This window comes from Durio zibethinus, chromosome 12 (genome assembly GCF_047325235.1).
Source record: "Durio zibethinus cultivar Kanyao isolate XHJ-2024 chromosome 12, ASM4732523v1, whole genome shotgun sequence".
Classification (NCBI taxonomy): domain Eukaryota; kingdom Viridiplantae; phylum Streptophyta; class Magnoliopsida; order Malvales; family Malvaceae; genus Durio; species Durio zibethinus.
In genome coordinates, this window is record NC_143173.1 from 15,130,511 (window position 1) to 15,238,527 (window position 108,017).

Below are 108,017 nucleotides of genomic sequence, written 5' to 3' on the forward strand. Positions count from 1 at the left end.
AACACATAACAAGTAAGGATGATTTGGTATTGTTATTTATTTATTTATTGGAAATTAGAACCATAAATTGTGTTTGATAAATTGTTTTTGTTTATAAAAAAAAAATGAAATGAAAGTTTTGAAAAGTTTTGAAAATTGTTGAAAAGCAAAAATTATGTTTCGAATGTTTTGTAAATGTTTTTGATATTGTTAATCATCACATGGGCACTATTTATCTGCTCGGCTATAGTGAGATTAATTTTTAATGTTTGAAAATTAAAAATTTTTATAATAAAAGGATATTAACAAATTTTTGCAAAAAAAAAAAAAAAACATGTTATCAAATTGAACAAATTGAATATAAAATAAATATAAAACAAAATTTTTTTTTTTAAAATCTAAAAGATAAAATTATCAACAATACTAAATGACTTCTAAATAATTCATACTCCAATTAGAATGGTTCATTCTCTCAAATTTTAAAAAAATCTTCTTAAATATAAAATGAAGATTTTCTTACTAAGCATTATTAAAAAAAAAATTCTCATGTAACACATTAAAAAATTCCATCTCCATATTAAATTGAAAATATTTTTAAAATAATGTTTTAATAATATCTTTAAAGCTATATTTAGAAATGAGAAATGTACAACATTTAAATTTTTGTTTTTTCTTAAGTTAGTAAGAGTTGTATTTCTATGACTTGTTATTGTCTTTGTCTTTACATACCCTTTCATTTGGAGGTTACTAAAACATGCAACTTAAATTCATTATTTGTCATAAACATATAAGAGTCATAGGTCAAGGAAATAATAAATTCAACATATCGTTAACTTAATTCAGTTAATTCATACAATTTTCTTTAAAAAAAAATATTCTGTAGGTTTAAAATTTAAATTTAAGTACTTACAATCTCTTCTTTTTATCTTCAAACTACAATATGTTTGTATAATATAACTGTGAATGTTACAATGATGAATAGGGTTGGCAATCTAACTCTAATATGTCAGATTTTAACTTGATCTTATAAGAATTTTTTTTTAAATTAGGTTTCAGGTCTAGTTGAATTGAGTTTTTTCTTTTTAAAAAAAGTTAATGTTGGGTTTTAGGCAAACCCGTCATATTCTAACTCGAAATATATAAAAAATATTTTTTATTATTTATTTAATTTTATAATTTTATATTATATATATTTAATTTTATATTTATATTTAAAAAATAATATTTTACATTCAAATATATTTTTTTATATTTAAAAAATAATATTTTATTAATTTTAAATCAAATTAAGTTGAATCAGTCGTAATTTTATATATATATATGATTCAAGTTGAGTTTGATATAAAATATAATATTTTTATATCGAATCGGATTAAATTAAAATATTTATTATATAAAATCAAATTAAATTCGATGCGAATAAAAATTCATTTGACCTAATTATTTAACGATGAATAAATAAATAAAAAGAGAGAAATGTGTAATTAGTTTTGAAATAGAAAACTTGATGGATTTCTTTTCATATTCATAATCAATGACATCATTTGATGATGGTTTTTATGTTTTTCTTTTTTTTTTAATTTTATAGCCATATCCCCTCTATTTATACTTCCTTCCCCTGCTTTCAACTGAGGCAGCTCTGTTTTTCACCGCAAACAAAACTCAAACTACTTTTTTTTTTCTTCTTCTTCTTCTTCTTCTTCTTCGTTTTCAACAATGGAAAACAATGTCAAAGCTGTAATATCTCCAATCTCAGTTTCAACCCCATTTTCTTACTCTCCATCTTCTTCCTCTTCTTCAGGTTTTCCTTCCCCTAACTCTCAGTCTTCTCCTAATAATTCTCATCAACTCCCACCACCTCCACCACCACCAACTGCTTCTTCTCCTCCTCTGGTTGTTGTCAGCCCTTGTGCTGCCTGCAAAATCCTCCGCCGCCGCTGCGTCGAAAAGTGTATCTTAGCCCCTTATTTCCCTCCATCCGAACCTTACAAATTCACCATTGCTCATAGAGTCTTTGGAGCTAGCAACATCATCAAGTCCTTGCAGGTATTCTTTTAATTAACTTTCTGTTTTAATTTCTTTTCTCAATCCGCCATTGTTGAACAAGTTTTTAGTATATTTTTCTTTCTTCCTGCTTTATTCTCAGAAATTGAATAAGGGTCACACTGTTCCTTGTCAAAGGGTCTAAGCCAAGCCAGCCATGATCACAGTTTAAATCCAATCAAGAATTAGACTTTAATTGCCAAAAAAATGTGGAATTTAACTGTTTATAAAAGTCAGTCAAGGTTACAAAAATGTTTCAATGCATTAAAAATCAACCAATTGATTCATACAATCATTCTTAAAAATTGATATTTAACATATACGAAATTCAAATTTCACCATCCGTAATCTCTTTTTCTATCTCAAAACTGCGACTTCTTTTGTTAACAAAAAAAAAAAAAAATCAAGTTGACTAGCTAAGGGCATGCATCATATTGTCTAGCAAAGGCATCATTTAGTACTTGGTTCAAAAATCAAGCCCTTTTTTTTCATTAAAATTTTTAAAAGGTGAAATTTTAGTCCATTTTGCTAACAAAATTGAACATATTTTCAGGAACTACCAGAGTCCCAAAGAGCAGATGCAGTGAGTAGCATGGTTTATGAGGCCAGTGCTCGGATTCGGGACCCGGTATACGGCTGTGCCGGAGCAATCTGCCAGCTTCAAAAACAAGTCAGTGACCTCCAAGCACAACTGGCCAAGGCACAAGCTGAGATTGTGACCATGCAGTGCCAACAAGCCAATTTATTAGCCTTAATCTGCATGGAAATGAAACAATCCAAAGAACCCATGTCTCAGCAGCAACTTCACAGCATTGACACCAGCTGTTTTCTAGATGACAGCAATCTTGCTCAAGCCTGGGAGCCACTTTGGACATGAAGAAGAATAGTCAGAGAGATCATAAATATTAAGGAGAAAACAAAAATTAAATTAAAAAATATATCTTTATAGTTAGAAAATTTTCAATAAAGTGATTAGTTATGGTAGATATATGTTCCCAATGCTTTTTAATCAATCTTGTTGACCAAAGGGAACCTTAGGCAATTGATTTCAGATTTAGGGGTGTTTGTGCTGAAAACTGACTCCGAGAAAGGCCCAAGATTGGTTTGGTGTTTGCGGTCTGCTCAAGTCAGTGTTTGAGGAATAATAGGTTTTTTTTAATAATTTATAATTTGTTACAATGGAAAAAAGAAGAAGAAAAGGAATAGGAAAAGAGGGGAAAAGGAATAGGCAATTAGGCATGACTGTCTTTATCCCCAAGTCTGCTAATTTTTGAATTTTTAGCTTACCTAATTTTATCATCTAAAATATTTCTCTGATCAGTTACTTGTCAAACTGGCTAGCTCTTTGGCCAATTTCTTGACTAAATTTGGCTTTGCAATCCGTCAAGCTGATATGATTGGGAGATTGTAGAACTAGAAATTGTATGTATTGTTTTGCTTTTTCTTTCCACCAATTTTCTATTGAATCATTTTTTTCAAATTAATATTCAAACATTTAATTCAATAATTAATATATGATCCTTTATTCTTTGAGCAAAATTCGAATCTCTCATTCTCAAATAAAAAAAAAAAAATTGTTATCTTCAATTTGCTTAGCTGGAAAGAGCCAAAGGAAAGAAGAATTGTTCATACAAAGCAAGTGATATTAATGCGTATTTTTTGAAATGCTTGTTTAATTTTATTTTTTATGTAAAAAATGTCGTAATTTGAGATAAAAAATTTATTTAAATTAATTTTTTATATAAAAAAATCATAATTTGAAGATAAAAAATAATTTAGAAATATACTAAATTTTATTTTTTAAAAAATAATTATATGAATGTGAGTTAAATCATGAATTCGTATTTAATTTAATTTGAATATTAAAAATTAACGAGAATTAAAAAAAAAAATCTGAAGTTTGAATTGTAATACTATTTTAGTTAAAAAATCTGAAATGCTATTATTCAAATTTTATAAAACAATCACACGTATATATAACGTACTTAGGCTGCAATTAGGCAGTCTTCCATAGCAACTTTGCTTTGTCTTTTTTTATTTTTGCGGTCAATGTAGAATTGCTAGTCACGTACGCTTGAGTGCCCTATGGACGGGACTGACGGGATTTCTTTTCTATGTCTTAAAATCAATTCCATTTCTCTTTTTTTTTTATTGATAATTATACGACCACTCAAAATTAATAATTAATTAATTAAATATTCAATTTAATAATAAATATATGTACTTTTCTAAAATCTAAAAAAAATATTAAAAAATTTCAACTATCGATAAATTAGCTCTAGCCTTCAAATCAGGATGTAAATATTGAAAAATCACCAATTTTATTGATAAAATTAAGATAAATGATTAATAAAATTCCAAATCAAAATTATTTTTATCAAATTGATACTTTTCATGGCTCTAGTTAAATTGTTTTTTTTTTTCTTTTTTTACAAAAGAAATTACAATATAAAAATAGAGGAATCAACAACAGATATTGATTTTTTTTTTTTTTTAACAAAGAAAGCTATTGTCTAATGATAAGAGAAAAATATTATAGATATTGAGATTTGAACCTTAAAATTGGTTGAATGTCATTTTTTAAGAATAATTATATGAATTAATTAAGTTTTAGATTCTCAAATATTAAAATTTGAACTCTAAATTTACTGGATGTCACCTTTTAAAAAGATTACTGTTAGAAATAATAATTGAAATCTTATAACAGATTTATTTGAAATTGATTTGATATTATTTAATAGATAAAAAAACTTGTTGAAAAAGAATTCTAAGAAGAAAAATATTCCTAATAAGCAAGTTTATATACTTAAAAAAAAGCGAAGTCTTTATAAAGTTAGATATGAGAAAAAGATGTAAGAGAATTATAGAGTTTTATAAGATAGACACCTTATAAGGCTACTGGAGATTTATATCTTAAATGTATGTATATTTAAATATTTGTGAGTGGACTAGAGAAGATTGAGATGATTCACATAGGTATAGTGCATAGGTGCACATGGGTATGTGTATATTTGGGTTGAAAATACTCCATAAAACTAAAAGAGATTAAGAGGATCTATAGGTATTAATTGTGAATACTTTATTTAATTATATATTTATAATTCTCTACAATTAATGAATTTTTTTCTCATCTGTAGATGTAAGTTAATTAAACTAAACTATGTTAAATTGTTATATTTTATGTGATTAATTGATTGTTTAATTATGCAATTATTGATGTGAATAGATTAGGTCCTTTTGGCCTAACAATTACATAGAATGAAGTACTGAACGGATTCTGTTAACTTGATACCATGTAATAGGAAACGTCAAAGTCTAAGAAGTCATATACGGACCCATAACGAAAAAAATGGGGATGTAGACAGTCTTGAGAGGGCATTTGATTGATTCTCAAATGGTTCCAACTCTTCTAATATTGATCTCTAGATGACTTTTCTTTAATGAAAAAAAAAATCGTAACAAAACCGGAGTTTCGATTTGAAACTCATTAACTATATAGTTTCTTAGCCATAGGAATTATCCGCTAGTGATCATCTTGACCTTATTAAATATCGTCATGCTTACAATAAAAGATTGATTCAATAGTTAAAATTTATTCGATTTCGATAATATAATTAGTAATCACGTTTTAATATTAAAATCGACAAAATTATGTTTACAAAGCAAAATTATAATGACATCAAGACATCAATGAAACAAATAAATCAATCAATAAATAATATATAATTAAATTCAACTTGTATATGCTAAATTTGAACCGTAAATTTTAAAATTTTGAAACCTTCTTCTTATCGTCGAGACAATAACTTATTTATTTAAAAAGTTAAGTAATTTATCATTCCCAAATTTTATTTATTAAAATTTTGTTCTAATTATTTGCAACAAAAAAAAAAAGGCTTATTAGCCTCTTTTATCCTAAAATTAGCATAATTGAACTCATTGAGAATAATCCTTGGAAATTGGAACTCTCCATTTGTTGGTAAGCTTTGTCTTCTTTTTCATTAATTTGCACAAATTGTTGTTTTCCTTTATTTGTGTAAATCTTTAATTTCCAATTGCAAGTGTGTGGAGCTTAATTAACTGCATTTTATTCAAAGTGACAAGACAAAATTAGTTAATAATGCTAATCAATATGTCAAAATCATTTCTTTGGTCCAATGAGAATGGAGCAAAGCTAGGGATTCTATTACTATTTGTCTAAAACGTTTTGATGAAACGAAAGACTAGGAACCTCTTTCGACGTATGATGAGAAAGATTTTCACCGTATCGTAAGTGTTAAAAAGACTTATTTAATGAAATAATACCCACGGCGATGACCATCACGACACAATAAGAGTCCCTCTTATAATGCTCGCATTCAAAGGAAGTCTAAATTTCTAACAATTAGCCACAATTTTTCACTATGAATTCAAATTTTCTAGCATGTCAAACCCTTCATATTTTGAAGCCTCTCCTCTTTTCTTCACATTCCCAACCAATATTTCAACATGAAATTGATTATGTTAGGTGTGCTAACAGCCCCAAAGTTAAAACCAATATAAACAAAAATTAGGGTTCATAACTAGGAGTTTAACATTCACACTATAAATAGAAACATTTAGGTTAATTAAAACTTATTATTTAAGAGGATGGGCCACAAATCACACTAAAAATATGGATTTTAATGAGTTTTGGTTCACCAATATTTATTCAAGCACCAAATTCCTACTATAAAACTATACTTATCTTGAAGAAGATTGAACAAGATATTTATGAAGGAAATTACTTTCATATAAGCACTAATTTGCTTTAGCTCGAGGGACCATGTAGCTCAGCTGTGACTTGTGAACTATATCAAGAGAAATTAAGACACTGCATAATGCAGTGGGACAAAGCAAATTAAATGCTTGAATTGGAGTAATGATATTTTTTGTTTGATTTTCGATTATTTCATTATTCACAAATGACATGAAACAACAATGAATAATAATTTTATGATTATTTATTTATTTATATATAATCGAGCAATCAGATTGTTGAACACTTAGCATTTTCCTTTCAAGAAATACTACAACATGGAAGCAACTGAGGCTTTTGCAACAATTAAGATGTAGCTTAGTAATTGTTATCCTCTAGTGAATATCGATAAGGTCTGAGGTTTAATCCCTTTTCTAACCATATTCAACAGTTAAAAAAGAAAAAGATCAATTTCAAATTTTAATTTAGTTAATTCAATAATTATTTTTAAAAAGTAGTATTTATCATAGTTAAAATTCAAATCTTAACACTTATCTTATTCCTAAACTGTGACCTCATTTTTGAAAAAAGAGAAAAAAATCAAGCTTTTCTAGAATTTAGAAATATTAACCCATTTAGTAGAAATTTGGAATTAACAAGTCAATATTTAGAAATAGCAATTTGCTTGTTAGATGGAGAACCTTAAGACATTAAGTTGATTTTGTCCACTTTAATTGTGGAAAAGCTCTAGAAATTTTTCCATGCCTCCGTTAACTTGACCCTGTTTTAACATGGAAAACTATTATTAGGAGACTGGTTTTAATCAAGGAAAATTGCCTATCTAGATAACCAATTTGTTTGAAAAGAAATTTTGTTCATATCTTAGAAATTTTCTTTGTCTAGTTTATTTGTTAGAGTCTAGTTGCAGCCCCCTTTGGCTTTGACAATGATTTGTTGTGAATAATAAGTTTAAGAATTGGAAAAAGCTAAAACTCAAATACATCCAAACTCTTTTTTTTCTAAAAAAAAGAATTGTAATCCAAAAATAAAGAAAAAAGTTGTAAATATTTAATATTTGAACTCCAAACACGTTAAATATTTGATTGTATGAATTAATTAAACTAAATTTCGAATTCAAATACAATTAAACTTTGTTTATATTTGTTTGGGGCTTCATAAGTTTGGGATTTTAGTTAGATATACATAGAATTAAGTGAAAAAAAATTGTACAATAGATTTCTTTGTCATTTGTTGGATTTTCAGAATTTGACCCTACTTTGGTAGATTCTCTTTAAAGATGTCTTATTCTTAGAAACTATAGTTTGATTTTTGCCATCTCGACAAGGATAGGTAAAGCAATGTAATTGGAAGATTTGTATAAACTAGAACTATGGTTATGAACTCCTTGAAAAGTTGAATTTGATCATATATTCGCTGTTAAGGACTCTAGAAACTAGATCGATTGGGCTCGGATTTATCTGCTGAGAAAACGGTCGCCTGGGGTTATTGATAGATGGCTATGACTTGAACCTTTAAAAAATGGGAGCATATTAAAGGTTTTTTCGGTGATTTTTTCTCCGACGCTTAAGTTAGATTGATCATTGTTCTTAATCCGAAGGATTTAGTACAATTTTCTTTAAGTCAAAGTTATGAACATATCATCATACGTTTGACTCAAACTCAAAAAATCCGAAATCTTAAAGTCATAATAATCTCACTCATAGATTAAAAAAAAACCCCACAAAACCAATCTTCAAGGCGTGAACTATTCGTTGTGAAATTATAATCTATGCGTCGAGTCTATTAAAGATGTCTTTGAGAATGAAAGTCAAAAGACAATATCATGTTTCTAACCTGCTTGACGGGAATTATTTTTAAAGCAGAGAGAAGAGAAGCTCATGACCTGCTTGACGGATTTTAATAATTTGTTCGTAAATTATGCATTCTAATTCAAAACCTGAAATGGACACATTATTTTAATTTTTTTTTAAAATTTAATTCGTTATTAAATGAAGAAAAATAAAGGTTTTTTTCCTATAGATATCGAGTTTATATCTTGTAATTTTTTTTTATATATATGCTCTTTTATGAAAAATGCATTTACAAGTAATAAATTATATTCACAAACAAATAATTTTATGTTATAAGAAAAATAAATAATTTTATATTCATATATACGTATAACATCAATTGCTTTTCCTTTTACATATGTGAATATCGTAAAATTGAAAAGAGAGATTTAAATTTTTTATTTCGACGTCATTGTTAAACAAGAATAATAATCATCAAATCAAATTGAAAGTCAGAACATAAAAAGGAGAAAAACCCAAAAGCTTGAGTCAAGAATAACAATATCTCAAAGTACAGTTATTCATGAATCGGGTTTAGTCAAATTATTAGTTGTTAAAACTTTTTATTTAAGATTCGGTTTAGTCCGTCAAGTTTGAACTAGAGTGGGCAAAATCACCCGAACCCGTCGGGTTTCGACCCGACCCGACCTCTTAGGGTCGATTTTTTTTTTTTGAAAATCGGGTATCGGGTCGGGTAGGGTTGGGTAAAGTGAAAAAATTTCGGGTTCGGGTCGGGTTCGGGTTTTGAGCAAACCCGACCCGATATATATAAAAAATTATTTTTTTAATTTTATATTTAATTATATATATTTTTATATATATTTAATTTTATATTTATATTTAAAATAATATTTTATTAATTTCGGATCGGGTCGGGTCGGATTTGATTTTATACAATGTCGGGTCGGGTTCGGGTATTGAAAATGAAAAAATTATCGGGTCGGGTATGGGTATTGCATATTTAAAATCAGGTCGGGTTCGGGGCGAGCAAAAACCCGCCCTGCCCCGACCCGTTACCATCACTAGTTCGAACAACTTAATTTATTATTAAAAATATTAAAAAATATTTTATATTAATATTTATATTTTCAAAATTAAATTTAAATAAAAATAATTTTTATTTATTAAATAGTGATTCGAATTAGATTAAATTTAAATTTTTAAACTCGTGTCTAGGAACCAAATTAATAATCCAATCCATGAACAAATTTATCTCACAAACAAGATTTTATTGACCGTCATGTTAATTATAATCGAAACTTAATTTCGTTTTAATCTTTTATTAATTCGATTGTTTTATAATTTATGCTCTGAAAAAAGATGATTGTGATATTATACTTGCTGGCCACGTTCTTGGTTCCAATATTCAACAATTTTCTTCTCGTAACAGCCCATTTTCTTCTTTAAATTCTATTTTACAGCCAAGCTTTTCTTTGAAACTTTGGGACTTGGAAGGGGCAAGGGAATTTTGAAAGAATATTGAGTCAACAAAGAGAGATGGAGTCGATCTGCCAAGCTCTTTTTAATGTGTTTCATGCACAATAATTTAATTATTTCATTTTCTAATTTCTTAATTAAATAACCTTAATGTGTAGATATATAATTTTTTTCATGAAAAAACAAAAATGATATGTGAACCAAACGTAAAGCAGTTGGTTTTAAAAAAAAAAAGTTAAAATTTTAAAATTAATATTCAATATACTGCAAATATAAATTTTTAATTCTAGAAATGGTGTTAAGAATTATGCAAATGTATTGTTTCTATTTTTAATTAATTTTTTTTTATTTTTTAAATATGTTTTAGGAGATATGTATCACTTTTTTAATCTTACTTGTGAAGACTAAAAATTCTAATAATTTCTTAAATTATAAATATATTGTTTGTTTGAAAATTAATATTTAGGCAAAAATATATACTTTAATTTTGGTTTAAATTTTATTTTTTTGCTTGTTGCCTTTGGACCTTTAATTTGATTTCACCAATTTGAACAATTGAGCTTGAAGGCATCTTCCACACACCTTGGTCCGACATTTTTCCTTGACTCAATTTTTATTATATTTTTATAAGAGAAATACGTGTTTACCTACGTATTCAAAAGTTATTGAATATTAAATTATGAATTTTGTTCAAAGTAATAAACAATATTAATCGTTAATCATGTGATTTATTAATAAAATGTTAAATTCTTAATTTTAATAATAAAAATTTAATTTTTAACAATCTCGAATTTTAAATATATATATATATATATTATATAGACAAAAAATTTGTAGGCCTAAAATGTGTTCGATTGACAAATTGGATAAAGAGTAAATTTTATTAATTTCAAGGTACAAATTTTGATGTATTCTCGAATTTTATTTGGTCTCATTTTTTTGGATAAAATAATTTTTACAATTACGTTGATAATAATTTTTTATTTATAATTTGTTACTTTCATAATCAATAACTTCTTTTATATATATCCCCAAATGTATTTATGATTTTTTGCAGGAGGAAAAATCAACAATTTTGGAATAAAAAGTAAAATGAGTAAAGAAATTAGTATTATTATCATATTCGGAAGATTTTTAAAGAAAAAGGTGAAAATAATTCAAAATTTAATTTTTATTGAAAATTTTCCATTAATCCATATTATAAAGGTTAAGTCATCGGATCGATACGAGTAATTGTATAATTAAAATCAATCGAAAAAAATAAAATTTAAAAATATATGAATTATATTTTAAAAAAATTTTATCAAATTAAATCTAATCGAATCCAATTTTCAAGTCAAAGGTAGCCCAATATTACTCTTTGATAAAAATAAAGAAAAATAATCATATAAAAATTCTAAGGGCCCTAGAAACTATTATGAGATTAATCAACCCAGTCCAAAGCATCCAATTGGACATGAACCGGGCCATGTCTCTTGATCTAAACCCCGGTCTATCAATGAATTGGGTTAAGCCTAATTGAAGCGGATCAAACCGGTCTATCAATAAAATATTGAATTTCCAAATTTTATCCATATCAAGATTTTCAATTCCCGTTTAAGACAACAAGAAGCAGCTCTCATCACCAGAAGTCGAAAAAAAAAACTAGAAAATTTTGCGTTTGGGAAGGGAGAAAGTGCGAGAAAATGAGCGGACCAGGAAAGAAAGTAGCGGATGTGGCGTTCAAAGCATCGAAGAACATTGATTGGGAAGGGATGGCTAAGCTTTTGGTCTCCGATGAGGCTCGCAAAGAATTCGCCACTCTTCGTCGCACTTTCGATGAAGTTAACTCCACTTTGCAAACCAAATTCAGCCAGGTTAGGGTTTCATCTCTCTTCTCTCATCTCTAGATTTTTTTAAAAAATTTTTGGGTTAATTTGTTGATCTGATATTTATGGTTTTATATTTTTTAATGGTGATTTTAATATTTTTGATTGAATGAAATACTCAGTACCGTTGAATATGTTGCTCAAGATTTAATATTGTAAAATTTTGAGCTTTTTTAAGGAAAATTTACTGTTTATTATTGTTCAAAAATGGGATGAGAATTGTGACGCCCCAATTCCTTCTTGAAAGAATGTGAAAATATGATATGATATATTTGTAGAGATTAAACCCAAACGTGTAAGATGTCTTTTATGAGATAAAATCATGAGACTTTCATGTCAAAACGGACAATACTTCGCAAGTTGGGTATGGATCTCCACAAGAATATTGTTCAGAAATGAAAAGGAAAATACGAGACAAAAGTGGAAATCTAGTTATTGTAATTTCACATTTTCTTTTGCTCATGACACTATTAAATTTAGTTGGGTTGATAAAATGAATTCATAAAAATTAATTTATCCCAAAAAATTGATAAAGGAATAAAATAATTTAAGGGTATATTGTTTTATTATGTGTTACTGAAAAAGAGTTTAAGTTCAGTTCTTTTTTTTCTGTATGCGAAAAATAGAATTCTGCAATTTTAAGTACCGGTTTCTTGATCATTCTTGATGGTTGTTAAAGCTTTTTGTTTTATTTTGCCCTTTAATTCTGCTCCATTTTTGTATCCATGGTTTTCGGGCATTTGCAGTAGAAGTGTTAGAAGTGTGTCCCTTAGCCTTTACATTTGATTTTTCGGAAGTATCAAGGTTCACTTATATTGAAGGGACTAATTCTTGGATTAACACTATGGCCAGATGAACCCACCAAAAAAAGTACTGGATTTGGCTGCTTTGTCAGCTTGGTTTTTTTGAACTAAAAATGAAGGTTTCATTTCCTTGAAATTTTCAACTGTGTAAACCTTATTTGACATTTCACTTTTGGGATTACCTTTAAGTGTGACGTTAAAGGCAAAAACTGAGGGAAAATGAAGCAAATTGCAAGTCATGTTTTCTATCAAGAAAGATTCATTTTGAAGACTTTTGTTTGTCGTTAGGGGTGATTGTTGATTGGTTCTTGCATTAACTTTCTTATAACTGTGAGCCAAGCCCTATCTTGTTAATAATCTGATTTGCCTTTAAGCAGGAACCTGAACCTATTGACTGGGAATACTATAGAAAAGGAATTGGCTCTCGGGTGGTGGATATGTACAAAGAGGCTTATGACAGTAAGTTCATTTGATGGTTGTTGTGGTTGGTTTACTTTATATACTAGTTTTCAGTTGCCCTGTTATGCTTAGATCAGTTGTAGGTTCCTAAAAGCGTAATGGTCTACATGCCTCTTGTTTTATGTCCCTCGCACTGTTGCAGCTTCCTCGACTGGTGCTTTGCACTCGCATTTAAGCTCAGCTTCTAGATATGAGGCAACAATTTCTTATCACCTTGACTAGCTACCATTCTCCTTTTTCTTTCCTCATTGGCTGGGGGAAAATTTGTAAAGGACGGATGTTAATTCTGTCAACCATTCTTCAACTGCAGGTGTCTTTGATCTTTCTAAGACCAGTTCCAAAACCTAAGGTGGAAATTCTTTGCCAATAAGGACTTTATATTAATCGGTTGTTATATAATTTACTAAGACAGTTCTTAGTATTGTATATTAATGCAATTCTCTCGTAAAAAGCTATGAACAGTTTTAGGTACATGCCTTAGATGCTTCATTTTCATAATACTGTATGGTGATCAGATCCTGCAGAACACTTAAGACTCCCTTTACTCCTATACTTTTGATGTTTGATGTACAATGAAGTTCAATTTGGGCCTCTATTTTTTTATGATCAACAAAATGTCACTCAACCATTGAACTGGATGGCTTTCAAATTTTTTACAGAAGGTGTTCCTAGAGCACCTGCTAGCAATTAACCATGTTAAATAAGGCTGCTGCCATTTCACAGTTTTCTTGGCATATTGGTTGATTGCCATGTAGAACTCCTTCATTCTAGTAACTCGTTTAAATGGATTCTTACATTGGCTACAATTTTTAGCAACTGTGTGAATGTTTTCGGGTTTGGGTGGAGCTGTGGGGAGTTCGCGATTTCATCTGTTTTCTTTTTCTCTACATATCGAGCTTTTCCCCTATCTTTACACATTTTATATGCTTCCTTTGCAGGCGTGGAGATCCCTAAGTTTGTTGACACAGTCACTCCACAATACAAGCCAAAATTTGATGCATTGGTGAGCGAATGAACAGGCTACTTGACTCTATTTTACCTCTATCTCAGTTTTTTTTTTTTTTCTTTTGGTTTTTTTTCCTTATCTGATATGCTATTTACTTGTGGCTTAGTTGGTTGAATTGAAAGAAGCAGAGGAGAAATCCCTGAAAGAGTCTGAACGCTTGGAGAAAGAAATTGCTGAAGTTCAGGAACTGAAGGTAATTGGAAAACAATCCCCGAATGAGTCTTTCTTTGTTCTAATCGATATTGATGATTTTGTTATTCTTTTTTCTTTATTTGAACAGAGAAAGATCAGCACCATGACAGCCGATGAGTACTTCGAGAAGCATCCTGAGCTGAAGAAGAAATTTGAAGATGAGATTCGGAATGACAACTGGGGCTATTGACCTCTTTTTGCTGATTTAAGTGCTGCCAAGCCTTCACATTCATAACCAGAATTTTGTGAGTGATCTTGTTTTTTCTGTTGTTCTTTTGTGTAATTTGGTTGCTTTGTGTTGGAAAGATTGGGCTCCAATAATAATTCGGTTTTCTGTGGAGAAAGACAGATTTTATTCATTCACTTGAGAATCAAATTGGATAGTGTAAGACATGCTTCATTTAAGTGGCATACATATCCATGTTTTAAGGGAAAAATTTTTTCATTTGCCTAGCCTGTTTCCTCAGGATGTCAATTTCTGATGTACAATATCTGCAAAACATTAATTGATAACACAACATGAAAACGATAGACGTAAAAGTTATAGCATTTGAAATTTTAATAAAAATTTCATATGAATTGGAAAACCAACATATATATATCTTATGTTTGACGTGTCACATTAATTTAAAACAGTGATTTTTTGTGTTTTATATGCATTTCACACGACACAAACATAATGAATTGTCGGGTTTATATGAAATTTTATCAGCATAATAAGAGTTCACCCAATTTTCTATTGCCTAATTAACAAATCAATTGGAAAAAAGATCTATGAAACTACCTCTTTAGTGTATACAACTGAAACGAATAACACTTACTGCACAAAGAATGGACAGAAAATATGAAAAATGGATTCAAGAGACAAAATTTAACCCAAGAGCTGATCAACAGATCTGATCCACCACTCCCCTGGCATACTATATATGGTTCAAAAGGTCATAAAATATGTAAACTGCCAGAAAAATTACAATTTTTTAGCAAAAATTTGAAGAACTTGCTGATGCTTTTTTTTTTTTTGGGGGGGGGGGGGAGGGGGGGAGCACAAAATTTCCAGCATCTTTCAGTTGCTTTCACCACTAACAAAAAAACCCAGAGGCCATTATAGATTAAATTGTTACTTTGGAAGGATTTGAATCTACCCAGAATTAGCCAATTTCTTTTGGGAGAGTTGATTCGTAGCCGCGTCTTCATTTTTGTCCATTGCCTTCCTTGCCAACTCGTAGCCGGCAAAGTTCATGGCTCCTAAGGGAGCAATCCAGAAAAACCTGGGTACTGCTCCTTTAAACAGACCAAGAGGTCCCTCATGGCGGGCTATAGATAAGGCTACCATTGACATTGATACCGGTCGGCCCCCTGGAGCAGTCATCATTCTGGTTTTCATGACATCAAAAGGTGTAGTGACAACAGCAGCTAACCCTCCAGATAAAGCTCCAACTGCGATCGTTTCCCAAGGTTCCAGTTCCCGTCGTAGAAGTTGCTGGGCAAGCTAAACACAAAAAATAATGATAAAAATTGTTATTACAGTTGGAAAACAACATGGTTTTTCTCATTAGAACAAGTATTTCAGTGTATACGAAACAATCTAATGCATTTAAGGATGCAAAAACTATCAACATTACTGTAAATACGTGTATTATAAGGCATATATTGGCTTTTATACAGAATTTTATAATTACAAGGAACTTGCTTTATTAAGGCAAGTGCCTTCTTAGCACCAGCTGCCTAGGTGATACAAACAAGTTCCGGTGCCTTGATCTTTGACTACACCGGCAAATTACTTACAGAAATAAAAATTCTTGATACCTTCTTAGATTCAGCATAAAGGCCCATCCCAGCAACATAGAATGGCACCTCACGACAGAGAGTGGCCCCGGTACCACGGAAAAAACCCTTCAGACCATCCTGGTGCCAAGTACCAACAAGAGCTTCTCCAACGTTGTCAAAAAGGCCAGCCTGTAAACGCTGCTTCAGTACCTCACAAGGAATCCGCACTGCTGTTCCCAAAAATGTGCTGCAGAATGATGCCATGGATTGAACCTAAATAGCAAAGAAATGCAAATTTAACTCGGTGTTGCAAATCAAAATCGACAGAAAATTTAATTAGAATCATTCCTTTCTGGAATTGGAAAATCAAGTGCGCAAACCAGTTACTTCTTTAAGCATACAAAGAGAGACAAACCCACAAAAGCACATGTGGATGCATTCACATACAAAGAAAGAGTGCTAGACTTCATGAGCACATAAAGACACTATCGACAAACAAGAGGATCCGGTACAAATCTGAGAAACCAGTAATCACAAACTCTCAGTTAGAGTCTTCCTCTTCAAAGTTATACTGAAGAACCAAATTGTAATAGAACAATTCGTTCAAGTTTGGTTATTGTTTATGTCCATGCATAGAGAGTACTTCAAATGTGCACTATGCATGAATGTAGAAACATCGGTAGAATATTTTGAGTAAGGTAACTGTTCAACATCATTTATACATAAAAAAGAAGAAACTTCAAGTTCAACATGTAATTTCTCCTTGTTTCCATGACTAGTCTAGCAACATTCATGAAATCAGGGAAATCAAATAAACTTGGCAAGATAAAAAATAGCAACATGAATGGCACTTGTAAGAAACGTTATGAGAGATGAAGGATATCCTTTGAAAAGGAAAATTAAGGAAAGCTAAAGCTGTGTTACAAAGAAACAAGAGAAATCAATCACAAATTCACAACCAAAATAGTGCAAAATCAAGTACCTGGATGTCAGGGAGGTTTGGAGCAACATTGCTCAATACAAGCTTACATGCTTCAAATATTCCCGTTCGCAGGCCATGGCTGCAATGTTGAAAGAAAACCAATTAGACGAATAAATGACAGAAAGCAAAATCAGAATTCAGAAAGAAAAAAGAATGGTAAACTATGAAAAACATATAATACCTTGAAAACTGTCCAAGAATTGCAGGGATTGAACCCCTATATAACCCCCGTACTCCAATTTGTGGAAGCTTTGAAATAACTTCAGGGAAAGTCAGGGTTGATGCCTGCACCCGAGTCTGATAAAACACAAAAAGGGAAAAAAAAAAAAGGAATGATGAAAAAAATGCCCTATTGGCATATCACAAGATGTATTCAATAAAAAGAGGAAATAAGGAATATTGTTGGTTATGAAAGTCACAAAGAAACTGCTTTTAACCATATGTGCCATAAGGAATACTGTTGGTTATGAAAGTCTCACACACATGAGCTCTCCACACTCACAGACAAGTAAAAACTAACATGGCAGAGTGCAGGTCTGTCCTCATAAAAGGTATGATGATTATGGATTTTACTAGATGTTCAAAAACAGGCAGATTTTATTATGGAAAAACAGCATTAAGCTGAAGAATGTGCCTTTATAGTATCAACTGGGAACATTAAAGATGTGGAGAGTGCACATGAAAGACCCCCTGCCAATGCAGATTTAAGAACACTTCCAGCAGGAATTTCCACGGGTGGTGCAACAACAACGACAGTTGCAGCTTCGAACCAGATATTCCTGTATGTAAAACAAAACTGTCAACAGTTGGTCACCATTGTGGAAAATGAGTGCATGTGCCAACTAAAACATATATGTTCACAAAATGAAAAAGGGAGGTGAGGGTAAGCGCAGTTAGTATTCAGCAGCTGTAATAACCTTTATGGCCTGGCACCAAAATTTTATACTAAACATATGCATTGATCAATTAGAAACAATAGCATTTTTTACAAGGTATTCAAATCAAGAAGCACAGAGCAGTACTGTAGTAAATAAACGACATCACAAACGGAACCTACATACTGTAATTCAGTAACCAACATCAGCTAGAGTTTCTAAATAAGACTCGTCAAATGGAAAAATTAATCTTACCGAGGATCATCTTGAAGTAGTCGGTCAGAAGGCAACAGAAGCATAAAATTGCGGAAGTGCCCATATGAAATAGATTCTTCAGTGTCTGCATTTAAAAATCGCATCATAGCAACAGCATTGTCTTCATTTGCTGGAAGTCCAGCATTTTTTAGTGATGCAAGTATTTCACTTTTTTGGAGGGTCCCAGACTTGCTTAGACAAAGAGAAGTATAAGCTCGAAGAATGGTTGGCTCCTTCTGTTCCATCAGGGACAAAAATTGCTTCCAACCGAAAGATTTTGAAAATAGATTTTTTCTAGTGCGGCGCAAAAATTCCTGAGCATATCTCCGTGGCAATTTTCTTTTTCTCATAGCAACTTCAAGATCTTCTAAAGTTACTTGACCATCACCATCTCCATCCAGTTCTTCAAAGAACCTCCGCCCTGACAGAATAATGCATGAGTAACAAGTCAGAGCATACCTCGCATGAGTAGTACACTGCACTATAGTTAATCATATTAGACCATGATATATTAACCAAACTGAAATTAATGCAATGAAAACTCAAAGGATATGAACTCATTTAGCATGAAATTTGATAAGGCTGAGTAGAAGAAAAATTATCAGTGACAAGTCCCAAACACAAAAAACAGCTTATTTATGCTGTGCTCAAAAGTTACAATCTGAATCTCCAAGTTCAATTAGGATTAAGGGAAAGGAGATATCCCAATATAAAGCTACCCAGTTCCTGCACCTTAAGCATGAAGATAAACACACTACAGAGTTTAAGAAAACTATAGTTTGAATTATCTACTAATACTCTACACCATAATACATTTTTTTACTGATGCTGCTATTCACAGAACCAAACAAAAAAATGACGCAACACTAATTGTTTGCAGAGATGAATGAGAACCATACCTTCAGATTCTGTGTATCTGAAGAAATCCTGGACAGAGAATAATTTTTTCTTGTCAGGATAGTCTTGTGAAGAGCGGCCCAAAGGTGGTAGAAGCTCAATCAATTCCGTCAGTGAGACAGTGGATAAGGTAGATCTCAAACGCTCCACATTTGACAGAGGAATGCTAAGTAACCCACTGGCCAGTTTCTGTGGGGAATTACCACCTGTTTCTTCCTTGCCGCTGGTACTAACACCATCATCACCCTCTTTATTCACTGAAGAACCAACTCCAACTATACCTGATGGAACACCTCCCACTCTAGCAAACTTCAAATTTCCCAAAAACCCATTAACATAAACCTTTTTACCTTCCCAAATACTTGTCACTGCTTTAAAATGATCAAACTGAGAGGGAGAAGATGGAGTTGGTGGACAATCACAATGCTTTTCATTACTTTCCTGAAGAAGTTGATCAAACTTCTGAAGATTTTGAGTCAACTGATCAAATATAAACCCTATAAAGCACTCAAATGATACATGTTTCCCATCATTATGTTCCATACCCTCATTCTTTGCAATAAACTGAGCCCTCGACTCTCTGCACTTAAACTCAAATGGAGCCTTTGATTTCATGTCATTAGTACACAACAGACACCCTGTATCTTTGTCATCTATTTTCCGAATTCGTTTCCTCCCTGGCTTAAATGAGCTCGGCATAGCCTGGACAAAACCATTAACTAACACTGACCAAGACACTGCAAACTGCAAGCAATTCATACAAGACCCTTCATCTCTATCCACATCCTTTTCTTTCAATCCTTTGCTAACCACCTCAACCTTCTCATTGTTCTGTCCATTTGCCGGCGAAAACATTCCCATAAGTTCCTTGATGGGAACCTTAATAGACAGCCCTTTCTTTCTCTCTTCACTACCAACATAACACAGCCCATTATTAACACCAGTTCCAAAACTACCACTACCCTTCTTCAGACTGTAGATTTGAACCTTACCATTCCTATCACTACCATTCAATTGGGCAATCAATTCAACATTATTTCCTTTATCATTTGACACTCCCCAACAACTTTCAAGACCTTTTGCAGCCTTCTTAATACCCAATTCGAGAGGGAAACATGCTTCTTTTATAAACTGAATCGAATTCGAAATCGATTCAATTGGATCATTTTTCAACATCATTACTTCTACCACCTCAAAAGCTCCTCACTCTTTAATACAAATCCCCCCAAAATCTCTCCTTCTCTACCAAGATTCAACAAGAACCATATTCAACACACAACTAAAACAGCTAATATCAAATCTTCAGGCAATCCAAAGTTGAAAGGAGCTTTTTTACTAATTAAATCGAATCAAAAATCGATTCCATTCCCCTAAACAACCCAAAAATTTTATCTTTCCTATAATAGAAACTCAAAATTTGCACTTTTCTTAAGATTCAACAAATTCTTCACCCACCAACTAAAAAGAACCACCAAGCTAGAACCACAATTCAAACATAAAATAAAAATTACAAATAAAAATAAAAACCCAGAGGGAAAATTAAATCTTTAGCCAATAAAACTACAGGAAATGAACTAAAAGGAGATTTTACTTGGGGAGAGGATTTGCTGAAGAAACTGATGCTGCTTTTCCAAAAGTCTTATCTGTACGGACATAACAGCCAAATGGGTATTAGTTTTTTGTCTATTTTATGGAAGAAGATTCGATTTTTACCCCGAAGAAAGGGAGAACATTGTAGCTTTAAAATGGGTAGCTCTTTTTTAAGTGACAAAAACAAGAAGTGAATTAAAGGGGTGATTTTGAAAAGGAGAGTGGATATTGAGGGACTAAACTGGAATTTAACAAAAAAGAAACGCTAAATATAGCTTCTTCTTTTTTTTTACAGTTTTTATTTTAAGAGAGCGAGATATATGGTGTGGCAAAAGGAAGGAGAAGAAGTGGAGGATTAGGAAGAATAGGCCTCTGTCCTTTTTTTTTATTTTTTATTTTTATCAATTTATGGAAAAATAATCAAATAAAATAACATTATTTTTTGGATGAACAACAGCGAGTGGGTAAAAAGCTGACGTAAGGCTTTGTGTGACCTTAGGGCTTAAAGATTATATGATAAATAAACACTAAATATAATTTAAAAATAATATAATTTAAAATTTTAATAATTATTATATATGATTTTAATAAAATAAAAAAAATATATTTTATATTTTAATATCGATACGAATTATAATATATAATTTTTTTTTAAATAACATTTTCCTTTAGTAGATTCTTTTTAGTTTAAATACTTGTTGTTTTGCTATAAATAAAATATTTCTTACAAAAAAATAGTTGTAAATTAATATTTAGTTTTTGGAGATCACTTTCTTCCATCTTTGTAAGCTGTGACAAAGATTTACTAGAAAAAAAAAGGTTCTATTTTGGGTTTAAAAAAGAATGAAGTAAAATAAAAAATAAAAAACCACATATTATTATTAATTATCAAAATTATTGAATTTTTTTAATTTTTAATTTTATTTGGATTTAATTTTTTTTCTCTAAAAGATCTTAAAATATAAAATTTTTTACCTTTTTATTATTATAATGCATTAATTTTTTTTATAAAAAAGTTATATTTTAAAAATAATGAAGAAAATACAAATGCTAAGAGTTAAAATTGAAATTATAAAATATTATTTTAAAAATATTATATAAATTAATTAAATTAAATTTAGTTTTAAGTTTTGTTAATATATTTTATAGATAAATAAATTAAGAAATTTTTTATTTAAATTAAGAAAAAAAATCCGCAAAATATCTTTTAATTTAATTTTTTAAATATATATATGTGAATAGAAAACAAACGGAATTAGTGGATCCATAAAAATTGTTTTTAGCGGCTAAAATTAGGTTGACGAATAACAAATTGACAAACACCTTTTGCATCTCATTTTAACACGTGTCATTTTTGGCTCCATGACTTCCATTACTTACCCTTTCCTTGATGGAACTGGAGTTGCCGGTTCAAGTTCGAAACATATTTTGTTTATCTCGAATCTGATTTTTTATGTGTTATTAAATTTAAATTTAATTTTATTTAAAATATTTTTTGTTTTTTTATATTTAAATCTGATTTTAATTCAATATTATATAAATCGTATCCGACTTAATTTGATTCGAAATTAATAAAATATTATTTTTTAAATATAAATATCTAAAAATATCATTATATAAATATATATAATTAAATAATTAATTAAAAAATAAATTTTTATATAATATCAGGTCGGATCGGATTCATAATCTTAGTCGACCCTACTCGATTGATTCATAATCTTATTCGATCCGACTCGACTCGAAACCCAAATTAAAAAAAAAAAAAGTTGATCCTGTAAGGTTGGATCGAGTCGAAAACTATTGGGGATGGATTAAATTACCGACCCTAGATAAAACTCATTTGGGTTCTCTTTATTTTTTTATTTATTAAAAAATAATAATTTTTCCTCTTTTATTTTCAAAACTACTATTTTTTTTTTATTTCTCCCCCATTTAAAGTTCAACTTAAATCCAAAAAAAACTCAAAATATTCAATTTACTTTTTTTTTTCAAAATATTTTCTCTATCAATGGTGTCATATATATAAATAAAATATCATATTTATTAATAAAATTTTAAAAATTTATGCAACTTTAAAACGTAATCTTTAACAAATTTAAACCTATTTTTAATGCCTATAATATTTTTATTCATGCAGGTGTGATTTATTATGTAAAAAACTAGCAAAGAAGTCATTTGAATATAAAAATACCACCAACATTTCAAGCATTTTAACATAAGGAAACTATATAAATTGGGCTAGAATGAAATTTGATTCACTTCAAAAAAAGAAGCATAGTAATAACAATAAAAAGAAGGGAAACTATTTGATGTGAAGATTTTTAGCGATTAAAAAAATTTATGGATTTCATTTTATTAAATTAATTTTTATATATTTTTAAATATACTCTAAAAGTAAAAATCACCTTGCAAACCCTGTTAATAAAATTAAAAAATTTTACTATCAATTAATTTGATAATTTTACTAATAATAATTATAAATGGAATAAGACCAAACAAATGTTAACTTTATCTACTTACATGAGTCATAATAGGGTTTACTTTCATATGTCAAAGTAGATTTGATAATTTCAAATATAACACAGTAATATAATACGAAAATAATATAATAAAAAATATAAACATAACGTGATTTAAAATTTTAGCAAAAATCATAAATAAATTTTACAAAATTAAAAAAATATATTTTATATTTTCATATCAATATAATTGTGATATAATTTTTATGTAAAATATAATATGAATACGCGAATTTTTAATATTTTATATGATATAAATATACGAATTATAAATTCTAAACCAATGTATTGATTGAAATATTAAAGAACTCAAATCCAATTCAACTAAAACTCATGAATATCCTTGAACACTTATATAGTAGATGACCATAGAATTTCTTGACAGCAATTTCCTTTGAATCCGTCTAGGCCTCAACGGCCGCCGCTTAGTTGTTGGGAACATTTGGAGACGAGTCAAAGGCGGCCGCCTAGTTGTTCGGATCATTTCGAGACGAGTCTTGCTTTCGAGATACAAAAGTATCAAAGAAATGGAACTACAATGTCTATGCTTTTGGGGCCAAAAAAGAGCTGCAAATTCATATAAAAGAAATACTTTTGAAGGGCGACAAAAGAGGGTTTACTTCTTGCAGGTTGTCAAAAGCAAGGAATCGAAGGTTATTTATGAGTAAAATGCAGATACACTGACCTTTGTCTTTCCGAGCATCACGTCTTTAACTTCATTGATTTGCACGTCTTTAACTTTTTTAATTTTCGAAACAAGGTAATGGCTACCACCTGTATCAGGATAGTTTGCAACCACTTTTTTCCTATGCCCCTTCCCTCATCTTGTCCAGTGTTGCATTCTCCCTGTTAAATTATATGTTATAAGTCAATAAATCTTACATGAACGGTGTAATTGAATCGAAACAATGAGAAGTCTCAGTTTTATTCAAAATTTATTATTTAAAATTCAATTTAAATTCAACCAAATTTTAATTTTTAAATTTAATCTTCACTCATGATAAAAATTGAGTATTCAAATGATTTCAATTTGGATTATTTAATAAAAATGAATTCAATTTTTGTACTTAATTTTAAACTTAATTATGTGTTTAAATTCGAATTCAAACTTAAATTGATATATATAATGATAAAATAATAATTTTTTAATTAAAATAATAAAAACATATTAAATTTTAAAAATTCAATTAAATTTATGAGTTAATTGAGTCAAATATTAACATATTCAAATTTGGCTCACTCAATAAATCAAGTTATTCAAACTCAAAATTGATTCAATAATAATTGAATTAAATTTGAATTTTATCTTAATTAAACTCAAATAGCTTGCTAATATTGATTTATTATTTTTATTTCCATTTGTACTTGATATAAATGCATATAAAGCATTATGGTTTACAAAATAAACAAGCTTATGCACAATTTTGAACTATCTGCATATGTCAGATCATCGAACTGCGAAGTCATTAAAAAAAATGATAATCAATTAAATTTATGAGCTAATTGAATCAAATATTAACATGTTCAAATTTAATTCACTCGATAAATCAAATTATTTAAGCTCAAAATCAATTCAATAATAATTGAATAAAATTTGAATTTTATCTGAATTAAACTCAAATAGTTTGCTAATATTGATTTATTATTTTCATTTCTATTCGTACTTGATATAAATGCATATAAAGCATTATGGTTTACAAAATAAATAAGCTTATGCACAATTTTGAACCATTTGCATATGTCAAACTATCGAACCGCGAAATCATTAAAAAAAAAAAGAAATGAGAATGTGATTCAACTTAAAACATTTTATATCTGTTCAAGTTAATACTACAAAACCTCTATCTCACCACTCGAAACTTTTAGGCTAGGCCTTTGAGGGGCTTTACAATTTCTTTAGCTCGATTAATTTGCATACCATATATCTTCAAGCACACTTGCAATCTTCATCAAAGTGCCACACTTTTCGCTTTAGTTGCTTAGGTGATATTCATTTACTAATTCCGGAAAAATATATTTCATATTTTGTTATTTTTCACCACTTGACATGATTGAAAGCTTAAAACTGTTTGTCAATAAGACATCTTTTAAAAGAAGACAAAAATACAAACAAACAAAGACATCTTTTATTCATTCTTCTTTGGTTTCCTATTGGTATATATATCTGAACTCAGAAGTTCTTCATTTCCATTGCCACTACCTGCATCCTCCATTGCTCGGTTTCTCTTCTTTCTGCATTTTGGTATCCACCTTAGGAGGACCAGTGTCTCCTGTTCATACCTGGGGATACAGGGAATGCAAGCCGCGTCTTCGCTGAGCCAGCCGGTCCCCTCTCGGGTGTCCCATTTTTCTTTAATCCCAATGGACTTGGCAATGGGGACCTGACTTTTGTTGGCCGTGTCGATGCCTTGTAACTTGGAACTGCAGGTGAGCTTGCAAGGCTCTCATCATCTCTCATTGATAACCCTGCAATGCTGTGTCTCCTTTGACGATCAGATTGGACACTGAGCATGCTCCTCGAGTCCTGGTCGCCTCCCCTTTGACTCCCCCTTGTGCTTGGCACTCTTATTTTACTGGAAACTGATGATACAGAAGGTGCCTTGGGGGGTGGAGTTGAATGGGATTGGCGGCTGCGAGATCGACTTGATTTTGGGCTTCGAGGATAAGCCCTGCTGATTTCACCTATGGACATGGAACGGGCACCCATACTCTTAACTGAGCCACGATCATTGTTATCTGTTGTGCTTCGGATCTCCCATGGCCGGGCTGCCATCCATCGCTCTAACCAACTCCAACCCCAATGGGGAATATTTTGATCCATAAATGTTTGATTCACTGATTTAGAAGAGTTCTTCCATGATTGCTGTTAAAAAAATGGTCATTTAGGTTAGTTTGTAAGCACTAAAACATTGAAATTCAATACATATTTTACGAACGAAAAGCCTAACAAAAGGGAAAACCCGATACCTGGTGCGATAATGCATAACCTAATGCTCTTTCCCTTCTCATAGCCGCTTCTTGCTTATTTTGTTGTCTTGCTTCAATTTGCTCCTTAGACTTTGTACTATCATTCCAGTCTTCTCCCATCTGTCAAACATATGTTTAAAAAACCAATCTGTACATTTAGTATCTGGGAATTCATGTAATCTTATTATATTATACACAAAAATTATATGTTATAATTCGTATCAATATCAAAATATAAATTTTTTTTTTGTTTTATTAAATCTATTTATAATTTTTATTAAAATTTTAAATCGCATCATCTTTGTGTCTTTTATTCATATCGTTTTTATATTGTATTATTGTATAATGTTTTAGATTATCATATTTACATTACAGAAGTTGTACTACGAAACTACTAATCGTGTAAACAATAAAACTTACAGTCAAAAGGGTAAAATGTGCAAATCCAGGCACTTACAGAAGCTCTCAACTTCTCGAGCTCTTTCTCTCGTTTCTGTTGGAGCTGCCGCTGAAGAGCCTGGTTCTCTTCTGACATTCTAAGCCTCCTTGCACGAATCTGGGACTGCACATGAGCTAGAGTCTGCATGCATCTTAATGTAGTAGTTGCTTGCCGCTTGACAGATTGTCCTTGGATCAATGATTTCAACCTCACCAGCCCTCTCAAAGCTCGCAATGCCCTCCTAGCCTGAGAACTCAAATGCAACAAATCATAGCATAAATACAAGTAATTGCTCAAGAATGGGATGTTTCATGGAATTTATTAATGTAAATCATTATGCTTTTTAGTTTCCTTAAACAGAACACGTTTCAAAATCATCATGATTCAAAGTTGACATAATAGCAAGAAATGACTAATACAGAAAGCTTACAATAAGGGTCTTCGTACTTCGGTTTTAAGTAATTAATTGATGGAACCGAATTAATTTGGTTAATTGGCTAATCATCAAATTAATTTCGATCAGTTAACGAAAATGATTTTAAAAGAATTTCGACTTTCAGTTAATTCGATTATAAAATCGAATTAATCAAAATATTAACCGAAATATAATGTAATTCAAATATAAAATAAAAAATACATGAAATTGATCATTTTATTTCATAAATTGTTAGAGTTTTTAACATAATATTTTGATATTTAAATATTTTATCAAATAATTTTATTTAATTTATTTAAAATATAAGAATTTAATAGTTTAAAATATAATTTAATTTAAATCTATTTATTATTAAGTTAACTGAAAAAATTAACCAAACTAACCCAATTAATTTCAATCGCTTAATTTTTAAAATTAATAAATTCGATTCGATTAATAAAAATAAAATAATATAATTCAATTAATTTAATTTTAAATAATTCATTTTGAAATTAAACAAACCCATCAAATGAATACCCTTAACTTGAAATTATTAATAATGGGAATATAAATTCAAGAAACGCCCATACACCTAAATGCAGTGTGTTGAATTTTATTAAAAAGTCAGAATAAGCATTTGAAAATCAATAGATTCTTAAGAAGTCATAATTTCATTAGAATGAAAAGGCTCCAACTTAAATTTAAAATATAGCTTAATTAATTAATGTTATTATTTTTAAAAAATGATATTCAATAAATCTAAAGTTTATATTCTTCTTCTTTCCCAAGCTATGACCTCTTTTTAGGGATGGCATCGGGTCGGGTTCGGGACGGGTTTTGCTCGCCCCGAACCTGACCCGATTTTTTGCTCATCAAACCCGACTCCGACCCGAATTATTTTAATACCTGACTCCGACTCGATCCCGACAATATGTAAACCGTACCCGATCTGACCCGACCCGAAATTAATAAAATATTATTTTTTAAAATATAAAATATTATTTTTTAAATATAAATATTTAAAAATATCATTATATAAATATATATATATAATTAATTAATTAATTAAAAAATAATTTTTTAATAATGTCGGGTCAGGTAAGGTCGGGTTTTAGGCATACCCGAACCCGACCTGAAATCCGAAATTAAAAAAAAAACCCGATCCTATAGAGTCGGATCGGGCCAAAACCCGTCGAGGACGGACTTGATTGCAATCCCTACCTCCTTTGCACCGAAAAAAAAAAAAAAAAAAAAAGCTCCAACTCCAAACAGTGACAACGACCAAACATATTTAGCAAAAGCCCATATATAAGTTCACAAAAAAAGACAAAACCTTATGATGCCTTCTTGTCATAACAAAAGGAAGCAAATTGAATTGAAAAACAAATAGCCCCAAACGGTAAATTTCGTGAAGTTTTTTACTATAAATGATTAAAAAAATTTTTTAATTAAATCAATAAATTAATAAATTTTGATGTGAAAATTAATAATATATAAAATATTATTTATAATATTATTTATAATTTAAATTTAATCAATACTTATTTAATGATAAAAATTTTATCAATATTTTTATTAAAAATATTTATTTAATAAATATATCAAAATTTATTAAATTTTTTTCAAATTTTATATTCGTAATCTATATGATAAGAATTTTTAATTTATTAGTTTTGATTTTCATTTCAGCTTTTATTTACTTGTTTCTAATAAGAAATTTTATAAATTTTTCCTATAAACTCTATTTAAGTTTTTTCTAGCCTGATCTATGTTATGAAATCTTTTAATTTATTAATTTTAATTTGCTCATTTCTAATAAAAACTTCAAACTTTATTTGTAAAACTTCATTTAAGTTTTTTCCGGCCTGAAACTGAAATACTTGGAATTTTCTTATATTTTCATAATTGTTTCTTCTCATGTATATATAACATAAAAAATAAACAAAGGCGATAATCCATACCAAGTATCCACGAAATGCAGCTTGAATCTTGATGGCAGCTATTTCCTCTTTCGACTTCCCCGGGTAGCATGGTAGAGAAGTGAGGCGAACAACTTCAGCAGCCGCCTGAGCAGCAGCAACCGCCGCATCAGCAGCCATAGCAGTGGCAAGAGCCACCGAGTAGGCATGTTTGCTTTGTTCATTTTCAGCTTCTGTTAATTTGACATCTCCAATGGGAGGAGGAACAGGAGGAGGTGAAGTCACTTCAGTTTCTTCAGGCAAAGAAACTGGCCCCACGTCCTTGCCTTTTCCCAACCATTTTCTCTTTGATTTTGGAGTTTCCTGGTAAAAATAAGATGCACCCAACAATTAAATTACAAACTACAAATAAGGGTGAGCAATTGATGGTTTGATGATTCAGTTTAAAAAATTAATTGATTTTCATTCTATAAATAATTAAATCAATCAAAAATTTTTAAATAATCGATCATAACTAAATTAATCAAAATCAATTCGATTTGATTAAATGATCAAAATTTTCATAATTTTTTTTATTATAAATAATTATTTAATCATAAATTCAATATTATAAAATTCTAAGCCTCCTTGCACGAATCTGGAACTGCACATAAGCTAGAGTCTGCATGCATCTTAATGTAATAGTTGCTTGCCACTTGACAGATTGTCCTTGGATCAATGATTTCAACCTCACCAGTCCTCTCAAAGCTCAAAATGCCCTCCTAACCTGAGAACTCAAATGCAACAACTCGTCGCATAAATACAAGTAATTCCTTATGAATGGGATGTTTCATGGAATTTATGATTGTAAATCATTATGCTATTTTATAACCTTGATTGAACAGAACACCTTTCAAAATTATCATGATTCGAAATTTACATAATAGCAAGACATGACTAATGCAGAAAGCGTTCATAATTTTATTTTAATCAAATAAATCGATCAAATCAATTTAATTCGATTAATCGATTAATCATCAAATTAATTTCGATCAATAAATGAAAATGATTTTAAAAGAATTTCAATTTTTGATTAATTCGATTTTAAAATCGAATTAATCAAAATTTTAATCGAAATATAATATAATTCAAATAAATAATAAATAATAAATAAAATTGATCATTTATTTCATAAGTGGTTAGAGTTTTTAATATAATACTTTTATATTTAAATATTTTGTTTGATAATTTTATTTAGTTTGTTTAAAATATAAAAAATTAAGAGTTTAAAATATAATTTAACTTAAAAATATATTTATTATTCAATTAATTAGAAAAATTAATCGAATTAAATTCAGTATGTTAATTTTCAAAATTAATAAATTTAGTTCGATTAATAAAAATAAAATAATTTAATTTAATTAATTTAGTTTTAGATAATTTGATTTAAAATTAATCAAACCAATCAAATGAACACTCTAATTTAAAACTCTTAATAAAGAAAAAATAAATTCAAGGCCCATACACCTAGATGCAAGGTGTTGAATTTTATTAAAAAGTCGAATGAGCATTTGAAAATCAATAGATTCTTAAAAAGTTATAATTTCATTAGAATGAAAAAGGTTTAATTTAATATAAAATTTAATTCAATTAATTCATACAATCATTTTTTAAAAAATGATATCGAATAAATTTTAAATTCAAATCTTTTTCCTATCTCAAATTATAGCCTCCTTTGTACACCCCCCCCCTCCCCAAAAAAAGGGTCAAACTTCAAGTAGTGACAATGAACAAACAAATTTAGCAAAAGCCCATATTTAAGTTCACAAAAGAAAAGGCAAAATCTTATGATGCCTTCTTGTCATAACAAAATGAAGCAAATTGAATTAAAAAAAACAAAGAGCTCCAAACGGATAAAACTTACATGAAGAGTTATAGATGGAGTTCATAAAATTTTTATAAAATGAATAAATAAAAATTTTAATAAAAAATTTGAATCGATTGATAGAGTTTAATATAAAATTAATAATATGTAAAATAATTATTAAAAATATTATTTATAATTCAAATTTTATCAATACATATTTAATGATAACAATTTTATTAATATTTTTATTAAAAATATATATTTAATAAATATATTAAAAAAATTTTAAAATTTTTTCAATCTATCAATTTTGATTTGTTATTTTAATTTTTACTTATAGGAACTCGGTCTCTCATACTTTCATAATTGTTTCATCTCATGTATATATAACATAAAAAATAAACAAAAGGGATTCCATACCAAGTATCCACGAAATGCAGTTTGAATCTTGATAGCAGCTATTTCCTCCCTTGACTTTCCCGGGTAGTTTGGCAGAGAAGTGAGGCGAACAACTTCAGCAGCCGCCTGAGCAGCTGCAACCGCAGCCTTAGCAGCCATGGCAGTGGCAAGAGCCACCGAGTAGGCATGTTTGCTTTCTTCATTTTCAGCTTCTGTTAATTTGACATCTTCAATGGGAGGAGAAAGAGGAGAAGATGCAGTCACTTCAGTTTCTTCAGGCGAAGAAACCGGCCCCAAGTCCTTGCCTTTTCCCAACCATTTTCTCTTTAATTTTGGAGTTTCCTGGTAAAATAAAATGCACCAAAAATGAAATTACAAACCACAAACCTCTCTAGAAAAACCAAAAAAAATAAAAAATTATCCAATGAATTATGAAATAAATCATCCAAACCTGATCTTTCTTGGACTCAGGGCTCAAAACTTTCTTCACAACAGAAAACCAGCCTCTTTTTTTTCCCATCTGTCAATAATTCTTCTTCAAAACCAAGAAAAGCCATGTAATTTCAATCCCCAATGAGACAAAGAGGTTAAAAAATTTATTAAAAAACTGTTGAATGCATTGAAAATTTATAGAAACTGCCTTGTTGAACCTTAGAAATTTCTGAAATCTGAGAAATGAAATACCCTGATTCTAAAATTGAAAAATCTTCATTAAAAACACAAAGCCCATATCAAAGTTTCCAAATTTAAACAGTTTTTTAAGACAAAACTCAATAAATATGTCCAAAAAAACCTGAAAATTTCCAGTACCTGTGCATGGGAAAATTCCAAGATCTCTGTTAAAAGAATGGAACTCTCTCTTTCTCTCTCTCTCTACCAAAACAAAATGCATAAAAAAAAAAAATCAAAGAGAGAGGAAGAAGAGGAAGCGGATCTTGCCAAAGAATGCTTCAAACAAAGAGAGCAAAAAGGGGAACAAACTAAAAAAAAACAACAGGTTGGCAAATTTTTAGAGGATATTTACTTGTGGTACCTAGAAAATGTGAGACCCGAAGTGGATCATGAAAGCATCCGACAACACTTAAAAAAAACCAAACGACAAAACATAACTGCAACGGTAACAACGAACAAAGTACCATTTAAGCCGTCTTTTCTTCTAGTTTTGGTTTTTTTTTTTTTTTTTGAACTTTGTCAAAAAAAAAGGTTTTTTAAGTTTTAATTTAATTCAATTTGTTTAATAGATAGTTTCAAATTAAACTCTAATTCATGTATATATATTATATTTATTTTTTATTTTTATTAAATTCATAAAATTTTTATCAAAATTTAAATTGTATTATTTTTAGATTGTTTTTATCATTTTTATATTTAATTTAAAATTATTAAATATATTTCAAACATAATTTTCGCTTAACAAAAATTTTGTTTAGATGAGATAAAATTAGAATAAAGACTTAATTCGAGTTTTAATCTCTAATTTTTATTTAAATTATATTAATTTTCTTTTTACATAAAAAGACTTGTGATTGTAATTATCTTTTTTCTTTAATTACCCTTTACTAATCTGTTGTTCCATATTTGGCATTTAAAAAGAAGAAAAACAGATAATGCTTGAAATATATAGGGTTAGGACACTGTTGAAATTAAAAATTAAACGAAATTAACAATAATAATTTATAAATGCAATAGGATAATATTTATACTCCTTTTATTTCAGCCTTTTTTCAATTGAAATAATGGATATATATAAAACGAAATAATCAAGCAAATGACTAAGTGCAAAAGTGAAAACATCAATTGGCGAGCGATGACTTTAGAAACAAGCAATTGTGCATCATTTTCAAAGTTTTATCTACATATCATAGCAAAAAAGCAATAATTCTCTATCAATATTAGATTGCAAAAGATGTTGCATGTTTACAAAAATCAATATTTTTTGTTTTTTTTTTTTATATTTGTGTATATATATAATATAAAATACTAAAAATCATATATTTATATTGTATTTTATATAAAAGTTATATGTCACAATTCATGTTAATACGAAAATATAAAATATATTTTTTGTTTTATTAAAATCATATATAATTTTTGTTAAAATTTTAAGTAGTGTCATTTAATATTTCATTTTCATATCGTATTGTTATGTCGTGTTTTAAATTATTGTATTTATTTTTTATTTTTAAGCAAGAAATAAAGGATTATAGATTTTTTTTTACACTATTTGGAACAACAAAACCTTTACTTTACAGAAATATGCTAAACCATTTGAATTCGAAACCATAAAAACAAAAGCAATAATATTATATAAATAATACAATATTTTATAATTAAATTTAAAAATTCAACTCTTCACCAGACCAATCAAAATAATATGTTTCATATTTTTTAATAAAAAAATTATTTAACACATTAATAATAAAATTTTAAATTTTATCAATGAGATAAAGATAATTATATCCCAATTATTTTTTTAATTAAATTTTTTATTTTTTAAATATATATTAAAATACATATATCGTCATCTTAATCTCATTTATAAAATTAAAACTGCTAATGTATTTAACAATTTCTCTTTTAAATAATAAAAAAAGTTCTTTCTCATATTCCACAATTTTTTTTAAATGTCCAAACATTTTAAATTATGGATAAGATTCCAATAGTTTTTTATGAGCTTAGAAACATGAGACCATAACTCAAATATTCTTCACAGCCAAGTGATGGAAACAATTACTCAAAAACTGACAAAATCTTTTTAAAAAAATTAAATAATTATCTTTCTTAGATTTTTAATTCACAACATAATTATTTATAAGTTATAATCATAGTTATTAGAATCAGACTAGACCATTGTTTCGATCGGATAAATTTATGAATCGATGTTAAAATTGATCCAATTCTATAATTATATCAGTTTTACAATTAAATTACTTTAAATCATTGTGAATTGATTATTTACATAATAAACCAATAAATTATATGTTTTTTTTAACTGGATTGGTTTAACACCAACTAATAAATTTAAGTAAAATATAAAAAAAAAACCTTCAAGCATTCAAAATAATTTAATTAAGCTCTTATATTATTACTATTTCATGTAAATAAGTCCCCCAACTCTTTTTTTTTTTTTACGGTCAATGCCCTTTTAACTTTATATTAATGATATGTTGGCATATTTTTAGATATATAGATAATGACATTAAAAAAAAAAAACTTACACATGTGTAAAAATAAGCAATTTTCAAAAAAAAAATTATCTAATAAAAATTTTACTAATTTATATCATAATTAAAAATAATTATAAAATTAATAATATATAAAATTAATAAAAAATAAAATGTTAATAAAAATATTAATTATTTGACCATAATAAAAAATAATTAATAAAAGAAAATGTATATATGTCAAATTAATACAAAAATACATTCATATAAAAAATATAAAAATGATTTTAATTTCTTTTTTACTAATTTTCATATAAATATAAATGTTTCATTTTTATTAATTTTATATATAGATATTTCTTTTTATTACATAAAGTTTAATTATTATATATTAATAAATAATAATTATTTATAATTATTTATTAGTTATTATTTATTATATTTATTAAAACATAAATATTGTTTCTACTTATTAAAATATAAAATATGATTTTAATAAAATGTTAAGTAATTTCATTTATAACTAGTAATTAATTGTTCTATGAATTTTATATTTTAAAATTTGTAGTTTATGATGTATCTTAAAATTTATAGTTTTATGGTTGAATTATTAAACTATAAATTGAGTTAAAAGTTTGAATTTTAAATTTATAAAATATCTATATTTTTTATAATATTTTTTATTAAATCGATGATTAACTTGATTGATCTAATAATTAAATTGTTTACCTGATAACTCAAAACCTTAAATGATTTAATGTTTGTTCTAATTCTGATTTTTATAGTTATAATATAGCTACAAATATTTGTTGGTATGAATAGTAAAAAGTTCGATTTTTTTTAAGTAAGATATTGATTTCGAATCTTATAAACGAAAAAAATAAACTTGAAAGAGCTTACTCTTTTTATAGGATTCGATTTAACTCAATTCTAAATTAATTAAAATTCAAAATGATTATAAAAATAAAAAAATCTCATAAAAAAAAAAACAATAAAACCCTAGTTCACTTACACTGTTTGTAAGGTAACATTCGGAAAATTAAAGGATGTTATCCTCCTATCCACCACGAACGCGTGTGGATTACGAATGAAATATTAAACGGTGCGCGATAGTTACACTCCTCGACTGGAGGTGGTAAAATAAGTGTGGAAAATTGGTGTAATTATTTTATGGCAAATATAACATATTTATGAAATACGCATCCTTCCGGTGATAACAATTAATAACATCACGTGATGGAATTTCTTTTACTGTTTTAATTTTTAAAATACTACTATCTTTTAAATTTTTTTAAAGAAAAAAATTAATTACTCATGAGCATCTAAAGAGATAATAAAAAAAAAAAAGAAGGATAATTATGGTGTAAATGATTATGAATTAATTAATTAATTTTAATTTAAAGTTGTGTGGGAATCATGAAAATTTTATACAGATTTTTACATTATTTTTTATTATGATCAAACAATTGTAATAAAAAAATTATAGATTAAATGCTTCCAATAATACCGCATCTATTTTGTGTTGAATATATATGTAATATAAAAATTAATCATAATTTATGCGAACACACCAATCACATAACACATTTGAGTTAATATTATAAATAATCCTTAAATTATAATGAAATGTTTAATGTAGTATTTGAATAATTTAAAGTTTTTAATATAATATTTGAATTATAAATCTATTAACTAGTGTGATACTTATCCTTAATATAGTTAACTTCAATTGATAACACGTTGTAAACAAATAATTCTCAAAGTACTACATTAGTTATTAGATTAATATTTTAAATATCACATTAAAAATTTTTAAAATCTAAATTTTATATTGAATATTTCATTATTTAATATTATTTCATAATTCAAGTATTACACATACTCGATTGTAGTAGAGGTTGACATGTAGATTTCTTGCCATAGAACTAGAAACCTTTGTTAAGAAAGGGTTTGCCTAACACCTCTATTGACATCCCATCAAATCATCACTTTAGAACAAAATTTTGCTAATGTTTCGGGTGTTTAGTTATAAGGAAGCTAATCGGAGGTTAAGTGAAGGGAAGCTAGGACTTGTAGAAAGAAAACATGGTCATTGGTGTCGGAATTAGTTATAGACATGCTTTCCAACACTCAAATCAGTGAAAGTATCTAAAGATTTAGTGAGAAAGAAGGTAAGCAAAGAATACTAAAGAAGCTTCAAAGAGATGAATACTTAAATTCTATGTATTTAAGCCTTTTTTTTACTTTATATATGAAACGAAGGATAATGACATAACTGAAACAGTTGAAAGTTGATAATGAATATATATGGAGTTCGAGAAACGTTCGTGTAGGTAATTGTAAAATATATTTAATAATTTTAAGTAAGCACTAATTATATTTAATGATTTCAAACAAATTAAAAGTTAAATGTAAAGTTTTGAAGTTATGCATTGATTGCAATAAAAGTGTCGAGCAAACCCTTCCTTAGTAAGAGGCGAGCTAATTTTATGATAAGTGATTTAAATGTCAACTCTCACTGGTGATGATATGATAATCAGGTGTATATTGATTAAACGGCTAAAAAAATTGACTTTATTGATTGAGAAAATAAGTATAAGAAACTAAAAGAAGAAACAATCACTTTTGTATCCATAGAATAGAATAGAAAATAAGCTGAATATGATAAGACTCAAACTCTCATTTTTTATATTTTTTAAAAATCTTTCAATCATAAAACAAAAACTAACAAAACAATCATTTTAATTTATTACAAAGTAGATCAAACCTTGCAAGATAGATTAAATTTACACCAAAATGAGATTAAATGTTAGAATTTGATTCTCCTAATGTATAAAATAATTTTTAAAAAAATTATAATATCAAACTCATTTCATGCTCATGACATGTCTAACACTAACACTAACGCCCGAATTAGAATAAAATAAATGTTCTTTTAACGCTATTATTTTGCCCCAATTAATCCTGTATTCAGATTGGATCCAATTAAACCGCATTTGGATCATTGGCTGAAAAATGCTAACGTCAATAAAAATTCTATTACCGTATTGGCGTTCATGTCGTCAACAGACGGTTGAAATAAAACTCAAGAGGATTGATAAACGAATAGAACAGTTAAAATAATAAATCAGTCTCAACTCAAATAAAACTTAACACAAAACTATGTAGTCTGAGATACAAAACCGTTAAAAAGAGGCAATAACAATAATAAAAAATCCCGCCATCGTCTGTTGAGCACCTGGGTTTGCATCAGGAAGCTCAACATAACCATCCTCGCACAAGCCGCAAGCCAAAACTGACTAGACCATATTTCACTTGCCACCCTTCTTGGCAGCAGACTTGGTCACCTTGGCTCCACTTGGGTCCTTCTTCTCCACACTCTTGATGACACCAACAGCAACAGTCTGTCTCATGTCCCTCACAGCAAAACGCCCAAGTGGGGGGTACTCGGAGAAGGTTTCCACAACCATGGGCTTGGTGGGAATCATCTTAACAAATCCAGCATCGCCATTCTTCAAGAACTTGGGCTCCTTCTCAAGCTCCTTACCAGATCGCCTGTCAATCTTGGTCAATAGTTCGGCAAACTTGACAGCAATGTGAGAGGTGTGGCAATCAAGGACAGGAGCATAACCATTTCCAATCTGCCCTGGGTGGTTCATGATAATGACTTGGGAGGTGAAGTTGGCTGCCTCCTTAGCAGGATCATCCTTGGAGTTTGAGGCAACATATCCACGCTTGAGATCCTTGACAGCAACATTCTTAACATTGAAGCCAACATTGTCACCAGGAAGAGCCTCCTGAAGAGCCTCATGGTGCATCTCAACAGACTTAACTTCAGTTGTCAGTCCAGAGGGACCGAATGTAACAACCATACCAGGCTTGAGGACACCGGTTTCAACACGACCCACTGGGACAGTTCCAATACCTCCAATCTTGTAGACATCCTGAAGTGGGAGACGGAGGGGCTTGTCAGAGGGTCTCTTGGGCTCATTGATCTGGTCAAGTGCCTCAAGGAGGGTTGGACCCTTGTACCAGTCAAGGTTGGTGGACCTCAATCATGTTGTCACCCTCAAAACCGGAGATGGGGACAAAAGGAATCTTCTCGGGGTTGTAACCAACCTTCTTCAAGTAGGAAGACACTTCCTTCACGATTTCATCATACCTAGCCTTTGAGTATTTGGGGGTTGTGGCATCCATCTGTCAAGGAAACATATAAATATATATATATATATATATCAAATTTAGCAACCGCGCCTTTGACTAATTACGAGGCTAACCAATTAGAAATTACTGAACTAAAACTATGAATGAGATAACTTGCCTTGTTGCAGCAGCAAATCATTTGCTTGACACCAAGAGTGAAAGCAAGTAGAGCATGCTCACGGGTCTGCCCATCCTTGGAAATACCAGCCTCAAAACCTCCAGTGGTGGAGTCAATAATAAGGACAGCACAGTCAGCCTGAGAGGTACCAGTAATCATGTTCTTGATGAAGTCACGATGTCCAGGGGCATCAATGACAGTGCAGTAGTACTTGGTTGTCTCGAACTTCCACAAGGCAATATCAATGGTAATACCACGCTCACGTTCAGCCTTCAACTTGTCAAGCACCCAGGCATACTTGAACGATCTCTTGTTCATCTCAGCAGCTTCCTTCTCGAACCTCTCGATCACACGCTTGTCAATACCTCCAAGCTTGTAGATCAAGTGACCAGTTGTGGTTGACTTTCCAGAGTCAACATGGCCAATGACCACAATGTTAATGTGAACCTTCTCCTTACCCATAGCAACTCTTTATGGCAGAAAAAACTGCATCACAGTAAAAGTTAAATCAAACAAAGACAGAAACTAGCAAACCATAGAATAAACACATCAGGTTTCATCCATATAGTAAATCCAACAAGAATTACCACCTTATCAGCTCAAAAATGAAACCCTGATTAGCCTAATGCTTCATAGATCTACATTTTCTACATCAATTTTCGAAGAACAGACAGCGAATTACTCACAAAACAGCAAAAAATTACCCACAAAATTTTCATTTTTTATGACATTAAACTAATATTCCATTAAATTCTACATCAACGCCGTTTTGTTCATAAATATATTAAAATTATATAATAATAAACAGATTAAATTAAGAATAAAAAACCTATTTAAAAAAAGTAAACCATCAATAAATTTTGATATACTAGGAAATGCATAAATTAAAATTAAAAAATAATTAGGATTAAATAAGAAATCATTATCATAATCAATAATGAGATAAGAAAAGAGGGATCTAATCATTGATTAAACTCAAACTACCAAAGAATAAGAATTCGATCATAAACGAAGCTTCAGACAAAATCTAACCTTAAAAATTCAAGAGCTGATAAATCGGCAGAGGCAAGAAGAGAGAGAATGTGTGCGAAGAAGTGAGAGAAATACTAGTTTATATCTAGAAACCCTAAATGGAGATTAGGGTTTCTAGTTCGACCGTTAGATTAGATTCTTCTGAAATTTCAGTCGACATTGAAAATTTTGCCACGTGGAATCCAACACGACCCGATTTTCTTTCAAACTCCGCCTGTTCACTTTGCAAAATCCAACGGTTTGTATCAGCTTTTTATTCCACTCGAATAGGTTTAAATATTAAATATATATTAAAGTCAAATTAAATTTTAGATAAAAATATAAAAAAATCGAATTAAATTATATATATTTAAATTTTTATAAAATAAAATAATTATTTTTTATATAAATTTATTTAAATATATTTAAAATTTTATTAAAATAATATATAAATATAAAATTAAATTAAATTAAATTTTAAAAATTAATTAATTAAACCAATAGAATTCAATTTTATAAAATTTAATTTGCATCCATTTTAAAAAAAGTTGAATTTAAATTAAAATCGAATTTTAAAATTTATAATAAAAAAATTAAACACAATTTTGAAATGTTATCGGCCCAAAAGAAAAGTAGTCGCCTCTCTTGTATTTTAGAATTTATAATCAGTTTGTTTCTTAAAATTACAAAAATATCCTAAATATTTTAAATTTAAAAATTTTGCCCCCTTACCTCCCCATTTTGTACAAAATCTAACGAACCAAATTAAAAAAAAAAAAAAAAAAACTCAAACTAAAACAAAGAAGCCGCCGTTATTGCAGGTTCGAAAACCTCCTTCTTTCTTTCACATACTGATTTAAATCGTTGAAATTGTAACTTATTACTAATTTTCATTATTATCTTATTTTTTCTTATCATTGTTTCGAAGTAGTTAGAAAAAATGGGGAAATTAGGGAAAAATGCGAGGAAGTTTGTGAGAAAGAATCTTCAATCCGTATTGAAAAGAAAGCGGAAGTTGAAATCTGTGTTCAAAAAGAGAGCTTGTAAAAGTGAGGATTTTATTTTATTTAAATTTATTTTCATTGCATTATCGATGAATTGTTTTAGTTTTTGTCATTGTTCACTTGTTCTTGAGTGTAAAATTAATTAAATTTGTTAATGAGAACTTAGTGTGATGTTAATCTTTTTAGAAGATTAGCAGGATGAAGCTGAAAACCTAAAAGAAGATCAAGTAGGGAAGTCTAATGGAAGGTAAATTTAAAAAATTAAATAAATAAAACTTTTTGTGAATAATACAATATATTAGTATTTGTAGATAGACCTGACGATTTGTATATTGTATTGTGTAAAATGTTGAGATTCATGTATTCGTATTGTATTTTACACGAAAATTGGGTTACAATTTGTGTTGACACGAAAACATGAAATGTGTCTTTTTGGTTTTGTTAAACCCATATATAATTATAGCTAAAATTTTAAATTGTGCCATTTTTGTGTCCTTTATTTATATCATGTTCGTGTCATGTTACAATGTTGTGTTTTAGATTATCAGGTCTATTTTTAGAACAACTATGTTTCAATGCATGTTAATCTTTTTTTCTTTTTTCATCGAATATAATTGCATTTTAGCAACTTTTGAAGTAATAGAAACAATGTAGCAAAAGTAACGATCCACTGAGTTTAAAAGAATTTTATTTGGTTTAATCATTGACTTCATGTGTGCTCTCTCCTTTTGCATTTTAATTTTTGTTTGGATGGTGCTTCGATATCAATATGCGATGTTGTGCCTTTTCTCAAAGCATTTAAAATTTGTATTCAGAGACTTGGGAGGTGAAAATAGAGAGGATGCTGCGCTTGATGCGGTGTTTAGTGATGAGAGTGATGCAATTGAAGATGATTCAAAGAGTGATGGATATTTATCCGAGGTTTTGAAATATAAAACACCTTAAAACCCTTTCCTTGCCTTTCTTTTGAGGGTTGATAAGGTTTCTCATATTGATGTTTGAATCTAATGATCAGGACTTGGGCTGTAAATATTTGGGTGAAAATGTAAATGAGAGTAACCAAGATGGCGAGGACACTATAAACAGTTGTTTTTATATGTGTTTCCTTCCTTCTTGCTAATATCTCTGATTCATTTATCTATGCTTGTGTAGATATGGATGTGGATAATGATGATGCTAGTGATTTATCAGTGCAGAACAGGGAAATTCTTTTAGAGCTCACACAGAAGAGGAAAAAATTTGAGAGGCTGCAAAAAAAGGGAATTACGACTTACCGTGTTTAACTGCTGATTCTTGGGGGATAAATAATCTTTTGAGAGTCAATGATTGGTTCGTTCTGAAACCAGTAGGAGTTACAGATGAATTTCACACGGATATACTCGAGTGAAATGCCTTGTATGATTTGATTAGAATTATATAGTGGAAATGATGCTAGAATTAATTGCTTTATATAAGTGCAAACAGTTGGATATATTTGCACATATATATCCTCATACAAATATATTGTTCTTTGAATCTCTCTTTCTTTCTCCTTTTCATTTGGTTTTATGTTTATTTTTATTTTATGTTACACCAAGCTGTAGCCTGTAAGTTTCTTGTTACTTAAAGTGAACAAATAGTTTCTACCATATTTATTTAATTGAGCATTTGTACTGTGTAAACTTCAGGACCCTGAATTTTCTATGTTTCTGGGAAGCTATGAGAATGGCCTTGAGAAATTGAGGGATGAGGCAAGTGTAAGATATTTAGTTTGTCAATTTTCTTTTTAACTAGATAACAAGATAAATGATATGGGAAAATGCATCAATCATTTTAATTTTTATTTCTTGCTATCTATCATCTGCTCTTGATTTGCATTCCATTGCACTCAGGTGGCGGTAAGAAAGAACATATAAGCCTTTTACTTTTGATCAATTTTCCTGCATTCAAAGTTTACAAAATTACAAGTCTAGTGGGGTGAAAGCAACACATATTATTATTTCAACTTTGCTTAGTGCAGATTAAAACCAAATAGAAAATCATACCATGAAGGTCAGATACTCAGATATATGGGAAAAAGGGAATATATTGACATATTGTGGTTATGTCCTTTTTCTTTCTTTCTTTTTTCCTGAAATATTATGGTTATTTGCTAATAAACAATCAAAGAATTATAAACTCATGATCATTTGCTAGTATTTCAGAAAAAGAAGGAAAAATAAGCAGTGGAATTCTTTGATTCCTCCTTTTTCCCCTTCTTTTGTCCGTTTTATGGCTGTGCCTTTGTAAACTTTTTTGTATTATTCTTTGCAACAGTATACAGATGAGGACAATGCTAGTGATGATGGCTCACAGAATCCCAGGAAAGGCACTGTAAATTTAAGCAAAAACAAGTTTTTGACTAGCTCTGCCCTTAATTTTTTGTGCCTACTAGTCAGAGAGCGGCATGGTATATCTGCACTTTATAGTTTATTAAATGGGTATTGAGCTGCATGCCATTATGGAACTGAACCATCTGGTCTTCTGGATGTCAATTCATGTTGTGGAGTTCAAGATAGCAAAACTTTTTCCAAGATCTTAATCTTCATGCTTCAGGAGGCTGCTAATATTTTTTGAGGAATTCTAGGTGTAGTTGCAAAAAGGAGACCGTTTTGGAGTTAAAGAATACTTCAAAATGGAAAACTATGAGGCCACTGATTAAGTCTTATTTGAGAAGTACACTATCTCTCCTCAATCAAGTTGCTGACTCTGAGATACTTGCCCTCTCCTTGGCTCAACTCAGAGCCTGTATAATATTTTTTGAACTTTTTGTCCATTGCTGCATGGACTGATCAAGGTATTATAGTCTCTGGGATATGACACTTCAAATATATATTTTATTGGCAGTTTTATAGTAGTAATTAATTTTAGGATATGAGAAGGAAAGTTAATATTACCTTATATTAGTGTTTGCACTTTTCAGTCGGTATATAGGGTTATATGTTTCCATTGTTATGCACCCAATGTTTTAATTAGTAAGGTATGTGGGAATTAGGAGAATACAAGAGATGAGGAACCTTAAACTCTAGCTGTATCCATATCTTTTCTCATAAGGATTCTGTCTGACTTTCTTTTTTTTTTTTTCATCTCATACCTTCATTTCATAGAAATAACTCTTAATTTTTTTCCACTCAGCAATAACTCTTCAAATTGATTTCAGGTTGCAGTTCATTTGTAGGTTACCGGTGAAGGGACTGTTTCCTCACAGTCTTTCCTAGTCATAAAAGATGTGGCTTCTGTGTTTAGCTTAGATTGCTTCAACTCATGCTTGATTAAAACATATAAAGCCTTTATCGGTAACTGCAAATTTGTCAATCCAGTTTCATCCAAACATGTACAATTTCTCTGCAACTCCTTTATTGAGCTATGCTCTCAAGATGTGCAAAACTCATCTAGAAAGGCAATGGTTTGTGTCGAGCAACTTTCTAGGACACTGCAAACTGGTCTACAAACAAAGAAGGTATGTGATGCACATGCCTTTGGTGTCTCATTTAACTCGATCAGACTGGATTGGGCATTCATTGCTCCTTAAATTAGATGCCTATGGATACATGTAGTTCATCATGATTGATGTTTTTAGGCAAGACCACGTTTTGATGGTGCTTGTTTGTTATTGCTTGTAAGCAAGAAGCAGTCAAAAGGATATCCAGTTGGCTGTATACAAACTGCATTGATCTCTGGGTTTCATTTATATCAGCAAACATACAAGATTATGATCTTCGGCCATTGTTATACATGATCATTCAGATTATCAATGGAGTAGCTCTCTTGTTTCCTGGACCAAGATATTTGCCTCTAAGACTTAAATGCATTCAATGGTTGAATAATCTTTCTAGTGCAAGTGGGTTTTCATCCCTGTTGCAGCATTTGCTTTGGAAATTTTGGAATATAAAACTGAAAGGGACAATGAAAAACCTGGAAAAGATTTCAACTTCTCTTCAATTTTGAAGGTTAGAGATTGGTCATCATTATTACTATGAATTGAAATGTCTCTTGGCCCTTGGCCACATGATCTATGCATTTCTGCTATAACTAATGTGGATGTTCATGGTGCAGTTGCCAAAACATTGGTTAAAATCTCAAAACTTCCAGGAACAGTGTGTTTCTTCTGTCATTGAATTACTTGCAATGCACTTTGCTCAGTGGAGCTATCACATAACTTTTCCTGAACTGGCTACCATTCCCCTCATCCACCTAAGGAAGTTTCATGAAATGACAACCATTGAGAATTTCCGTCATGTGGTGAAGCGACTTATCGATCAGGTATGGATTTTTATGAAGTTCATAGATGTATTTTGTTGAACCAGATCTGCCTTATTAGCAAACCCCTCCTCCAAGAAAAAAAAATGCTGCCTTTTAAATCATTCTATGATGATTTTGGCAGTCACCTCTAGTATGCTTAAAAATATTGATTGATAGGAAGTAAGATGTTTCATTATGCAGTGCACCAGCAAATGGATACTTTTGAAAAAGAAATAAAGAATTGCACGACCAACTTTGAAAAAGAAAAATAAAACGGAAAAGTATGTTCATTTTTATCTTATGTTACACCAAGCTGTAGCCTGTAAGTTTCTTGTTACTTAATGTGAACAAATAGTTTCTACCATTTTTATTTAATTGAGCATTTGTACTGTGTAAATTTCAGGACGCTGAATTTTCTAAGTTTCTGGAAAGCTATGAGAAAGCCTCGAGAAATTGAGGGATGAGGAGAGTGTAAGTTATTTAGTTTGTCTATTTTCTTTTTAACTAGATAATACGATAAATGATTAAATGGGAAAATGCATCGATCATTTTAATTTTTATTTCTTGCTATCTATAATCTGCTCTTGATTTGCATTCCTTGCACCCAGGTAGCTGTAAGAAAGAACATATAAGCCTTTTACCTTTGATCAATTTTTCGGCATCCAAAGTTTACAAAATTGCAAGTCTAGCGGGGTGAAAGAAACACATATAATTATTATTTCAACTTTGCTTAGTGCAGATTAAAACCAAATAGAAAATCATACCATGAAGGTTAGATACTCAGATATATGGGAAAAAGGGAATATATTGGCATATTGTGGTTATGTCCTTGTTCTTTCTTTTTTTTCTGAGATATTATGATTATATGCTAAAAAACTATCAAAGAATTATAAACTCATGATCATTCACTAGTATTTCAGAAAAAGAAGGAAAAATAAGTAGTGGAATTCTTTGATTCGTCCTTTTTGCCCTTATTTTGTCCATTTGATGGCTGTGCCTTTGTAAACTTTTTTGTATTATTCTTTGTAACAGTATACAGATGAGGACAATACTAGTGATGATGGCTCACAGAACCCCAGGAAGGGCACTGTAAATTTAAGAAAGGACAAGTTGTTGACTAGCTCTGCCCTTAATTTTTTTTTCTGCCAACTAGTCAGAGAGCAGCAGAGTATATCTGCACTTCCTAGTTTATTAAATGGGTATTGAGCCACATGCCATTATGGAACTGAACCATGGTCTTCTTGATGTTGATTCATGTTGTGGACTTCAAGATAGCAAAACTTTTTCCAAGATTTTAATCTTCATGCTTCAGGAGGCTGATAATATTTTTCGAGGAATGCTAGGAATATCATGTTCTAGTTGCACAAAGGAGACCATTTTGGAGTTGAAGAATACTTCAAAATGGAAAACTATGAAGCCACTGATCAAGTCTTATTTGAGAAGTACACTATCTCTCCTCAATCAAGTTATTGAGTCTGAGATACTTGCCCTCTCCTTGGCTCGACTCAGAGCCTCTATAATATGTTTTGCGCTTTTCGTCCATTGCTGCACAGATTGATAAAGGTATTATATTCTCTGTGATATGACACTTCAAATATCTATGTTATTGGCAGTTTTATGATAGTAATTAATTTTAGGATATGATGAAGGAAAGTTAATATTGTCTTATATTAGTGTTTGTACTTTACAGTCAGCATAGAGGGTTATATGTTTCCATCATTATGCACCCAATGTTTTAATTACTATTGTATGTGGGAATTAGGAGAATACAAGAGGATGATGAATCTTGAACGCTAGCTGTATCCATATCTTTTCTCATAAGGATTCTGTCTTACTTTCTTTTTTTTTTTATCTCATACCTTGTTGCCGCAGAAATAACTCTTAATTTTCTTTTTCCACTCAGCGATAACTCTTCAAATTGATTTCAGGTTGCAGTTCATTTGTGGGTAACAGGTGAAGGGACTCTTGCCTCACATTCTTTCCTGGTCATAAAAGATGTGGCTTCTGTGTTTAGCTCAGATTGCTTCAACTCATGCTTGATTAAAACATATAAGGCCTCTGTTGGTAACTGCCAATTTGTCGATCCAGTTTCATTCAAACATAAACAATTTCTCCACAGCTCCTTTATTGAGCTATGCTCTCAAGATGTGCAAAACTCATCTAGAAAGACAATGGTTTGTGTTGAGCAACTTTCTAAGACACTGCAAACTGGTCTACAAACAAAGAAGAAGTTATGTGATGCAGATGCTTTTGGTATCTTATTTAACTCGATCAGACTGGATTGGGCATTCTTTGCTCGTTAAATTAGATGCCTATGGATATATGTAGTTCATTATGACTTTGATGTTTTTATGCAAGGCCATGTTTTGATGGTGCTTGTTTGTTATTGCTTGTAAGCAGGAAGCAGTCAAAAGAATATCCAGTTGGCAGTATACAAACTGCATTGATCTCTGGGTTTCATTTATATCAGCAAACATACAAGATTATGATCTTCAGCCATTGTTATACATGATCATTCAGATTATCAATGGAGTAGCTGTCTTGTTTCCTGAACGAAGATATTTGCCTCTTAAGACTTACATGCATTCAATGATTGAATAATCTTTCTAGTGCAAGTGGGTTTTCATTCCTGTTGCAGCATTTGCTTTGGAAATTTTGGAATATAAAACTGAAAGGGAAATGAAAAACCTGGAAAAGATTTCAACTTCTCTTCAATTTTGAAGGTTAGAGATTCGTCATCATTATTACTATGAATTGAAATATCTCTCGGCCCTTGGCCACAAGATCCATGCATTTCTGCTATAACTAATGTGGATGTTCACGGTGCAGCTGCCAAAACATTAGTTAAAATCTCAAAACTTCCAGAAACAGTGTTTCTTTTGTCATTGAATTACTTGCAATGCATTTGCTTGGTGGAGCTATCACATAACTTTTCCTGAACTGCTACCATTCCCCTCATCTGCCTAAGGAAGTTTCATGAAATGACAACCATTGAGAATTTCTGTAATGTGGTGAAGCGATTTATCCATCAGGTACGGATTTGTATGAAGTTCATAGATGTTTTTTGTTGAACCAGATCTGCCTTATTAGCAAACCCCTCCTCCCTGAAAAAAAAAATAAAAATGCTGCCTTTTAAATCATGCTATGATGATTTTGGCACTCAACTATAGTATACTTAAAAATATTGATTGATAGAAAGTAAGATGTTTCATTATGCAGTGTACTGGCAAACGGATACTTTTGAAAAAGAAAAAATGAATTGCACAACCAGCTTTGAAAAAGAAAAATAAAATGGAAAAGAGGAAAAAGAATCATAAAATTTTTATTTTTTTTCTGGTGTTGTAGGTGGAGCAGGACATTGAATTTGTACAGAGGAAAAGAGATGAGGTGGCATTTTTACCCAAAGATCACCAATCTGTTGAATCGTTTCTGCAGTTTTGTATTCTTCATTTAAATTATACCTAAGTTATCTAGAGCTATAATGACCGGAATTTCCCGAACTTCATAAATGGTTGGCATGCAGTTCGGAAAAGTCCAGTGCTAATGCTCCATTTACACGATATTACAAGAGAATAATGGAGAAGGCTGCTTCCAGGAATCTGGTTCTGGATCAGAAGATAAGGTGCCATTATTTCCCTCTGACTTGGCTCTAATCTTACATTGTTTTGCATTTGAGGATGGGGAAGGAGCGATGCCTTTATGATTCTGGTGAATCCCAAGTTATTAGTTATTAACACTGCAATACCACGAAGTAGCATTTCATAATGCCGAAATTTATAGTATCTTGCTGCATTTAGAGTTAACCTGTTATTAGTATTACAGTTCCTTGTTCCATGTGGCTGCTAAATGACGAAGAAGGTTCAGAGGAAAAAAGGGTAGATTTGTCGATTGATAATGGAAGAGACGATGGAATAATGAGAAAGAAAAGAACAACCTAAGATTGGTACTTTGTTATTGCCTCTGCTTAGTAATATGTATGAATTGCTAATTCCTTCTCAAGTATTTAGTGTACTCCTAGGGCTTTATGATTTCTATTTGTAGAGCAGAATTTCAAAGGAATAATGCAATTTCAATCGGTATAAAAGAACTGATACAATATTTCTTTTTTTTTTGCTTGCTAATACAAAACCATGTGCCATTAAATAGGAAAATATCTCTTTTTTTGTAGTAGGGGTGATGAGGGTTTGGATTAAATTGAATTCGATTCAGTTTTTTTAAATAATGTATAAAATTATGAATTTTTAAAATCCGATCTAAATTCGAATTTAAATTAAATTTCTATATGTTCAGAATCAGTTCGGTTCAATTCAATGGTTATTTAAAATTATTTTTTTATTTTTTATATATTATTTTAATATAATTTTTAATATATTTAAATAAATTCAGGTATAAAATAATTATTTTTATTTTATAAAATTTTAAAATATATATAAATTAACAAAAATATATAATTTTGTCTGATTTGATTTTTTTTTTTTTTCACATCTCATTTTGAAATTCAATCCAAATTTAATATAAACATTTAATATTTAAATTTAATTAAAACTGAATAAAAAATTCGATCTAAATTAAATACAACAGTTTTGAATCGATTTTTTATTTTTTTGAATTTTTTTTCTCTCACCTATCTTGAAGTATAGGCTTTCTTTCCATGGCTGGCTTCAGACTAGAAACTGAAGATTTGATAAAGGATTGAGTCCGACGGGTCGGGTTCTAATAATTCATGAAAGAGATTTTCATATTCTCAAAATTCAATTAGATGCCAAATCTATAAAGCTACTTTTCGTGGCTATAGAAAAGATGTTTTTGTTCAAATCCTTTCATTTGAGGGAATTGGTTGGTCGTACAATAACAAGTATTATAATATATAGTCTTCGATGAAAGAAACAAAACACAATAAAATAATTGAGACAATTAATATTCATGATGCAAGCAATGCTGTATTAGATCTAAAGGTTATTCTTGACCTAGCCACAAGGATGGGACTCCAAAATATTGAAAGAAAAAATGTAGAAACCTGAAAGGACAAGAGCTCAGGAATTACTAGTTGGTAAAAGTTAGGCTTGAACATCAAGTAAAACATGTTTTGTATGGGACAAAAGTTAAGGGAATCTAATCTTGGATTATCTGTTGGTTTAGATTGTTTCATTGTTTATTTATTTATCGATTTATTAATTTAAATATAAAATAAATTTTAATAAAAAATTATATATAAATATGATAAAAATTAAAAAATATATTTTATATTTAACGTGTTAATATAAATTATAATATAATAATTTTTATATTTTATATATATTAAATACAAAATAAACAAATAAGATCTATATCCCTTATGAAAGGTGGTAATGTTGAAACTAACTAAACTGTTATGAAGATGAAAACTTTGTTATTGGTAGTTGGAGACTTGGTGTTGAAGTTAGAGGAGATACCCTTGCTTATTTCATTGCTGATTAAACATTTGGTCTCTTTTTGAATCTCCTTTCCGTTGCTAAAGCAGGACATGTGAAGCGCTAAAAGTATGATTTGCAAAATTAGGTTCTCTTTTCCTTTTTGACTACAGATTTTTTTTTTTAAATAATAGTAATACGTTAATTTTTTATCGTATACAAAATATTTAATTCAATAATTAATACATTAATTTTTTATTTATAAAAATATAATTCAAATTTAAATTTAAATTCGATATAAAAAAATTCATCCTTAAAATCGTCCAACAAAAACTTAAGGATAATTTTAATTGTATTAAAAAGAAAAAAAAAATTTCCACTATGAATTGAAGTCCTTTAATTGAAAGAGCTAACTAAATACTTAAGTTGATAATTGAAGATTCAAAAACTGAAAAAAGAAAATGTAGGATTGAATTCTATGATCTGTGTTAATATTTTATTTTCTTTAAAAGGAAGAATAAAGAACTTAGTACTTGGCAATTTCTTCATGCTTTTAACAGAGCAAAAACTATTTGAAACCATACTTATCTCACATTAGAATTAGATATTAGAATTACATCCTACTATATAACCCTAAATTAGACTGTTTGATTATCAATTTTTCACATGTGTGAATAGAGAAAATTTGCTCACACATGTGGCTTGCAACCAAAGGAAGCCTGAACTACATCAACATTTGTATGCTTACTCTTCCACCCTAAAACCTTAAGCAACCTCCACAAACCCTTGGCCGATCTCCTCCTTTCCTTGCCACCGATGGCATTTTCCGGTCCGACGCGCTCCGGTGGTTGGAACTTCATTGCCTTGTTCTTCCTGGTCTGCCTCAGCTTCATGTCCTTGAGCTCAATCTCCATTGGAAACCTTCCTACTCCAAATGCAAACAAATACCACCTTGACTTGACAGGCGTTGCTAATATTGATACTTTCTTGACAGAAAAATCAAACTTTTCATCCCCCAATTTCTTGCTTCGATCACTCCCATATTTCCCATTGTTCTTTTTGGATCCTTTAGCTGGCAGTGATAAAGACTTGTAGAAACTCTTCCCTAATGACCCTTTTGCTGATGATGAAGGATATGTTCTTGACTTGTTGAATGAATTTGAAATTTTCCATGGAAATTTGCAGCTGCTGATATTCTTCTTCTTGTCATCATTTTCTTGCTTGACTTTCCTGATTTTCGGGCTCTGTGGTTTGTCTTCAATCTTGGGTTGTTGTTGTTCTTTGAAAGACATCAGTTTCCCACAAAAAATGATGTTGCTATCATCTTCAGGAGCTGCAGCAGGAAAATCATCACTGAAGAACTCAAACAAATCTCCACTATTACTCTGGTGATCTTCTTTGGAGAAATCATCATTGTTCCAATATTCATTGGCATCACTGCTTATGACAAGATCACAAAGAGAAAGTGTTTCTTCATCGGCTTCATCTCCAAAACCTTGCCAGGAACCATTGATCTGTTGCATAGCTTCCAGGTTATGATTTAACTTTTGAGCAAAGAACTGATACAGAAGTGAAGAACAAAAAGCAAAGAAGGGTAATTAGATAAATGAAGACTTGGTTTATTGCTGAGGGAAGACAAGTTCAAAGATATATATACATACACAAGGAGCCTGGTTACTGAGATAGGACAGATTTTTTATATATTTAATTGAGATGGCTTCTAGAGGGATAAAAATTTAAAAAATAATAATAATAATCCATATTTACACAATAATTAAAAATAAATCTTAAATGATTCAATTGACAAGTGGTGAGTTGTTGGCTTCTCAGATGATATTTTTAATTAATAATCATAATAAGGATAAATTATTAAATAAAATAATTCTATAATTAAAGATAGGTCTTAAATGGAATACTCAATTGACACATGGTGGGCTACTAGCTCTTTGAGATAATTTTTTATTTAATAACCATAATAAAGATAAAATTATTATAAATATAAAATTATTATTTTATTTAATAATAATAAGAGAAATAAACAATAAGTACAATAATATTAATTCAAAATTTAAAAAATATAACAAAATAAAAATGATGATTATTATTGTTTATTTAATATAATTTTTTTAAAATATTTAAAATATTAATAATAATAAAGGGAAGGTGATAGGATGATAGGTATTCAAGTCATAAGATTTCTAGAAGAGGTGGCTTTTCTAGATGGATATCCTTTCTCTTGGTGTTTCCAACGTTAAATTATTTTCTTTTCTTTTTTTTTTCTTTTTGTTGGTCTTAATTATAAAAGTAAAATGGGTATTCAACTTTACTATATTTAAAAAAAAAAATAGAAAAAAATAAACTTGTGAATGTGAATGGTCTAAATTGGATAGCTGTTTAAACCTTTTTGGAAATTTATAATATAAATTTTTTTCATTTTAAAAAATGGTATTTAAAAAAAAAATTTGCTAAAACAAAATGGTATTTTTTATATTTAATTTTTTAAAATTGGTATTTTTAGTATTTAATTTTTTTAATATTTTGTGCAAAAACAAAAATAAAAAATAATGATATTAAAGAAGCAAAATTCTGGTAAAACTTTTTAATATTATAAAAAAATTTAAAATTTTAGAAATGATCAAATTAATTAACTGTCAAAATTAACGTGATGAGATTTTTTTTATATAATTAAAAATTTTTTAAATAAAAAAGTAAAACATATAATAATTTTTAATTTCATTTATAAAATTAAAAATTTTGCTATCAATATATATATATATATATAAAAAACAAACTCTTTAAAATTTTTATTTCAAATTATAAAATTTTGTGTCAGTTTTTCTTTTTTTTTTTTTAACCTGTTTTGAGGCTGCAATTTTTTGTTGTATTTTTTAACTGATTTTGTGCCTTTGATTTTGAAAGGAGCAATTTTTTTTTTCCACCGGATGTGTGGGGTCCATCTCAAGAACATTTTCTTTCATGCCACTGACTGCCAAAGTCTAAAAATGGGGCCCACAACTTATACGCGTTGAATTTTCTTGTGCCAGATAATAAATAATTAAAAATATTAGTTTTTTGAAATCTTGAAATTGGAAAGAATTTTTTTTTTTTTTACTTTTTAAGAAAAGGTGAAATTTAGTGTATAACCTTATGATTAAGCACACAACAAATTTTTTTAAAAAAAATAATTAGTTTCTTCAATATATTTGGAGGGAAAACCCAATTTTTCGTATTAATTTTTTTTACCATCACAATGTCACACTAAATATCCATAAAAAAATGAATTCCACTTAAATGATAAAAAGAATGTACTCTTTTTTTGTTATCTAAATTCAAATTTTGAATATGTTAGGAGTTTGTGTAAAAATAATTTTTTATGAGTTTAGTAAATTCAAAATAAATAAATATATTTAGACCAATAAAAGAGAAATACAAAATTTTTTTTAAAATATATATATTTTAAATAAATTTGATAATATAAAATATAACATGATAACACGATTTGAATATGATACGAAAATAAGACACAAAAATAATATGACTTAAAATTATAATAATAATTATATATAAATTTAAAAAAATAAAAAAATTTATATTTTATATTTTCATATCGATAAAAATCATAACACAATTTTCATATAAAATATAATATAAATATAAAAAATTTAATATTTTATACGGTACGTATGAATCATTAAATTTAATTTTAAATTAAAATTTTTTTTTTCAAAATTTGTTTTCATATATACAAAAAATTCAAACATATTATAACCCATACGAGAAGTTAGTACAGTCAAGTCAAAGAGAAAACTAAGAATTTGATCAAGAATATAACTGACATAATAATAGTAATTTTAGGTGAAAAAAAACTTCTAAAATACGCTGAGAAACAGTCAATTTCACGGACAATTTTACTTACGATGTGTAAAAACAAATGAATGTTACGTTTAATCTGTTTTCAAAACAATTGGTTTAATCACCCAATAATTCAAACCTAAAACTCGTTCAAATCTTATTTTGTCAACTGCCTAACGTCCAAACTACTTTGAAAATTTTTTCTACTTTGCTTCAAGCGAAAATGCCTTGATTACATGCCCATCTAACTTGAAAACTTTCAATTTCTATTTTATATAACATACTGAAATTATGGATAGCAAAGGTCTGATCGAGGTAAATTTTTTCTTGTCCTGAACCCAATATAATTTTATAAATTTAATATTTAAATTTAATTCGATATAAAATTAATAAGATATTAATTTTTAATATAATATATTATTTAATATTATCTTTAAAAATATATTATTTTTAAATATAAATATTAAATTAAATATATAATACAAGTATGTATACCAAATTGGGTCAAGCGAATTTACATAAAATTCGATCTCAATTTTTCTTCAAAAATATCTTATCCAATCTAAAATTTTTTTTTATTTTTAAAAATTTACGGTTAAGTCAGAACCCACCGAATTTAAGTTGAATTGTCAACCCCAAGTGAAATATATATATATACATTTAATTCCACAAATGGTATTAAAAAAATTAATTTGTATTTAATTTTTTTATTTTTTTAATATATATTAAGGGATATATATTATTTTTTTAATCTTGATTGTGAAATCTAAAATCAATGTTTTTAATAATTTTATATACATATATATATATTTATGTATATAAAAGAAATAAAATGGTCTAACTCAAAAAAAAATTTCTACGAGTTTGTCAAGTTTGTTTACTAATTTCAACCTATCTTTTAAAGCGTTTTCCTTGAGATGGAAGCTAAAATGAAACCTACTGACTTGTAGAGCAACAAAGAATAGACCATTGACTAAGGCTGCATTTGGATCTAGTTGCAGTTTCGCTTCAGCACAATAAGCAACGTTTTTGGCGCAATCGCATCACAATAACGTTTTTGAATAACAACAATAACACGATTGCAAGTAGAAATTCTCATCGAACTTCCAAAATTTCCACCCAAAGCGATTCGGTGAGATTTTTCAATCGCATAGCAACCCCTTTTTCTAAAAATGTCGCTGCTTTTTATTTTTTATTTTTTTATTTTTACCTTAAAAAACTTTATTTTGAATAAAAATAATATTATTTTGATATAAAATGATTATTACCTTTTAGATTATTATCAATTTGTATAAATATATTAGTATTAATTTTTTTAATTTTATTTGATATACTATTATTTTTATTAATTTTTAAGTATTTATTAATAAAATTATTATTTGACATAAAAAGTAATTTTTATAATTTTAATTATTTATTAATTTCATAAAATATTAAATAATTTAAAATTTTTATTATATATAATTTTTAATCTAATATCCTTCATGATCATTTATTTTCTTATTATAATTTATCTTGTTATAACCGTTACGTTTGTATGCATATATTCATTATTGATTTTAATCTCATCGTTAAAATAATTAATCTTATCTTCATCATTTTTTCTTATCTTATTGAAATTAATATTACTATCCATCCAAATGAATTTTGAGAAATTAGACGATACATTACCTATTGCATTTTTAATTTAAAATTTAATTTAATTAGTTTATGTAATTATTTTTAAGATATAATATCCAAAAGTCTAAAATTTAAATATCGATATTTATAATTTTTTTCTCTTTCCTTCAATTAAAGTTTTTTTTTAATTAAAAAGTTTTATTATATTTTTTAGCATTGCTTTTAAATAGAACAACAAATCAAAATTATAGATTTAAATAGGAAATTAATTAAAATTATAAAATGAAAAATAAATAAAAAAAACCAAGAAATAAATGTAAAGTTGCACAATGTTAGTAAGGCATGAAACTCGAACTTGAAACCTAAACATAATAGAATAATATATGATCATCCATGCAAAGTGATAAGGGAAAAAAAAATTTCAAACATATTCAAACTTAAAACTTAGATTAAGTTTTTATATAATTTGATCAATGTGAATCGTAATTAAAAAAATCGTAAAATTATTTGATAATTAATTAATTCTGACATGCACTGAGAATAAGCTATTAATCAAAATAAAAATGACATTTTGATTAGTACGTTAACTTATTAACTCAAAAAGAAAAATTCAAATCTCTTAAAGTCAACATTTTTTTTATAAAAAAATAGAGGTAGATAGATTATTTAATTTCTCGTATCAAAATAAAATATATCGTATCTAATAATTTAAAATAAATGATTATAAATTATGCATTCAAAATGATTTCAACAAATAATCACCAATAAGACTCGATCCAATCACTTATCGATAAAATCAACTTTTATTATTTACATCTCAAAACTTTTAATTTTTTGAATTTATTTATTAATAATGTGATAATATATGATTTCATAATAATTTATAAAATTTATATATTATCAATGCATTAAATATAACAAAAAAGAAAAGCTTTGCCAACGAACGAGTCAATGACCAAAGGTTTTCTTTTCAATTTTCCTTAAATTTCTAGAATTGGAATCATCATCGATGACTGCTAATATGAAGTTATGCTTTGCAAGTCAAAATCTGGAATGAAGAAGAAAGTTCATAGCCTCGTGTTTTACACTTCAAAAATAAAATAATTTTGTTCAAAATTCCTACAGAGTACTGTTGGACTATAGTTTTTGTTAGGCAGGAGTTATTATTTTTATTTTATTTTAATTTTTTCATTAATTATTTTGTACTTTTTCATATATCGTGCTACTAAAAAATATTTATTATATGAAAATTATTGTATCTGTAAAAGTTTTTAAACATTACTTAACATATTTTTTAAGGTATAATAAAAAATAAAAAAATTAAAAATGAAATATATGTTATTTTTTTATTTTTTGTGAAGTTAAAAATTATATTGTCAATGTAAAAAAATTAATTCTTTTTTTATATTATAATCTCATAATTTATAAATTATTGGTTTTTTTTTTGGTGAAAATATACACGAGCTTTGACTTCGTGGACTCGAATTGCTGACAAATTTTTTTTCTCACCTAATCAGAATCTTAACTCTCTAATAATTTAAGTAATAAGATTAAGTGTTCGTCTGGATTTAATCGTATTTTTATGTAATATGATTAAATTTATCACATCATCAATTAAATCAAAAATTAATTTTAATGAGATTAATTTAATATAAATTTTTTATTAAATATTTTTTTCATTTATAGCTAAGATAATTTTTTTCAATCGTGGTTGCAGTAATTTTTTTAATTGTGATTATAATCATTTTTATTATTATTTTTAATTTCATTACAATCAATTTCATTATTTATACAAATGAAGTCTTGATGATGTTAGAATAAAATTATTAAATTCAAGTTTGTAAGATTCAATTTGAATATATTATTTATTAATGTTTTTAAATATATTTTATAAATAAATTTATATTATTTATTCATATAATAATATCTTCAAATCATATGCTTTGAATTCATGGACTTTATTTCGTGATAATTATTTTTTATGTGATTTAATCAGAACTCTAGACCACGTGAAGTTAGAGTAAAAATTTAAATTTGAGTTTGTAAGACTCAATTTGAATATATTATTTATTATTATTTTAAATATATTTTATAATTAAAAATATTAAGTATATTCATTTAATTAATTAATTATAAAATATTATTCGTAATCATTTATTAAGTTTAATAAATAAACATAAATAAATAAAAATTGAATCTATTTATATTAATTTTCACAAACAAATCAAATATAAATAAATTTTATTATATTTAAAATCTATTTATTTAATTAACGAATCTTAAAATATTATTCGTGATCGTATGTTAAACCTAATAAATAAACATAAATTTAAGATATTCACAAAATATTCGTCAAATATTTTTTTCATTTACACCTTTATTTGAAATACTCAATTTGAATATATTATTTATTAATATTTTAAATATATTATTTATTAATATAATAAAATCTTCAAATCAAAGCAAGGAGACTAAAAAATTCAATCCGTGAACAGCTCTACGTGTAATTGGGGTAATTAGGGTAGACCCAAATCTTTATAATTTGGAAATGAAAAATTTTATAGTTGAAGACAAGAATCACACTTCAAGGATTTACACAAGGAGAAAAACCTTGGACAGTTATTTTCATATTCATATTCTTTTTTTTTTTTTTTTTTTTTTTTTCTTTGGAGTCTAAGAGCCATTTCTTCCCATACTCTAATGAGATTAAAAAAAAAAACGGATTTTCAAATTCACATTGCTTATTTCCTAGTAAAACAGACCGGTAAACACTCAAACGGTCATAGGCATAAACTCTTTGATTTTTTTTTTTTTTCAATGTTGAAAAGTCGAAACATTTGGTTTTAGTAAATTAAACTAATTATGATGACTGTTAGATGAGTGGTAGTGAAATCATTTTCAAATATTTAAAGTCTCGAATTTGAACCACAAATGTAATCCAAAGTCAAATTCAAATTAATTGAATGAAAAGCTTGCACATCCAACTACACCAAATATGACATCTAACTTAAATAATAATAATAGTAATAATAATTAGACATTAATTCACGTTGAGATTTGATGTCCGGATCTTAACCCAGACTATTCCAAATCTAAATTTCATATTTAAGCCCAATTTAAATGGGTTTGCATGAATAATTTTACTCGTAAACATTTTTACATTTAATTATATTTTATTGTTAGAAATTTTAAATTGTGATATTATCGAAAAATAGACATGTTTCAGTATTACGATCATGAAGAAGAATCATGAATCTCATATCGATTTTATTTTAAAATTGATTATGGGATATAAGAGCCCACATTATCTTTAATTTATGAGGTACATTTTGTGGGATAAAATTATAAAATTAAAGAGATCAAAACAAACAATATCTCATAAGTTAATGTGAACTATGATAATTAAGTCTGATGTGAGACATGGAAGAAGCCATCCTCATATCATGGAGCGATGATAATGTGAACTATGACAATTAAGTCTCGACTTATGGTAAATAGTATCAAAGTCAATTTTAAAAGTTATTAACGATGTGTCACCAATGACAGTAAGCTTTTCATTGAAGTGGATGATGATATCACGGTCTTGGGTCCTAGGATCATTCCTGTGTTCTAAAGTCATGTGAGCTTGAAACTTGAATCTCAGTTCGTGACACATCGATCAAATTATATACCTGAGTCCAAAAATCTTGCTTAAAATTTAAGAGAGTTTGGATATGAATTTTAAATTTATTAAAAAAATTAGGTTTAAGGAATGAACTTTAATGCCCAAGCCTAATAATTATTATATATATTTGTTATAATTATATTATATACAAATAAAAAGATAATTAAATAATATATGTATCTACATTAATGTCCTATGTATTAATATACTAATTACATTTAAACATCAAATTAAATTAATAAAATATTTTTTAAAATTTCATTTTGTTGATTATCAATTTTATTATAGTTAATATTTATTATAAAATTATTTTTTATTTGAAAAAAATAAAATATATACAAATCGGAATATAATTTTTTTTAAAAAATGAACTAGACCTGGAAAGCAACATAAAACTCAAATTTTGAATCAGATTGAGCTTAAATAAGCAAAAAATTTATTAATATCATGTTTAGGCTCAAATAGGATTATTTACAAGGATCAACTTAATTGGTGAATTCGTTTATCCTCAACTTAACACCATCACATCATTTTATCATAAAAATTTAATAATAAAATGACAAAGTAATGTTGTAAGAATCATCGAAAAAAGCATTAGTTGATGTAATTAAAGGAAAAGTTAGTTTCAACACTTAGAGACACTTGTCCCGAGAAACTTTTTTGATGCATTTTCGTAAGTATTTGTGGTGGGTCATAAGCATAGCCCACCGCCCACCATGAACAAGAAAAATTATTTTCCTTAAAGAAATAAACACGACGTAGTTTCCACCTCATCTTCGGGCCTCGCTTTTCTTTCTCCCCACGCATTGCTTAAAAGATGCCTTGTCAAAAGCACTTCTCAATTTCCATTTTCCACGACATTGTCGGATCATCGAATCGAACTCCGACCACTTTCGAAAACCAATTCCATTCTCAAGTTAAGCGCGTAATATCTTTTTCCCAATAAAAACCATCCGTCCCTACCACGCCATACTCCATGCACGTGCAAATAAAGCCACCCCACGACAGAGGTAAGAAAAAAATTCAAAATAATAAAAAATTGATTTGACATTTAAGTGTTAATTTGGCGCAGACAAAAAAATATATTAAATACATATATTAAATTTCAACCTAATCAAATATGAAAAAAAAAATTGAATTATATATTTTTATTAAATTTTTATAAAATAAAATAATTATTTTATATATAAATTTATTTGAATATATTAAAAACTTTTATTAAAATAATATATAGAAACAAAAAAAATTTAAAAATCAATTAATATATGTTATTAATTTAATTGATTTATTTTTGTTATAGATTTGTTTTTTAATATTAAATTATTAATATATGTTATTAGTGTTACATTTACAAGATATTGCGTGAAATTTGTTTTCGTATTTTGTTGTGATTAAGTCATTTTTGGGAATCAGTCTGTGATTCAATCATTCTATTTGTTTTAAATTGTAAGAGTCTAAAATCGGTGAATATGTTTGGTAGGTTTGATTTGATTGTATGAAATTAGTGGATCATTTAGGTTTCTGTATTGGGGTTTTTTGCATCCTTGAAAAGTTAGGCAAAAGTGAATGGTAGATTTTGTTATAATTGTTTTACAATTACATAAAATCATTGTATTTTTTGTTGTTCATTCTTTATAAAAAGTGGGTATGTGCTTTTGTATCGGTTCATGGTCTTTGATTTTTTACTTTCTTTTTTATTATTTCTTTTAGTACTAGCTTTTTACTGTGGATATTGTTTGATTATTGCATTTGCTACTTCTTTTTTCTTTTAAAGCATGAACATGGAAGGGCCTTTGGATGGCAAAAATGAATTGAAGTATTCAAAACTGAAATATATATTTGGAGCAAAAATTGCATGATTTTGCTCTTATATGGAACTATGATAATAGTACTGATGTTGCATTTTCAGTCTTTTGGTCAATTGTAACCCAGTATGAAACTAAAGTAAATATTGGGAACTGTTAATATATCTTTTATTGTTGATGGGTGGGGGTAAATCTGCAATGGGTTTAACTAACATGTTCATTGTTTATATATAAGATTCTGGTTTAACTTTTTTTAATATATGTTGGTGCAGCTGCTAGCTAGTACCGCAAAATGGGTAAGGAGAAGGTTCACATTAACATTGTGGTTATTGGCCATGTTGACTCTGGAAAGTCAACTACCACTGGTCACTTGATCTACAAGCTTGGAGGTATTGACAAGCGTGTGATTGAGAGGTTTGAGAAGGAAGCTGCTGAGATGCACAAGAGGTCGTTCAAGTATGCTTGGGTGCTTGACAAGTTGAAGGCTGAACGTGAACGTGGTATTACCATTGATATTGCCTCGTGGAAGTTCGAGACCACCAAATACTACTGCACTCTCATTGATGCCCCAGGAAATCGTGACTTTATTAAGAACATGATTACTGGTACTTCTCAGGCCGATTGTCATGAGCCACCCTTGTATAGGGTCATGATCGGGACTTAGGTTGTCATGAGCCATCCATATATAGGGTCATGGTCGGACAGATCCCTTATACTAGGAAAAGTGTCCCAATTTTAAACATTGTAACGGTTACTGGTAGCGTAGCTTTAAAAGTTCTAAGGCTCTTTAGGGGGGTGAGCCGGCAGCGTAGTGTTGGGCTGTCTCACCGGGTGCTATGCGAGCTTAGGCCACCCACCAAGGGCTGCCCCCTGACCCTGGTGATGGTGGGAGGTCCCGATGTATGATTTTTGTTTATAATATAATTTATCTCGATTGAATGCCCGATTGTTACCTCGATGTGTTTCTTTCTTTCTCGATGTGAATGTACCTTGTTGTGTGTATGCTTGAGATTGACCTCGCTATATTGTGCCTTATTGTGAATGCTTGAGACTAACCATGGTTTATGATTATTTGTTCAGATCTCGATCTATTGAAGGCTGACTTGGGTGGAAGCGTCCATTCAAGTGTCACACGGGCTAGTGCTTGTTGAGAGAAAGCTTAGTCAGTGACATGTGGTATCAGAGCACGGTTGAGAAGTGCTAGAGAAATGGATGAGATGGCCACAAGTGGTGGACCGGATCATCAGTAGAGAATTGAGGAACTAGAGGCCGCGGTGGCCGCTATGAAAACTCATATGGTGACAAAAGACCGAGTGAGGGAGATCGAGACAACCCAGCGAGAGTTGTCCGATACTCTCCACAATGTGAGTGAAGAGGCTAGAGATGCCTTGATCATTCTCCAAAAGGAGTTTGAGGAGCTCAGGGCCCAGGTGAGCATCCTACAATTGGCAGTGGCCAGATCGGATTCGAGCTCGATGGACAGAGGACAAAGGCCCAAGGTGCCGGAGCCTCGATGCTATGAGGGGGCTAGGGATGCTAAGGAACTTGAGAATTTCTTGTTCGACATGGAACAATACTTTCGAGCTGTACACACCAGTTTAGAGGAAGACAAGGTGACAATGGCATCGATGTACCTCGCAGGAGATGCCAAATTGTGGTGGCGCTCCAAGTTTGTCGATGACGAGTGCCTGATTAAGACTTGGACGGATCTGAAGCGAGAGCTGAAAAACCAATTTTTTTCAGAAAATGTGGAGTATATGGCTCGAAAGAGACTTCGAGAGTTGGTGCAAACCGGAACGGTGCGAGAGTTCGTAAGAAACTTTTCTACCTTGATGCTAGATATTCGAGACATGTCCGAAAATGACAAGATGTTCTATTTTCTTGAGGGCCTCAAGCCGTGGGCGAGGACAGAGCTATAAAGGCAGAAAGTGCAAGATGTGGCCACGGCCATGGCTGCAGCGGAACGCCTTCATGATTACAATGATGGCTCCTTAAAACGGAAAAATCCTCCATCAACGGGCAGTAGCTTTAACCTTGGGAGTGGGGGAAAGATCACTAGGTTGGACCGACCTTTCAGTGGGGGATCAGACAGGAGGTCCTTTGGGCGAGATAACACCCAGCCCAAGATAAACAACACGGAGATTTTCAGACCCAGACAACCGCTAGCTTGCTTTCTTTGTAAAGGACCGCATCGAGTGGCTGAATGCCCGCACCGAAGAGCCCTGAATGCCTTAAGAACCTCATCTCAAGAGTCCACGAAAGTGCCAGAGAGCGTTGAAGAAGCTGAAGAGGAGCCAGCCAGGATGGGCTCAATAAGGTTCCTCAGTGCCCTTCGCACCCAATTGAACACTATAAAGAAAGAGCAAAGTAGAGGCTTGATGTACGTGAACTTGACGATCAATGGGAAAGCCACCAAGGCCATGGTGGATACGGGTGCAACCGACACTTTCATCACACCAGAAGAAGCAAAAATGTGTGGTCTTCAGATTAGTAAAGACTGTGGGCGAATGAAGGCGGTCAATTCGTCAGCCTTTGCAATCAGTGGAAGCTCAAAAAGTGTGACAACCCGATTGGGGCCATGGGAAGGGAAAGTAGACTTCACAGTCTCCCCTATGGATGACTTTGATGTCGTTCTCGGATTGGACTTCATGACGTTGGCTCAAGCGATCCCTATCCCCGCGGCTAGCTGCTTGTTGTTCTTAGGAGAGCACCCATGTGTGGTGCCAGCCAATATCTTGCCAAAGAGTGGGAAGAAAATGATTTCGGCTTTGCAATTCAAGAAAGGGGTAAAGAGAGGGGAACCCTCGTTTGTGGCCATGCCAATCTACAAAAAAGGGTCGGAAGTAGAACCAATACCCGATGGCATAAATAAAGTGTTAGAAGAATTCAGAAAGGTGATGCCAGAGATGCTGCCTAAGGTTCTACCCCCTCGACGAGCAGTGGACCACGAAATTGAGCTCCTCCCAGGAGTAAAACCCCCTGCTAAAGCTCCCTATCGCATGGCCCCGCCAGAGTTGGTCGAGTTGAGAAAACAGTTAGATGAGCTTCTACAAGTCGGGTTCATCCGATCATCAAAGGCTCCTTTCGGAACGCCAGTGCTATTCCAGAAGAAACATGATGGGAGTTTGCGCTTATGTGTTGACTACAAGGCCCTGAACAAAGTCACCGTAAGAAACAAATATCCTATCCCGCTTATAGTCGACTTATTTGATCAATTGAGCCGGGCTAAGTACTTCTCCAAACTGGACCTGAGATCTGGATACCATCAGGTCAGAATCGTTGAGGGAGATGAGCCAAAGACCACTTGTGTAACACGGTATGACGCATTTGAATTTCTTGTTATGCCATTTGGACTAACCAATGCTCCTGCCACATTTTGTACGTTGATGAATCAGGTGTTTCATGACTACCTTGACAAATTTGTAGTCATTTATTTAGACGATATAGTGGTGTACAGCTCCACCTTGGAAGAACATCAAGAACACCTACGCCGGGTTTTTGAAAAGCTACGGGACCATCAGTTATATGTAAAAAGGGAGAAATGCGTGTTTGCTCAGACCCAAATCCACTTCCTCGATCACATTGTCGAACGTGGCCACATTCGAATGGACATGGAAAATGTTAGGGCCATTAAATAGTGGACTACACCAAAGAATGTTAGTGAACTCCGCTCATTTTTGGGACTAGCCAACTATTATAGAAGGTTTGTGGAAGGGTACTCTTACAAGACCACGGCCCTCACGGAGTTATTGAAGAAGGAGCACAAATGGTGTTGGACCAACGAGTGCCAAGAGGCCTTTGAGAGATTGAAAGATGCTATTATGAAAGATCCCATCTTAGCTCTCCCTGATATTGAAAAGCCTTTTGAAGTTCAGACGGATGCATCGGATTTTGCTATTGGAGGTGTGCTTTTACAATAACATCACCCGATAACATTTGAGAGTAGGAAGCTAAGCGAAGCGGAGAGGAAATATACGACCCAAGAAAAAGAGCTCCTGGCGGTGGTTCATTGCTTGAGGGCTTGGTGACATTACTTGTTGGGTTCACACTTTGTCGTGAAGACGGACAACGCAGTCGTTAGCCACTTTCTCACCCAACCAAGGCTTACAGCGAAACAAGCTAGGTGGCAGGAATTTTTAACGGAGTTCGACTTTCACCTTGAGCATACCGCTGGAAAGATTAATGAAGTGGCGAATGCATTGAGCAGGCGATCAGAGTTGGCAGCCCTCAAAAGAATGGCCCCAATGGCAACCAGTAGAGCCACTACCGACATTCATAAGTTGATTGGAGATCATCTAGGAAAGGACCCGCAAGCCTGTGCCATCTTGAAGCTAGTGGAAGAAGGGAAATCCAAATACTTCTGACAAGAAAATGGTGTCTTGTGGACCAAGGGGCCTCGAGTGTTTGTGTCCAGAGCAGGAGGGCTGAGACAGATGCTGATGAGGGAATGCCATGACACCTCATGGACGGGACACCCAGGCTGGTAACGCACTTTAGCGTTACTGAAACAAGGATACTATTGACCCCACATGCGACAAGATGTGATGAACTACACGAAGACTTGCCTCATTTGCCAACAGGACAAAGTCGAAAAGAGAAAACCTACGGGCATGTTGGAACTATTACCGGTACCCACCAAACTATGGGAAAACATCTCCCTCGATTTCATTTCGAGCCTACCCAAGGTTGGGGATCTTGGAACTATCTTGTTGGTAATTGATCGGTTCTTCAAGTATGCCACATTCATCCCCGCTCACAAGTATTGTACAGCAGAAGACACAACTCAACTATTATTCAAACATGTGGTCAAATATTGAGGCCTCCCTCAAAACATCGTCAGTGATAGAGATCCGAGATTCACGGGGTCCTTTTGGAGGGAACTTTTCAAGATTTTGGGGTCCCAACTCAACATCTCTTCGAGCTACCATCCTCAGACCGATGGCCAAACGAAATGCTTCAATGGATTGTTGGAGGAATATTTGAGACACTTTGTCCAAGCCAACCAAAAGGACTGGCCTTCATTGTTGGACGTTGCTCAACTATGCTTCAATTCCAACAAGAGCTCTTCCACTAACAAGAGCCCATTTGAGGTGGTCACTGGACAACTACCAAGGCTACCCCACACTTCCTTGGAACAATATGGAGGAAAGAATCCGAGAGCTTTTAACTTCAGCAAGGAGTGGGAACAAAACACAGAGATTGCACAAGCTTACCTGGAGAAGGCATCAAAGCGGATGAATAAATGGGCAGACAAGAATCGCAGAGCTCAGCAATTCCAAGTTGGTGACTTGGTTTTGGTTCGACTAGTTCCAGAACAAACCAGGTTCTTAAGAAAGAGAGATCGCAGACTGGTGCGTAAATATGAAGGTCCCTTAAGGGTCATTTCCAAGGTGAGGAACGCTTCTTACAAAATCGACCCACCGAAGTGGATGAAGGTGCACCCAGTATTTCATGTAAGCAACCTGAAGCCTTTCCATACAGATCCTACAGATATTAGTCGAAGGGAGCCAACCAGAGCCGCCATCACCATGAAGCCACCCTCAGAGCGTCGAGTCGAAGAGATCTTAGCCGACAGGGAAACCAAGATATCTTGAAGACTAGTTCGGGAATACTTAGTGAAGTGGGAGGGCTTAGGACTAGAAGAAACCAGCTGGGAGAGAGAACACGACCTCCAGAGATTTCAAAGGAAGATCGAAGAGTTTCAAGCTAGCAAGTCGACGAGGACGTCGATAGAATAGGTGGGGGAGGATGTCATGAGCCACCCTTGTATAGGGCCATGATCGGGACTTAGGTTGCCATGAGCCACCCATGTATAGGGCCATGGTTGGGTAGATCCCTTGTACTAAGAAAAGTTTTCCCATTTCAAACATTGTAACGGTTACTGGTAGCGTAGCTCTAAAAGTTCTAAGGCTCTTTAGGGGGGTGAGCCGGCAGCGTAGTGTTGGGCTGTCTCACCGGGTGCTATGCGAGCTTAGGCCACCCACCAAAGGCTGCCCCCCTGGCCATGGTGATGGTGGGAGGTCCCGATGTATGATTCCCGTTTATAATATAATTTATCCCGATTGAATGCCCGATTGTTGCCTCGATGTGTTTCTTTCTTTCTCGATGTGAATGTGCCTTGTTGTGTGTATGCTTGAGATTGACCTCGCTATATTGTGCCTTATTGTGAATGCTTGAGACTAACCATGGTTTATGATTATTTGTTCAGATCTCGATCTATTGAAGGCTGACTTGGGTGGAAGCGTCCATTCAAGTGCCACACGGGCTAGTGCTTGTTGAGAGAAAGCTTAGTCCGTGACACTGACTGTGCTGTCCTTATTATTGACTCCACCACTGGACGTTTTGAGGCTGGTATTTCCAAGGATGGGCTGACCCGTGAGCATGCTCTGCTTGCTTTCACATTTGGTGTCAAGCAAATGATTTGCTGCTGCAACAAGGCAAGTTGTTTTATTCATGGTTTTAGTTCAGTAATTTCTAATTGGTTAGCCTAGTAATTATTCAATGGTGCCGTAGCTAAATTTGATATATATTTATATGTTTCCTTAACAGATGGATGCCACAACCCCCAAATACTCAAAGGCTAGGTATGATGAAATCGTGAAGGAAGTGTCTTCCTACTTAAAGAAGGTCGGCTACAACCCTGAGAAGATTCCTTTTGTGCCCATTTCTGGTTTTGAGGGTGACAACATGATTGAGAGATCCACCAACCTTGACTGGTACAAGGGTCCAACCCTCCTCGAGGCACTTGACCAGATCAATGAGCCCAAGAGACCCTCCGACAAGCCCCTTCGTCTGCCACTTCAGGATGTCTACAAGATTGGAGGTATTGGAACTGTCGCAGTGGGTCGTGTTGAAACTGGTGTCCTCAAGCCGGGTACGGTTGTTACATTTGGTCCCTCTGGATTGACCACTGAAGTTAAGTCTGTTGAGATGCACCATGAGGCTCTTCAGGAGGCTCTTCCTGGTGACAATGTTGGCTCCAATGTTAAGAATGTTGCTGTCAAGGATCTCAAGCGGGGATTTGTTGCCTCAAATTCCAAGGATGATCCTGCCAAGGAGGCAGCCAACTTCACCTCCCAAGTCATCATCATGAACCACCCAGGGCAGATTGGAAATGGTTATGCTCCTGTCCTTGATTGCCACACCTCTCACATTGCTGTCAAGTTTGCCGAACTATTGACCAAGATTGACAGGCGATCTGGTAAAGAGCTAGAGAAGGAGCCCAAGTTCTTGAAGAATGGTGATGCTGGATTTGTTAAGATGATTCCTACCAAGCCAATGGTTGTGGAAACCTTCTCTGCGTACCCCCCACTTGGGCGTTTTGCCGTGAGAGACATGAGACAGACTGTTGCTGTTGGTGTCATCAAAAGTGTGGAGAAGAAGGACCCAAGTGGAGCCAAGGTGACCAAGTCTGCCGCCAAGAAGAGTGGCAAGTGAACCGTGGGGGTTTTGGTTGATTCAATAAAAGTCTATTGTGGTTACTACAATAAAGCTTTGGTTCTCGTTGGTAGGTCCATCATTGGACGTGTAGTTACACTTCTTGATGGTTACAGTTTCAAGTCATCACTTCACAGAACTGGGTTCTTGACAGGCGGTGGTGAGGTTTTATTTTCAGAGTCCATGGTGTCTTGTTTGCTGTGTCTTATGAGTTACAAACTTTAAATGTTGTCTTTCTGTGTTTAAATTTATCAGTGTAACCAGCTCAGGAGTTTTAGGTCTGTTCATGGCCTCCTCTCCTTGAATATATTTATAAGCATTTTTATATCCTCTTCAACTTATTTGTTTTCCTGTTATACTGTTTGCCATGATCTTTTTACCATATTAGAATGCTGTAGAGTGTTAGTACTAATCGCTCTTCTATCATTTTCTCAAATTAAAATTAATTCTGATATATATATGTATATAAATATATATTTTATTAAAATTTTAAATAGTATTTTTGTATAATTTTTTTCATCATTTTCTTATGATATTATTTTATGGTGTTTAAAATTATCAAGTATATTTTGAATTATAGATCATTAAATCAAAGTTAATTGGAAGTTTATTGAAAGTTTGTTAGGTAAAATTTGACAATTCAAGTATTTATATAATGTAAAATATTAATAATTTATATATTTATATCGTATTTTATATTAAAATTATATATCATAATTTTTATTTATATAAAAATATAAAATATATAATTTTGGATTTTGATAAATTTATTTATATATTTTAATAAAATTTTAAATTATGTTATTTTTATATTTTTAATTCGTATAATTTTTATATGTCGGATATTTGTATTGTATTTAAGAATGACAGGTTTACATGCTGTATTCTCTTTGTTTGAAACAAAGTTTGAGACATTTGTCACGAGAAACTTTTTTGATGCATTTTCGTTAAGTATTTGTGGTGGGTCATAAGCATAGCCCACCGCCCACGATGAGCAAGAAAAATTATTTTCCTTAAAGAAATAAAAACGACGTAGTTTGCACCTCATCTTCGGGCCTCGCTTTTCTTTCTCCCCACGCATTGCTTAAAAGGTGCCTTGTCAAAAGCACTTCTCAATTTCCATTTTCCACGACATTGTCGGATCATCGAATCGAACTCCGACCACTTCCGAAAACCAATTCCATTCTCAAGTTAAGCGCGTAATATCTTCTTCCCAATAAAAACCATCCGTCCCTACCACGCCATACTCCATGCAGGTGCAAATAAAGCCACCCCACGACAGAGGTAAGAAAAAAATTCAAAATAATAAAAAATTGATTTGACATTTAAGTGTTAATTTGGTTCAGACAAAAAAGATATATTAAATACATATATTAAATTTCAACCTAATCAAATATGAAAAAAAAAATTGAATTATATATTTTTATTAAATTTTTATAAAATAAAATAATTATTTTATATATAAATTTATTTGAATATATTAAAAATTTTTATTAAAATAATATATAAAAACAACAAAAATTTAAAAATCAATTAATTGAATTAAATCGAATTTGTAAAATTTGATTCATATCAAATTAATTTTAAGAAAAAATAAGTTTGAATTTAAATCAAAATTTAAAAATTTATAATTAGAGGTGATAACAATTTGAATTAAATTAGATTTGGTTTAATTTTTTTTAAATATTATATAATATTAAAAAATTTTAAAATTTGATTGAATTTAAATCGTATTTTCATATCATCTTAACCAAATTTTATCAGTTTAATTGGTTTATTGATTTTTAAAATTTATTTTTTTATTTTCATATATTATTTTAATATAAAATTTTAATATATTTAAGTAAATTTTGATATAAAATTTTATTTTTATTTTATAAAAATTAAAAAATATATAAAAACTAAAAATATATAATTTGATTTGGTTAAATTTTTTTAATTTTTCACTTCTTAATTAAATTTCGATCCAAATTTAATATATATATTTAATATTTAAATTTAATTTGAATCAAATAAAAAAAATTAATTCAAATCAAATCCAATATTATAATTTTAAATTAATTATACTTTTTTTTATTTTTATTTATAATATTACATGTTATCTGAAAAACTCAAACTAAATTCGATTGATTTGAATCGTTTTTAGTTCTATCAAAACAAATAAAAAGAAGGGCATTTTAGGGGCAAAACCTGACTATAAAAGTGAACGGGAGGCTCATTGCAAACCCTATCACTCGCTCTACTGCTCTCTCTCGTCTGCGAAGCCGGTAGGGTTTTAGCGTCAAATCGCTCTCTTCCAAAACAAAGGTTAGATTTTCAGATCCCCAATTTTTAAATTCATATTCAGTTCCTTTTAATCGATTAATTCATTTCTTTGTTCTTCCTGATTTTGATTTCACTGGCTTTGTTTGCTGTATTAAGATCTTATTTTAATATTTATTATAATTTCCTAGATTTTTTTTCTGATTTTTTCGATGATATTGTTTTTGTTTTTTCTTTGATTCGTTTGTGTTTTGATTCTGTTGTATTGTTATTTTGTTATTAGATTTATTTTAATGATAATAATTCGAAGATCTGGTTTATGAGAAATTGTTATTTTCTGAGATCGTTAAATTGATTTATTTTTGTTATAGATTTGTTTTTTAATATTAAATTATTAATATATGTTATTAGTGTTACATTTATAAGATATTGCGTGAAATTTGTTTTAGGATTTTGTTGTGATTAAGTCATTTTTGGGAATCAGTCTGTGATTCAATCATTCTATTTGTTTTAAATTGTAAGAGTCTAAAATCGGTGAATATGTTTGGTAGGTTTGATTTGATTGTATGAAATTAGTGGATCATTTAGGTTTCTGTATTGGGGTTTTTTGCATCCTTGAAAAGTTAGGCAAAAGTGAATGGTAGATTTTGTTATAATTGTTTTACAATTACATAAAATCATTGTATTTTTTGTTGTTCATTCTTTATAAAAAGTGGGTATGTGCTTTTGTATCGGTTCATGGTCTTTGATTTTTTACTTTCTTTTTTATTATTTCTTTTAGTACTAGCTTTTTACTGTGGATATTGTTTGATTATTGCATTTGCTACTTCTTTTTTCTTTTAAAGCATGAACATGGAAGGGCCTTTGGATGGCAAAAATGAATTGAAGTATTCAAAACTGAAATATATATTTGGAGCAAAAATTGCATGATTTTGCTCTTATATGGAACTATGATAATAGTACTGATGTTGCATTTTCAGTCTTTTGGTCAATTGTAACCCAGTATGAAACTAAAGTAAATATTGGGAACTGTTAATATATCTTTTATTGTTGATGGGTGGGGGTAAATCTGCAATGGGTTTAACTAACATGTTCATTGTTTATATATAAGATTCTGGTTTAACTTTTTTTAATATATGTTGGTGCAGCTGCTAGCTAGTACCGCAAAATGGGTAAGGAGAAGGTTCACATTAACATTGTGGTTATTGGCCATGTTGACTCTGGAAAGTCAACTACCACTGGTCACTTGATCTACAAGCTTGGAGGTATTGACAAGCGTGTGATTGAGAGGTTTGAGAAGGAAGCTGCTGAGATGAACAAGAGGTCGTTCAAGTATGCTTGGGTGCTTGACAAGTTGAAGGCTGAACGTGAACGTGGTATTACCATTGATATTGCCTTGTGGAAGTTCGAGACCACCAAATACTACTGCACTGTCATTGATGCCCCAGGACATCGTGACTTTATTAAGAACATGATTACTGGTACTTCTCAGGCAGACTGTGCTGTCCTTATTATTGACTCCACCACTGGAGGTTTTGAGGCTGGTATTTCCAAGGATGGCCAGACCCGTGAGCATGCTCTGCTTGCTTTCACACTTGGTGTCAAGCAAATGATTTGCTGCTGCAACAAGGCAAGTTGTTTCATTCATGGTTTTAGTTCAGTAATTTCTAATTGGTTAGCCTAGAAATTATTCAATGGTGCGGTAGCTAAATTTGATATATATTTATATGTTTCCTTAACAGATGGATGCCACAACCCCCAAATACTCAAAGGCTAGGTATGATGAAATCGTGAAGGAAGTGTCTTCCTACTTAAAGAAGGTCGGCTACAACCCTGAGAAGATTCCTTTTGTGCCCATTTCTGGTTTTGAGGGTGACAACATGATTGAGAGATCCACCAACCTTGACTGGTACAAGGGTCCAACCCTCCTCGAGGCACTTGACCAGATCAATGAACCCAAGAGACCCTCCGACAAGCCTCTTCGTCTGCCACTTCAGGATGTCTACAAGATTGGAGGTATTGGAACTGTCCCAGTGGGTCGTGTTGAAACTGGTGTCCTCAAGCCGGGTATGGTTGTTGCATTTGGTCCCTCTGGATTGACCACTGAAGTTAAGTCTGTTGAGATGCACCATGAGGCTCTTCAGGAGGCTCTTCCTGGTGACAATGTTGGCTTCAATGTTAAGAATGTTGCTGTCAAGGATCTCAAGCGGGGATTTGTTGCCTCAAATTCCAAGGATGATCCTGCCAAGGAGGCAGCCAACTTCACCTCCCAAGTCATCATCATGAACCACCCAGGGCAGATTGGAAATGGTTATGCTCCTGTCCTTGATTGCCACACCTCTCACATTGCTGTCAAGTTTGCCGAACTATTGACCAAGATTGACAGGCGATCTGGTAAAGAGCTTGAGAAGGAGCCCAAGTTCTTGAAGAATGGTGATGCTGGATTTGTTAAGATGATTCCTACCAAGCCAATGGTTGTGGAAACCTTCTCTGCGTACCCCCCACTTGGGCGTTTTGCCGTGAGAGACATGAGACAGACTGTAGCTGTTGGTGTCATCAAAAGTGTGGAGAAGAAGGACCCAAGTGGAGCCAAGGTGACCAAGTCTGCCGCCAAGAAGAGTGGCAAGTGAACCGTGCGGGTTTTGGTTGATTCAATAAAAGTCTATTATGTTTACTACAATAAAGCTTTGGTTCTTGTTGGTAGGTCCATCATTGGACGTGTAGTTACACTTCTTGATGGTTACAGTTTCAAGTCATCACCGTCTTCTCGAGGATATTGTTCACAGAACTGGGTTCTTGACAGGCGGTGGTGAGGTTTTATTTTCGGAGTCCATGGTGTCTTGTTTGCTGTGTCTTATGAGTTACAAACTTTAAATGTTGTCTTTCTGTGTTTAAATTTATCAGTGTAACCAGCTCAGGAGTTTTAGGTCTGTTCATGGCCTCCTCTCCTTGAATATATTTATAAGCATTTTTATGTCCTCTTCAACTTATTTGTTTTCCTGTTATACTGTTTGCCATGATCTTTTTACCATATTAGAATGCTGTAGAGTGTTAGTACTAATCGCTCTTCTATCATTTTCTCAAATTAAAATTAATTCTGATATATATATATATATGTATATAAATATATATTTTATTAAAATTTTAAATAGTATTTTTGTATAATTTTTTTCATCATTTTCTTATGATATTATTTTATGGTGTTTAAAATTATCAAGTATATTTTGAATTATAGATAATAAAATCAAAGTTAATTGGAAATTTATTGAAAGTTTGTTAGGTAAAATTTGACAATTTGGGTATTTATATAATGTAAAATATTAATAATTTATATATTTATATATTATTTTATATTAAAATTATATATCATAATTTTTATTTATATAAAAATATAAAATATATATTTTTGGATTTTGATAAATTTGTTTATATATTTTAATAAAATTTAAATTATATTATTTTTATATTTTTAATTCGTATAATTTTTATATGTCGGATTTTTGTATTGTATTTAAGAATGACAGGTTTACATGCTGTATTCTCTTTGTTTGAAACAAAGTTGCCGAGAGAGGGAAGGGAACTATACCAGTGTTGCTATAAGCAGAAGAACAGTGGTCTTAGCCTGCAATTTGCATATGCCGTTAAAAATAAGTAGTAATAAGTAACATAAAATGTCACTCATAATGACCAGAGACGGAACTTCCAATGAATGGAAATCTTTTCTACCATTGCTAGTTTTATGCTCTCATAACCCTAACCGAACAATTGCAACAAAGATTATCCTGCAAATTTATCTTCCGGTCATCGAACACGTTTAGAGGTCATCGATGCATTACAAGTTTCAAGCAAATAAAATTTTTATTACTCTCAGGAAAGCCAGTGTATCAAAAACTAGCAAGCTGCAATAAACTGAAATTCTAGTTAAACCATGAAAAATTTGTGTTTCTGTTAGCAACAAGCTTATCCAAAAAAAGGGTTGACCCTGTCTGGGGCTCATCGTAATGCAAAACTATAGATCATTCGTCTCAATGGTGAAATTTGCCTAAGCAACCAACCTTCCAATCATAAGTTCTTAAGGGCTGACCCATGAGTTGCTTTCTGGGGTGTGAGTCTCGCCAATAAAGCCTTGTTATGGCAGTGCTCTGCATCTACGTAGTAGAAGTTCCCATTGGCCTTAAATGTCACGAAGGGCCTGTTGGTCTCTGGTGGATGGATGTCAGCGAACTTGATGGTTCGGGGAACATATGTTGCCAACCATGACATCATCTCCACCTCAAAGGTGTTTGAACCAGGCTACCCCCTGATCTTGTGGATGCAAGGACTCACAAACCAGTGAGGTGCAGCAGTTGTTGCAGTACTGAAGAATATCACAGAAGGATGCCACTGCACCTTTCAGAATCACATTCATATCAGGGGATGTCATGAATGTTAAGACAGGGCCTAATGATACCGAGAGGCAGCACGTTGAAAGAGAAAGCATCTTTACGTTCTTGATGGTAGATGAAATTGGACCATAGTAAACAATACCTGTCCTTCTCATCTTCATCATCTTCTCTGCCTTTATGAGGACCAATGCTGATTTTGTTGTCATCCTCAGTTGTCTTTGCTTGAGAAGCCCATCTTTTCAATGCTTGTTGCAGTGTTGATGGGTTTGGCACATTGGGCGTACAGCCATGCAGCAACCCTACAAGGATGACCTAAAGCAGTGGCAAGATGACGCACAGCTATTACAACATCCATATATAGATGAGCAAGAGAAGAACAAAATATAGTAGGTTTTTATAATATAATTGCATCAGACATGATATCCAAAAATGTATAATAAAAACAAGAAGCATTAATGAAACTTTACAAAATCACGTCACGGTAGTTTCAGCAAACCATGAAAATTTTCCTTCCCATTCAAGTGCAATCCAGATTAAACTTTTGCTTGGAATAAAAAGTACGAGTCACATTACAATTTTACAACTTAATATTAGATTTCCCAAGTAGTGCAGTTATAAGCAGTTAAGTCCTATAAGTTTTGAAACTTGCTTCATTACAGCCAATTGTTGAATAATGAACAAAGGAAAAAAAGGAATTGGAGAAACATCACATTGTTAATCTTTTTTCTACATCCAAACTAAAGCCTGGGATTAGATCCAATACCAGTATGGAGATAACTGATATGGTATTTTATGTGATAAGAAATGTGATACTAAAGTAATTTGCGCAAATCTTATAGGGACTAAGCTTTCGATCAGTGGCAAATGATTCACAGAAACAAATTCTGAATACGGTAATGACAAAGCAATTGGAAAGAAAATAGTCTGTATATATGTAATGTATGAATCTATAAATAAAGCACAAGTAGGGGCAAATAGAAACCAATCACTAGCAAAATATGCAAACAGCCAGTTATAAAAGAAAGATAATCCTCATGTAGGACTTCAACAAATGTGAAACCTTCTTTGTTTTTCAAGCACTCGGATCATACAATAACCCAAAGCAATTAGCAATCCCCCCTTTCCCCCACCCCACCCTGAGCCATGAAACTTTGAAGTAATTGAAAATAAGTTTTGTGGTTTCACATACCACAGCTATGAAACAACAGCTACACTTGATATGAAACCAATCACTAGCCAAAATATGCAAGAAGCCAGTTATAAAAGAAAGAGAATTCTCATGTAGGACTTCAACAAAAGTGAAACCTTTGTTTTTTGAGCACTCTGTCATACAATAACCCAAAGCAATACCCCCTTCGCCCATCCCATCCTGAGCCATGAAACCATAAAGCACTTGCAAATAAGTGTTTTGGTTTCACATACCACATCTATTCAACAACAGCTACACTCCATGTGAAACCAATCACTAGCCAAAATATGCAACCAGCCAGTTATAAAAGAAGAAAATTCTCATGTAGGACTTCAATAAATGTGAAACCTTATTTGTTTTTCCAGCACTTGGATCATACAATAACCCAGAGCAACGAGCAATCCCCCCTTTCCCCCACCTCACCCTGAGCCATGAAACTTTAAAGCACTAGCAAATAAGTGTTTTGGTTTCACATACCACAGCTATGAAACAACAGCTACACTATATGCTTTTTGTTTGCTGTGTACTATCTTGGATATCTTATAGACATTGAAAAGAAATTCAAAACTTCAATCACTTCTAACAACTAAAAACCCATTAATATTTTGTGAATCATTAACAGCAAATTTGTCAAAAACCCATAAAAAAGATTGCTTCTTTTAAAAAAAAATGGCACACCCCAACAACATAAAAATCCAATCTTTTTTCCTTCTAAGTATGGGTTTTTTGTCAATCTTAATTGCTATAAATAAGCCCAAATTCCCAACTAAAGAACAAATCATACAGAGGATTAATAACATGGTTTCAGTCTTTTAGACTAGCTATCAGAACTTGTAAATTGTGTATCTAAAGAAGTGAATAAAAAAAAGGGTGTTTAGAAGATAAAGAAAAAGCGAACCTGAATGGATGTTCCTTGAAATGAGTTGCTTCGATTGGGACCTAAGCAGGTGGAAGAGAGCAGCTCTCGCCATTTCTATCAGCTTTGAGGAGACTGAAACGCAGCTTTCTTCATTCCCGAGGTTCCTAGATATTTTTTCAGTTTTATCTCAGTCATTCATTTTATTCTCGCACATCCATTACAACAAGGGCACTTGGTCTAGTGGTATGATTCTCGCTTAGGGTGCGAGAGGTCCCGAGTTCAATTCTCGGAGTGCCCCCTTTTTTTTTTTTAAGTTTATATTTTTAGGTATACATATAATTCGTATATTTGTATAAAAGATTAAAATTTATATATTTATATGATATTTTATATAAAAATTATATATTATAATTTATATTGATATAAAAATATGAAATATATTTTTTTAATTATATTAAATTTATATATAATTATTATTAAAATTTTAAATCATATAATTTTATATCTTATTTTTATATTTTATTGTGTCTTTTAAATTGTTCAATTTATTTTTAGATACATTTTGTGTAAATTATATATATTATTGTATTAAATTTATACTAATACATTAAATATATAATATACTTTTTATTAAAATTATGTATAATTTTAAATTTGATCCTATTTAAAATTGATACATTCTTACAAATCATTTTTCAAGATAATATGAAAAGCAGTAAAATATTAATGACAATGACATATTACACAAAAATACAAAATAACGCAAAAAAAAATAATGAAATTAATATAAACTAAAACGACATCGTTCCTTACCGTGCGGACAAAGAAACAGAAGAGCCAAGTAAACACTGGAGCAGTGAAACGTGACGGCCGACTCTTTAGAAACTCCTCATCAGTTTTCCTTTTCTTATTTTTTGAAGCGGTTTTTCATTCTCTCACTTGAACAACCCCACTGTCTCTCTCTCTCTCGTCTCTTCTCTTCTCTGGTAACTTCCCTCTCTCTGAACTTCTATGTATTTTTATGTATACGAATACGTGTATACGTATTTAATGTGTTTCTACGTGTTCTTTGTTCATGTCTTCTAAATTTTGTTTTTTGGAAGTGTGATTATCGTTTTTGGTCGATTTAATCAAATGGGGTTTGCTTAAGTCCTTTGTTTTTAAGGTTTTTATTGAATCCCTCTAAAAAACAAAGCCAAATTGCCCATTTTTGGGGGTTCTTTGTTGTTCTTTGTTGTTCTTTTTGCCATGTTTCTTTACTTGTTTAGTCCTTTATTATATTCAGTGGGAAAACAATTAATCGTTTTTGGTGATGAACTTGGCTGATTGAGTTGAATAGATGCATTAGGCTTAGTTGAAGTTTGGGTTCTTGTTTTTGTTCATTTTGGGAATGATGGGGACTTGGAATTTTTAAATTTTAATCACAAATTTTGGGAATTTTGAGAAGTTTGAAATTTTAGTCCTTGAAAACTATAATGACATGTTTCATTGACTCATTTCTTGTATTTTTTTAGTCAAATTTTCCTTCTTTCTTTTGGCATTGCTGTTTATATATATATATATGTATATATATATTCTCTCGTACTGCCTTCATGAATGCTTATGTTCTTACTGGTATGTTTGTGATCTTAACTGTTATATGACATTAATTGTTATTCTTGTCCACCTTCACTTCAAGATCAGATGGAACCAGTAACGGCATCAGTTCCTGATTTTGGAAATGCTGAAATGGGAGTTTCCAAAGATAATAGTGTGGAAGTGGAGCAGTTTAGAAGTCGTGTTGATGAAATCTTTCATAAGGTTGATGAGGTGAGAGAACTGATAAATTAGAAACTTATAGTCTTTTGCCTTGAGTTGATTTAATATTCTTCCATTAAAACAGACAAAGTTAAAAAGACTGGATAATTGTATTTGTTGGTATCAATTTAACCTGTTATCTAGGAGTGTAACCTTCAAAATAGAAAGTATACAATGTACAGGCAAGGGATATAATCTTTTATAGCATATGATATAGTCCCATATTAGCATCTATTGCCTATTTCTCCAAAGAGGTCATTACTACAGTGCTGATCATTGTGTTTAGTTTAAAAAAAAAAAAAGCATGGTGCTCCTGTATGCATTGGATTCAGGATTTCAGTTTCCAGGTTTTTGAATGTAAAGTGAACTTTTTTTCAAATGTTCTTTTCTTGTAGCTTGAGCAAAAAGTGAATGAAGTGGAACAATTCTACTTGAATGCAAGTAAAAAGCAACAGAGCAGTTCTAAAGGTAGCACAATCGGGAAGAAACGAGATAAGGAAAAACATGTTCCAAGCATTAAAAAGCAGCAGCAAGATGCTTCACGACGGGAAGCAGCTGCTGCAAAGCGAATGCAAGAGCTTATGCGCCAGTTTGGCACAATATTGCGTCAGGTAGTCACTTATCCTTTGCAAATGCACATTTGATTTTAGGTACCTTACTCTGTAAATGTCATCTCCACCAGAATGCTATTGGTTTTAAGTCTTCTGCCTAGCATGTACTTCTTTGGTTGCTGGACTGCTTTAAGTCTTTGATGTCTACAACTAAATAGAATGATGGTATAGAACGCAGTAGAAATTATAGTGGTCATTTGAAGTAATTCAAGCATTTATGGTTAATTTAAAGTTTTGGTTTAAGATTCTTTAACAGCTTGTTCTTACCTTTCATATCTAGTTCAAGTAAACTGAGTGAGTAAGCAACTCATATTTGGGTGATATGATATAATCAAATGTGATCTTTTGCCTAATTCTCATAATTATTAATTTGTTGATATACTTATTGTTGCTGTTGTTCTAGTTATATCATGCAGCAGAGAGAGTTTTATTTATTTTGTGATACAAGACTACTGTTCTTGCTTCTAATAGTTGCGTAAGAATTGCTCTCCACACATCCTCCCCCCCAAAGGTTCTAAAAGGAGCTAAACCTTAAATATGAAGATGTGCTTGTTTACTCTGTTATTTGTTATGTGATAGGATCTCATAATTTTTGCGCTTAGAGGATAAAAACAGCAATATTTAGGGATTCCTGCTGATAAGTGATAAGCTGCAACTAAATTTTGGTGATGTGTGTTTTCCTTCTTCCAGATCACACAGCATAAGTGGGCATGGCCATTTATGCAACCTGTAGATGTCAAAGGTCTTGGTTTACATGACTACTATGAGGTAATGTCTATTGTGTTAATGCATTTTTCTTTTTGTTTCCTTTCAGTTTTCCGGCACATAAAATTATAAACTGTCCATTTACTTGTTATTTATCCTGTTTGAGTTTACGAGTTTGGTGGGCATAATCTAGGAATGTGAATGGTATTTGTCAACTTTTTGTGATAACACTGTAATAGCTCGATCCTTTTTTAAAGACATGCAGTACTTGCACCATTATGTTCATGACCATATCATCTTCGTTAATCTAGTTGAAAGGCCCTTTGTATCATTAATAAGACAAGTTCTAAGGCACAAAAAATCACGGAAAATAAGAATATTATTTACTTATGGACTTTAGCTCAACTTAGGTGATAAAGATGCATAATGCACGTTATTATATTTGGCTGAAGGTATATTGGGATGCTTTCCTAAGTGTATTAGATAGCATAATCACTTGTAGGCTTTAGTGTCCTATTTTTAGGCATGACAAGCTGTGGTATCTAACTTTAAACATTGCTGCAAGTATTACAGATGTTTTTCTGAATCTTTCTAGATTGTTTTGGAAATGGTTTTCTATCCACTTTATTGATTAATTTGTTTTATGTTTTGTGCTAGGTAATTGAAAAGCCAATGGACTTCAGTACAATAAAAAACCAAATGGAGGCTAAGGATGGTACTGGGTATAAGAATGTTAGAGAAATATGTGCTGATGTTAGATTGGTTTTCAATAATGCAATGAAATACAATGACGAAGGAAGCGATGTTTATTTAATGGCCAAAACTTTGCTGGAAAAATTTGAGGAGAAGTGGCAGAGTCTTCTTCCTAAAGTTACTGAAGAGGTAAAAAAGCTCTTTTTGGTTCATGTAGTCACCCTAAGAAGTAGTATTCAGTACAAAAAAAAAAAAAAAAACGCTCTTCCAGGCTATCCCAATATGACTATCTCTGACTTGAATTACATGGCTTGTATTGCATAACTTCACTGGGTTCAGTGGCAATTTTTTTGCTAAAGAAAAAATTAAAAAATTTCCATTTTTCCTTTTCTTTAAAATAAAAAAATTATAATGTTGTACTCATAGGAGAAAAAACGAGAAGAGGAGGAGGCAGAAGCGCAGTTAGATATGCAGCTTGTGCGAGAGGCTGCTCATGCCAAAATGCTGCGGGAGTTGTCTAATGAGGTATCTTAAAATTTTGCAACCTGCCATGCAAAGATATTTTAAAATGGAAATATCTATGTTAACATATTTTGTCAATATCTTCGACACTGTTGGAATTGGTTTGCCAGTGTCATACAGTATTTCAATCAGCAGTATCTTTACAAATTACAATATTGAACTCTTTTCAGCTTTATGAGGTTGATACACATCTGGCACAGCTCCGAGAAACAGTTGTTCAAAAGTGCAGGTTAGTTTTACAACTTAGTGTATGGCGGAGTGAATACTTTTACCTTAGAAGTTGGATTTGCTATCCGTTTTGTGTGATGAGTATTTATCTTTGTTTTTAGAAAAAAGTCACAAAAATTTATATACTTCAACTTATTTAACTTTTTTTTTATTATTATTAACATAAAATTTAGCGAAACAAAATTGGAGTTTTCTGAGTTCAAAGTTTGCACTAAGACATTAAATATTCATGGACTATGCTAGTAGACTGGACAATTTGTGTATTTGTATCATGTAAAACATTGACAATTCATGTGTTTGTATAATGTCTTGCACAAAATTTGTGTTGACACAAAAAACACGGAATACATTTTCTGATTTTTGCTGAATCTGTATATGGTTTTAGTTAAAATTTTAAACCATGGCACTTTCGGTTTTTTTCATATCATGCTTGTGTTGTGTTTTAGATTGCCAATCTATATTCTAGTTAAGAGTAGTTACAACACTTGTACATGTCAAATGACCTAAAAATAGACACAATAGGCTAAAGAAAAAGAAAAAGGAGACTATATTCATGACAAATCCAACCTCAACTAATTTCATTGGGGCAGTTAGGGGTGCAATCTAGGTAAGGTAAGCATGACTGATCAAACAAGATCAATTGATATAATAAATTGGAAAAATGCTCTTTCAGGAAAATGACAACTGAAGAAAAAAGAAATCTTGGGACAGCCATAGCCAGATTGTCTACAGAGGATCTTAACAAGGCATTGGAGATTATTGCTCAAAATAATCCGGGGTTTCAAGCAATGGCCGAGGAGGTGGAGATTGACATTGATGCTCAGGTTATAATAAGATAAAATCAATAATTGCTTTATTTTTGTAATTATCTCTATCCATTATTCGGAACCCTTATTCATTCTGCTCAATCAAGCCTCTGTACTGAATTGTTTGAGTTTACTTTATTCCTTATGCAGAGTGAATCTACCCTATGGAGGTTGAAATTTTTTGTCAAGGATGCATTGGAAGGTCAGCACAAGAGTGCAGCAAGCACGGGTGGCAACAATAATAACAATCACAACAACAAACGGAAGAAGGAGATTTCTGATGCTATTGCCAAAACTGCCAAGAAAAAGAGTAAAAAGCCTTCCTCTTGACAACATCATATGATGGATAAGTGTAGCATAAGATTTTAGGGTTAATATTACGAATGGCCCTTGAACAATAATGAAATATTCAATGTGATACTTGAATTTTAAAAATTTTTAAAGTGATATCTGAACTATGAATGATGACACTTGACGAATAATCAGCCTTTCAAGTATCACATTGATTAACAGATTCATAGATCAGGTACTGTATTAAAGATTTTTGAAGTTTGAGTGACACATTGAATATTTTACTATAATTCAAAAGTCATTCATAACATTAACCTAAGATGTTACCATTGGTTGCATTCCATTTATATTTTATAATAATAACCCAAGGAAGCATATGTCTATAAGTTGGGCAGTGAAACTATCTTGGTTTTGACTCGATAAAGGACATAACCAGGAACTCGATTAACTGCTTCCGACAAAGATAATCAAACCACAGATGTTTTTGTTGTTTTATTGTCCTGTAAATTTCCTATGGATGTGCTCTGCTAATATCTGTATTACATATCATAGTATATAATGGACAATTGATTTTTGATTTTATTGTCTCTTCTCATCTATCCTGCTGTGAGCCAAGTTTTTTGCATATGGACAATGTGAAGTACTATTGTTCTTTACCAGTTCTCATCCCATTTGCTGAAGGGACTTTGAATTATTTGTTGTGCTGCAATGTCCAATGGTTTTTGGGCAAATTTTGTTTATTTTGGAGAATTATTAGTGTAGAATTAAGCTGTGATAGATGGATGATTTTGTTATTTGTTCTTCATTTTTTCAAATTTTCTTTTTTAATTCTTTAAAGATAAAATTGGAGCTCTGTCCTTGAAACTAACATATAAAAAAATTAGCATCCGAGCATTTAATTTAATCATAGATGACGTAATGAGAAAAGATTATAGGTAACGAAAATTTTAAAATCTAAACTTGTGGATTTTGCAATAATTGCATAACATGACGAATTAATTAAATTAAAATCATAATAATTCTTTTCATATTTTTGTTTTTTTTAAAAGAAATAATAATAATTTTTTTCATACTGTTGTTTTTTTAAAAAGAAATAATAATTTTTAATTTAAAAGTTGAGACAGTGGAAAAAAATATATATTTCCGCTTTACTAAATGGTTATCTTTTATTAACAAATCTTAAAATATTTCCTCTTCATAACCTTTTTACCTAACTCAACCACTTAAAAATGCATGCCCATGGGCCACCCCCAATTGGGCTTGTGTTTTCGGGAAATCTTTTGGTCATATTTGTAATTTTACTATATAGTGGGAAACAACTGCATTTCCTTAATTGGCTGCGCAAACTTCCACGTGGACCCACATCGATTAGTCCCTTCTGAAATGACATTTCTTACGCCAATTTTGCGTCCGCTTCCATAACAAGCCCGAAAAGCTCGACACGCGTCAGTCAGGTACTGGTCCTTTCAGCATAAAGCACCTCACTACCCAATGAGAATATTCCATGCGGCGGAATCTCAACTCCACTTAAAACACCTAATCGACTAACCCGAACCCCTCCGGACCCGTAGGAAAATCTAAAACCAGATTTAATAAATCAATTTCACGTCCATTTTTATTTTATTAATGAAATAGAGTAGTTTATATAAATATAAATTAAAAATTAAAAGTCGCGGCCAGTAAAAGCTACCGCGGCAGTAACTGAAACTCCAAGGTCCAATGTGAGCCTTTTTTTTTTTTTTTTCTTTGAATTTGATTTGATTTGATTTTTCAGTTTTTTATACTTTCAATTCATAATCAACTGATTTTTTTTAATTTTTATATTCTGCAGAGTTAATTTTTATTTTTATCTGTAAAAGAGGAATGGATTCGATGTCTATTTGCAGGGTAATTCATGTTGATTATTTGATTGCTTTTATTTTATTTTTTTAGAATTTATTTATGTTCATTAACTGATAAAAAATCTTTGGTTAAAATTTTGATTTTTTAGGAGCTATTTACCTATTTTGATTTTTTTTAGGGAAAATTTGATTTTTCGCAAAAAAAAAAAATTTATGTTTGTTTGATATGCAGTTGATCGTTTTAATTATAACTTTGTAAGAGATATATGTTACAAGTATTATGTGGGACAAAAATAATTGCATCTTATTCAGGTTTAATTCGCTATAATGTTGTGTTGGAATAAAAATTCTTGTCAATGTCATTGTGTTTATGGAACAGCCATTCTTTTCGCGTCTGTCATGGAGCTCTAAAGTGTGTTCTAGTGTTTTTGATATCAATTGTTTGTCTCTTCATTTTTTATGATTGTTTTGGATCGGTGTTTTATTATGCGTATGTAATAATTATTTATTGGAAAGTATGTGGCATATGCTACTGTAAAGAGTGGAAATTATTTATTGGAAATGTAAATAGTAAGGATTGGCAAAATACTTTTGAAAGAGAGCAGGAAGGTAGAGATTGCCATAAAATTAGATGATATATTGAAATTATTAATTTTAAATATTTAGGGTTTATGGAAGATAGTTTTATGAAGCTAAATGATTGAAATTAAATGCATCCATGTTTAGGGCCAGTTGGCTTACTTCCGAATTAAAGAGCTGAAGGATGTTCTTACTCAGCTTGGTATTTCAAAGCAAGGGAGGAAACAGGTAAGCTGTTAAATTCATGCTATGTTGCCCTTCCCCTATCATTGTATGACTGGTGTTATCTTCATGCTTAATATTTTATTGAATTAGAAAATTTCGTGAAAATAGGTAAAATGCAATACAGAACATTTGTTTCAAAAAGTGTTACCTCAATATCTTTTGTTACTTGCTTCTGTAACTGCTACACCTGCTCGATCATCTCAAAGAATAGCTATTTACTACAGTAAAGAATAGTCATTGTTCACAACAGAATGCTTACCAAGTAACTGAGAAATATGGTTTTTCATTTGTTTTGACACCCATTATTCACTTGTAATTTCTTTCTGGGATATCATTTTTTAGCTGTAGTTTTGCTTCCCTTTAGTTTAATTATTTTTTCTCTTAATATTTTGATTGCAATTTCCTGTATGGATATTTTGCAACAAGTTTTCATTCTTTTCCTCATCATATTTGTGTGATTTGTTGGTGATTAGATCATCAGGTTTATGCTTTGTGAATCATGTCACAACTCACAAGACTTGGTTATTTAGTATATTTTAAATTTTGAGCTACATCGTGTTTTGATGCTCCTTGAAGAGGGAGGTTTCTCCTGATATTTAAGATGATCTTATTGTTTTACATCTGTGTGTGTAGGATTTGATGGACAGAATATTAGGCTTGATTTCAGAGGAAGAAGGTGAGTTTTTTTACTTACTTTTAAAGCTCTCTTGTCAAGGAATGGATGAATACCGTGATTATTACTTGTGTGTGGAGTATATATAATTTCTATCTGTTGAATATTGTATTCTAAGTGGATTAGGGCAGTAAGCTTTACTTTCCATTCATGAATCGAAATAATTCAGAGGAAATCATTTTTAGTACCATCATTTTGAATTGAGGAACTTCCTACAACTAAATTGTTGGGTTTATGATACACAGCGGACTTCAGATCATCTCATTTTCTTTGTTTTAAGATGACTTTTGTTTGGACACTGTTACTCTCATTTTCTTTGTTTTAAGACGACTTTTGTATGGACACTGTTACTTAAGTGTTTTTATGAGATACCCTTCTCTTTCTCTCTCTTTGAAACTCTTTGATTGTAGTATTCCTCTTTATCTGTTTTCAAAGTTCACTCTGTTATAGTACTTTTCAAGTAGTTTCATCATAATTTCTGAATCAGCTAAGTCATAACTAAAAAACTTTTATTTTATAATTTTATCTTTTCTAAATTCCTTTCTATTGCCAACATTACCTTCAAAATGATATTGTATGTTGTTTCTGTCTCGTTTAGAGTTGCTGCCAAACATGAATGGCTACTTCATTTATCGTGGTCATCTCATCTTTCATTGGCTGTCTTGATAACAATTATGTTGCTACCAATGAATTTTCAGCAGCTACAAGAACTGTACTTTTATGAGGTTTTCTGCCTAGTATTAACAACTTCTGTGTTAGAAACACACTTAAAGCATGCAGGACTAGAAAATTTTGGAATGCATACATTGATTCATGTACTTGACCTAAGAAGTTGATGTCTCTGTTAGGCTTTATTCATTTCATGTTCTTTCTCTCCTATGCTTCTCTTTTAGCACTTTAAATTGCTTCCATAAGCCGACCTTTTAAATCTTTTTTCAGACTGAGTTGTATCTCTGTGCTTGAGCATGCATGTGCGTTCTTTATTTCTAGTTTGATCACATTGGTACTATTTTTTATCATGCCAGTGATTAGCTTGTCATATTTAAGCATCTCAGTCTTATATGCTTTTCTTTTGTTAGGAATGCATGTTGGCATGCTCTTTTAAAGGTGATGCATGCCTTCCCTGTTGTTTTTATTTGTTCCCTTTTTTCTTCTTTTCAAGTTGGTTGCACCTCCTTCCAACTGTTAAAATCTAATATAATGTTTGTTGCCTTGCTGGTATGTCTTGATTCTGGGCCAGTTAATTAACTAAAAGTAGCAACTTTTAGTTTTTATGAAAGATAAATGTCAGTACTCTGGTTCAGATGTAATTTTAGCTGAGACTTCATGTTTATGCAGTTATGTGTGCTGGAGCATGCATGTGCATTCTTTATTTCTAGTTTGACAACATTGGTACTATTTTTTTTATCATGCCAGTGATTAGCTTGTCATGTTTAAGTATCTCAGTCTTATATGCTTTTCTTTTGTTGGAAATGCATGTTGGCATGCTCTTTTAAAGATGATGCATGCCTTCTCTGTTGTTTTTATTTGTTTCCCTTTTTTCTTCTTTTCAAGTTGGTTGCACCTCCTTCCAACTGTTAAAATCTAATATAATGTTTGTTGCCTTGCTGGTATGTCTTGATTCTGGGCCAGTTAATTAACTAAAAGTAGCAACTTTTAGTTTTTATGAAAAATAAATATTAGTACTCTGGTTCAGACGTAATTTTAGCTCAGACAATGTTTATGCAGTTATGCAATCTTGATCTAATAAAAGTTTGATCAAGCATATCATGTCTGCTTTTAACATTATATGCAGGTTCCAACACATATGGGCCAGCAAAGAAAAAATTTATTGGGAAGGAAGGAGTGGCAAAATTAATTGATGATGCTTACAGGTTCTACTTTCTTAAAATATCATGGTCTGTGTGAAATTTGATAGATGTTCTGTTTAGCATTTAAGCATATGCATTTGGTTGGCAAAATTCATGCTTTTAATAATTTTGTTCTACTTTCTTGTAAATTTTCATTATTTGTTACTTCTTAGTGCCACAAAATGTAACAATTCCCCCCCCCCCCCCCCCAATTTGTGGTCCTTTATCAGGCATTAAATAACCTATTCTGTTCCAGAAAAATGCAGATAGCTGATGCTCCGGATTTAGCAACAAAGAGACAGACTTCTTTAGATGTTTGTGGTGTGAAGCATAGAGTTGAAGCTGAAGATGTTTCATATTCAGCTGTGAAGATTTGCTGTCCTTGTGGGAGTTTATCGCATACTGATGATATGATACAGGTAATAAAAATTTAATTTACTTTTGATTTTGTTTTCTATAAATGAGGTTGCATAGCTTTGGATTTTGACCAAACGGCATGTCATCTGAGGTATAGGTGGTCACCAAGGTCCCAAGCTCAACTTCTTCTGTGTTGCTTTGCTAAACAAGATATTTTGAGGTTTTCATGCATATTAGATAGTTTTCTCTGCAATAATTGGTGATTTTTTATCATTTTGTTTTGATTTGTTGCAATGCTAGTCCCAATGTTTTGATGTGTTTACTATTTTCCTTTCAATTATATGCTTCAAATTCGTGAATGAGAATAGAGTGGTAGCTAGTGTGCAGTAAACTGGCAGATAGACATGTCCCAGTGTTGACAGTAATTTCTTTTTCTTGTCAAATATTTCTACGTGGATGCTTAATGTGAATGGATGTATGGCCTTGAATGATTTCTTACCTTGAAATGCTCTTAGGAGTTAGAATAGCTATAGATTGAAATATTGCAAGTACTAAGTCTTCAGTTAGCCCTGAAACATTGAAATTATATTATTGGCCATAGTCCTAAGTTTGTCTTTATTATTGGTATGACATGTGGACCTACTTGAGGGAAGAGAAAGGCAATGCTAAGAAATGCAAGGCAAGAAAATTGTGAAATGTCAGATGTTCTGTTGGTTTATCTTTTTGTGTATCTTGTTGGCCAAATGCCAGGGATGGAAATGCCCATATCATTACAAGGTGGTACATTCTGTGGCAGATTTCAAATCGTCCCTTTGATAGTTGTCATTAGCAGATTTATGTGGAGCTTGCTTATGATAAAACAATTTATGGGTTGGAATCAAGTTCACATTATAATCCAGTCTTTTGTTTTGGAAATTCTATTTATAATGACTGGAACATCATGCACAAGTGTTACTTTATTAAGCAAATTTGGATTGACTAGCTAACAAGCTAAAGCTTTCCAAAATCTATGCAAACTAAGGTATGGTGTGCTTAAGAGTTAGTTGAGCTTTTGGGTTCAATTTATTTTGTACTAAGCTGTGCCTAAACAATCAAGTTTACAGCCTGCTTTTGCTTAACTTGTTTGCATCCACAATATTCTTTAATTTTTTTTAACATTGTAATATCCATTTCCTGATAAATATAATTAGCTATTACTCTCTTTGATTATCTTGTAGGATAGTCTACCTTTTAAGAAATTTCTTGATGCCAGCCAACTTTGCACTAATTTCTTTTTGGCAAATGCCATTCTAAACAATTTTTGTAATTTCGTATGCTTCCTGTCTTTCCTTTTTGTTCTACATGACTTGTTTTTCTGTTTCAATGTTTTTATACCCTGCAAATGTAGTCCTGTACATCTTACAAAGATTTGTATTACTTGTATATCTTTGCAAAAATCATTTGGTACTTATTTCTAGAAATAAGATGTTTTTTTCCTACCTGACATTATTGCTATTTGAAGTGCATTGACCCAGGATGTCAAGTTCAGCAGCATGTTAGCTGTGTTATCTTTCCGGAGAAGCCTATGGAAGGCATTCCATCAGTTCCAGCTATATTTCATTGTGAAATGTGTCGCATTAATCGGGCAGATCCGTATGTTGTCTTTATTTCTTGTGTCAACTTGAATTATATATGTATCCTATAAATGAAATCGTGATTGTCTAACTTAGCACTAGCAGTATGCTACTTAACTAGTGTTTTTAGTAATTTGTTGTTGACATGAGTGTAGCGTTTGACACCAAATATAATTTTGGGTGTTTGGAAATTGGCAAGTCCAGATCTTAACATGCATGAACATGTTTGTGGTTGTGAGCGTGTACTATTTTGCTTTGCAGAGGCAAATTAAAATATCGGTTGAATTTATTGTAACATGCCCTTTTTATTTTTTTTTCCTATTTGTGAAGTGTTTCTAAATTGATGGGTGGTTTTGAGTTTGAACCTTTACCAACTGTTTCCATCTTCTCAGAATACTTCTAGCTTATAGGATATTTTAATAACTACTCTTATTTTGAATTTAAAAGGGAAAATGAGGATGAAAACATTATGATCATCAAAATTAGTGCACATTTCCCTCTGACCAGTATCGGACTTTTAAGTATGCTGATCATTGTGAATTTGAGTGACTGTAAAACACATGTATTTAGTTTTGTTTAATAAGCATGGTGATTTATGCAGTACATGCAAATTTTTTGGAGACCCTCTGGCCTCTACAAAAGATAGCTAGTAATGTTGGAATCTTATGGAATTTAACTAGATATGGTTATAAAGTATGTAATACAAATACATCTTTGAATATTTTACTGGGGCATATCTTTTAATGAATTATTACTGCTTAATTATCAAAATGAGATTGTACATTCTGTGCCGTTGAAGAAGTCAGACTAAGAAGAATAATAAAATGCTCTTTCATTTTGTTTTTTGGTGGTGAGCAATATGGGTCCAAATTCAATTACAAATGCTGGTGAACATGTTTCTTTCTTTAAACTACTCAAGCAAATCAAAATAATTACTTATCATTTATGGTAACACTGACTATCATGGCTCACTTTACTGTGTTCGTTAATCCATGTGGTATGTTTGCTTTGCTAAAACTTAGGAACCATATAGGTGTACTCTTGACTTACTGGATCTATTTGATTGTGGTGCATGCAACCCTTTTTTGTTTTCTTGGAAATTCTAGTGGTCAATATATATGAATGTGTTTCACGTTCTAAGATCATTTTCTCCTTTTAATATAATATATTATGAAGAAAGAGCTTCTAGCTAACACTTTTTTTTATCTACAGGTTTTATATTACTGTGGCGCATTTGATATCCCCTGTGAAGTTAATAGCTGGAAATATTCCATCTGATGGGTTAGTTCATTTTCAGTTCTCTCTGTCCTGTAAGGAAATTTTATCTGTCAACTTGAAATCTCTATGTCCAGAAGATTTTACTCAAAGTCACTGGCAATTTTTTTGGAGTTGCTGATGAAAAGCATTGGGTGTATACTCAAATCAACCATTTTTTCAAGGAACTGAGGAGACTAGTTTTCATACCCTTTTTTTTTTGTCTTAGAATGTTTATCCAGTTTTGGCTTTAGATGTTATGTTGTTGAATTCATCTGCTTTTATAAATTCTTGTACTTTAATTCATTTTCAATATTATTCAGGACAAATCCCCTACTAAACGTGGAAAAGACATTTCAACTGACAAGGGCAGATAGTGATTTATTACAGAAATCTGAATATGATATTCAGGTTAATTCAACATCAAATAACATGCCATGTGTCAGCTTAGGCTCATAATAACATGTTATCCTATTTTGAAGGTCACCACTGCATGGATTATTCATACTTGATATGTTATCTTCTTTCAGGCTTGGTGTGTTCTTCTCAATGATAATGTTTCATTTAGGATGCAATGGCCACAACATGCAGATTTACATGTTAATGGTATGCTATTTGGCTTCCTTAACTTTTTTCTCTTGTATCTACAGTTGCTGCATTTTCATCTTTTTTCCATTGTCTTTAGTACTTTGGCTTAGTTTCCTGGCTATGTAGGGATTTTCCTAGGGGTTTATGTTGGGTCAAACTTCAGTGGGCCTTTGGGCTAGTTTAGATATGTAATTAAAATACGATATATAACCACCAGCCAAATTCTGTTTGAACAAATTGAACCTGTATAGAAAAAGTGAAATTTACTGAATGTTAAAGCTATAGATTCTTTTTTTTGCATGCGTTTCTTTGTGTGTTTGTATGTGTGCATGCTAAATCAAGAAAAGATAAAAATGGTAAATCTGGAAAATATTCAAATATGTTAAAAGGGAAATCATACAAGTTATGTTATTATCAAGTTAAGGTATAAAAATAAAAGATGTGTCTGCTACCATATCTTTGGGCTTGAGTCATATTTCTGGAGAACCATTATGTGGGTTGCATGTATCTTGTGTAAGAAGACATTTAGAACGTACTGTTTCTGGTTAACTGTATCCAGGCACAATGTTTTCAAGATATTTGTCCTGCAGGGTGGTCAGGTCCATGTTTCAAGGGACTGTTTTCCAGTGGGTCTTTTATCCTTGTTGATGAAGTTACTCACTCTATCATGATTTTTTTCCTTCAATACTGTTACAGGCTTTGCAGTAAGAACTCTTAACAGACCTGGTTCACAATTATTAGGTGCTAATGGTCGTGATGATGGTGCACTGGTGATTTTTCTCACCTTCTCTTGCTTTTATAATTTTATTTGTGTTAAAATCTTGATGCAATGACACTTTATATATGCGTGTTTTCTCCTGGTAGTTTTATTTATTTATTTATGTCCTCAATTTTTAATTTAATTTTTTCATTCTTTAGTTAAAACTTTTATTTGATTTAACGTTTTGTTTTGTTCCCAGATCAAATTGTACATTGGGGAGGAGATTAATAAAATTTCTTTATCGGCATGTGATGCTCGCTTTTTCTGTTTTGGAGTCAGACTTGTACAGCGGCGTACAATAGAACAGGTATCCTCACCAGTCTTATGAGTTTTGTCTATTTCATACAGTTTGCAGTAATTAATATTTTAACCATAGCACAAATTATATTAAGTTGTTAATTAGGATATTGCCAATTAGTTCATTTTGGATAATAGTTGGTGTGTCAGTCTCTATACTTTTTGCCATTTGCTTATTGTTCTTCCATATGGTTCTCCTGAAAACGATGGCTTCTTGGAGAAGTGGCCATCAGATTTAATGTAAAAAGGAACCAGCAAAAGAAAGCTATTGATTGTGCTCTTTTGCATGCTTCTTGAAGTTATTATGTGTCATTGCCATCAATTTCTCTTGGTTTGTTTAGACTTTAGTTTCATTTGCTTCTCATTTGATGCTTTCTTTTTTTGTCTTTGATCTCATTGTCTGATTAAATGTGAAGGTTCTTGGTTTGATTCCTAAAGAAGCAGATGGTGAACCCTTCAAAGATGCACTAGCCCGTGTTTGTCGTTGCATTGGTGGTGGGATGCCTGCTGCAAATGAAGATAGTGATAGTGATTTAGAAGTCATTGCAGATACAATTACAGTTAATCTTCGCTGTCCTGTAAGTGATTGCTTTTTTCGTAATAGATATTAATTCTGCGATGTGATTTTTCTTGTTATTCTACTTGATTGGTGTTTAGTTATGCCTGAAGGCGAAGTACCTCATTGAATAGTTAATTGAATGACTGGGTATCATTGTTGGTCGAACCGCCATCACTATTCTGGAGATTCTAGACTGTTGAAGTAACTTCCATGTGCATGTGTGGTTCTTTATAGAAAACATTTGGGTTTATTAAGAACGTGGCATCGAATTTCATCATATCTCCTTTATATCATTAATTTGAATTTATCATGTAGGATTCAGATGCAGATGTTACTCCCTTGCTACATGTCAATAAGGTGGCTGTTTCACTAGACAGATATTGTTTGTTTAACCAAGACTTGGGAAATTTTTAATTACAAGGATAATCTCTTAAGGGGGCATTTGCTTGGGGGGAATATGAGATTTTCCCTCGCAATGTTGCTGTTGGATATTCAAATTCCCACGTTTGGTTTGGGGGATTAGATTCCTGAGGTAATCTTAGATTCTTAATAGTATCCAAAGTCTCAGAATTAGAAACCATATCTTCCTGTGGTTTTTTAAGATTTCGGGAGGAAAGCGATTTTTGTCCCACATTTGACCTTTAATCAAAATATTTTCTTTTTATTTTATTCCCATGAAAATCAACATATGAAAATTAAGTAATTGTGTATTGCTTTTGTTTTAAAATTTTTTTTAATTGAGTACCTTTTTTTTATTTTCTTACTCAAATACTGCATTTGTAGGCTCTTTTTTTTAATTGTGATTATTTATTGCGTTTCTTTGAATAAAAATGCTATATTTGACTTGATGGCTTTTGATTTGATGAGCATTTATTATGGGTATGGCAATTATTGTGTTTCTTTGAAGCAGTATTTGGCATTTAATTTTTACTTGATAGCTTTGGATTTAATGAGCATTTATTTTCTTTGAACAAAAAAGCATCATTTGGCATTTAACTTTTTGTTCTGCGTGACTTGATAGCTGTTGATTTAATGAACATTTATTATGGGTATGGAAATTACTGCATTCCTTTGGCAGTATTTAGAATTTAAGTTTTTTTATTTGTTTGACTTGATGTCTTTTGATTTAATGAGCATTTATTATGGGTTTGTCGATTATTGTGTTTCTTTAAAGCTAACTGCAGTAATTGTTCATTGCATTTGTTCAATTACTGCATTTCCTGCATTTCTTGGATGAAATTAACGCAATAATTGATGATTAATTTTTTTTTTTTTTTTTTTTTTATAATTGGCCACTTGAATACTGCGTTTCCTGTGTTTCTTGGATGAAATTAATGCAGTAATTGATGTATTGTTGTGTTTATTATGTAATGAAGGACATTATAGTAAAAATACAAGATTAAGTAATCTCAAATTCCCCCAACCAACCATAGGAATCTAAAAATGGGATGCCATGAAAAATCACACTTCCCCCGGAATCACACTTTCTCGGGTATCATATTTTCTTCCGGAATCTGAAATTTGCAAACCAAACGCCCCCTTAGTGTTATTTGATTTTTGGGTCCTATGTATTTTACCAGCCAAGCATATTGTCTAGTTTGAAGAGTGTTTCTTCTTCTTCTTCTTCTTTTTTCTTTTTTAATTTTTTTTATTTTGTCCTTGTTTGCTATTATCCTAAAGGGGACTATGAAGTTGTAATAGAGTTTCATTATGAACTTCTATTCCTAAAACAAGGGGCACTTGCAAGGGTGATAACCCATGAGTTATGGAGCTTTAATGTCCATGACGAGGGAATTGCACAAATATTAGGTTTGCTGCACCCTAATGTCCCAGGTTTGCTGCATCCTAACAGAAGCCCTCACACTTCCCTTGTACCCCTTGTATGTTACTCAGGCTCTATGCAAATGTCAGTTTAGTGCCTTACAGTGTTTTGTCATTTTGTACGCATTATGTTATCATCTTTGATGTTTGTTTAGCTTTGTTTAGTTTATATTGTCATCATTATGTAATATTTGGTTGATGGCATATTGCTGTCATGATTGACGCTGAGCTGTATTTCTATTTCCAGACTTTGTTAATTTAACTGCTAACTTGATGTCTTCATATCTACTTGTAACTGTCAGATGAGTGGCTCCAGAATAAAGGTCGCTGGCAGATTTAAACCTTGTGTTCACATGGGATGTTTTGATCTCAAAACTTTTGTGGAGCTGAACCAGCGCTCAAGGAAGGCAAGTTATCATAATATTTATGATTTGTCCCGTTTTGAGTTTTCATAGGCATAGATATGAGCAAGAGGTTTTTTATGCTTGCAGTGGCAGTGTCCCATCTGTCTCAAGAACTATTCTCTGGAAGATATCATTATTGACCCTTATTTCAATCGAATCACAACTATGGTAGTGCTTTCTCTTTGTATCTTAATCTATTTAGTGTGAAAATTATATAAGAACAAATGCAGTTTAATTCAATTTTTCTTAACCCCCCCACCTCAACGAAAGTACTAACAAAAAAAATAAAATCTCATGTGACAGATGCAGCACTGTGGAGAGGATGTAACTGACATTGAGGTGAAGCCTGATGGTTCTTGGACTGTTAAGATCAAAGGTGACCTTAGCGATCTTCAAAAATGGCATTTACCTGATGGTTCACTCTATGTAGCTTCAAATGAAGATATATCCAAGTCAGAGGCCTTGAGGAAGATCAATAAGGAAGAAAAATCAGGACATACTAATTCTGAGATTGGGACAAAAGGAGGAATGTTTGAAGCAAGGAAAAACCAGCATCTTCCCTTGTTAAATCCCAAAGAGGAAGATTTTGAAAACTATAGTCAGATGGTCATAACAATGAGCAGTAGTGCCAGTGGAGGTGGTAGAGATGATGAAGACTCGAGTATTAATCAGGATTGTGGAAGATATAATAATATCTCTGCCAATAATGGCAATGAGATCAATTCCATTCGTCGTAATTTTGATTCAATTCTTAGAACTGAAAATCAAAGTCATGGACCAATAGGGGAGCCAAACATCATTATTCTCAGTGATTCAGAAGAAGAGAATGTCAATTTGGTTTCTTCTCTTACAGATTACAAATCTTGTCTACTGAATGATAGTGGGGTATTGTCTGTCCCTCCTGCAATCGAACACTCATATCTGGAAAACTCCATTCCTGATTCTGGCATAAGTTCTTGTTTGGATCTCTTTAATGGCAGTGGCAGAGATGTTGGAATGTCAGACTGGCCATATTCTTCTACCCAAGTAGGTTCAGGGTTCCAATTGTTTGGTGAAGATTCTGATGTCTCAGATGTTCTTATTGATTTGGAGCATTCCGTGGTCACATGCTCTGCACCAATGAACGGTTACACATTAGCTTCAAGGTCAACCATGAACTCTGGCGTACAGGTTCCTGATTCTTCTATTTGCAATGCCAATATTGATGAAGACCTCGTTGATAATCCCTTTGTATTTGTTAATGAGGACCCCTCTCTACAAAATTTCCTTCCTACTCAGCCGGCTGGAACCTTGGAAGAATCTGATATAGGACGCCATCCCCCCATATCAAATGGCTCCCATACTGAAGATTGGATTTCTCTTAGGCTTGGCAGCAATGGCGACAATATTTGCAGTGGTGTTGATACTATTGCTCAGTCTGCTGTTTCAAAGGGGCTGGATTCGATAAATGACTGTAGGCCAAATGAAGGTACAAATGTCTAATTGTTGCTGTATTTTCTCTCAAAAGTGGTTATACTACTCATACATTTCATCTTATTTTTGTTTCACACAATATTTTCTGCATGTCATATAGGATCACCGACTAGTCAGGCTAACTATCAAACATATGCATTACTTTGCAGGGAGGAAACCGTTAAATGGCCCTTTCTCATTTCCTCGCCAACCAAGGTCTGTCAGGCGACGGGTTTACTCAATAGATTCAGACTCAAATTAGATGGAATCAAAACTTTAAGGATTCATTGAGTAATTCATTGATATCTACTTCTATCCTATCGCAAACTGAGATAATGATGGTGGTCCTGTCTATCACAATTATTCACTTGTCGAAGGAGAAACAAGCATTTTCGTTTTGAGTTACTGTTGAATCCTACTGATTGTCTTGTTAGTTGAAATGGCTTTCATCTACGTTGTGCTTTCATTGGCAGCTGTGTAACAGACCCGACAAACGGTGAGCCCTAATGGTTCATTGATGTTTATAGTCTCCTCAAAAGATACCACAGTATGAGTAATCTGTATATAAGTAATACGATTCAAAAATTTCAAATCAATCTATGTTTTCATAATAATGGTGAAAAATAACTTATTCAACTAGTTATGCCAATGAATCAAAGCTCCATCTTTCAGTTGGATTGTTATCATTTCAGCTTTTAAAAGACATCATTTTGGATGGTAAACCAAATTAAGCAGAGAAAATTTTTTGGTGATTCGTAAACTATTTGTTGACTTTTTTATTTTTTAAACCTTCTAATGTTTGATATATGAGCAAGTGAGTAGGCCTGATTATTTGTGTATTTTTGTTATGTAAAATATTGAAATTTGTGTATTTGGATTGTATTTTACACGAAAATTATTGTTACAATATATGTTGATATGAAAATATAAAATATATTTTTTTAATTTTGTTAAATTTATAAATAATCGTTGTTAAAATTTTAAGTTGTAATCATTTTCATGTCTTATTTTGGTATCGTGTTTTTGTTGTATCATCGGATTTTGCTTCAAATTGTCATATACATATACATATATATATATATATATATAAAAGTTTAAAAAGTTAATAGATATTTGAGAGAATATTATCTTTGACTGGATTACATCAATAGCATTCTTTGATGCTTTTTATGTTTAAGGTTGTATGCATCCGTACGAGTGATGAATAGGGATAACAACGGGTCGGGTTGAGATAAGTTTTTGTTTGCTTCTAATCCGACCTAATTTTACACTTGTCAAACTCGAATCCAATCTGACTCGACTTAAAATTTTTTATTTTTTTTAATATCTAAATCCGAATTCGATTCGATATTATATAAATCGTATTTAATTCGATTCGAAATTAATAAAATATTATTTTTTTAAAATATAAATATTTAAATATATAATTATATAAATATATATAAATAAAAAATTAATTTAAAAACTATTTTTATATAATATTTAATCGAGTCGAATTTATTTAAAATTTAAACTCGATTCGATTCGAATTTTTTTTTTTAAATTAATTTTATAAAATCGAATCAGATCGAAACTTATTGAGAACAAATTAGATTACCCACCTTAGTTATGACCTAACCATAAACCACCCTCTTCTCACCCTCTTAGAGAAAAGAAACAAAAAAAGAGAGAAGAAATGGAACCCGACAAATCACAGGTGCTTGAAGCCATTAAAGTTAAGATATTAAATTGTGAAATTTTTTATAGGTACTTAATCGTGAAAAGTGATCGAGGTTTAATTTACACGTTAACTTGTTTTTTTTTTTTTTTGTTATGCATATAATAGACATGTTTTGTGTGCAGTTTACGGTGAATGTTGCAGTAAACAGGGAGGAGGATTAGATACGTGTCTGGGTGTATATTGATAAAAAATTATTTTTAGATTTTTAACTCAAACGAGGGTAGGAAAATGCAATTTATTACTTGAAATATTAAAATTTATATATTCATATTTGTATATTCGTATATTCAAAAGTCATTGAACCTCTGTATAGAGAAGTTTTTTTAAATTTTTAAAAATTGTTGAGTCTCTGTTTAAATGAGTTTTTTTAAATTTTTAAAAGTTATTGAGCTTCTGCTTGGAGAAACCTTATAAATTTTTAAAAATATTGTTAAACTTCTGGAGCCTTAAAAAAAAAAAAAGAGATTTTATGATCAATGTTTTTTCTTTTCGAACAAAATGATTGTTTGTTTGTTTGTCTTATTCCTGATTCTCATAAATAAACAAAGAGGGGTAGCTGTAAATATCATTTTGTTTTTTTTGTTATTATTATTATTATTTTTCTTTCTTCTTTCTTTCTTTCCTTCTTTCTTTTTCCTTTTTTTTCTTTCCTTATCCGGTTCAGTTTGACAACTATGAGTGCATTAAATGCATCATTACCAAAAGTCCAAAATCACGGTTGACCACCATCGGCAGCCGCCTGACATATTGCCTAACTTGACAATGTGAATTTTGGGTTAAAAATATGAGATTTGAATCTAAAAAAATTTGAGATTTAAATCTTAAAAAGCTCTATAAATAGAGCTTGTTACTTGCAAAAACGAGTGGAGGATCGATTAAAAAAGAACGAGGTTGAAAAAAAAACCTCGAAACCCTACCAAAAACAAAAAAAAAAAGTTTGCCAGATTCGAAAAAAAAAATTTTTTGTCAAAAAAAAATCTAAAGCAAACCAAACACATACAAACACAAAAACAACAGCATCTGGAAATGAGGATCACAGTGCCAGCAAAAAAAAAATAACAAAAAAAATTTGTGACTGAAACTTCTAAGCTAGATCTACGTTGTTTGGGACATTTTCAGGTAAAACGGAGGTTGAATCTGATTTTAAAAGGTTGAGAGGAACATTTTGATCTTTTTTGAGATTTTTCGATCATCGACAACAACGGCCCGGTGACCAACGATCGACAGTGGTGATGGCGGTGATGACCACTGGCCGACCCCATTGGGTTTTGGTCTGAAAAGGGAGATGGGATAGGTTTTTTTTTTCTGAAAGAAGAGAGAATGACCAAAAAAATAATTTCAGGACCTTTTATATAAACTATCAAAACTAAAACGATGTCGTTTCAATAAAGGCTCAAAACGACGTCGTTTTAAGCACCCAGGATTCGTGCGTCAACCCATCGACCCAAACTGGGGTTTGTGCAACCGAACCAACGACCTGACTTATCCTCAGACCTAGACTGATCCATCTGAACAGACCTAGATCGAGTCGGACCGTCCCCGAACCGTCAGACCAAATCAGATCGGATTGAGTAGCTGATCCGATCAAACCCACATTAACTAGATCGTTGATTGGTCTTGTTTAGGTAACAAAAAATTTTTTTATATATTATTTTATTAGTATTAATGCAAATTAAAATATTTATATTTGTTAGATTAAATGATGAAATATGTAGTTAATTTTTTTTTATAATTTGATTAATTTTTAAAATAAACTTTAAAAATAAAAAACAAACTTAATAATAATAATAAAAAAATAAAAATGTAAGAAAAAAATTTTTTTTATCTGATGATGAGATTCAAAGGTACTCTGAGTAGTGATGCTTACGAAATCTCTAGATGAAAAGATTTTTTAAAATACTACCAGTGTATTAGAATATTTATAAAAAGTTTTCAATACAATAAAATTTTTCTTTTTGTTAATAACAAAATAAAAATTAATTAATTTATTAAAAAAAAATATAAATAAAAAAAAATTTTATCCAATGATGGGATTCTAAAAGTATCAAGTAGTGATGCTTTACGAAATTTTTAGATGAGAAGATTTTTTAAAAATATTACCAGTGTATTAGAATATTTATATAAAAACTTTAATATAATAAAAATTCATTTTTCCTTTAAAAATTTAAATTAAAAAATCAAATAAAACAATTAATAAAATTTCTAAAAAAGAGAATAAAATATGTGCATCAAAATAGTAACATTCTGCATTGTATGCACGACATAATTTTTTACAAAAAATAAATTTAAGCCTCAAAAGATGGGACTCTAAGGTATTCCGAGAAGCGATGTCTAAGAAATATTTAGGTGAAAAAAAGTTCTTCTAATGTTACCAACGTATTGAAACATTTTAAAAATTATTTCAATAAAAATATTCTAATTTATTTTTCTTGAATAAAAATGAAACAATAAATAAAAAATAAAAAATAATTTCCAATAAATAAAAAAAATTAAGAAAATTATTTTTCAAACATCGAAAATGAGATTATTTTTTTATCAAAATCAAAGGATAACACGTAGTTAATTGGTACCGTTTTAAATGGACATTGTGGGGGTGCTAATCATTTTTCACACGTAACCGACTTTCGAACTCAGACTGTTGCGTAGACCTTAAAATTATCCTTTTAATAAATTTTAATTAATTTTAAGATTTCATTAAAAAGATATGTTTTAATAGGTGATCAATCGCACCTAGTTAAAAAAAGATTGGTGGCGACTCTGTTATTTTTTATTTTGTTTTCAAATTCTTCGGAATGACACAAAATCGTTACAATAGCTTGGGGTCATACCATTTGAAAAATGAAGATTTCAATGGTTCAACAATAATAGGAGCAAGTAAATATTTCTCAACAAGTCTATGATACAAATCTGTGTATATCATGGGAATGGGGTCGAAAGTGGGTTTTTCTTTGGTATGTCTTAGGGCATTTGGACATTATTTAGATTAGGCCTCCATTCTGGTCTGACAGATGTAGCAGAACGGTTGTAAGAATAGGTGGGTGTCCGAAAAGATTGTTGAAACTGAGGTGGATAAGCTGGTTGTGGTAATGGCTGATATGGATGAGGAGTGGATGTAATATTATTTATGGAAGGGTAATGGGTTTGGTAGACTAGTGTAGGGTAGGACGTGAAATCTCTGAACTATTGCCCCATATAGTTCATCGCTTGAGCTTTATTCTCTTTCTTTTTGGGAACTCCACCTTTCTTTGCTCCACTCGTTTCTCCTGTGTCAAGTTTGCCATTCTTTATGGTATTTTTAATAATCTCACCCGATATCACCATATCTGTAAAGTTTTTGGTTGCATTGCCTATCAATATCTTATAGTACTATGCTTTCAAAGTGTTCACAAATAAGACAGTTGTCTCTTTTTCGGTGAGAGAAAGTTGAACTTATGCAGTCACATCTCTCTATTTCTGTGCATACTCTTTAAAATTTTTGGTTACCTTTTTCTCTATACTTTGTAGAGATAGACGGTCTAAAACCATATCCGTGACATGTCGATATTGTGTAAGAAATGCCCTTATGAGCTCTTGTCAGGAATGAATACGAGTTTTATCTAGTTAGACATACCATCTAGTTACAGATCCGGTAAGGTTATCCTGAAATACGTGCATCAATAACTTCTCATCATAAGTATGTGCTGTCATCTTATGATAATACATGGTAATATAGGTTATCGGGCATTTTGTGTCATCATATTTTTTAAATTCAAGGACCTTGAATTTATGTGGAATAACCACGTCTAGGATTAAACAAAGGTCGGTTACATTCATGGAGCCATAAAAATTCATTCCCTTTATGAACCTAAGTCTTTCTTCTAATACTTTCATCTTTTGTTGGGCACATGTATCTTTTACTTTCTCGAGTGTCTTCATCCCTAGCTTTTCTTTCTCATTAAGATCATCCAAGTCAAGGATTAAGATTGGCTTAGGTGGTTTTTCCATCATAATGGGATTAACAAAATTTTGAAATAGTCCTAGAGCAGGTGTGGATGTCATTCTTAGATAAGGATTGGAATATCCATCGGGAGTAAGAACTTGTACTCTAGTTCCTTAAAAAGGTTGGGTCGATCGTGGCTTAAACTCTGGAGGGTAAACAGGATCTATCATATTACCGATTGCTCTTAAAAGTTGAGATTTTCTTCCACTGCTTTTCCTTTGTTAAGTTTTCTGAGCATATCCATTATTGTACTGAGATTTCCTCTTAGTTCTTCTTGAACTTTCTAGATTCTCTCAAATCGATTGGCTTGTTCTTGCTCCATGATTCTTGTTTGAGTCCTAGTATTGTATGAATAACGAGTAGGTTGGATCAAAATTTTTTATGGGTGAGCTATTCTTGAACCTTTATTATGACAAAATTAAAAAAAAAATTATAATGCTATGTGTTGAAAATTTTATTTTATTTTTTCAATTTATTTTATGAAAATGATGTACATGATGCATGAATGTAAGTGGAAGATATTTGCTCTTGGATGAATTTCAACACTAAAAGTTTTTATTGATTTTATATAACTTTTATTACATGAGATTTATCATCATAGAATTATATCCATAGAAGCGTTTGACTTGTTCATAATGGTCCTTCGTCTCGTCTAAAAAATCCACTAGGCGCTGTCTATATTCTCCTATGGGATTAACTTTTCTTTTTAATACTTTTATCTTTTTAACCATCTCCCATGATTTCTTCACTACCTTGCAAACTTGATTAGTCAGGTACTCTATGTACTGTTGCTTCCCTAAGCTTTCTGCTTTCTATCTCATGCGAGCATCCCTTTCTAAATCATATGTGAAGATTAAATCTTTTTTCCTTCTATACCACTCATTTATTATTGTTGAAATATGGCTCTTGTGATCTTGCAGTTGCATCTCTAACCCTTGGATCACCTGGTGAAGTGATTCTTTTTCATTCAGTACTTCAAAATGCTTTTTTCTCTCTTTTGCAAGCATGGCTTTCAACCTTTCTTTTTTTTTTTTTTTTTTGCATTGCACCAATCTTGCTAAGGTTGTAGAATATAACCCTTTTTTAATTTTGACATTTTTAAGAAATTTTGGTAGTCTCTTCTTGTTTTTCTTGAGTTTTACCCTTCCATTGGTTCATTTCCTCTCAGAGTTCATCCATTTCACGTTGTCGACTAAGGTAAGACTTGGTGACTTTTTCAATTTTGAATTGAACTTGCAACCTCTTATTTTCTTGATGCAGATCATTCAAATCATTATTGGCCATGTCTTGTTCTTTTATGATCTTTGTCAATCTACTCACTTATATTTCTGTTTCATATTTCAATTGTTCTACCTTCTTGCGAAATCTTAAATTTTTTCTTCTTATTTCTTATTTTTTAGCTTTTAATTCTTTTTTAACAAGCTCAACTTTTGAAAATTACACTTCTGTTGAAAGATTAGTCGATTGGTGTGAACTATCATCAGGAGGAAGTACTATGTCCTAGGTCGCTTTACTTTTCAAATCTAATAATCAGGGGTGACTTTGTCGATGAGAGGCCCTACTATCATTTTTCATGTTTTCTTTCATACTTGTATTAATTGCTCCAAGGTTCTTGGTGGATTTGGTTTCCCGTAAATGAAATCTACTTGGACTAAGCCATGAGTAGCAGGAACAAATTGCTTTGCACCAAATTGCTTAAGCACCATCAATAGAGCATAACTCACAACATCTCATAACCCTAATAGCGGTATCCATGGCTCGTTTTCTCCATGATACAACAAAGGCACACGAGACATCCAAGGTGCCATCCATTCAATTTCATCCGCAGTAAGCCTTCGTAAGAAAATGACCCACTCTTCTTTAGTCTTCAATGTTGGCCATCGACTTTTACAATTGGTGTCTTATTTTGAAAATACGATTTTGAGAAAACATTCTTTTCGCACTTGAAATGACTTCTAACTCACATGTATAATAGCTATGCATAGTTTATGAATCGTCTTTTTTCATTCTGTCGACAGAAATTCAATGACCTGATGGTTTCAGCTAGGACTGCTGGAGCGGGATTAATTGGTTGGGTTTCAATTTGCTAAAAAAGGTCTACCACAATTATCTCAATGTAACCCAAAGTCTTCAGAAAGATTACCATGCCATACAATGCTAAAGCAAACATAGCCATACCTTGATCATCATTTAAATGCCCTTGAATGAAGTTTCAAAGAAAGTCCCAACGGATGTCGAGATGTTCACTTTTAGGTTTTACGAATGAATCAATGGTTTCCACTTCAACCCTTATAAGCTTGGCCAATTTTTTTTGATAACCTGATTTCAACTTTTGAGTAAACATTTTATTTGGATACTGTAGTTCTATTCCAAGCAAAATCGAATACTCTTCAATAGTTGGCACCAAATTTTCCTGATTAAAAGTGAAGTATCTATAAGATGGATCCCAAAACTATATAGTTACCTTGATCAGTTGTTCATCGATCACTACTGGAATGAAGGATGCATGCTCATACTTCTTGTAAAAACTTTCTTTTCTTTCTTCATTTAACTAACCCTAGATGATGGTTAAGTTTTTTAAATCATTCTGCGTGAGATCCAAATACACCTTCTTAGGTAACTCAGACACATAGCCAATAGGCAAGCAATCTTCATTCTTTTGTTGAGCTTCTTTCGACCAAACATGTATTTCATTATATGGCTCATATGGGACACTGACTGAGGATGAGCAAATCTGTAGTTCTATGAGATCCATGAAAATTTTTTGAAAGAAATATGTCTTAGAGCAAATATCTCAATACAGAACTGTATGATATAATTTATGCAAAAAAAAAAGAAAATGAAACAAAATTGAGTTAGTGTGAGGATGCGTTTTGAAAAAAAATATATTTTTTTAAGTTTTGAGAATTTTTTTTGTTTTGTTTTGTATTACACACAATTTTTATTCTTAGGTATTTCCTATAAGAAGGTGGACAAAGCTCTACCTAAGGCTGGTTTCCTAGGTTTATAATATGCTGGATTTGGATTGATACGTGTCTAAAGGTTCTCAAATTGTTCCTCACTATCGTCCACGCTAGACTAGTGAGGGACCCCAATCCTCACCCATTACAGGCTACGAACGAAAATGGTTCAATTTGAGTGAAAGTATTTCGCTTGTCATTACGGATATTATCACCTTACAAGGGCATATGTACTCTACTTCTTCCCATAAGGGACAGAGCTCGAGTATAAAGCTCATGCATGAGATGCATTGTGTCATTGTGTGTGCAAGTATATCTTAATTTATTAAGAGTAAAATATACAAAAAAATAAAGCATAAGAGGCATAGTAAAAGAAACGTAAAAGAAATTTTTTTTCTTTTTGCTTTCGATTTGTTTTTTTTTCTTGACTTTTTTTTTATTACAAATGAAAAATAAAAATCTAAGAAACCAATTAAGACTGTTTAAATCAAAATTTGGGGATAACACGTAGTTAATTTTAGCTTGACTCTCGAAAATAAATGACTTCTCCAGTGAAATTGTCAAGCTGTTGTAATGATTTTGTGTTTGTCCGATGAATTTGGAAACAAAATAAAAAATAACAGAGTTGCCACAAATCTTTTTTTGGTTAGGTGTGATTGGCCATCTATTAAAACATATCATTTTAATGAAATCTTAAAATTAATTAAAATTTATTAAAAAGATAATTTTAAGGTCTGTACAACAGTCTGGGTTCATGAGTTTATTATGTGTGAGGAAAGATTAGTACATCCACAACGCCCGTTTAAAACAGTACCAATTAACTACGTGTTATCCTTTGATTTTGATAAAAAATAATCTCATTTTCGGTGTCTGAAAAATAATTTTCTTGATATTTTTTATTTATTAAAAATTATTTTTTTATTTATTGTTTCATTTTTATTCGAGAAAAATAAATTAGAATATTTTTATTGAAATAATTCTTAAAATGTTTCAATACGTTTGTAATATTAGAAGAATTTTTTCTCACATAGAGATTTTTATGCATCACTTCTTGGAATATCTTAGAGTCCTATCTTTGGAGGTTCAAATTTACTTTTCGTAAAAAATTATGTTGTGCATGCAATGTAGAATGTTGCCATATTAATGCACATCTTTTATTCTCTTTTTTAAAAATTTTATTAATTATTTTATTTGATTTTTTAATTTAAATTTTTGAAGGAAAAATGAATTTTTATTATATTGAAATTTTTATATAAATATTTCAATACATTGATAATATTTTTAAAAAGCCTTCTCACCTAAAAATTTCGTAAAGCATTACTAGAAATACTTTTAGAATCTCATTATTGAATAAATTTTTTTTTATTTATATTATTATTTTTTAATAAATTAATTAAATTTTATTTAGTTATTAACAAAAAAAATTATTGTATTAAAATCTTTTTATAAATACTCCGATACACTGGCAATATTTAAAAAAATCTTTTTATCTTGAGATTTCGTAGGCATCACTACTCAGAGTACTTTTGAATCTCATCATCGGATAAAAAATTTCCTTTTCTGACATTTTTATTATTTTTGTATTATTATTAAGTTTATTTTTTATTTTTAAAGTTTATTTTAGAAATTAACAAAATTATAAAAAAAATTTTAACTACATATTTCATCATCTAATCTAACAAATATAAATATTTTAATATGCATAAATATTAATAAAATAATATATAAAAAAATTAAAAAAAATTTTTTTTACCTGAACCTGATCGATCAACTGTTCGATCAACATGGGTTCGATCGGATAGACTGCTCAGTCCGATTTGACGATTCGAAGATAGTCCAACTTGATCTAGATCGATTCAGATGGATCAATCTGAATTTGAGGATGTCATCGGATCGATTGCATAAACTTCAGATCGGATCGATAAGTTTCACACATGAATCTTGAGTGCTTAAAATAATATTATTTTAAACCTTTATTGAAA

General features: G+C 31.1%; 9 protein-coding genes, 1 non-coding gene and 3 pseudogenes across 31 annotated transcripts; 9 read left to right on the forward strand and 4 right to left on the reverse strand.

Annotated features, from left to right (window-relative positions):
• Positions 1 to 1,574: 1,574 nt before the first annotated feature.
• LOC111297059 (LOB domain-containing protein 1-like) lies at positions 1,575 to 3,339 on the forward strand. The gene is made up of 2 exons (XM_022891650.2): positions 1,575 to 2,025; positions 2,576 to 3,339. The coding sequence occupies exons 1-2, from the start codon at positions 1,696 to 1,698 to the stop codon at positions 2,897 to 2,899; spliced, it is 654 nt and encodes a 217-aa protein (XP_022747385.1). The 5' UTR covers positions 1,575 to 1,695; the 3' UTR covers positions 2,900 to 3,339.
• An 8,265-nt stretch (positions 3,340 to 11,604) lies between these two features.
• Positions 11,605 to 14,807, forward strand: LOC111295997 (ATP synthase subunit d, mitochondrial). The gene is made up of 5 exons (XM_022889949.2): positions 11,605 to 11,882; positions 13,075 to 13,156; positions 14,095 to 14,159; positions 14,269 to 14,355; positions 14,443 to 14,807. Exons 1-5 carry the CDS (start codon positions 11,712 to 11,714, stop codon positions 14,542 to 14,544), a joined length of 507 nt encoding a protein of 168 aa, XP_022745684.2. The 5' UTR covers positions 11,605 to 11,711; the 3' UTR covers positions 14,545 to 14,807.
• A 318-nt stretch (positions 14,808 to 15,125) lies between these two features.
• On the reverse strand, positions 15,126 to 21,091 carry LOC111295996 (uncharacterized). 2 transcript variants are annotated; one of them, XM_022889948.2, is made up of 8 exons: positions 20,722 to 21,077; positions 19,133 to 20,606; positions 18,234 to 18,654; positions 17,738 to 17,882; positions 17,285 to 17,400; positions 17,104 to 17,182; positions 16,161 to 16,394; positions 15,126 to 15,843 (listed from the first exon to the last, which is right to left on the reverse strand). In XM_022889948.2, the coding sequence occupies exons 2-8, from the start codon at positions 20,307 to 20,309 to the stop codon at positions 15,493 to 15,495; spliced, it is 2,523 nt and encodes an 840-aa protein (XP_022745683.2). In that variant the 5' UTR covers positions 20,310 to 20,606; positions 20,722 to 21,077; the 3' UTR covers positions 15,126 to 15,492. The 2 variants fall into 2 exon arrangements, with proteins under 2 accessions (XP_022745683.2, XP_089596838.1); XM_089740712.1 differs by having other exon boundaries at positions 19,133 to 21,091.
• Positions 21,092 to 25,233: 4,142 nt separating this feature from the next.
• LOC111297114 (protein IQ-DOMAIN 3-like) lies at positions 25,234 to 32,167 on the reverse strand. Its single transcript, XM_089741632.1, has 7 exons — positions 32,038 to 32,167; positions 31,679 to 31,762; positions 31,249 to 31,569; positions 29,025 to 29,345; positions 26,667 to 26,894; positions 26,210 to 26,329; positions 25,234 to 26,105 (listed from the first exon to the last, which is right to left on the reverse strand). Exons 2-7 carry the CDS (start codon positions 31,745 to 31,747, stop codon positions 25,494 to 25,496), a joined length of 1,671 nt encoding a protein of 556 aa, XP_089597758.1. The 5' UTR covers positions 31,748 to 31,762; positions 32,038 to 32,167; the 3' UTR covers positions 25,234 to 25,493.
• A 5,297-nt stretch (positions 32,168 to 37,464) lies between these two features.
• On the reverse strand, positions 37,465 to 39,902 carry LOC111295847 (elongation factor 1-alpha-like). Of its 3 annotated transcripts, none has more exons than XM_089740715.1 (3): positions 39,745 to 39,902; positions 38,713 to 39,198; positions 37,465 to 38,588 (listed from the first exon to the last, which is right to left on the reverse strand). In XM_089740715.1, exons 2-3 carry the CDS (start codon positions 39,172 to 39,174, stop codon positions 38,427 to 38,429), a joined length of 624 nt encoding a protein of 207 aa, XP_089596841.1. In that variant the 5' UTR covers positions 39,175 to 39,198; positions 39,745 to 39,902; the 3' UTR covers positions 37,465 to 38,426. The 3 variants fall into 3 exon arrangements, with proteins under 3 accessions (XP_089596841.1, XP_089596839.1, XP_089596840.1); XM_089740713.1 differs by having other exon boundaries at positions 39,745 to 39,899; XM_089740714.1 differs by lacking the exon at positions 39,745 to 39,902 and adding an exon at positions 39,697 to 39,718.
• Positions 39,903 to 40,520: 618 nt separating this feature from the next.
• On the forward strand, positions 40,521 to 49,102 carry LOC111297641 (protein REBELOTE-like; annotated as a pseudogene). Its single transcript, XR_016326332.1, has 14 exons — positions 40,521 to 40,861; positions 41,391 to 41,654; positions 41,743 to 41,812; positions 41,880 to 42,004; positions 42,395 to 42,463; positions 43,023 to 43,542; positions 43,906 to 44,205; positions 44,370 to 44,695; positions 44,802 to 45,008; positions 45,391 to 45,458; positions 46,020 to 46,550; positions 46,916 to 47,710; positions 47,817 to 48,019; positions 48,333 to 49,102. The product of XR_016326332.1 is annotated as a protein REBELOTE-like (transcript).
• LOC111297636 (protein REBELOTE pseudogene) lies at positions 46,183 to 47,588 on the forward strand (annotated as a pseudogene).
• Positions 49,103 to 61,023: 11,921 nt separating the features above from the next.
• LOC111297638 (elongation factor 1-alpha-like) lies at positions 61,024 to 69,092 on the forward strand. Its single transcript, XM_089740716.1, has 3 exons — positions 61,024 to 61,941; positions 67,610 to 67,755; positions 67,868 to 69,092. The coding sequence occupies exons 1-3, from the start codon at positions 61,611 to 61,613 to the stop codon at positions 68,753 to 68,755; spliced, it is 1,365 nt and encodes a 454-aa protein (XP_089596842.1). The 5' UTR covers positions 61,024 to 61,610; the 3' UTR covers positions 68,756 to 69,092.
• A 1,892-nt stretch (positions 69,093 to 70,984) lies between these two features.
• Positions 70,985 to 74,003, forward strand: LOC149515755 (elongation factor 1-alpha-like). The gene is made up of 3 exons (XM_089740718.1): positions 70,985 to 71,062; positions 72,166 to 72,647; positions 72,760 to 74,003. Exons 2-3 carry the CDS (start codon positions 72,186 to 72,188, stop codon positions 73,645 to 73,647), a joined length of 1,350 nt encoding a protein of 449 aa, XP_089596844.1. The 5' UTR covers positions 70,985 to 71,062; positions 72,166 to 72,185; the 3' UTR covers positions 73,648 to 74,003.
• Positions 74,004 to 74,849: 846 nt separating this feature from the next.
• Positions 74,850 to 77,598, reverse strand: LOC111297640 (uncharacterized; annotated as a pseudogene). The gene is made up of 2 exons (XR_016325957.1): positions 77,490 to 77,598; positions 74,850 to 75,714 (listed from the first exon to the last, which is right to left on the reverse strand). The product of XR_016325957.1 is annotated as an uncharacterized LOC111297640 (transcript).
• Positions 77,599 to 77,676: 78 nt separating this feature from the next.
• TRNAP-AGG (transfer RNA proline (anticodon AGG)) lies at positions 77,677 to 77,748 on the forward strand. Its single transcript has one exon. It is a non-coding gene; the product is annotated as a tRNA-Pro (tRNA).
• Positions 77,749 to 78,319: 571 nt separating this feature from the next.
• Positions 78,320 to 83,685, forward strand: GTE6 (general transcription factor group E6). Of its 2 annotated transcripts, none has more exons than XM_022889612.2 (9): positions 78,320 to 78,436; positions 79,134 to 79,259; positions 79,643 to 79,858; positions 80,549 to 80,626; positions 81,221 to 81,445; positions 81,683 to 81,781; positions 81,949 to 82,007; positions 82,680 to 82,830; positions 82,963 to 83,685. In XM_022889612.2, the coding sequence occupies exons 2-9, from the start codon at positions 79,134 to 79,136 to the stop codon at positions 83,140 to 83,142; spliced, it is 1,134 nt and encodes a 377-aa protein (XP_022745347.2). In that variant the 5' UTR covers positions 78,320 to 78,436; the 3' UTR covers positions 83,143 to 83,685. The 2 variants fall into 2 exon arrangements, with proteins under 2 accessions (XP_022745347.2, XP_022745346.2); XM_022889611.2 differs by having other exon boundaries at positions 79,129 to 79,259; positions 82,963 to 83,416.
• A 1,071-nt stretch (positions 83,686 to 84,756) lies between these two features.
• On the forward strand, positions 84,757 to 98,025 carry LOC111295844 (E3 SUMO-protein ligase SIZ1-like). Of its 16 annotated transcripts, none has more exons than XM_022889603.2 (17): positions 84,757 to 84,824; positions 84,935 to 84,990; positions 85,671 to 85,751; positions 86,382 to 86,424; positions 88,217 to 88,295; positions 88,528 to 88,690; positions 90,130 to 90,260; positions 91,454 to 91,522; positions 91,819 to 91,906; positions 92,026 to 92,101; positions 92,780 to 92,853; positions 93,043 to 93,150; positions 93,557 to 93,718; positions 95,823 to 95,927; positions 96,012 to 96,092; positions 96,228 to 97,392; positions 97,547 to 98,025. In XM_022889603.2, exons 2-17 carry the CDS (start codon positions 84,967 to 84,969, stop codon positions 97,636 to 97,638), a joined length of 2,541 nt encoding a protein of 846 aa, XP_022745338.1. In that variant the 5' UTR covers positions 84,757 to 84,824; positions 84,935 to 84,966; the 3' UTR covers positions 97,639 to 98,025. The 16 variants fall into 16 exon arrangements, with proteins under 16 accessions (XP_022745338.1, XP_089596854.1, XP_022745339.1 ...); XM_089740728.1 differs by having other exon boundaries at positions 88,538 to 88,690; XM_022889604.2 differs by having other exon boundaries at positions 84,757 to 84,817.
• Positions 98,026 to 108,017: the final 9,992 nt, after the last annotated feature.

What these genes read in the sequence shown, in the direction of transcription:
- GTE6 (XM_022889612.2), top strand. Translation starts at nt 79,134, where the DNA reads ATGGAACCAGTAACGGCATCAGTTCCTGATTTTGGAAATGCTGAAATG. An exon ending in TTGGCACAATATTGCGTCAG is followed by an intron (nt 79,859 to 80,548) that starts GTAGTCACTTAT and finishes TCCTTCTTCCAG; the next exon opens with ATCACACAGCATAAGTGGGC. An exon ending in TTCCTAAAGTTACTGAAGAG is followed by an intron (nt 81,446 to 81,682) that starts GTAAAAAAGCTC and finishes TTGTACTCATAG; the next exon opens with GAGAAAAAACGAGAAGAGGA.
- LOC111295997 (XM_022889949.2), top strand. Translation starts at nt 11,712, where the DNA reads ATGAGCGGACCAGGAAAGAAAGTAGCGGATGTGGCGTTCAAAGCATCG. An exon ending in GTACAAAGAGGCTTATGACA is followed by an intron (nt 13,157 to 14,094) that starts GTAAGTTCATTT and finishes CTTCCTTTGCAG; the next exon opens with GCGTGGAGATCCCTAAGTTT. An exon ending in AGCCAAAATTTGATGCATTG is followed by an intron (nt 14,160 to 14,268) that starts GTGAGCGAATGA and finishes CTTGTGGCTTAG; the next exon opens with TTGGTTGAATTGAAAGAAGC.
- LOC111295847 (XM_089740715.1), bottom strand. Translation starts at nt 39,174, where the DNA reads ATGGGTAAGGAGAAGGTTCACATTAACATTGTGGTCATTGGCCATGTT. An exon ending in TGATTTGCTGCTGCAACAAG is followed by an intron (nt 38,589 to 38,712) that starts GCAAGTTATCTC and finishes TTTCCTTGACAG; the next exon opens with ATGGATGCCACAACCCCCAA.
- LOC111295996 (XM_089740712.1), bottom strand. Translation starts at nt 20,309, where the DNA reads ATGATGTTGAAAAATGATCCAATTGAATCGATTTCGAATTCGATTCAG. An exon ending in CTACTTCAAGATGATCCTCG is followed by an intron (nt 17,883 to 18,233) that starts GTAAGATTAATT and finishes TTTTACATACAG; the next exon opens with GAATATCTGGTTCGAAGCTG. An exon ending in TTTATGCTGAATCTAAGAAG is followed by an intron (nt 15,844 to 16,160) that starts GTATCAAGAATT and finishes TTTTGTGTTTAG; the next exon opens with CTTGCCCAGCAACTTCTACG.
- LOC149515755 (XM_089740718.1), top strand. Translation starts at nt 72,186, where the DNA reads ATGGGTAAGGAGAAGGTTCACATTAACATTGTGGTTATTGGCCATGTT. An exon ending in TGATTTGCTGCTGCAACAAG is followed by an intron (nt 72,648 to 72,759) that starts GCAAGTTGTTTC and finishes TTTCCTTAACAG; the next exon opens with ATGGATGCCACAACCCCCAA.
- LOC111297059 (XM_022891650.2), top strand. Translation starts at nt 1,696, where the DNA reads ATGGAAAACAATGTCAAAGCTGTAATATCTCCAATCTCAGTTTCAACC. An exon ending in ACATCATCAAGTCCTTGCAG is followed by an intron (nt 2,026 to 2,575) that starts GTATTCTTTTAA and finishes ACATATTTTCAG; the next exon opens with GAACTACCAGAGTCCCAAAG.
- LOC111297638 (XM_089740716.1), top strand. Translation starts at nt 61,611, where the DNA reads ATGGGTAAGGAGAAGGTTCACATTAACATTGTGGTTATTGGCCATGTT. An exon ending in TGGTACTTCTCAGGCCGATT is followed by an intron (nt 61,942 to 67,609) that starts GTCATGAGCCAC and finishes GAGAAAGCTTAG; the next exon opens with TCCGTGACACTGACTGTGCT. An exon ending in TGATTTGCTGCTGCAACAAG is followed by an intron (nt 67,756 to 67,867) that starts GCAAGTTGTTTT and finishes TTTCCTTAACAG; the next exon opens with ATGGATGCCACAACCCCCAA.
- LOC111295844 (XM_022889603.2), top strand. Translation starts at nt 84,967, where the DNA reads ATGGATTCGATGTCTATTTGCAGG. An exon ending in TGCAGATTTACATGTTAATG is followed by an intron (nt 92,102 to 92,779) that starts GTATGCTATTTG and finishes ATACTGTTACAG; the next exon opens with GCTTTGCAGTAAGAACTCTT. An exon ending in TGAACCAGCGCTCAAGGAAG is followed by an intron (nt 95,928 to 96,011) that starts GCAAGTTATCAT and finishes TTATGCTTGCAG; the next exon opens with TGGCAGTGTCCCATCTGTCT.
- LOC111297114 (XM_089741632.1), bottom strand. Translation starts at nt 31,747, where the DNA reads ATGGGAAAAAAAAGAGGCTGGTTTTCTGTTGTGAAGAAAGTTTTGAGC. An exon ending in CTGAGTCCAAGAAAGATCAG is followed by an intron (nt 31,570 to 31,678) that starts GTTTGGATGATT and finishes TTATTTTACCAG; the next exon opens with GAAACTCCAAAATTAAAGAG. An exon ending in TCGAGAAGTTGAGAGCTTCT is followed by an intron (nt 26,330 to 26,666) that starts GTAAGTGCCTGG and finishes TATGTTTGACAG; the next exon opens with ATGGGAGAAGACTGGAATGA.